The 143,403-nt window shown below is 46.9% G+C and overlaps 2 protein-coding genes and 1 long non-coding RNA gene across 7 annotated transcripts; 1 reads left to right on the top strand and 2 right to left on the bottom strand.

Annotated features, from left to right (window-relative positions):
* Positions 1-39,966: 39,966 nt before the first annotated feature.
* On the bottom strand, positions 39,967-45,004 carry SOX7 (SRY-box transcription factor 7). The gene is made up of 2 exons (XM_054197250.1): positions 44,743-45,004; positions 39,967-42,346 (listed from the first exon to the last, which is right to left on the bottom strand). Exons 1-2 carry the CDS (start codon positions 44,966-44,968, stop codon positions 41,439-41,441), a joined length of 1,134 nt encoding a protein of 377 aa, XP_054053225.1. The 5' UTR covers positions 44,969-45,004; the 3' UTR covers positions 39,967-41,438.
* An 8,507-nt stretch (positions 45,005-53,511) lies between these two features.
* PINX1 (PIN2 (TERF1) interacting telomerase inhibitor 1) lies at positions 53,512-120,114 on the bottom strand. 3 transcript variants are annotated; one of them, XM_054194529.1, is made up of 7 exons: positions 118,891-118,997; positions 114,792-114,901; positions 112,341-112,433; positions 111,539-111,617; positions 107,812-107,904; positions 105,041-105,117; positions 53,512-55,480 (listed from the first exon to the last, which is right to left on the bottom strand). In XM_054194529.1, exons 2-7 carry the CDS (start codon positions 114,822-114,824, stop codon positions 54,881-54,883), a joined length of 975 nt encoding a protein of 324 aa, XP_054050504.1. In that variant the 5' UTR covers positions 114,825-114,901; positions 118,891-118,997; the 3' UTR covers positions 53,512-54,880. The 3 variants fall into 3 exon arrangements, with proteins under 3 accessions (XP_054050504.1, XP_054050502.1, XP_054050503.1); XM_054194527.1 differs by lacking the exon at positions 118,891-118,997 and adding an exon at positions 115,270-115,515; XM_054194528.1 differs by lacking the exon at positions 118,891-118,997 and adding an exon at positions 120,026-120,114 and having other exon boundaries at positions 53,513-55,480.
* A 281-nt stretch (positions 120,115-120,395) lies between these two features.
* LOC128907488 (uncharacterized) lies at positions 120,396-142,736 on the top strand. 3 transcript variants are annotated; one of them, XR_008465641.1, is made up of 4 exons: positions 120,396-120,774; positions 123,411-123,512; positions 130,699-130,960; positions 132,937-142,736. It is a non-coding gene; the product is annotated as an uncharacterized LOC128907488 (long non-coding RNA). The 3 variants fall into 3 exon arrangements; XR_008465642.1 differs by having other exon boundaries at positions 132,604-142,736; XR_008465640.1 differs by having other exon boundaries at positions 130,699-142,736.
* The last annotated feature ends 667 nt before the right edge of the window (positions 142,737-143,403 follow it).

Here is a 143,403-nt window from a genome sequence, read left to right as displayed (position 1 = left end):
ATATTCCCTCGACTAGGACAAAAAAAAATTCCACCAAACTTGTCATTTGTTGAACCAACTGTAGTGGCTGTCTGGTACATCTTAAGTTTAGGATATATCTCATTACTATATAGGTGCAGCTTTAGTACCAAGAGTTACTGTTATGTGCTTCTTCCTTATAACTCTAGATCAAATAATCCAAATTTACAACTCTGGAGGTTATTTTTATTACCTGTCTGAAAGTCAGGCTCTGCTCTTCTGTCACTTCCAGTGCTACCCAGTGCAATCCAGCGCAGCAGTTGGAGGTTAAATGGCGCTTGTACGTACCATAGACTCATAGAATGGTTTGGGTTGGAGGGGATGTTAAAGATCATCCAGTTCCAACACCCTGCCATGGGCAGGGACACCTTGCACTAGAACAGGTTACTCTAAGCCTCATCCAACCTGGGGATTATACGTCTCCATAAGGCAGCAAAGAATCCATTTCTCACTTTCACAGCTTTACTGACTGCACCGGCCTCACAAAGTCTAAAAACACATGTTTGTTTAAGGAGTAGAACTGGCACAACGTGGCTCTGGGACATGCATCAGATATGTTGAGCAAGCAAATATCATTTCTACAGATTTATTGCTCCTTTGGATTCCAGCAGTGCTCAAAGGCTGCTCCTGAGATGGCTGACAGTAAATGCACGTGTTGGGACATCCACACTGCCAGCCAGCACTGGCCCAGGCTTGCTGTCGGGAGCAGACTTGCCCACCACCATGCTGTGATCAGGCATGCTTGCACAAAGAGGTCACCTCTGCTCTCTGGGTGCCGTAACACGAGCCAACATGTCTTTGGTGGGCAACATCGAGGTGGCCCTTCATGTGCCATCACCAGATATCCAAGCCTGGCTCCTTCCAAGCATGTCATGGATGCTGAGACCCAGCTGAAGCCCAGCACAGAGGGTGGGTAGAAAGCAGACAGCTTGGGGAGCTTTCTCTCCATCTCAGAGTTGTATAGACACAACCCAAAGTCATAGTCATGGCTCCCAGAGCATCAGACAGAAGCAGAAAAAGGCTAAAAGGGAAACTGAGGTACTGACAGATCAAGTGACTTGCCCGGAACCACTAACATGGCTATTGGGACAACACTAGGAACACAACCTTTGTCTCCTTGGTCCTGTTACAGTGATTTACACTGCCCCATTAAAGCAAAGAGAAAGGGATAAAGCTAATTTCCGACAAAAGTGCATTGTTTCCAGGTGAACTGATCTGAATCAAGCATGCAAGTATTTGCATTGCCATCTCAGTAGCCCACCTCTCCTGCTAAGCCTCTAAGTACACGCAGAACCCTTCTCATGTAATCCAGGGCACCAACGTCAGTGGATACACCTAAGAAAGTCAGGCAACAAACAAATTCCATGCCCTATAGGAGGAGGAAGACTCAGGATAACATCGGACAGCCACAAGCCTGCAGGATGCCGACAATTTTTAGAGGCTTTGGAGAAAAGCAACAAAATGATTGAGGGGTTGGTTAGATGAAGGAGGGGAAGGGAAAAAAAAAAAAAAAAAATCGAAAGCACTAAATATACGTTGCTTGGCCAACTAATGCCCGAGGGAAAATGAAAGAGCTGGCAGGCAGGAGGGAGCTGAGAGCCAAGGAAGAAGTAGGATCTCCATTGTTAAGAGCTCTCAGCCCTTGTAAGTGAACAATGAGGAATGACTGCGTGCTGCAAGCCAGGAGATAAGTTAGGCTGAGGGGAAGCTGATGAGTGTAGGCACTACACAAATAGACGAAATCAAGTCCTTTCTGAAACAACATTTTTGGCACTAGCTGCACCTGGGTCTTGATTTTTCTCCTGTGTTTTTCATTCGCTGCATGGTCAAAACATTAAGGCGCTAATTCTTCCCAGGAGTGCAGAGGAACCGCTTAACGTAGAGCAAGAGGGTATAAATAGATGTGATGGGATAAAACTGAAAAAAGGGCAAGTGAGGTCATTTAGATTGGAATAATCTTCAAATGAAGTAGTGGAAGCTGCTTCTCACAGGTTATTTAAAACTAGACTGGGGGGGGGAGGCAGAGAAATTGGTTGTTGTTTTTTTTAAGGGAGAGTAGACTTCAGGAGGAAAAAAAATTGCACCGTGAAGGGAAGAGATGAAGAGATCCATTGTTTTTCTCTCCAAACTTATTTTTTAATGTGTTAAAACCACCTAAGCTGTATAAGCAACATTTTATTTTATACTTGAACGTGCAGTTTGTCTCTCTTTAACATTAACGGGCACAAATTAATAACAACAACAACTGATAACAATTAAAGTCACCTATTGGCCAATGACTCGTGTTTCTCCAAAGCATAGTAAGACGACAGCCATGACTATAAGGAAATAAATTTAAAAGGTGAGGGGAAAAAACCCCATTAAAACTCCAAAGGAGAGCCAAGGGAGATCCAGTGAAGCTGGCTGGGGAGGAAGTGGGGGTGGGGAAAAAAAAAAACCAAACAAGAAACCCAAAAAAACCAAACCCCACAAAACTAGCAAGAGATGGACACATTACCTTGTGCCTTCAGTTGCCATAAGGTGCAATTTGGGGAAGTAGAAGACTTGGAAGATAAATGTCAAATCAATCACCATCACAACAATTCATAGCAATTATAGACAGGCCGAGAACCTACTATAGTTTTAGATGTTCAAAAGCAAATACAAATCTTGGTCTCAGCCTTACAAGAATAGTCACAGAGAATTATGTCCACCAGGCAATATTCATAGAATCACAGAATAGTTTGCGTTGGAAGGGACATTTAAAGGCCATCTAGTCCAACCCTCCTGCAATGAGTAGGGACATCTTCAACTAGATCAGGTTGCTCAAAGCCCCGTCCAACCTGACCTGGAATGTTTCCAGGCATGGGGTCTCCTTCACCTCTCTGGGCAACCTGGGCCAGGGTTTCACTACCCTTAGTGTAAAAATTGTCTTCTTTACATCTACTCTAGATGTTCCCTCTTTCGATTTAAAACCATTACCCTTCATCATATCGCAACAGGCCATGTTAAAAGTCTCTCCACATCATTCCTGGAGGCCCCCTTTAGGGACTGGCAGGGGCTGGAAGGTCTCCGCGGAGCCTTCTCTTCTCCAGGCTGAACCCCCCCAGCTCTCTCAGCCTGTCCTCCCAGCAGAGGGGCTCCAGCCCTCCCAGCATCTCCGGGGCCTCCTCTGGCCCCGCTCCAACAGCTCCGTGTCTCTCCTGTGCCGAGGCCCCAGCGCTGGAGGCAGCACTGCAGGGGGGTCTCCCCCGAGCGCAGCAGAGGGGCAGAATCCCCCCCTCGCCCTGCTGCCCACGCTGATGGGGATACAGCCCAGGATGTTATTCTTCCATAATAGCCAGATGAAACCAGGTGGGTTTTGAGCAAGAGGCAACTGAAAATTGCCGGGCTCCTCTCTTCAAAGGCTCAATGAGCTGCTGACCTATGGCCTCCTGGTAAATTTATATCAGTATGTTTCCTCCCTTCTGTCTTAATTCAGCCCCTACAGATACGTGGTCCCGACATTATGAGTTTTCTAACATCATGTATAAAAACTGTAAATGAAAGGCCACTGCTATGGTATGAAATTCAGTGCCCTACACTATTCAAGGGGTCAGATTTGATGATCTAAGTGACCCTCATGTCATCAGCTATATGAACCTCTCTTAAGCCCAAGAAATGAATTTCATTTTTTTAATAGTAATTCACTGAAGAGCTGTCAAGGGTTAATGACCTGAGGCTTGTATTAGCCAAAAAGACACAAGGCCCCCCTTCTAGCTTGTACTTAGAGAGACTGAGGGGTTGCCAACAAAAGAAAAAGAAAGGAAAAAAGAAAAAAAAATGCCTTGTGGGCTGTTTAGGTCTTACAGAGAAAATCAGAGCAGAAATTTTGGTTTAGACCCCAATTGGGATTGTGGTGAAAGTCACAATCTCACTCACCAGGGACTAGTGTTGGAATGAGCCAGTGACCAGCCTGGCTCCCTGCCTGGGCAGCACGGCTTAAAACAGACAGGAGTCCCCTCGCTGTGCACAGGAGCCCACATCTTCTTACGGGCTTGATCCGCTCAAACTCCTGCTGTCCCTGAATAGCAGCAGAGACTTTAAGTGGCCACAGCAAGTGATAGCAGGAAAACTGTAATCCAGCTCTGGTCAGAAAGGAGACCTGTTTGCTCAGGAAATGCCTCAATAAGGATGGACCAAGAGCCCACTGCAAAACTTCCCAGGAAAACTCAAAAACAGCCTTTGGAAATCTTCCAGGGATAACATCTGCATTGCTCAACAGAGCAAAATACAGACACCAGCAATGGCGTGATCACATCAGCAACCCTCCCCCATAAGTATGAGTCTTATTTAACACGGGCACCTACTTCTCCCATGTGAACATCAACCACATCTCACTTTCCTATTAAGAATCACAGAATAATTTACGTGGGAAAAGACCCTTAAGATCAAGTCCAACTGTTAACCTAGCACCGCCAAGTTACCACTAAACCATGTCCCTCAGCACCACTTCTATCCCAGGGATGGCGATTCAACCACTTCCCTGGGCAGCCTGTTCCAATGTTTTATAACACTTTCTGTGAAGGGATTATTCCTAATATCCATCCTAAACATCCCCTGGCACAACTTGAGGCCATTTTCTCTTGTCCCATGGCCTGTTCCTTGGGAAAAGAGACCAATCCCCACCTCTCTACCCACTCCTTTCAGGCAGTTGTAGAGAGCGAGAAGGTCTCCCCTCAGCCTCCTTTTTTCCAGGCTGAACACCCCCAGCTCCCTCAGCCGCTCCTCACAAGATTTGTGCTCCAGGCCCCTCACCAGCTCCGTTGCTCTTCAAAATTGTAAACTCTAAAAAAGACGTAAGAAAAAAGGACAACAGAGCTACTGAAAAGAGGCAATCGATACTAACATCATATCTCCTGCTGTTGCCTGCTCTCCATCACGCCAGCATCTCCCTTGTAGCTCCCTTTCCCTGTATTGACTCGCAAGTGTATAGAGGGACAGAGAGAGGCTGATTCGACTCACCGCAGTGAAGGTAATCCAGGTACATAGCTTTGCTTAGGTCAATAATCCATCCCAGGTCAGGCCTCCCTCGAGCGCTCACAGCAGAGATCAAAAGCCAGGCAGAGAAACCTCCCAAGTTTATGTTTCTCAGCTCTACAAATGAAAGATGGAGCTCTCCTGCTCACTCGCTGCCTACACAGGAGGACAGGGCCCCACCTCCCTTCCTAAAGCTTTACATCTCTTCCCTTCTCGCAGCTTTCCCCGCCGCCATGTGCTCCTGTGCTCCACCACTTCTCCTGATAGAGAAACAAACAGGCTATTCTGCTGGGGGGCAGCCACTTGGAGTGGGATTAAGACGAGCAGAAAGGAGCTTACAGCTGGGCACCATCTGCAGTGACGATAATTAACTAATGAGGTTTTAAAGATGGGTTTTTCTTGTTCATCACACAGATCTGATGACTGAGAAATTTGCATCACTGTGTGCATCATGGTCTCTGCTGCTTGACAAACCTGACCCAGCCTTCTCCTCTGTACACATGCATTCGAATCACAAGCTTGAACGCAGGGGAAAAGCTGGCTCCTGGTAGCAAAGGCTTTCTTGCTTTTTTTGATCAGAAAGCCCATGTTTTAAGTCTCCAGCCTGTGATATGCACTAAATAAATCAAATTAAATGATTGCAAAGGTCCCTCACAGCCTGAAAAAAACCTCTTGAATGGTAAAAACCCCCTCAGAATCCATGACAAAATTTCATATATTCCACCAGATGATCTTAAAGGGCACCTATAAATGATAACGAATGACAAGGTCACTCAGCCCCAGAGAAGCGAGGGAAAATGTTTTTCTTCATTCACCAGTGGGAAAAGAGGCACCTTCAAATTCTGGTATTTTTTTCCAGAGTCAGGCCAGGTGCAGACCTCAAATGTCCTGATGCCTAGCTCAATACCTTCACCCCAGACCATGCTTCCTTGCCAGAAGACTCTCATACTTTTCTTAAATAAAAGCGTTGCCTGGCCTGCAAAGCTGGTGTGCTCTGCAGTCCCTGTTAATGATGATTCACTCAAAAACTTTCCAGCTTACGCTGAGGCTCAGTTCCCAGTTCCTTCTCCATGCTTCCTTTGGGTTAGACCAAGAGCATGCGGAGAAGATGGTGGCATGTCTGAGCGTTACCCCAACCTTGTACCAGGGCACAGCACGGGTGGAAACTACCTGACCGAATATGGGTGCCTAGGCTATAGACCCTGTGAGTTAGCAGCCTACGCTCCCTGCTCAGCGTGCTCCTCGGGGCACAATTCCTCACATGCTGTAGCTGATGTCAAAAACAGGTCAGATGATTCACTCTCAAGAGTGCTTCATTCTGTCGAGGGAATAAACGAAGTCTGAGATTTTAGCTGAGATACCAGCCTCCACCTCATAGACACCTAGAGTTAAATGAGATGGGTGCCCACTCTCAGCTGGCCCAGTCATACAGTGCACATGAGGACAAGCACTTTCCAAAAACTTTCTGTGTCCTGGGCTGAAAGCAATTAGCCAAGTGCAGTGTTGAATAACTACCATCCAATAATTGCTGCTGTTCTTTCAGTGGTGACCGTCAATCCTAATTGCAAATACGGTTTCTGTTACATTTTACCAACAAAAGCTTTAGTGATGCCCATCTTTTTCTCCTAAGTATGGCCAGCAGGTCGAGAGAGGTGATTCTACCCCTCTACTCCCCTCCAGTGAGACCCCACCTGGAGTACTGCGCCCAGCTCTGGAGTCCTCAGCACAGGAAGGACATGGGCCTGTTGGAGAGGGTCTAGAGGAGGGCCACAAAGATGATCAGAGGGCTGGAGCCCCTCTGCTGTGAGGACTGGCTGAGAGAGTTGGGGGGGTTCAGCCTGGAGAAGAGAAGGCTCTGGGGAGACCTTCCAGCCCCTTCCAGTCCGTCAAGGGGGCCTATAGGAGAGATGGGGAGGGACTCTTGATCAGTGACTGGAGCCATAGGATGAGGGGTAAAGGTTTTAACCTGAAAGAGGGAAGATTTAGATTGGATGCTAGGAATAAATTCTTTGCTGTGAGGGTGGTGAGCCCCTGGCCCAGGTTGCCCAGAGAAGCTGTGGCTGCCCCATCCCTGGAGGGGTTCAAAGCCAGGCTGGATGGGGCTTGGAGCAACCTGGTCTGGTGGGAGGTGTCCCTGCTCAGGGCAGGGGATTGGAACTAGATGATCTTTAAGGTCCACTCCCACCCCAAACCATGCTATGATTCCATGAAGTACTCTTTTAACAAGGTCATATATCTTCTCACCCCACCTTAGCTGCAGATCAGCTTCAGCCCAGCAAATCTCAGAGGGGTTCAACGCTCTGTTACAACTGAGTCTCAAGGCAGCCTGTGGATGCCTGAATGTTTGTGCTGAAGTAAGAAACAGTATTACCCCCCTTGGAAGTCGGTGTATCTTTTTTTCTTTTGGGGGAGGGAAAAATTAGGGAATAAAACTGCAAATGTGGGAGTTTCACCCAGGGGAAGACGGACACTTCTGGGCCCTTTGCTTTAGGGTGAGCTGAACCATTTTCCAGGCTCTGTTGACCATGTCTCATCTAGAAGAAACTTCATATGCAAAACACGTGCAGTATAAGCATAAAGAGCTCAAGGGCTGCATTTATACAATGAATCCCGTCCTTGCTCCTTGTGAGCTATGGCCAAAAATAAGTAGTCTCAGCAATTACAACCTACCTTGAGGTGCTTCTGTTTCTTCTACATGAAGGTAGACAGGTAGAGACCTCAGTCAGCCCTGAATTACCCTTGCAAGTAACTATTGCCCCACTGGTGACAGACCAGAGGCTGTTTGCAATGTATTATTCAATGGATGTAACTAGAACAGAACCTTATTCTGCATGATTTGCCCAAAATAATACTCCAAAAGAAAGGCCACGAGAACAGCGGTGTAAAAAGGTTCTCCTTGTGTGTGTTGTACCGCCGCCTCCTCCCTCACCCTGTCCCACCTGAAACTTAAATCCCACCTGCAGTGATGTGGCTCCCACCGTAGCTGAACGCAGGGCTCACTCCACGCACGTGTGACGACTCCTCATGTTGCTGTGGAGGCTGTCACTTCGGGCGGGTGTCATGTTAAATCTCTTGAGGGATTGATTGCTGTTTATCACGGGAACAAGGGGAATCTCTCCAGCTCTAGCCTGTGCAATGTCTTCGTAAGTTAAAGCTGCACATGATCAGCTTGACCTTATGCTGCGGTTATTGACTGTTGGTTTTTTTTTCCCCAAAAGAAGATTATGTATAGAGTTGCTCAGAGTGGGACTTCCAGCACTTTCCTTCTCTGAGATCGTCTCAATAATTAATGGTTTATTATCATTAATTGCATTTTGGCAGCCTCCCTGGCCTGTTTTACCTGTAAGTCTCCACAAAACTTCAAGGCATTAATGAAAATGGACTCACCCGCAGAGGTGGCTGAGGATTTTTTTTCGATTAAGTGTTAAGGGAGAATTCAGGGGGGAAGACAGGCATTTTGGAAAACATGTTAGTTTTGAGAAAACTCCTGCTGGGAGCATTTCTTAAATTCAGGGCTGAACCCTAGTCAAATCTACAGGGGAGAGAAAACACCCAGGGTGGATAACTATTAACCCAGATTTGAGCCTTTTTTATAAATTAGGAATCCCATTGCAGGTCCCAGTTCCACACCATGGTGGCTGCCCTGACCCTGCCCCCTCTCCCAATAGAGGGTCCTATAAGGTCTCGAGCCCAAGAAAAAGCCACGAGAGTGAGAGAAAGGCAGATGAAACCGCACATTAAACGTGATGCAGCAGCAGGCCACGCAGCAAACCCAGGGGTCGCCTTTTCCAATCCCCCTCCTCAATTCACGAAACCCCTGTTCCTCACAAGGAGAAATCAGGCTGTTTAGCAGGAGGCAGGAGAAATTTGCTGACAGGGAGAACCTAAGCTCTTTGACTCCCATAAAACCCCTCCTTAAGTTTGGATATTATTAGCACCTGTTTCTAATCCATTATTTAAAGGTTTTACACTTAACAGCTGAAATTGCCGAGGGTGTTAGGTCTCACTCAGAAAAACCGAGTACAGTACAATTGGGGTTACTTTGGGCAAATCACTTACTCCTTGTTCACAAAAGAATATAAGCCAGCACCTCATTTTCAGGAGGTGCTTAGTTTCATCCTCTGCTGAATAGGGCCTCTTTTTCTCTATATAATGTTATTTTACATGTAGTGAAAGGATCTCTGTCCCAGCCTGAGGTGTTCATCAAGAGGTAATTGTGCTGCCCAGTCTGCCAGAGCAGAAAAAAGGAGCATAGACCTCCCTGTTTGTCTCAGTTATCATTTACTGCTCTCTACCAAAATAATTCCCAGAACTAACAACGCTCATGGCAATCCTTGTGTATGTGGATATGTGTTAATATTGTACAATTTTAGGCAGGCTGTACTTAAGGACCGGTTTGCTCAGATGAACCCGACTGTGGATGATCAACTTCTAGGAGGACTATGAAGCCGAGATGTTACCAAGACCATATGAGGACCTCAGGAGAGTCTAGAAACTTAGGAAATACGGCTGCAGGCAGACCTCTGTCCTGCTGCAGCAGATCCCTCTTCCTCATTGACACTAAATTTCTTTCTTTGCCAAATCTCCTCTCCTTCCTCACCAAACACACGCCCTACTTCAACATTGCAGGGGTGCTCGAAAAAGCTTTTTGTTCTCTCTTGTGATTTATAAAACAAGCTAGAAAGCCCAGCTCTATCCTGAAGTGTAAGTCTGTAAATGCATAAAAAGCACGAGTGAAAATGAAGTTATTTAGTTGCCCTCTGCTCACTTTCATAAAACGGCCCTGGATTTGTGCTGCTGGGGGTGAGGGAGGAATTTAGCCCTCAGCCACTGAAGGGATTGTCACGTTATTAATTCAGGCCAGAGACAGAACAAATTAAATTCCTAAAAGGGCACAGATGGAGTTAAACACACGGGATAAAGTTTATTACAAAGGTGTTGCTACCCCTAAGGTGGGAAGCACCTTTCTGAACCCAGCTAGCTGGCTTTTCAGAGCCAGGCCACAGGCAATGGTTGTGCTGTCTTCTTCTGCCCAACAGCACGAAAAAGACGAGACTCATCACGGCAGATAGGGGAGAGGCCAAAACCACAAGTCTCAAAATGCTGATTGCCTTGGAGGCGTTTGACTGCCAGGATGGTGAGGTTACCTTGCTTTGGTCCGTTACAGAGATAAGAGATGCTTGAGCATCTCCCCAGACCTCACCTTCTGCCTGGGCCCCTCTCTAAGACCAGACAGTGGGAGGTCTGAGCAGGACCCTCCATCATCAGTGGCTCTTCTGGGTGAAGCAAAAGGAAAGCTGGAGCTTTGCCAGGCTTTGCTGCGTTTATCTTATCTCGGCTGGAGCGCAGCCTCTGAGATATCTTCACAGGTTCATCTCTTCACGCTGTGACACAGCTGGGCAGAGCCTACCAGCTGATGCTCAGGGTGATATCGCTGCCTCGGTCCAACACCCCTGCCCTTACCACGCTCTCTGTGCCGTGGGCTCTGAGATTAGCATCTCAGGTCGTCGTTGGGAGGCAGCTGAAGTACTGCAAGCCTTGTTGGTCTGAGGTGAAGGTCTCAGGCCTTACAGCAGTTGCACCTGCAGTGGGTAATGGTTAAGAGTTTTGAGGACTGGGGTTTTTCACCCTCTAAAGTGCTGTCTCGTGCTCCGGAACAGACAGTACGATGCAGAGAGCAATGGGTGCAATGTAGAACACAAGGGCAAGAGATGATAGACCTTTTCTACTAATCTCCTTGTACCCAAAATCTGTGTGAGAGAGACCTGCCTTACATGCTACGGCATTAATGTATTAGCACTAAGAGTATTAGGGACCTGATTAGTACTGTAACATCCACGCCCCCACTCACCACATGACCGTGCTTTAAAGGGCTCCATCCTTGCCTGGTCCTCGTGCCTTCCAGAAATCATTCATCATCTTCTGCAGCTATACTAAAATGCAGCCATATGTCAGCAACTGGCTTGGTGTCTTCTGTTCTCCTTAGGTGACTCAAGGTCCCAGCAGGAATCAGCTGCCTTGCAAGCAGTTTTGACTGATGCCTATAGCCATAACATGACACTTCCACTTTGAGGTCTTGCCTTCAGTCCAAAGGTAGTTTCTGCAAAGCAGAGATTTTCATGGCTTTCTTTTCCCCCACAATTTCAGCTGCATCAGCCTGAATTCATCCAGCAAAGCTGTAGGCGTATACAGACTAAATGGAGATCTTCCTTAAGGAACACCTTTGCTGGGAAGAACTCAGGCCACGCAGAGGAGGTGGAGGGCGTCGTATGGGGAAGGTCCTCTAAATCTGAACCTGAAGATTTGGCCCCAGTCATATCAACACACGGGGAAATCTCTCCCACTCATCCCAGGAGCTAATGCTACTGTGAACGGTTTGAACTCCAAAAAGTGGTGATGGAAATGATACTGCTGAGTAGGACACCAAAATCTCCAGTGTTCTCCTGTCTGCGCTGCAGACTCTGAATTCTCTAACACGTGCTCTGGCAACGGGGGCATTAACCCGTTAGCTGACCTGATCGGCAGATGTGGTTAACCAGAGGATGTAGGACTTGGACGCACCAGGTAAATGCAACTTCTCATGCCGGAGAATGTCCTGTATTCTCTGGGGTGTACACAAATAATGACCACAGGAGCAACTATTCTGATAAACATAGGGACTGGGAAGGGAGAGGCATAGAAGGGTGGATAATCTCAGTTTTCAGACAAAACTACCACTTATTCTTTGGTTTGGAGAGGAGAGGTAATGATAACCATGATTTTCTCGCTCCAGCATTTTCATGCATAGGTTTTGGAGATGCAATACTGATACAGAACAGGAAGATGACACCACTACTAGGAAACTAAATGGTGCTTGTAGTCATTTTCTGGTCCTGAAGCCAATTGTCAGAGCTGGCATTGTCCACAGTATTGAACTTCCTCCAAAACAAGGTGAATGCTTCCTAACTGTCTGGGACTGGGGATGGTCTTTTGGTACATGCTATCCCCAAGTCTGCGCCTGGGACTTATTTGGCCTGGACCAAAGCCAGACCTGGGACCGTGCTAACTGTGTAATGGTGTATATAGACCAGTTACCCCATTGCCTGTACCCTAATGCCGATTAATCTGCTGTTCTCATCATGACCCCTTTGCTGGATTCAGAGAGAAGAAAAAGCTGGACCCTAGGAGGAAAGCAAGGAACATGACGAAGAGGGTGGAGAGGGCTGAACCTTGAGGAAGAAGAAAGCTGACTACGGTCAGGCTCTCAAGTGCCAGAGGGGGTGTGAATCAGTGCAGAAACACTTCCCCAGGGAAATGCTACTGCATGCAAACTGGAGGCTCCTTGCCTGTCCACCCCGCAGACTTGTCCCTCTTGGAAAAAATTTTAGGGGATGAGATTTAATCACAACTCTGGGACTTGGGACATTCAACATGTCCAGGGAAAGACACCTGGATTTCTCCTGGCTATGCTGAAAAGGGACATGCCTTGAAACTCCCCAACACGACAACATTATAGGATGCACTGTGTGTCCTTTTGGGATTCAAAATCCACCCTGTCAGCTACTTCATTGAACCCCTGCTCTTCCCAGGCCCTCTTTCTTTTCTTTTCTCCCTCTTATTTTACTTTCACCTTCAGGGATGTGTTTAGTTCTTTTTCTTTTCCCTCTAGAAATAGCCAATAATGGGAGTTGACAGTTTTCTAATGGGGCACCAGATCTCGGCTCTGGCTTCCCAAAGCCTCTTGCAGAGCCCAAAGGGACCTCACAACCACAAAAAGAGCCACTGTAGAGGGAAGAGGTGCCAGCTCCTGTGGGAGCTCCCAGAGTGGGAGCCCTGCAACCAAGTTTGAGATCTGCAACGCAGTGCCCACCTGGATGTCCTCCACAAAAATGGTGAGGAAGATGGAGGAGCGCGTCAAGGAGAGGAAAGGAAACAGAGGAGTGACCTTGTGTGGTCCAGGAAGTGCTGTTTGCCCATTGTGTCGCCCCAGCTGGTGGGAAGGGGTGAGAAGAGACCAGCACCCCAAGACCAGCAGGAGAGGAAATAACCCAAATTGTGCATTTTTGATGCACAGTTTTCATCTGAACATTCAGTGACTTGTTACTTCTCCAGCGTGGTGGCTAGTGGGCCAGATCCAGACCATGGAATGGTCTCAACTCAGGCCCCTTTTGGGTAAGACAACAGCGAATGCCTTTAGGCCAGCACGTGAAACCCAACCTCCCAGTCTATGCACAGCTCAGCACCAACAGTCTCCTCCAGCCCATCACGAGTCCCACACCTGGGCTCCCTGCAACAGCACCATCTGACCCCTGCAGCCTGGTCATCCCCAGCTTCATCCCACATACGCTTAAGACCGTCCCAAGGTCTCTAAGTAAGGCATGTCGCAACCTTTGGGTCTTCCCTGCCAATGGAAAGGAAAAGATTCCTCCAGAGAGGGTTTACGTAAAGAGCGTGGGATGGTTAGCTCAATATCCAGGCCGTAGCAGGCAGATGTTGTTTCAGAGAGGGAGTACAATTTACACTGCGTGTAAATACAGGCAAAAGAGTCCATGGTGGTCTGAGAGCTGCCCCAGGGTGGGGAAAGCCCAGGAGGGAAGGGTTTGTTAGAGCTGTGGTTGCTGGGGACACCAGAAGCAGTCATGCTCTGGGCAAAATGTCTGGGAGCACAGCCCGGCAGAACAAGTCTGGTAGGGTTGCTGGCATATTCATACCTGTGTGATTGGTATGAAATCATGCCCTCACCCTACCTCCCAGTGAGCTGCTGAAGAGCTTCCCTGTTTTGTAATAGAGATGACAACATTCCACCCATCCCCTGCCAAGCGGGGATCTGAGCGTGGCGGGTAAACATCCCCGCGCTCCCCTGAGGCTGGCGGGCAAGAGGGGGTCCTGCCCGTGGCTCCTGCCAATGCGGGGTGAAGCGATGCTCACCCCTACATGTGCCTGTCTTCACTGCAGTAAGCAGCTTTACTCGACACACGCACAGAATAGAGAGATGTGTGAGAATTTGCTCCTTTGCAAGACTGGCTCAAGGGACTGTTGTAACTCAGGCAACGCGGCTTTGAGCTCTGCTCTTGGGCTATGTCCAGATACTTTCCTTGCCCCAACCTTTTCAAAGTATATTTACAGCACACCAGAGTGTGGCCAGCAGGTGGAGAGAGATCATCCTTCCTCTCTACTCTGCCTTGGTGAGGCCATGTATGGAGTCCAGTGTCCAGTTCTGGGCTCCCTGGTTCAAGAAGGACAGGGAACTGCTGGAGAGGGGACAGCAAAGGGCTACCAAGATGATGAGGGGACTGGAACATCTCTCTTATGAAGAAAGGCTGAAGCATTTGGGTCTTTTCAGTCTGGAAAAAAGACAACTGAAGGGGGATCTTATCAACACTTATAAATACTGAAAGGGGGGGTGTCAGGAGGATGGGGCCAGGATCTTTTCAGTGGTGCCCAGGGACAGGACAAGGGGTAATGGGCACAAACTTGAACATAGGAAGTTCCACCTCAACATGAGGAGGAACTTCTTTGCTGTGAGGGTGTCAGAGCCCTGGCACAGGCTGTCCAGAGAGGTGGTGGAGTCTCCGTCTCTGGAGACATTCCAACCCCGCCTGGATGCGTTCCTGTGCCACCTGCTGTGGGTGACCCTGATCTGGCAGGGGGTTGGATGGGATGATCTCCAGAGGCCCCTGCCAACCCCCACATTCTGGGATTCTGTGAAGTGAAAAGTTAAATAAAAAACTGAGACTTCAGACCGTTGCATGGCAGCAAAAAATATTGCAACTGATTTTACTTGTATCTTATACAGCTTTGGACTTACATTCTTGGGCATCAGGTCTAGATACAAATTCTCCGTCACAGCAGTATTAATCTAGAGTAATGAGATTACAGTTGAAAGAGCTACTATGGTTTTACACCCTTGAAATTAATCCAGAATTCAACCCTTCATTTGACACTGCGTATTATAATCATGTTGGGTATTACAGTCTGGTCGGGAATGAGAAACTGGCTCTGTAGTTTTGCAGAAACCTGGCCACTCCACTGCTGCACACTGCAGTGCAGATGGGCTCTTCCCAGTGAACAAGGGTAGCCTTTCCTTTTTCCAAAACCACTGCCTCGATTTGTTAAGCCTCCACCCCTGCTTCTATAGGCATGTCACCACCTTGCCCAGCTCTGTCTCTTCACTGATGTGGCCACAACTCTTTAATGAGAGGTGTGAAGATTCCTAACGGAGCATTTTCTATTAAATTCCAGGACTGGAGTCACTGCCAACTTTGGCTACTACCAAAACTAATGCCAAGTCCCTGGCACGGTTCCAGCATGACCTTGCACCACTCTCAGAACCAACTCCCAGGTATGGATCGGGAGTTAGCACAGGACCACCCTGTTTTGGATGCTGAATTTGACAGTATGGACATGGCCAAACTGTATCAGGTGAATGGAGGTCCTGAGAATGGACAAGGCACTGTTTGATTTACAGATACCGCAATAAACTTTTTTGTGTTGCTTCTGTTGGTTGTGGCTTTGTTGGATATGACTATATTGGTGTCTGGAGGGCTTTACCCTGCAAGAACCTCAGTTTGCATTGTCTTAGTGGTTTCAGAGCCGGCAAAACCACTCAGTACTTTGAAGTATCTGCATTGTTATGGCCATTTATAAACATCATCAGGCAGTTTGTTACTTTCTCGCCCCCACTTGCTGCCAAGACGTGAATTAGAGTTAATACTTCCCTTGTTTGCATATGAGATAACAGAGTGGCTTCACACGGCTGGGTGTGCCCGATGTGTGCTCAGCACCGCTCTGCGCACTGATGGACAGTCACCTTTGACTGTGGAGCTTGGTGTGAACTTCCTTGAAGCTTCCCTTACAGCCAACATTGGGCAGAACACCTGCAGCTGGGGACTTGTCCTGGGCTCTTCATGGAATCATGGAGTGATGCAGCTCTGAAGGGACCTCAGGAGGTCTCTGGTCCAACCCCCCACTCAAAGCAGAGTGAGACTGAAGTTAGATCCAACTTCAGTTATAACATATTACTCAGTGTCATATTCAGTTACATTTTGAATATTGCCAAGGATGGAGATCCCTCAACATGTCTGGGTACCTCCTCCAATTTTTGATCATCTTCATGGTGAAATTTTTCCACCCCCCTTAATGTCTAACTTGGATTTCTGTTCTTGAAATCGAAGTTCATTACCTCTTTTCCTTTCACTGTGGACATCCAAGGAGAATCTGACTCTACCTTCCCTATATCCTCCCATTAAGAAGTTGAAGACAACAATAAGATTCCCCTCGGATATCCCTGCTAAGGGCTGGACGAATGCATTCTTCTCAGATGCTCCTTGTAAATCCTGTGCTTTAGCCCCTTATCCATGTTGGTGACCTTCTATCTGACTCTCTCCAGTCTGTCAATCTCCTCCTTGTGGAAAAGCCCCAAACTGGGAAGCCCAAAACCAGATACAGTATTCTGGATGTGTCTAACAAGTACCAAATACTTCTATACAAAGGAGAGTAGGTCTCCTCTACCCACTACGCTTCAGACAGTGTAATAAGGATTATTCTCCTCTTGGGCTCTTCTTCCTTCCACCATCCGTCCGTCCGTCCGTCCATCCATCCGTCCATCCATCCATCCATCCATCCATCCATCCATCTTCTTGTTATTTTGAAATTCTTTCTTACTTGAACCAATGCATCAAAGGCAGGAGTCAGACTTAAGCTGAAAGGTGAGGATGATCCCTTTCTGCTTCATGCCTCCATTGAGAATGAAAAGGATGGAGCAAGTGATGAGAGAAATCAGCAGCAGGAGAGGTCCACAAAACATTTGGGTGAAAAAACAGTTGTCTACCTATCTATCTCCTGCACTGGATGGAAAGAGAAGAGGGAATAGCACTATGGCACAAAGTAGTTTTACATTATATGTTGGTTGGCTTCCCATCTCACTCACCTTTTGGAGGTGGTCCATGCCCACCACATGGCCAAGGAGAGATAACCGGGTTTTGTACTGATGCTGGAGTAAACATGTTTGCTCACTGGGGGATTTAGAGTATCTATGAAACAAAATTACAATGCCATTAGTGCATAACTCAAGACAGAGCTGGCACCTGTGCCTGAATAGTGCTTGAACCCCCGGCGCCGCCAGGCCCTAAGCATCATATTGAAGATGTAGAGCAGAGCTGAAGAGATGTACTAATCTGTCCCGGATTAGACCCTGCACAGGATAACCTGAGAGATTAGGTATTTTGATGCTTACAGAGCTGTTTAATCATAAAATAATGCACAGCCTGTTCACGCAAATTAGGGTGGGTCCTGTTTGCATAATCTTGATTTCAGAGGCGAACTAATCTCACAGACAACTTGTTTCTGCTGCAGATTTTATCCATTCAGCACATTCGATACGGGATCAGGTCTCAGTCTGATGAAATTGTTGCAGGGTGGATTGTGAGAGGAAGGAAGGAGGAAAAGAGAAGTGCAACCAGAAAGGTAGCTGAACTTTACTGTGTGATTGCTCCTGGATTGCTTGGTCTAGGCAGAATTTAGCCAAGGCTTTATAACTTGAAGGGGATCTTTGCTTCTTGATGACTTTTCAGATCAGAGGACGTTTAATAATAATTCATCCTTTATTTGCTTTGCAAATAATACAACTTCAGTCATGGATCAGACACATCCCCCCCAACCCTCCTGTGCTTCTTGCCCCACAGATTTTACAATCTGACCACCTTCCTTACAAAAATGTGTCCTTTCATTACTTTCCCAACACTACGCAGGACCAGAGCTCCAATTTTCAAGTGTTCCCTTTGAAACAAAAATCTATTCAGGACATCCACTGCTTCTTAACAAATTAATTAAATTTTAATTAAACGTCACTAAGAAACTAAGTTTCCCTTTGCAGTCAGCTGGGTCGGGAAGGGCCATGGGGCATTCTGACGAAGTAACATCTTTTCTCAGCTTTCAAAGGGGAGGGGTCTATGCTGATTCAGTCATAATCAGCCCACTGAATAATGGATAGGACGATCATGACAGTCCAAAGTCCTGAGAAGGAGCCGGAGCCAGAATGTACTTCCACAACTCCTTTTTTTTTTTTTTTGAGAGGAGGAGTGGAGGGGGGAATAAAATGAAAAATACCATTTCAGTTTAAGAAGCCAAGAAGCCAGGATGGAAAACACAGCTTTGAGGGCTTTGTGAGTTCCTGACAAACATCTAGAGGTGCATTTTTTCTGATATTTCAGAAACTACGTCCTGGGCTCTCACTCTATTAGTGCATTTTCTCCCATCTGTCACTCTAGCAGAAGTACTAATACTTGAAAATAAGTCCTGAGAACAGCTTGTGCTCTCACACAAGGCCCAAAAACATAGAGACCAATGAAGGAGGCAATCAGAGATGTGGGCTGCTGAGAGAGGAAGCTATGGGGGATCAGGAGCAATGAGACACTGGGAGATGCAGGACTCTGAAGACAAGTTGCTTCATATTACCTCTACAAACCTAGAAATTGTTCCTGATTAGAAGGGTTTTTTAAAAGAAACCCTGAGGTTAATGGCTGTAACCACAGAGTATGGCTTTGTTTAAATTGTAATTTTAAGCCACCCTAAATTGCTTCCTATTCAGAAAGCAGACAGGCTTTTCCTGCCTTGCTCCAGTGCAGGACATCTCCAGTGTGAGGAGCTGGGGAAACCAAGCCAGCTGAAGCACCAAAAGGTCTAAGCTTGGCAGAAACCGATGTCTAGATGAATTGGGATGAAAAAGCATGTGTCTGAGTAGTGGAAACACAACTTTTCTGGTTCATTCCCTGACGTTTACTGTCTTTCTGTAAAGAAAAGGCAGGACAATATTTCTCTGGGGGTTTGGAGGGAGAGGTGGAACTGTGGAGATAGGACAGACTGCTCTCTCTCTTGCCCTACCTTAGCCTTGGGAACAGCAAATGGACATGGCAGCAAAATGGTGGGTGGTTGGTGGCACAGAGTGGAGACTGGAGGCAAGCACAGAGGACTGTGTGGAGTATGGCCAGGACATCAGGAAAGAGGGAGTCTGTACAAGACCAACAAAAGTCCATGAGGGGACATTTGGCCCGAAAGCAAAAGTCTGGTGAGGGAGCAGTTGGCTCAGATGTGTCCTGCAAGTGAAATGTCTTTGCTGGAGAAGTGCAGGAGGGATTGAGAAGAGCTTGGAGTGTGAGAGTGAAAAGAGTGCTTGTGACTTCTGGCAAGAGGGACCTACCAAAACCTTCTCTTCAAACGTCAGTGCTCTTCTCACCATTAAATGGTAGTTGTAATCTTTGGTATATTTTTTGGTCTAAGCCATTTGATGCACCCCAACCTATTCCTAGGTGCAGGTCAGGAGTCAACACAGATCAAGGACTGTTCCCAAGAGGCAGTTTGGGTGGGGCCACCTGATTTTGGAAGCTGAATAAGTAAAGGCATGGCCAGTGATGCCTGCTGGCGTGAGGGTGAGAGAGTCAGTGCTAGTGCAGTTTTGTTCTATAGCACAGGTGTAGCCAGAGATGTGTCCCAGTCCAGGACACAGTCCGCAGAGGAGTGTCCACATTGCTCAAGATGTTACTACAGCCACCCAACAGCTCCCTGCAGCCCATCCTTCCTCTTGACCCATTGCTGAAACAGGATTGGCACTGGTTACCTCCACTCGGCTCTGGCTCTCCCCTGGAACTATATTCCTTCTTTTTAAGGTGTGAATAGGAATTACCCATTCCCATCTATCCTCCAGCATGGTTTCAAAGTGGTCCTCCAAGGCTTCCTACAATTCCCCATTTACCCCACAACTTCTCCTTGCTGTTGCCCTGCGTGGGGCTCGTTTTCCAGCCACCTCCATCCATACTGTGGTACAGCCATGAACTACAAACTGTACGAGTAGATTTAAACACCAATGGGGTCAGCTTCTCTCATCCTTTTTTCATATCTAAGCAATTTCATTGACTTTCGTCCCCTCTGGGTTTACACCACTACATCAGGATCAGCTTCTGGCTGGACCAAAGGCTTCTTGGAAGCCCCAGAAGATGCCAGCTCCTCAGCAGGCTTGCATGAGTTTGTATTAGAAGTGCATTAAAATGTATTAAATACAAGTTCTTTGTGCCCTAGTGAAAGGAAAAGGGTGTTGTAGAGAATTTGGACCTTAGCACACCCATGGACTCTGCTGCATCTTCTCAGCTGCTTTTGCAGAGCTACATAGAAAGACAGGTCTTTTGCAGACAGCTACCAGTAAGTCGTGTGACCACAACCCAAAGAGCCTAAACATTAAGTAACTTCAGCTGCTGCAGGGAGCTCAGGACTTTCACCATCTTGAGATCTATTTCCGCTAGAGCTGAGCTTTGGTGTCCCCTCCGCCTGTTTCTTCCCTGCAGGTCTCAGGGCGGAAATCACAGCACCTCATTCCCTTTCGTGGAGCTACCTCACATTGATGCGGTTGTGATTAGGTGCTAAAGGGGTGCAAGAAAGGGGTGGAGTAAGCTACATCTGCTGGGCCTCAGCTTACATGGAAGAAAATGAGAAGTAGTTGCACTGAACCTTAGGGGGTTGCACTCAATGAAACCAGCATGTGGTGGGAGCAAGGCCATATCCTAACATTAAATATGTTAACTCAGTGTCTTGGGGCTTGGATCTCTTGTTTGTAAAGTGCTTGGGGTGAAGGACTATTTTTTTTCTTCTTTAGCATTTGTACAGAAGCAGCAGGGGCATTGCTGGGTCCTGGCTGAAGTCCTCTGACAGTTCAGCGATGGTAACACTACTTACACCGTCAGTAAAACACTGGTGGTGAATCTGGGTCTTGTCTACCTTGATCCAAGCTCTTCATGTGTTGTTGGGATTCACTGAACCGTGGGAAGCATGCTGGAGCTAAATCCAACCTCGGTGCTCTCACTCCCCTTTATAGATTATGGAGAACACATTGAAGAATTAATTGGAGGGCGTTGTTACAAAGAGTGAGTTGTCTTATTTTAAAATAGATGTTTAAAATATCCTGACCACCTCTGGAAGAGCTCAACCCTCCCCTATGATTAGAGGAAACTTAGCTCACTCTTGGATTTTTAGGCTATGCCTCTTCCAGCAAACACCAGTGCTGGAGCACCAGCGTCCACTCTAGTAAATATTTAGCACAGATATTGGCATGGTTTTTGCTTGGGCAATCAGCACTGAGCCAGGCAACTCCTGTATAGATTTTGGGAGTTTGCACTGACCAGGGACATTCCCAGTAGGCAATGCAGCTGTGCCACCCTAACAATAAGTTTAATATTATGGTTGTAGGCAGAACACGCACATTTGGCCAGGGAATGGGGGTGTCTCCAACTAATGGAGATACAACTCTGAGCGCCTGAGTTTAGGTGGGATAAATAGCACCCATTTTTTCTGTGACCCTAAGTCCGATGCTGAGGGTTTTCCTGCCATTTTCGCTACCAGGGCATTCACCAATGCTGCCAACGGGGCTGTGCATAAATTAGAAGCACGGGGGGTGGATCTCTGGCCTTCAGTTCCCCAGAAATAATATTAGCAGCAATGACGATAATAAGCAATGGTGATGAATCCTTTCTCCTCTCACCCCCCGAGACGTTGTGCCTGTTTCAGTGCTAAGTGCTGCAGACCTGGTGCTGCACGGGGTTGTATCGCGTCCTGCACCTTGAGCAAATGCTGTTCCCAAGACTGGCTGACACCTGTGTGTCACTGTGATGTTGATAACACACACATTTCATCTCCTTGTACAGCTCAGAAATGTGTGCAAAGCTACAGGATTTGGGGACTTATTTATTACCTGTTTTTTCCTCTATAATTGTACAAAGGATGTAGACTCCACTTTTACATATGAACCTATATTTGCAAAGGTTGGTAGTGTAGTCAATAATAATAAGCTGTTCCTTTTCATCCCATGGGATCCCTGAAATATTTTCATGCCTAGGCAGGATGAGGTGTATGCAGGCAATTCCCACAGTCACCTCCCTAACACCATTCCCAGGACATGACTCATTTGTGGACATCAAGCCTGCAGAAAGTCCAGGAGATGTGCCTCCAAGTGAGATCAGCGGGCATCAGGCTCCTACCGCTTCAGGTAATTAAGCTCTTTCAGATATTCCCATCAAAATGCATCAAGGGAATGGTGTATTTAATCACCACATCAGTTTATCCAGCGCTGCTTCGCCTCAGTTCCCCAGTGGGATTGCCTGTGCTTTTGCCATGTGTTGCTGTGGATCTTCCTTCCCCGCCAAATATTTTCATGCTAAAAATGTAATCTCCCAAGGCTCAGCCTATTACTACAGACATTTCTCCCAAAAGACACCAATCTCTCTCCAACTCATTACTGTCACCTTGGAGGAAACTAATAACAGTGTGTGTTCACCGTCTCTTTAGGATTTTGCCGAGAAGAACGGATGTTCCCAGCTCCCTTAAGGGAGGAATTGTCATTCTGGTACTTCGGACAGGTGAGGCAGAGCTCACTGAGGTTAAAGAACTTGGAAAAGGGCATTTAGTGATTTGATGGCAGAAGCAAAGCTGTGATTGCGGAGTCCTGACTCACTCCATTCATAATTACTGTCTGCCATTAACGTAACTCAAACTGTAGGGTTAGGAAGCGGATCCCCGTTTCCCTCCAGCCTCCGAACATAGGTAACCCCCACACCTGATTTTTAGAAATATTCCCTGATTCTGTATTTGTCATTTTGCAGCTTGGCTGAAAGGTACAGCCAAAGCAGCAATAAATGATCGGACAATCTGAATTGTTCTCTCGGTTTAGTTTTTCATAATTCTTTCTTCAGCAAAAAGCTGCCTTTCTGAAAAAAAAAATCTCGTAAAAATCTTCTTTTTTTTTAGATGGAAAACACGTCTTCTCTGATACAGTAAAGACATGTTCTTCTGTTTAATTGAAAAAAAAGTCTATCAATCTTATATGTTTATTAAAATATCTCATATTTGTAGTCAATAAGAAAATTGTTCAGTTGAGTGTAGTAAATGTTTAAGTAGACAGTGTTTAAAGAGGCTTTATAATCATAGAATTATCGAATGGTTTGGGTTGGAAAGGACCCTTGAAGATCATCTAATCCAACCCTCCTGCTGTGGGTGGGACACCTCCCACCAGCCCAGGTTGCTCCAAGCCCCGTCCAACTTGGCCTTGAACCCCTCCAGGGATGGGGCAGCCACAGCTTCTCTGGGCATCCTGAGCCAGGGGCTCACCTCCCCCAGTGCAAAGCATTTCTTCCTGATATCTAATCTAAATTTAAGCTCTTTCAGTTTATAAAAATTACCCCTTGTCCTATCACTGCACTCCCTGTTCCGGAGTCCCTCCCCAACTTTCCTGTGGGCCCCCTTTAAGTGCTGGAAGGGGCTCTAAGGTCTCCCCGGAGCCTTCTCTTCTCCAGACTGAACAACCCCAACTCTCTCAGCCTGTCCTCACAGCAGAGGGGCTCCAGCCCTCTGATGATGATTTGATCTCAAATAGTTTATGAGACAGATGTCCCACTAATAGCCTTTTCTCTATTGTCCCTAAATAGAGTCTAACTCTCAAGCCAATGTCTGCTTTATAGACATTAGAGATGAGATTCAGCTCACCTACCTTTAGCTATGTCTCCACGGAGATCAAATGCCACTCCCAAACTTGGGGAGATAAGTAACCTACCCGATCATGTTCTTTCCTTCCTCCCAAATAACTCCCTTAACCGTGTAACACCTTTCAGTGCAGAAAGCATCCTCACTTTAAAGGCTGAGCAATGAGGATGGGAGGGATGCTGTGATTTGCCCAGAGTCCTACCGCAGGTTGTGGCATGACCGGGAAGCAGCATCAGAGAGCCTGGCCCATCCTGAGTAATTCTGCGTCATGCAGATGTCATCCTACAAGGAGCTCACCTCAAAGCTCATCTTGCAGACCGGGCACTAATGATAGGTCTTGCCCATATAGATGATCCTGTGTCCAGCGGTATAGTTATGTACGTGTTGTGGCCATATCCTGAGAAAGAAGTAGCATTATTGGGAATTCAACGAATATCATCAAAATTATCTGAGCTTCACATCTTTGGGACTTCTTCCATGCCCTCAGATTGGATTCAAACTGCCCAAAAGTCTTACAAATAATGGGAAAGGAGGCAGTAGATGTGGATATTGTGATTGCAAAGGTCACATTTCTGTAGCACTTTAGGCTTTATCTATTTTTTAAAAGCTGAGGGTGTTTGCTAAACCAGAAAGTCTCAGAGTTGGGCATTTTATATTTTCATTATGTTCACTTTAATCTACTAAAACTAAACAGGTCTTCAAACTGCTAGACTCTGATGAGGAGAATGAAGCCTAACTTGACCAAGAAGCTGTTAATTAAAGCTAATGGAAAGAAATAAGTACGGTGCCTGAAAAAAAAATCATTTTTTATTTTTATGGATGTTTTGGGGGAATTTGGGCATTGCTATGAAAAATGTTATTCTTTTAAAAATATGCATCATGTCTTTAAAAAAAATAATCAATCAATCAATCAATCAATCTCGTTCTGAGTGGTCAGTTATCACTTTTATTTTTCCTTTATGCATGTGGGCCATTAAAAAGGAAAGAAAAGTAAAAAGGTTGTGTAAAATGCATTTTCTTTTTAAGCGTCTTTAAGGGAAACTAAGCTAAGCCTAGAATTTTCTTTAAGTTTTGTTTTGGTTTTTTTTTCCCTTAGAAGGATGTTTTCTGCAAGGAAATCATCAATGGAAAATGTTTGACCAGCTGTACTGTTATCTTTAGATCTGGAAACACATGCAATACATGGAAATCCCCACCTCACTTGAAGTTTCAAGGGGGTGACTGGATTTTGTGCTCATACGTCTTTTGATATGAGTAAGTGTTTCAGTATTTGCTTTTGTTTGCTATCCATCCACTCCAGTCCAAGGAAAAATACAGGAAAATTTCCCCTTTTGCCATTACAGTGCATGATCACTCTGCAGGGACCTGCGAAGTCTGCTCCTGGTGATTTTTTTGCAGTTCCCTGAGCAAGGCCTCAGTCTTGTCTCCTTCTTTCATCTTCAGGGAATTTTAATCTGGAAATAAACTTCTAGCTTGCAGGAAATAACAGAGATGACCTGGATATATCTCGGTATGGACTGGCCATCAGAGCTCAGTCATTTGCACTGTTGTTAACATAGTCCTTGGCTTGGTTTTGGCCTGAGCTTGCTGGCTCCAACCCAAATGACCCCCAGCCATGGGTCAGCAGTTGGCATAGTCCCAGGACCATTCCTGGTACGTTGTTTAGATGCATCCACCTTGCTCTGGAGAGAATTTAGCTATACAGACTCCACCAGGCCATGTCACTGAGGCAGAACGTAGGCACTGGTCCTGGTTAGTCTACCTGTAAGCAACACTTTGGGTTCATCATGGAGCAGTTTTCTTTCTCTGAGGTTAATGACTCAAGTGCATCTTTGTACCATGGAGTGAAGTAGCAGAAGGGTCTTGTCTTTGTTGAATGTTGTCCTACCAATATCTTTCTCCAACTGCTTTGCTTGACAAAATCCTCCTGGCGGAGGGTACTAAGTTATCCTGGAGAATCCTTAAACAAGAACTGGTTTAACTTTTCTTTAGAAGCAGCAGCCTCCCATCCTCTCTCCAGCTCAAGTAGGAATTGCAGGAAATAAATGGGAAGAGGAAGTTAAGTTACCTTTTGAGTTGAGTGAACGTCAGTTGATGCTAACAGCTGCTTTTCTATTTTCTTTTTCAATAACAGAGTACCATAATAGTGTGTTTTGATAACTGCAGGATTCTTGCAGGCTCATTTAGGCCTGTGTTCACTCACCGTTGGGCACACAGCTAAGGTTCCTAAAGGTCTTTAGCTGACTACTCTCTCTCTGGAGTCCGTGGAAAGAGCTGGCCACCCCTGGAAAGCTAGGAAGAACTCAAAGCAGGAGGATCACTCTTGGAAGACCCAGTTTCTCCTCAGTGGGTCTCAGCAACAATTACAATCTCTTTCTAGGTCTAACCATCTCCCAAGCCCTCCAGGTCTTCTGGGACAAAGTCTCAGCCTGTGAGCTGAAGCTATGGCTGCTCAAGATGAGCATCTTGTGCGATCACTTTCTCAGTTTCAAACATTTCCACCACTACCTGTTCTTGCTGTGCCACAAGAGAGCTATGGTGGCAAAGCTATGCCAGCCTGGAGGTCCATGTTACCTCCCATTGGAGGATGGCACAGACGAAGAGGTTGAAAAACACCATTATCACATTGCTGCCCCGTTGGACACCAAGACTCAAAAAAGCACCTATGTGCTGTTTCTGCAAAAGATAACGAAGGTGGAGAAGGACACCATCCTGCAGAAGGTATACAAAACACTGGAAGACCCAGAAAAGAATCTGGATAGAGCAGTAAAACCCCCTTCTACTAAGAGATGCCATTGGTTGAACACTTGGAGCAGACTAAAGGGGTTGGAGGTAGCTCCAGCCCTCTGCCACCAATTCACTCTCTGACCTTTCTACCTCTTCATTTTTCACCTGTGCAACTAAGGGTGAGGATGAGACATGGGACTTGTCTTTGATGTACACAGATCTGGTTTTGTTTGCCGTCCAAAGCTGTTGAGTTTGGAATTCCTTTGTCCCTATGGTTTTTTTTGCCAAGCTTCCATAGTGGGAATGGAACTAGAGGGCAACTTCTAAATCCTGATCACTGCACCTCCTGCCTGTGTCCTACAAGGGGATTGTAGAGCAAAAATGCTGCTGTTCGTCCAGGACAACAGCAGGAGTGGTGGGTGCAGAAAGTCTGTAAGATTTGGCTTTTCTTCATGCCGTCTGGACTGGATTGCAGCCTCTGGTTTCATTTCATACCCCAGCTATGAAGTGTTGATAATGCTTAGCAAAAAAAAAATCACATGTGCAAATAATAAAAAAAAAAGAAGCCCAAAAACCCCAGACGCACACACACACATACACATACAGACCTGCTTCAGCTTGCATTACAGGTTCTCAGCCCGGGAGCAAATCACTTGGGAAATTTAATTAAAATTTAATGAGGTACTTTGATTGTTGGGCCGTACGCCTAGTGGAATTAATGTACAATGAAGGGGCGTCTCGTCATGCTGCTGGCAATTGCTGGCAAGTTCATGTAGAGCAGAGCATGTCATCCTAAATCACCTTTTGAACTCAGGAAAGCAGCAGGGAAGAACAACCAGGAAGCTCTAACGGGTCATTTAATTAGAGTAGGTCTTTTACCTGTGAGTCCCGTACATTGAAGAAACTCCATCTGAGTTGCTTTTGGGACATTTCAGGAGGTTGGAGAAGGGAGGGCAGGAATTGTGGTGGTCTGGATTGTGGGTTTCCTTCTCTTTTTTCCCTTGAGTGGGCAAGAGGCTGAATTGGAGTGACCTCTGGCATCAGGGATCCTGGGAGAGATGGGTGGTGAGCAGGGACCTCTGTGGGTCCTCTATGGGACCTTGGTGCCCAGCTGTACACTAGCCAGAGAAAGACACTATTTGGTTGTTAGTGGAGATGTGGCTTCTGTTTCAAGTGAAGGGCCTATTCAAGCCCTCTTCAGCCACCAGGGAAAGGCTGCTTTATAATGCAATACGGGTTTGGAGAGGGCCATTCAACCTCAGGAGACTCCTGCAAGTGGGTCCCACCTCCTTCTGCCTCAAAGCTAGGCCTCCATCTTGGGAAAGATCAGTCACAGATTCTCTCCTATCCCATATGGGATCACCAGACATCCCTTCCAGCCTCAAAGACTCTGCGATAACCTGTCGCACCAGGCTGGATCTGTGACTCCCAATGACCCTTGGCTTACGGGGTCCCAAAGGGTCTGGGACACTGCAGACTCACCAATGTATGTTATTACACATGACCCCTTACAGAAAGAATCTCTTTTTGAAAGGGACTCCCCCTCTCTAGGCATCCAGGAAGGTGAGTCTCACATGCTGGGAGAGAAGAGAGTTGCAAAGTTTACAAAAGAGAATCATGGGATAATTCAAGTTGGAAGGAACCTCTGGAGATTTCCAGTCCAACCTGCCCCACTTCAAAACAGGGCAAATTAGAGTAGGTTCCTCAGGACCTCGATGAGTTGAGCTTTCATTGTCTCCAGGGACAGAGATCCCATGGCTGCTGTGGGACCTTGTCCTCAGGCTTAACCACTTCCAGAATTTCATTTGCTGCAACTTGTGTCCATTACATTTTTTCCTTTATCTGCACAACTCTTATAAAAGACTCTCTTCTCTATAGTCTCCCATTAGGTAGCTGAAAGAAACTATAAGGTATTTCCTGAGCCTTGTCTTCTCCAATCTGAGCAAACCCAGATCTTAGCCTCTTCCAATGCATATGCTTCAAGAGGATTACCAGAAAAAATAACCCTCTGCTTGAACCTGTTTCCATTTGTCAACAAGAAGGAACTCTAAAAGGAGAAACCCCACCTTGCATTTCTGTTTGCTCCTTTAGAGATCGGAAGATTCATGAAAACAGTGATCAGCTGCAAGATAGAAACCATCCATGAGATCTCCCAGGTTGAGATTCAGACTACCTTTGAGAACCTGGAGCTAAGAATCCAGAAGATGACACTAACCTTTGAAACCATCTGTTTCAAGGCAGCCCTAGAGATCCCAGTTTAGGAATACAGTCCTGCTCTGCGCTCAACCATGTCAGAATTACAATCAACACATGCAGGAGGGGGACCAGGCAGCATATTGCTCAGAGGTGTGGGGAGGGGACAGACGTTTTCAGCTCTGGGACTCACTTGTATCATTCATCAGCAAGATGGGAACGGCAACAACTCCCACTAAGTGTGGCTCCTGGGAGGGCAACTGTGTTTGTTTGGAGGTCCAAGTGTTAAGGGTTCACAAAGGACTTGCTAATCGTTGCTCCATCAGGAAGCTCTGAGCATACTTTAGTCAGGCTCCGGTGTTGCACTGAAAATCCTGGCCATTGGAAGTCGGAAGTGGGTGAGCTCTGTCTCCTCCTGGCTCTCAGCCACCACAGGGATGTGGAGTTAGTCATGTGTCAAGCTTTCATGTCTCATCAGGTCCGTCTGTGAACATTACTGTAGACCAGCTCTCTACAGTGCCATGGAAAGGTCCTTTACCTCCTCTAGTCTTTTTGATCCATGTAAATGAACAGGAGCAGTGCTGGGAATGTCACAGGAATGCAAATGCTTAACACGAAGCACAGCGTGAGCTCTTGAAATCTAACTGAGATGGGGACAAACCAGGAAGTTTTATCTGCACATGCCAAGTGATCACGTGGTCTTGGAAACCTGGAGGCCACCAAGCCAATAGCCATATTTCTTGCCATTTCTATAAAACCATCCACTTGATCTTACAAAACCAAATTGTCAGCGCACTGACACGGTGCGGCTGCAAGCGACAAAGCGTTTTCTGTTCTCCACTGTTTTTTCAGCAAGAACCATTCATTCCTGCCGCTCTTTTCAGCAGACGATACAACTTCTCCACTCCCTGGTCAGTTAAGGATGTGTGGGACTCTGTCATACACCAGGGTCTTGCTATGCAGGGCACTGGATGAATGCAGAACCAAAAGCGCCTGCCCAACCCTCATTTCTCCTCCTAGTGACAGTGCTTTATGATGCAGCATTTTATCACCTCTCACCCTTTCAGTGTCCAAAGTAGGATTGCTCTACTTGGTGGACCAGCTATGTGCAAGGAAGGAAGACATCTTGGTGGACCAGCTATGTGCAAGGAAGGAAGACATCTTGGTGGACCATCTATGTGCAAGGAAGGAAGACATATAGGAACCCTGCCATGTTGGCTCAGGACACAAGAAGATATGAAGTGAATGATGCAGGGATGATGAACAGGCATGGATGTTCTGCCTCAGTGTTGAGATGGACGCAGTCTGCCCTGAAGAACCAGTTATGTTTTTCCCTCTGCTGTTCAGACTGTCCATCAGGGCTGCTATGGGACTAATCTGCTGGAGTCACTGTCAGCGAGTCTTTTATTTTCCAGATTCTTAGCTTGTGGCCAGGCGCTAAGGTGCAAATGGACTCCAGCTATGGTGTAGACTGCCCTTGCTGCAGCTGAGAGATGAGTTGCTGAGTAGAGATTGGGCATCCAGCATCCCAAGCTGATGGGCAACTCCTCCATCCCTCCAACACCCTGCTTTGCTGGCGTCCAAGGAAATAGCTGAGTTTGTGAAACACAAACATCAGGAAGGCATCCCTACCCAAATCCTCTGCTTTTGCAGCAGGGCATATTGAGAAAGCAGAAAGTAAGAGCCAGAGCTGGGCAGCAGTTGAGAAGAGAACGAACACAGCACGTCCCCCCTCAAGGGGCTGTGTTCTAGTGTCAGCCATTTAAATGATGCCTCTGCTGTGGTGTTCAAGTTGAGAGCTCTGCTACCCTAGGATCTCACCGTGGAGACAGCTGGGCATGTCTGGGAAGTAAATCCCACCTTAAATCACTGATCAGACTTGCCCAAATCTGTGCAATCGCTAGGGAGGGACCTGGCACGCTCAGTTAAATGTTAAATGTTGAGTGGATGCATCCAAATCTGCCTGTGAGCTCAAGAAGGCAGTGGTCCAAGGAGGGGGGAAAAAAAGGTTCACATGTAATCCTGCAATGTGATCATGCAACGAGTGCCTTTCCCTGCATGACCACATCACGGGATCTCCTGCAAGTCCAGGTCTCCCGCAATGCCTGGCACCTGGAAGGAGCGGGGAGGTTGCACAAACACGCTCCAGCCCGGCGTTTCCTAATCCTGGAGCACTTGACTCTGCAACTGCAACGCTTCTTCCATCCTCCTATGCGCGGGGGAGGGAAGCAGGAATGTTTTCTAAGGTTGTAAAGTGCCCAACAGACAAATACACCCAAATCCCACACTCCAGCATTACCCAAGGGCCCCAGTCCTCATCTGCACTCACGAATGAATAGGACCAGGAACAGGAGCACACACGGTTCCACAGTGTCCCTCCAGCTCTTTGTAGCCTGCTTCCCTGGTGTGATTTTGGCCATGGTCAAGTGGCACTGATGCATCCAGGGCCCAGGTGAGGTTCAGGGTGAGGAAAGGCCAGGGTCCATTCACAGTCGGCTGTTTGGGTGCTCTTTTTGGAGGCTGAGAGAATTTAGTGGGAAGGATGGACCAGCTGGGCTCAGAGCTGACCCATTTATTTTCCTGCATAGAAGCATCCACGTGAGCCATCAGGACCTCTGGAACCACCATGCCACCGGGGCACAGCAGGTGGCTGTCCCCTCTCCCAGGCCAGCTCTGAAGAGGACACATGGGACTTGCACTTGGCTGAGGCTTTCACAAGTCTGTGCTGACAGCTGTGGAAAAGGAGACCAGTGGACGTGACTTTCTTCAAATCTGGCCTCTGTACTCTGTCTTGGTCACTCACGGGCAGCCTGATCATTTCTTCTCCGCCTTGGGCCATCGATCCCTTCTATGAACATTCCTTGGCCCTACTGTAAGGTCTGTCATCCTCACCTGGTCCAGCAGATCCTGTTGCCACTCCTTTCCCTTTTCCATTCCAGTCTCCGCTCCAGAAGGATCCTTCCACTAGTCTGGTCCTTTTCTCCAACATCTTCTGGTTCTTCATCCAACATTCATCCTTCCAGTCATGCTGTGCTCCTTCCTACCCTTCCTTGCCAGGCCATGGTTGTTCACACCCACCTCCTCCTTCCTTGGCTGCTTTCTCCAGCCTCTTTCACCATCTAGTCCTGTCCCCAGCACCTCAATGCCTTGTCTCCCATCTCACCCAGGCCGAGTCCCATCCCCCGCCTCCCACTCACTGCTCGCAGTGCATGCCACCATTCCCACACCCACCTGACATCCCTTGGTGTCTCCCCGCCCAGTCTCTGGATAGCTTAAAGCTGTTGAAACTCAACAACACACAAGTGCCCGTCTGCAGCACCTGCCCCCAGTGCCTGACAAATATTCCTGAACTGAATAATGAGCAAATCAAGTCTCAGCGCTACTGAGGTAGAATGATACCCAGAGAGGAGGACTGGAGGTCTCCAGGCTGAAAAAGAGGTGGCTAAAGGTGTGGGATATGATATATGGTTACAAAAATCACTCGTGGCCGAGAGAGGGTACATAAGGAATAATGCAAATGCAGAACTAGGGCATGAAACAAACCTGGTGGCAGGATCAAAGCAGCAGAGGGAGGTGGATCTCCACATGGAGTGGGGATGTGAAAGGAGATGAAATTTTCAACACCCAACCAAGCAAATGTACGGAAGAAAAGTCCCACTGAAGTCAAGACAGAGAGTTCGCAGAGCCCTGAGCTGCAGATGGTCTGAAGATGGAGAGGGGCTGGGGTGGATCGCTCTGCTTGTCCCGTTCTTATATTCATCTTCACATGTGCTTTGCTTACTCAGTTGGAAACAAAATCATGGGCTGCATCAGCCTTCGGTCTGGCCAGGTGTGGTCTCTGTGTGCATATATATATGTCAATCTGTCATATCTCCTATGTGTATGTGTATATATACATATCTATCTCATATCACCTGTAAATGAGAGGCGTAGAATTGGGAATACCATCCCCTCCAGACCAGAGCTCATGGTGCACCTCAGTTCAGAGACAAATTAGACCTCAGGTCTTTGCTGCTGTGGAGAGGGCTGAGTGGGGACAACCTTGGTGGTACCGTGTGATCATAGAATCATAGAATCATTTAGGTTGGAAAAGACCCTTGGGATCATTGAGTCCAACCATTAACCCCACTCTACAGAGTTCTCCCCTACACCATATCCCCCAACACCACATCTAAACGAGTCTTAAACACATTCGGGGATGGTGACCCCACCACCTGCCTGGGCAGCCTATTCCAGGGTCTCACCACTCTTTCTGGGAAGAATTTTTTCCTAATGTCCAGCCTAAACCTACCCTGCTGCAGCTTGAACCCATTCCCTCTTGTTCTATCACTAATTACCTGTGAGAAGAGACCAGCACCAACCTCTCTACAATGGCCTTTCAAGTAGTTGTAGAGAGCAGTGAGGTCTCCCCTCAGCCTCCTCTTCCTCAAACTAAACAGTCCCAGCTCCTTCAATGGCTCCTCATCAGATTTATTCTCCAGGCCCTTCACCAGCTTCGTTGCCCTCCTCTGCCCTCGCTCCAGCACCTCGATATCTCTGTTGTATTGAGGTGCCCAAGCTGGTGTGACACATCTGTCTCTTGTGGGTTGGCGCTGCTTGAATTTCAGTATATAGGTACTTCTAATGCCGTACAAGTTTCTACTATAACAGCCCTAAAATAAGACAATAGCACCACTAACCTTAAGAATTGTGTGGCATTGGTCAGCCTTCCAAAGCTGTAATGTCTACCAAGAATGTAACACATCCAATGGGTTAAAAAGAAACCTAATCTACATCTGTTTGCGGCTGAGGCTGTTCACTTTCAGAAATGTCCATCCATTAGAGTCCCCAAGTCCTGTATGCAAGTGTTTCTTATTGAGGACTTGGGGAACTTGGGGAAAAATGTGGTTTTCTTAAGGATGGTGGCCTAAAGGTTCCCACTTTGATAAGGCCATTGGTCTTACTTGCTTGTAGGTTTTAGTTTTTCAAAATTCAGTCTGAAATGCTAATGCACATTTGAGCCCAAGGCAAGGTATTCAGAGGGAGACTTGAGAGCTGGTGGAAAGGCATAGTTTTGGTGGACCTGCAGGCTGGGAGAATATCAACGAGGGCCAGAGGTGGAGGTCTGACATCCTTCCTGGCCACCTTCTCCAGACATAGCTAGGCTGGAAAGGGGGAATTCTAACCCCAACGCACTGTGGGGTGGGATCCTCAAAAAGAAGATAAAGTCTCTAGAGTGAGGTCTGAAGAGCCACTGGATCTTTCCCTTTCTGGGAAGAATTTTGTCCTAATGTCCAGCCTAAACCTACCCTGCTGCAGCTTGAACCCATTCCCTCTTGTTCTGTCGCTAGAGAAGAGACCAGCACCAACCTCTCTACAATGGCCTTTCAAGTAGTTGTAGAGAGCGATGAGGTCTCCCCTCAGCCTCCTCTTCCTCAAACTAAACAGTCCCAGCTCCTTCAATGTCTCCTCATCAGATTTATTCTCCAGGCCCTTCACCAGCTTCGTTGCCCTCCTCTGCGCTTGCTCCAGCACCTCGAGATCTCTCTCGTATTGAGGTGCCCAGAACTGGACGCAATACTCAAGGGGTGGCCTCACCAGTGCTGAGTACAGGGGGACAATCACCTCCCTCCTTCTGCTGGTCACACTATTTCTAATACAAGCCAGGATGCCATTGGCCCTCTTGGCCACCTGGGCACACTGCTGGCTCATGTTCAGCCGCTTGTCAATTAGAACCCCCAGGGCCTTTTCTGCCAGGCAGCTCTCCAGCCACACTGCCCCAAGCTCAAGATGATGCTCAAGATGATGCTCAAGACAAGAAGCCTGGCCCTGACCGCAGAGAATCAAACAGCTGGCCCCAGGCCAAGGCTGCCGAGAAGCCTGTTTTAAACTAAGGTTTTCAGCATCCTCCCTGGATTTTGGCCGAGGCCCAAAAGGGTAGCGTGGAGACTCTTCATTTGACGGGGAAGCAAACCCAGCCTTTCCCACTCAAGCCGCAGAAAAATAAGACCCCAAAAGCAGCGTTTTGTTTCTCAAAACAAGAAGATAGGGGTGGTGGTGGTGAAGAGGGAATTTTGGTGCCTTAGCTGGTCAGGGGGACAGTGGGACCTGCTGTCCCTTGGTACCCGATGCCGCTCGCTCCCTGGAATGCCGGGAGGGAGCAGCGGGATCGTGACTCAGCCCCCATGTGAGCAGGTTTCCTTCCTGCACGGCCAGCCCGGGCTTCTGATGTTTTGTTCGCAGTGAAGCTCTGGGGGCTGAGCAGGAGCTCCTGGAAATCAAAGGGAAAGAACAACATCTTGGGCTTGCCGAGGCGGGGTGCGTCCTGGCTGGCCAGGGAAGGGGGGGGACATTCGGGGTGCTGAGGGAAGAGAGGTGGAAGGAGGGCACGGGTCAGGTCTCCAGCATGAGCCTTCTTAACCCCAAACTCTCCCTGCACGCAGCAATGCTCCTCGGATGCCCTTCGGCTGCTGGCAGGGACCCTCATGGGCTCCCCGAGCTCCAAGGAGGAAGGGAAGGGGTTCAGGGGGGCCTCCAGTGCTGTCTCTGCCCCTCTGGGTGGGAAACAGGACCCCCAGCAGTCCCTCGTGCATTGAAATGAGAGTAAACAGGGGTGGGGAGGCAGCTCAGCTCCTGTTAACCACCCTGGACAGGAGATTGCCAGATTTTCTTTGTTTTCAAACTTCTCTCTATTAATGCCAAAGACAAAACTCTCAGTCAGAAGTTGGTCAATGCTAGCAAAAAAAAATGTCTCTAGACTCTTTGGTAGTGCCCAGACTCAGCTGTTTGACCCTGAGGCCCTCGGGTTGGTTTGGACACTTCCAAACCAGGCGGCCACATCCAAACCTTCCCTATGGATGCCCTTGTTACCCCCATCCCAGGGTTGGGGAAGGACTTGTTGGCCTGGGCACCACTGTGCTGGGGATTGTGATAATTTCAGTCTGGATGGTAGCGGTTGAGGGCAGAGGATCTTCCCTGGCCTGGTTTCTTGACTGGTATGAGCCTAGTGCAGGTCTCTCCATGTCCCTTCCATTGTCCAGAGATGACCCTGAACATGTACCAGCCTTCAGGCAGTGCAGAGGTTTCAGCTTGAGCCCTGTGGATGGTGCCAGAAGGGTGTCAGGAGCACACAAGCTGTATTCAAAAGAGGAGAGTCTGGCCAGCACTGGATTTCACTTGTATTTATTGCAAAAAGATGGAGAAGATCCCTATTTGCCTCATTCTCTCCATACCCACTGTGCAACCTCTCCCTCCTCCATAGCCAGCTGGGCACTGCTGGGCGGTTGGACCCAACTCTTCCACCATCCTCCCTCTTTCAACATCTCTGGCTCCTTGGGTAACAGAGGTGGGCAGGAGATAACGCTGGACCTTCAGCCACGGAGGCTGGTGTGGGTGGCCTTGGCTCCTGCCTTGAAGGGGCTCTTCTGAGCAAGTCCTTCCTGGGGGCCGGATCTCCTCCCGGTGGGCACCAGAGGTGACGTACCCGATTCAGCCGAGTGGGTTGCCACCAAGATGACTCTGAATTGACGCTGAGCCTGAGCCCATGGGGTTGAGCCTGCATTATCCAGCCCCGGGCTCTTCTCCTCAACTCCCCCTGCCTTTGCCTTGGCACCCTCCCACCCCAGCCCCAGCTGAGAGGGAGAGACCCCAGCCCACTCACAGCCCTCCTGCCCTGGCAGCCAAACCCTTCTCCCCCACCACCCACCTCCATCCCCTCGCCCCTGTTTTCACATTCCCAGCATTTACCCTCCCACACGTAGCCCTGGGGGAGCCGGAGGACTGTACACAGAGGGAGAAGTTATTTTTCCTTGACATAAACATCCAAGCCTTTCCTCGGCCCCTTCGCTTGAAATGTGGAGGTAGGACCTGGACTCATAACATCCGGCAGGAGGGGCTGGCCTTATCTGCCAGGAAACACTCAGCTCCGGATACATCCTCCCCTGCTCCCGGCACCCCAGCAGCTCCCATTGGCAGTGCCGGGCAGGAAACCACTCAGCAGCTTGTCTCATTCCCTCCTCTGGAGAGACGGGAGGGAGGGCCTGATCCTGTCCTCCCCGCGTGGAGCGGTGCAGTGGGGTTCGGAGTCGGGGTGGGATGGAGGCAAAAAGAGGTGGAAGGAGAAGGTGTTTACTCGTCAGCAGAAAGGGGTTGATGGGGGCAAAAGGGTTTTTTGGGGATTTGGCGGTGTCGAGGGTGTCCCCTAGGCTCTGCCACTGATTTGCAGGGTGACCTCAGTTGAGTCTCCTCACCCCCTTCTCAGCCTCTACTTCCCTCCCCATCTGCTTTGAGAGCGATGCAGGGGAAATACTCATCTCCCAGATAATTTAGTAGCAGCATCCAGAGCCCTCGCATGGAGTAGAGACCCTTTGTGCTAAGGGCAGCACAAGAACTTGGTCCTGCTCAAACCCTTGGTAAGAGACAGTTCATGGCCCAGCGCTGGACAGAAAAAGGGCGAGGGAGAAGGAAGTATTATCTCTATTTTACAAACAGGGAAACTGAGGCACAGAGCAGCCACCTGTCTGCTTGTCATCGGGGTCTACCCTTGCTCGGTGGCACTGGGACAAGGAGACGTGGCTGGTGGAGTGAGGATGGAGAGGAGTCACCACCTGCTCAAGGGAAGCAAAGGAAATTGCCCATCCCGGGAGGGACAGGGCATGACACACACCGCAGCTCCTGGCCAGACCGAATCCCAGCACTATCCGGGAGGGTGACCTCATCCCTGCTCCCGACGCCCAGCACCGTGACCCACACAGCCACGGGGGCCAAGGGCTGGCCATGACCACCGGACACCGGGGGCAGAGGACTCACACCCCGGTCACCTCCTGGCAAGGAGAGAACCTTGCCCTGGCCCAACCTGACACTCCTGAGTGGGAGCCCGAACATGGTGTGAGGTCATTTTATCCCTTCCTGCAGCCCTGATTTGATCTTCCTGCTGGTTCCCAGCCCGTCCCAGCCTGGAGAAAGCAACCCTCAAACCACAAGGCTCCTCGGCGTGCACAGAGACAGCCTTGGGCTTGCGGGTTTGGGATGGGGAGGGAGGAGAAACATGCCCAGGGCTGATGCAGAATGACCCCTGCTCGGGGTGGAGACCCCCGCAGCATCCATAAACCACCATGACCATAAATCCTCTGCAGGAACATCTGCTTTCCAAGCAAAAAAAGGCTCCTTCCCACCTCTGCCAGCCACTTATTTTCCCGCTGGTCCCTGCAGCGATGCCCTGCATCCCAAAAATGTGATGAGGGGCGGGAGGCAACCCGCAGCGTTGCATTTCCCATCCCGCCGGGGAAGGGACGGATGGCTCCGCTCCCGAATTTCATCTCAGCTGCCGGTGTCCTGGGAGGTGGGAGCCGGCTGCTCCCGGCGCTGGGCGTGTGCCCGGATCCGGCCGGCGAGCCCTGGCTCCCAGGGAGCCGCACCTCGCCTTGGCTGCGGCTCCCAACGCCCGCGGGGGGCCCCGGCTCCCGGTTGGGGCCTGTAGCTGTTCCTGACGTGCAGAGAGCACGGGGACACGCTCTCACCTCTCCTCACGTGGCTCCAGGTTGAGCAAGCGGGGACAGGCTCGGCTCATGGGAGTCTCTGTGCATCCCAGCCCGGCCGGCTGCTCGGGGTTGGGATTCATGGAGAAACCCCTTTTCCCGGAGAAACCAGTCCCTGGACACCACCGTATGCGCCGCTGGGAGCTCTTGGTGTGGGCTTTGCCTCTGCCAACCCCGAACGTGACTCTCTCTGCAATAATGGAAGCAGGGAAAAGGCTCGCGGGGTGTTTCAGTCGATCCCATCGCTGCTCGGGGCTCGGGGCAGGACAGGAGGGAGCAGCCAACGTCCCGGAGAGGGGGTCCCATCTGGGGGATGAATGCAAGAGCCCGAATCAGGCACGCTGGTGGCAATACCCAAAGCTGATCTTACTGGAGGGGCCGGGACGGTCGAGCTCTCTGCTTCTTCTCCAAGGCGGTTTGAAAACTCATTACACCGTTCTCAGCCGCCCCTGCAGCAGAGCTGGCAGAAAGGGATGTTTGCAGAGCGCCCTGGGGTGGCTGCCCCTCTGATGCCCTGGGGTGGGTGACCCTCTGATGCCCTGGGGTGGGTGCCCCTCTAACGAGAGCCTGCTTGGAAGGGAGCAGTCCCCTTGATTTGCTGGTCGAAAGGCAGATCCAGGTTTGGGCACAGGCGCCCAGGCCACCCCTGGTATGAACAATGTTTAATGTGCTTCTGGAGCTCTGTGAGCATCCCCCGGGCCTGGGGCACCACAGGGATCGTGGGCAGAGCAGGAGGTGGGAGGAGCAGGACTTCTCCGGCCCTGCTCCTGGCATGGTCCCACGTGAGTCAACGCCGCTGGGCGGAGAGGCCAAACATGGCACCTCCATCCCTCCAGCCCCATCGGGCTGGTGCACAAACCCTCTTGGAAGAGCGACGCTGCCCCACCTGGGCTGCTGCACCAGCCGTCCAGCACCGCACCGAGCACCATGCCCTTGTGCTGTGATGGTGCAAGAGCCACCACAGTCCACGGTGCGAGCAGGACACCCAAAGGCCTCCATTTCATCCCCCCTTAAAGGGAAACCAGTTGCACATGGCCAAGCGATGGGCAAAGGAAGAGGTGGCACGTGGGGGATGGAGGAGGACCATAAGCACAGGACAGGGGCATATTGGTGCCCCCCCAAACACTCACACAGCCTTCCACCTTCTGAGACCACGGGCTCCCTGAGTCAGAGATAAGTCATTTATGGGAGGCAAGCCAGCCCAGTTGGGTTGGGTTGGGTTGCATTGAGTGACCTCTGGAGAACCCTTCCAGCCAACACGCATAGGCGGGCATCACAAAGTGCATTAAAAAACTCTCTCCTCCACTTTTTAGGGCCAAGCAGGAGAACGCAGCCTGGGAGGACACTGCACTGTGAGGTGCGTGTGGCTCAGCCTCAAGGGTGGCAAGGACACAGCCTGATTTAATGTCTGGCAAGAGCAGGCCGTGATGTTGGTCCATGGGCCACAAGGAGGACTAAGCTTTTCTCTTCGCTAGTGACGCTTGAAGGCCACCCCTCACCCTACAAGACCACCCATCACGCAGCACCCCAAATTTGACCCACGCTCTGTTTCTGAGGCCCCATTGCCTTGATCCGCATTTGCGCCAAGGACCCTTCAGGTGGCCCTTGCACTGTGGAGCATCTTAAACGGTCCATCAGCACGAACTGTGAAAGACAGCCTTAAATTTGAATAAAAACCCCTCTGCAGGCACTGGCACTTGCCCTATAAATAGGCAACATCCATCGTTTGTGCTCATCAACACGCCCAAGACCAAACTTTGCCTTAACTTCACCGCAATGACTACATGGGACTTGGTGTGAAAAGGCCATATTTAGGAGAAAGGCCGGAGAAAGGCCGTATTTAGGAGAAAGGCAGTATTTAGGAGATGGCAAAAGCGGGATCAAGGCCATCAAAGTGACTTGCTTCCCCGGAGACACACCGTGAAAAGCGAAGGTACGCGCGCATCCTGCCTCGGGTGGGTTTGTTAGAAAGCAGTCCACAATTTGTAAAGATAACCACAGATCTTTTTTTATTTTTTAAAAAAAAAAAAAAAAAAAAAAAGGAAGTAGAAAAGTTTGGCTGAAAATACCACCAACAACCAAACAAAATTAAAAAAATAGCACTCGCACAGGAAATGTTTCTGTTTTGAAAACTTTGTCAATAGCTACAGCAATTTAAATCATAAAACAATCATTGTATAAAAACATTTATTTAAATTAAATATTTTATGCAAACTCATATCTACACTCATTCAAAATGCATAGAGTCACACAAAAAAGATGGAATGTATTAGCTTAAAAACCTGTGAAGTTGTAGGTTTGTTTTTTTTTTTTTTTTTTAAGTACTATTTGCAATTATTATTAATACACGCTTGGGACTGAAACCAGAAAATCATAGTCACGCTACTAACTAATCATTACCAAGTGCCATACAGTAAACACTAAGATTAATCATGTCATATAACTGATTTAAAATAAAGCTTCATCTTTATGAAAAGGAAGAGAACTCGAGCAATACAAAATCCGAGGGGGAGGAATAATGGCAGGAATAAATCAATGTACAGCTTTATTACAAGCAATAATACGCCGGAGTTAGAAGAGGCATTGGGCACCGCGGCTCGAAACGTGAAGCCTTTGCCTTTGAAGGGTGTTTGATTAAAAAAATAAAAACACGTGTCTGCTACATCATCACCTCTTTGCCCCAAGTGCTCGTCCCAGGCCGCGCTCCGGGGAGGGCGGCTCCGCTGGGGGGCCGAGGGGAAGCCATGGCAGGGGACGCGGATGCTGGCCGCATCCTGCTTTTTCCAAGCCCTGCTCTTACACTCCTCGGGAAGGCGCAAAGCTGAGCGCCCCGGGGGGCTGGCTGCCCCCCTGCCGCCCCCCGCCACGCATCCCCAGGGATAGCCCGGCAGCATCCCTGGTGTCCCCTCCCCTTTGGGATTGAAGCCCCCAACTCCAGGTCTGGGGGCGGGGGGACGAGGCAGGTTTCGCCCCCACCGGCACACGGGCTGCCGCAACGCCGACGCCAGCAGCCGAGAGCGGCTCGCAGACCCTTTACCAAAATCTTCCCTTCCCCCCCGCCCCATCCCTCGCCTTTTCCCTTTCCAGGGGGATTTTTGCCCCTGACAAGACTTCAGAGCTGCCGTTTTTGGAGGGGGGGGGGGGGAGGATTGCTGCCGCCCTCCCGACTCCAAAGCAGAGCTGGGGGTGCCCCGAAACGACAGGCAACCTTCCCGCGCTGCCGGGAGCATCTCTGCTTTGGAAGAGGGACTTGGCCCAAGGGTTTCGGCATTGGGAAATGCCCTCCCCGGCCCCGCTGGGAGCAGGGCACCCCAGGCTTTGCACCGGTGGTGAGCTGACGACCGAAATCCTTTACCTACGCCACCGAGGAGACTCCGCAGCCCTCACGGTTCGGACTCGGTCACCCTGAGGGGTGGTGGTGAGCGACGTCTCCGGGCAGCAACGCCTGGTAATACTGTGTCGGGTCCTTCCTGGGCCCCGGCCGGGGGTCTAGGAGACGCTGTAGTTATTGTAGTAGGTGGCCGTGGCATCGGCGAGGACGGAGATGAGGCTGGTCTCGGAGGCGTGGGAGCTGCCGGACGCCGGGACGTGTCCGTTGACCAAGACGCCGCCGTGGTGGTCGCTGTGGCCGGGGTTGTTGAGATATTGGTCGAACTCGTTGCGGTCCATCTCCCCCAGGAGCTCGGCTTGGCTCAGCTGGTCCAAGGTGTCAAAGCCGTGGTGGTCGGGTGGCGGGGAGAGCTGGCCCAGGTGGGCATGGAGGCTGGGGGGGGCCAGGGAGGGGAAGGCGGGCGTGTAGTAGCTGGGAGGAGGAGGAGGAGGAGGAAGAGGAGTGCAGCTGGAGGCCGGGGGGATCATGCAGGTGGCCGGCTGCGGGATGGGGCTGAGGGGGTGGTGGTTGCACGGGAGGGAGCTGCCCGCGTACTCCGGGGAGTAGGTGGCTCCGGCGAGGTGGGAGCGGTGATGCTCCTCGGGGCAGGGCGAGGAGAAGAAGCTCTGCTCGGGGTCTATGGCGTCCAGCGGAGACATCTCCGGGGGGGTGGGCAGCCCGTAGGGGTAGGTGTCCATGCTGGTGCTGCTGCCGCTGCTGCTGCACGGAGCTTCCCGGTATCCCCGGCCGGCCGGCAGCCCCGGGCGAGGCGGGTACTCACCCGGACCCTCTTTCTCCCCCCCGGCCCGGCCGCAGGTCCGCTTCTCCGGCACGGCGTTTTGGTCCCGCGTCAGGTTGCCCAGCAAAAAACCGGGGTCCACCCGCTTGCAGATGCGCTTGACCTGCTTCTTGCGCCGGGGCCGGTATTTGTAGTTGGGGTAATCTTGCATGTGCTTCACCCGCAGCCGCTCGGCCTCCTCCACGTAGGGACGCTTCTGCGAGAGGCTCAGAGCCTTCCAGGACTTGCCTGAAACAGAGAAAACTCCCCTTAGCGCCCACGGAGGCCGTATTGGGGGAGGGAGCCGGGGGGGGGGGAAGAGTGCTCCATCCCAAAATTGGCAGGCACGCAACCCAAGGACAAAGTCGGGGCTCCCAATATCCCAGCTGGCGCATGGAGGACGCAGCCCGCACACCCCGCGGGAGGACAGGACGGCAGCAGGAGGGTGAAGAAGAGGGGGGCTGAAGCCACCATAGGTCCACCGAGTCCCCCATCCCAAGTCCCCGAACCGGGGTGTGGGGAGGTGTCAGTGTTAGCTGAGCCCCGCTTCAAATAAATCATAGAATCAGAAAAGGGTTTAGGTTGGAAAGGACCATAATCAGGGCAAATAAACCTCCCCCCCAGCTCCACGGCTTGATCCTGCAGTGCCTCTCTGGGACGGAGAGCCCCGACGCTGAGCGGGGACGGCCGAGGCCATGCCCGGCTGAGCAGGGGGTCAGGACGTGGCGTCCCTTGGACGCGTCCCAGCCTGTGCCCTGCCGGGACACGCACCGGGACGCGGCGAGACCCGGGCACCGTGACCTCGCTGCTCCCTGTTTGAGATACACAAAATGTCCCCAAGATACAGGACGGAGAAGCAGCGGCGGGGCCGGGGGGGGGTGGGGGTGGGGGGTCGCATCCTACGGTGGGGCTGCCCCAGGGCTGTCCCTCAGGGTAGAGGGAGAAATGAGGATACGGATGCCTTCGCGCTGCCGAAGGGACAGCAGAAATGACACGGATAAGCAGAGACGCTGCGTGGCGAAGCAGCGAGGAGAAAACCCAAAGCAGCAAAGAAAACACCACAAAACTGTGCGGGGAAACAGAAACTTTGGGGGAGCGGCCGGACAGCAAAGCCGTGTTGCGATTCCGGCAGCTCTTTCTCAGGCCGTCTGGGCTGGTTGTTTCTGTTTGCCCGCTTGGTTTTGCATAAAATTTAGGGATTGGGATAAGGGGGAAACCGGATGAGGAGCGGGAGACAAATGTGTATTCAAAATGGGTTGTGATCCCTTAAAAAGAAACAGCAGGAACACCCCACCACCCCCTGGACATGCAACATCGGGGTGGGCTAGTAAGTTCGGGGACAAAGTGAGACAGCAAAGACAGGCCAGGGAAATTTGGGGGTCCCTCCTTGCGCTGCACCGGGGGATCCCAGGCACTGGCAGCCTGGGGGTCTGCACCTCGGGGGGGTTTTACCCTCGGTGGGTGCCTGTCCCCCGGGGTGTGGGAGACCACCAGGCTTTGCACCCTGTGAGGGGTGGCCGGGGGGGGCTGCACGCACCCAGAGTGTGGGTCGCCGCTGGGGCTTGCACCCTGGGTGCCCGCTCCCTTGGGGTGCGGGACCCCATCGGGATTTGCACCCCACAAGGTAGCCCGGTGGATGTTGCCGCAGGACTTCGGACCTGGGCTTTGCACCCCGCAGCGTGGCCATGTGGGTGCCCACCCCCTGCCTGCCGGACATGTCTGTATCCCATGGGGAGGCCGGGAGGATGCAGGCACCCCAAGGAGCTGGTGCCAGACCCTCGCAGGGGTCCCCGCGGGGTGGCAGGGAGGGTGCACGGGTCCCCATGCAGGCAGGGTTTGCACCCCATGGGATGGCCGATGGGTGCATGGGTGCCCACCCCAGGCTATTGGATCCAGAGAGGGTTTGGACCCCATGGGATGTCTCGGTGGGTGCAAGGGTGCCCACCCCAGGGATCTGGACAGGGTTTGCACCCCATGGGATAGTGGATGGATGCCCACTCCCGTTAAATCGGGTAAATACCCAGGGGTATTGGATCCAGAGAGGGTTTGGACCCCATGGGATGTCTGGGTGGGTACATGGGTACCCACCCCAGGGGTATTGGATCCGGACAGGGTTTGCACCCCGTGGGATGGCGGATGGGTGCCTGGGTGCCCACCCCAGGGGGTATTGGATCCATAGAGGGTTTACACCCCGTGGGATGGCGGATGGGTGCCTGGGTGCCCACCCCCCGGGGGTATTGGATCCTGATAGGATTCGCACCCCTGAGGATGCCCGGGTGGGTGCACGCACCGCAGGCTGCCAGACTCGGAGCAAGGTTTGCACCCCCGGGGATGCCCAGGTGGGTACGTGGGTGCCCACCCCCGGGGTACTGCATCCGGAGAGGGTTTGCACCCCCGGGGATGCCCGGGGGAGTACGTGCATGCCCACCCCCAGGGCACTGGATCCGGAGAGGGTTTGCACCCCCGCGGGATGCCCGGGGTGTGTGTGTGGGGGGGGGTGCGCGGATGCCCATCCCCAGCGTATTCGGATCCGGACAGGTTTCGCACCCCCGGGGATGCCCGTTTGGATGCAGGGGCGCCCACCCCCGGGGTGACCCACCCCACCCCACCCCCCCCAAAACCCCGCACCCCTCCCTTCTCCTCACCGAGCATCTTGCTGAGCTCCGCGTTGTGCAGGTCGGGGTTCTGCACCGCCAGCCGCTTCCTCTCGTCCTTCGCCCACACCATGAAGGCGTTCATGGGCCGGCGGATGCGGCTCTCGGAGCTTTTCTCTCCCGCCGGACAACGCTGGGGGGGCCCCGGAGGCAGCCCCTCGCTGGCGTCCCCCTCCAGCCGCTCCGGCCAGCGGTAGGTGCCGAGCAGCGCAGCCATGGCCCGGCCCCGCGGCCGCCCCCCTCCCCGCCGCCAGCCCCGACCCGACCCGACCCCGACCCGCCTCTGCCCCGCCGCGCTGCGCTGCGCTGCCCTCGGGGGTCCCCGCGCAATCCCAGCCTCCCGCCCGGCCTCCCCCGTATTTATCAGCTCCTTGGAAAGGAAAAAAAAAAAAAAAAAAAAAAAAAAAAAAAAAAAAAAAAGCCCACACCAAAAAAAAAAAAAAAAAAAAAACCCCAACACCTCCTCCAATGACACCGAAGGGACTCGCTGCTCCTCCTTGTTTGCAAACTCCGTGAGCCCCGGCCAGGATGGAGCGGGGGAGAAAAAAACTTCTCCCCACCCTCTGCCCAGCACACACACACCCCCCACCTCTTCCAGGAGAGGGGAAAGGGAGGCAGCACCCCCCAACACCCCCCCACCCCCCGACCCAATTCTGCTCCCCCCCCCTCCCCTTCCCCCTTTTATCATTATTAATTATTATTATTTTGTGAAGGGGAGGGAGGAGGGAGCTGGAAACGGCCCTGCCACCCCTGCACAGCCCCCTCCTCGCCACCCCCCCCCGCAACTTTTCACACCCTGAACCTTCAAGGGTGAGGGAAACACAGAGAGAGGGAGATTTTTTTTTTATTTTTTTTTAGGATGGTCTAGAAAGAAAAGCAAAATGGTTCCAAACTGAAGGTCCCCCATAAGGGTGCAAAAGATCCCCCCCCCCAGTCCCCTCCCCAGGGTTCGGCAAACTGCGACGTGCCTGTTCGCAAGGGGAAATCAAGGTACGGGTCCTGCAGGTCCCCCTTTTCCCCCACACCCCCTGCTTTAACCGCTAGTCCTGGCTGGGCTTTGCCACCCTGTGTGAGTTTTCACCCAGTTACCCCGAATTCCCAGGTCCCCTCCTATGGGAGGTAGACTGGGATCCAGTGAACTGCTGGTGGGTGCTCGTCCAGCCTGGATGGCTCCTGGGTGAGCTTTGCAGGGACCACGCGGGGCAGGGGATGGGGCTGGGCAGAGCCCAGAGGGGCTACAACATCCCCAGTTGGTCCCCAGTGCCCGACACTGGGAACACTGGGAGGCGGAAGGCCGGTCTGATGCTTTTTCTCGCTGCGGCGTTTTATGGAGCGCTGCCCCATCCTGCAAAGCCACCCCAGCCCGGCTGGGATGGAAGCACCACCGTCACGCAACGGTATTTCCCACTAACCCCCAGTTCGGTGCTCCTGAGGGCAGGAACGTCACCCCCGAAGAAGTGTTCCCCCAGCTGGGACGAAGGATGTCCAGGAAGGCGATGGGTTCAAAAACCCCCACCCGGACCCCTTTGCCCAGTTCATCCCTGCAATTTGCCCCGAGGAATATATTTAGTGGCTCGATTCCTTTATGATTCTGACCCCCTGACATGGGCTGCAGCGGCTCCTCTTTGACCGATGGTGGATTTCCTCTCCGCCCTGCCCAGAAAGCCGAGAGATGGGAAGGCATTTCCTCGGGCCGGCCGGCCGCTGCCCCGTCTAACCCATCCACCCAGGGGGGAAAAAACCACCCAGCGCGGATCCCAAGCCGGTGGCGGGGAGACGTTTGTGCAGGTCGGCAGCGATTTACCACGTGCCCTGGGTGTTCCTATTGACTCTTGTCAGATTACGAGTGATGGAGAGCGCGGTATGTAAACGTGAGCTGCCGGGGTGCCGGATCCGCCCGGGTTTCCTGGTCTGTCCCCTCGCTTTGCGCAGGAACGGGATCCCTGCGGTTCTGGTTTCTCGCGGGTTACGGCGATTTGGGGGTCCGGAGAGTTGGAAGCTGCCAACTTCGCTTCCAGCCGGAGCGACAACTGCCCTTTCCGAGCTTTTCCTCGGGACCGAATTAAAACCCCGCGGAAGCAACAGCATTTTCCAAAGGAACTGATTAAATCTATTAAGCTATTTACAAGTGGGCTCCATCAGGGCCGCGTTATCTGGGAATACAACAGGAAGGCAACTTCTCTTAAATCTAAAAGGCGCAGGAGATTTCCTGGTCTCGGGACAGATTTATAAACCCTTTCCACAGGCGGACACGCAGGCAGGCACATAGCAACTGCCTTTCATCTGGGGTTTCGGATACATCCCGTGCCGTCCCGGTTCTCTCCGTAAATCCCATCCCATCACGCCTGGAAGCGCCGGGATGGGGCAGGGAGGGAGGACGCCAAACACCACCCCACCCCCCCCCCCCCCCGCCCCCGTCCTGCCCCCGACAAGTCTCCTGGGTGCATTTTGCAGTTGGCAGCAAGAGGTTGGGGAAGAAAACCCGCAGCATCCTTTTTATTTTTTGTTTTTAATTTTGATTTCCCTTTAGTAAGGCTTGAAGCCGGGAAAAAAAAATAAAAAAAAAACCAAACCCCCCAAACCCCGCAAGGTTTTATTTTGAACACGGCAGTGTTATTTTTCAACCCTCGGGATGCACAGGGCCTGGATATCGTCATTATTATAAAAATAACCACCTCTACGCGCCGAGGCCCTGGAGGCCAGAAAATTTTTAGTAGTAGTAGTACAATATATCCCCTCAAGGGGAAAAACAAAAAAAGGGAGAGACGAATTCCACCCGAGGCCTTTTACACGACAGGCGGCACCGCTTTTCCAAGGATGGGAGATTTTTTTCCGAGGGTTTTCCAGGCGAGGAGAAAGCAGGGACGGGATCCGCGTTCAACCTCCTGCCTCCGCCGCGGGTGCCCGGGGGCTGTCGGAGCCCCTCGGTGGGTTTTTCCAGGTCCTCGCTCTTCCCTTCCGCACGGTGGCGGGGGCTGGGGGGGGGTAACATCGATTGACCTCCCCCGGGTACCACGGGGCGGCGGCGGGGGCGGGGGGCGGAAAACTCAAGGGGGTTTTTCGGAAGGGGTGAAAATACCGCAAAAATATTTCTTGTTTGGATTTTCACCCAAGCTGGAAGACAGCGCCTTCCTAGGGACACCCCCCCGCCACGCCACATTGTGAGTGCAAATAATAATAATAAACAACACTTTTTTTTTTTGTCCCATTCTTCTTTTTTTTTTTTGCTTTCTCCCCCCTCTCCTTTAGCACCTGGCATTCTGATCGCATTAGTAAGACGGGTTTCACTCCGCTGCCCGACCTAAAATGCTGGTTAAACCTGTCCTGTAGGAAGCTCCCGCCTTACATAAAGGCAGCCGGGGCCATGTGAAAATGCCACCTTTTAATTGCGACCGCATGAGGGGAATTAGCAGCAGCCTGGAAGAACTCATCTTGACTTTTTTTTTTTTTAATTTTTTTTTTTTCATGCTTCCCTTCCCCGTTCTGGTGGAACGCTTACCTGTATCTGGGGCACAGGAAGAAGCGGAGCTCTCCCAGGGCTTTGAGAGCGGGGAAATTACGGCTAAAAGCTACAAGCTAAAATAGACCGAGCAGACAAAGAGGGGAAGAAAAGCTTTGTTCTCCCCCATTTTCGCGGATGGGGAACGGTGGCAGCAACTCCCCTGGGGCAGGGAGAAAAATCCCCGGCCGAAGCCGTACAGGCGAGACCGTCCCCGCTCCCGAAAAAACATCCCCTTTTAGCCTGGGTCTGACACCTGGAGTTTGACTCGGTTTGCAAACGGCGGGGGCTGTTTTCACTAAATAACCTCCCCCCTGCTCCTGCTTCGCAGACATTAAAATGTGTGAGAAAAGTGCAAAGCTGAAATTAGCCCAATATTCACATGTTCCTTAATTATTGATGAAGCCCTCGTCTCCCAAGGGCAGTTTTTGCGGAGGCAGCCGGGGGGTTCCCAGCAGAAGAGCCGCATCCTGGGGGGTGCAGCTCCCACCCAGGACAGAAGACTCAACCCGTCCTCCCCGTGTCCACCAGCCTTTCCCCAGGGATTCCTACTGGGACCATTTGGAGGAGAAGCCAGAGTTTTCCCCTTTTCACCCCGCAACAAAAAATGTAGGCGAAAAAAAAAGCTAAAATTTTCAGAGCGCGCACACTCAGGGCACTGGTTACTTCTGCTCTTATTATTTTTAAACTGTGGCTTTAAGAGTGAGAAAAATAAATGTATTTTAGTGCCTTTAGGTTAAAAGGGGCTAGCGGAATTTCCCTCTTGCACTTCAAAATTAATAAAAACGGATTAAGATTAGTAAAAAAAAATAAAAAAAAATCGAGTGACTCAGAAGCAGAATTTTAACTTCTGACTTGCTGAGAAATCGTGCTTCAATTTGGCTTCGGAGCAATTTACCCGCTTCTGCCACCACAAAAGTTTATTTTTACCATATTCCCCAGTCTTGCATCACTAAAGGTTTCTTTATAGTTTGTTTATCCCTGCACGGGACAGGTACGGAGCCTCGGTCAGTGTCCAAGTACTCCGTGAGCTCAGATCCTCGGCCACTAACACCACGCAGATGAGACTGATAAACCTTCGCGTAATTAGGGTTCTCCTGCCCAGGAACGAGGTGAGATTGATACACCTTCACGTAATTAGGGTTCTCCTGCCCAGGAAGGAGGAGGAACAAGGCAAAGAACCGCTTCAGATGCGAGCAATCCTCACGCTGTTTGAGGACGCGCCGTTCCAAGATCTTTTTTTGAAGGCAGGCGTGATGCCACGCCGTGTTTCCAATAGACTTTGTGTGGTTTTCCTCTCTTCTCGGAGCTTCCTTCCTCCTCGTAGTGCCGGCAGGTTTGGAGGTTTCGTGACGTAAATTGTGCCTTTTGAAGGTGGATGCTTCAAGAACTTCAATCTTGTGTTTAAACAGGGGAAAACTGGTTAATTACATTGGGGCGTTCAGCTCATTTTCAATGCCAAGAGCTGATTATTTGAAAGAAGTCAGCACCAGAACCACCTTCTGTTTAAAGGACAACGGCATTAATTGAAGGCGATGCTGAACGTGATGAGCCCCCAAGTGCATTTCTTGAGGTTCACCAAGCAGCTGCGTCTCGGATCCTGTCTAATGGACCAAAATCCACACAGACGTAAGGATACGGGGGTCTGAAATCTGAACCCCATTGGAAATGGGGGTGTCTTGCAACTTGTCCTTAACAGTAGCACACACCGATGCTTTGCGATAAGCTGGGTTGTTACTTCTACGTTGCACTGGTGGTGTGTAAAGGAAAGAGCTGGTACATCTGCGACACCACCTGCGTCCAGCTCTGGAGTCCTCAGTACAAGAAGGACACGGAGCTGTCGGAGCGGGGCCAGAGGAGGCCCCGGAGATGCTGGGAGGGCTGGAGCCCCTCTGCTGGGAGGACAGGCTGAGAGAGCTGGGGGGGTTCAGCCTGGAGAAGAGAAGGCTCCGCGGAGACCTTCCAGCCCCTGCCAGTCCCTCAAGGGGCTCCAGGAAAGCTGGGGAGGGACTCTGGAGCAGGGAGGGGAGCCATGGGACGAGGGGGAAGGGTTTTACACTGCAAGAGGGGAGATTGAGATGAGATATTGTGAAGAAATTCTTTGGTGTGAGGGTGGTGAGCCCCTGGCCCAGGTTGCCCAGAGAAGCTGTGGCTGCCCCATCCCTGGAGGGGTTCTAGGCCAGGTTGGCCGGGGCTTGGAGCAACCTGGTCTGGTGGGAGGTGTCCCTGCCCAGGCCAGGGGGGTGGAACTGGGTGGTCTTAAGGTCCCTTCCAACCTAAACTACTCTGTGATTCTATGTTCTTGGAAAGAAATCCAAGGAACGGTGCCTGTTCCACAGATCTGGGTTGTCCCGTCCCATCCCTGGCTTGAAGGAAGGCTCTGCAGAGTTGGACACAGCACAATCAAACGAGTTGAAGCCCATAAAGCTCACACACTTTGGTCCAATGCTGGTAACAGACTTACTTTTCCATGGCCTCTACTTTCCAGGCTCCAGTTTTGTTCTGTACGCACAGAAGTCAGCATATACATTGTTGTTCATAAAATTGCAATCGCAAATCCCTTACTTTGGTGTGCAGCAGCCTTTGCACCGACAGGGAATTTCAACGTTCGAAAAATGCGAAAGAAATGGAAGAAAAAATCAAAGAAACTCCTGAGAAACCATCACCTGCGTAAGGCTCCCATGGCGAAAAGGCAAATTTTCTTCTACGTCACTGGTGACCTGGGATTACCAGAACTGGAAAGATTTTAATATCTCTGCTGCGTGCGCATCGTTCTCGATTTGGAAGGGAAAGCAGAGTGGCAACTCTCATTTTGCTTGGTTTCTGGGTAATTTCACTTGGAGGTACATAATTTTGTGCTGCAATGTGGGAGTACAATGGACAAATATATAACAAAAGACCCTGCTGTTTAAAAGTCTTATTTTCACTGAAATGAAACCAAGTGATTTCTTTGTGCTTACATTCTGCTAATTTCAGCATTTGGGTAATGACGTAATTCTTTTTCTTCTGCTTTCGAAAAAAGACCTGCTTGCCAAACCAGAGGTTGGTTGAAACCGGACTCACAACCCACTGTAAACAACAACAAAAAATGTAATTTATTACTTTGAAATGTGTTCCTTTTGTTTCCACCATCCATGTCACTAGACAGTATCTGGTAAGAAGAGCTCTTCGTCGAGTAACGCAAAGTTGGCCAACCACTAACACACACAGAGCAGAGCAGCAAAGTGAATTTCTCATTTCAAACGTTAGGCTCTTATTTTTTTCCCCTAAAACTCACATTCTGCACACGCTACTTCTCTTTGAGCCTGAGGCATATCCAAGTCCCACGTTTCCCGGCATAAAGTGAAATCCCCACTTCTTGGACACATCGAGAATCTTCTATTTGTAGCCGAGATTTCAAGCTGAGCCAGATTTAGGTCGTAGGGATGCCACGCTTAATCGTAGCAACACCGTAAATTTCAAGATTTACTCCTGGTTTTATTCTTTCCGTAACTAACGCTGGAAGCTGGCCAAACACTCCGAAGAATTAGCACACAGAAACTCACGGGCGATTAATACGGAGAACAAACAAACAAGCCCAGCAGTATTTGGAGAAAGAAACCCTATTCCTTGACTAGCACCTTTTAAAATTGAAATCCCAGAGAGACTGTAAAGTTCAGCTGCTTAAGATTTAAAAAAAAAATAAAAATCACTGGAAACAGTCAAGCTTTTGGCTTTTACTAACAAACAAAAATCCAAACTGGGGATGAAGTGAGCAAAGCTGCTTTGAGGGGCACCCACAAAACTTAGGATGCTTCAATATAGCATAAAAAAAAAAGATATATATTTTGCTGTCTGCTTCCGTTGAGAATATTTTTTGCACCCTGAGCATGAGGCTTACTCAACTCTACAGCAACCTCATGGCATTAGTTGGTATTTCGTTTAAGGAAGGCAGGGAACAAGCCCAGCCACAGCGGCATCGTAACGGCTAATATTTGTATAGTGCCGAAAAGCAAGGTTTAAAGGTTTAAAAGCTTTAAAAACTACAGGCACGTCAGCGTGAAGCACAGAGAAAGGCATCCTGTTCTTCCCTTACAATACCTAAAACTACAGTAATTTCGCTGCAATGAATGAGCGCGTCCTGAGGGCAAGAAAGGTGCACCAAGATATTTTAAAAACGAAGAGTTGAGCTGCAGCTAAAACATCCGAAGGCGTGTGGACTCTCTGCTTCCGACTAAGTTTCTCCCCCCGGACAATAAAGGCAGCTTAAGGAAATTTTTTCATATTAACATCTGCATCTTGACAATGTTTTTCAAACCACGTTAAGCAACTCAACTGAGCTGAGACAATAAAACAACGTCCCCGTTTTATTCAGCAGAGCAGGGCAATGGGATGTTTTAGATTTACACTGATGAAACACAGGCAGGCCCAAAGTCAAACCAGCGGCTAACGGGTCTGAATTCTGGTCAGCTCTGCTGAATTATGCCATGAAAACTGGCTGGCTTTCAGGGCTGTGCTGTCAATTTGCTGCGGCCAAAGCAGTATCAGAACCAGACTCGAGGAGTCACAGGATCACAGAGTGGCAGGGGTTGGAAGGGACCTCTGGAGATCATCCCATCCAACCCCCGGCCACAGCAGGGTCACCCAGAGCAGGTGGCACAGGAACGCGTCCAGGCGGGTTCTGAATGTCTCCAGAGACGGAGACTCCCCCACCTCTCTGGGCAGCCTGTGCCAGGGCTCTGACACCCTCACAGCAAAGAAGTTCCTCCTCATGTTTAGGTGGAACTTCCTATGGTCATGTTTGTGCCTGTTACCTCTTGTCCTGTCCCCAGGCACCACTGAGAAGAGCCTGGCCCCATCCTCCTGACACCCCCCCTTTCAGTATTTACAAGCGTTGATAAGATCCCCCCTCAGTCGTCTTTTTTCCAGACTGAAGAGACCCAAATCACTCAGCCTTTCTTCATCAGAGAGATGTTCCAGTCCCCTCATCATCTTGGTAGCCCTTTGCTGCACCCTCTCCAGTAGTTCCCTGTCCTTCTGGAACTGGGGAGCCCAGAACTGGACACAGGACTCCAGGTGCGGCCTCCCCAGGGCAGAGCAGAGGGGGAGGATGACCTCCCTCCACCTGCTGGCCACACTCTTCTTGATGCCCCCCAGGATGCCATTGGCCTTCTTGGCCACAAGGGCACATTGCTGGCTCATGGTCATCCTGTTGTCCACCAGGACTCCCAGGTCTCTTTCCACCGAGCTGCTCTCCAGCAGGTCAGCCCCAACCTGTCCTGGTGCATGGGGTTATTCCTCCCCAGGTGCAGCACCCTACACTTGCCCTTGTTGAATTTCATAAGGTTCCTCTTTGCCCAACTCTCCAGCCTGTCCAGGTCTCCCTGTATGGCGTCACAGCCTTCCGGTGTGTCAGCCACCCCCCCCAGCTTTGTGTCGGGACAGTGAAAGCTTCTTCCCCATTCCACCGCTTAACTTCCAAGCTCACCCATCTCTGCCGACAGCACTTGGCTGAGAGAGACTCAGATGCCAAAATCCACCCCCGATGTTTAAGCCGCCGAGTTCCAGCATTACTTATTTCCAGGTTTGCAAATAGAAACAAGCTCTAATTTGGTTATAAATCTAAATTGCAGATTTTCAATACTAACACATTGGATCCGCTCTGCTTTTAAAATCTGTTAGGTCTCCTAATTTCACAGAAAACTTTGCTCCATCCAAGACAACTTTCTGATTTCCAGATGCACCACTGAAGGTAACCGGAATGCTGCCTGGGAACCAAAGGTTTAGATATGGGTAATAAAGGCACAGCTCCTTGTGCTTGGTTGCAAACCTACAAGCGCTTGACAATAGCTCACGACCGGCTAGGAAACAAAGGCAGGTATTTTTATTTCATTCTGTAGAACTGACACAGAATTTGAATAAGTATTCAGGCGTAAACCTTTCATTCGAATAAGTATTTTTGGGAAGAAACAACATTCATGTTAGATGTAAAAGGAGATCAATGAAAAAATTAGACACGACTTTGCAAAAATCAGTGAAAAAATACATAGAGCTTTGTAAAACCCCTCCTGTTGCCAGAAGCAGAGCTGGGCTATCGCAGGTGAAAACAACAGTGGCTTTAGTAATACAGGCAGTAGCAGGGCGACTTTTTTTTCCCTTTGGATTGAGAAAAACACAGTCGGTGTGAAGCAGCGGACGGTAATTCATTGCTTTTTCGCATTCTTAACCCCAGCGGTTAAAACCAGGCCTGATTTTGCTTGCTGTTACCTGACTTGAGCGGAGCTGCAGCGGAGGGAACGTGGGCTGAAGGCAGCACAGGCTCTGCTCTGTTAAGACGTAGCTCTTGGAAAGCCACCACGGTGAAGCAGGCTGGCAGAGGCAAAACCTCACCGGTATTTATCAAGTCTCGCTTTGCAGACATGCCAGTCTTGGCCCTACACCTTTTTAATATGGTGCTGAAGCTCACGTTGGCCCCGTCACCATGTTGTGCCTTGAAAAAAAGCTACATTTAAACCCTGGTTTCAGCTGGAGGTAGAGCAGCGTGCTCACGACTGGATTACAGCGGTGGCTGGCTGGTGTGTTTGCACAGCCTTCTCCTCTAACACGCCAAAGTTCAAATCACCCCAGAGTCCCAGCTTGATTCTTAAAGGGTTAGATGTGCTTGCCGTGCTTCTTTTTCTTCCTCTGCGCTCCTTCCATACGCTCTTCTGTCTCCTCTTTTTGCCTTTTGTGTTTCTTCTTATGGCGTTTCTTTTGCTTTGCCTCAAAGTCCTTTATGCTGGGATCTTCCCCGTCAGATACTCCCATATAAATTTCTCCATTGCCCATATTTTCATCACAACTTTCCTCTTCGTGCTGCTCTTTATGTTTCCTTTTCTTTTTCCCTGAGTGACACTCATTTAACGGAGCGTCCAGTTCCTTTCCATTCAAGTTACCTATCTTGGATTGTTTCACTTTTGGTTTCTCGCAGTGCTCTGTACTCTCTGCCTCAGCTCTCTTCTGCTTCTTCTTTTTCTTTTTGACTTTGGTTTTCAGTTCTTCTGAAGGCTCCAAAGCTTCGTCGGCGTTTGAGCAGGAATTGTCTACCTTTGCTTCTGGTTCGTTCCGGGATGCCTTCCGTTTTGCCATGCGCTTGGCGAAATATTCCTGTACAGTGAGAACACTTTTCACCGTATTGTAACCATCTGCAGGCTCAGAGACCCAGCCGTTTCTCTGCTTCTCTTCCTGAGACTCAGGATTGGTCGTATCCTCCTGCAGGTGAGAGTCAGAAATAATGATTTTAAACAGAAGGTTCTTTTTTTTCATGCTAATAAAAAATATTAAAATATAATACGGCACTTTGAAAATTAATTGTCAATCACAAACAAAGGCTGGAGGGAGAATGGCTGGAGAGCAGCCCCAAGGAGAAGGACTTGGGGGTGTTGGTGGGTGAGAAGCTCCACAGGAGCCGGCACCGTGCGCTGGCAGCCCAGAAACCCCCCGCAGCCTGGGCTGCATCCCCAGCAGCGTGGGCAGCAGGGCGAGGGGGGGATTCTGCCCCTCTGCTGCGCTCGGGGGAGACCCCCCTGCAGTGCTGCCTCCAGCGCTGGGGCCTCGGCACAGGAGAGACACGGAGCTGTTGGAGCGGGGCCAGAGGAGGCCCCGGAGATGCTGGGAGGGCTGGAGCCCCTCTGCTGGGAGGACAGGCTGAGAGAGCTGGGGGGGTTCAGCCTGGAGAAGAGAAGGCTCCGCGGAGACCTTCCAGCCCCTGCCAGTCCCTCAAGGGGCTCCAGGAAAGCTGGGGAGGGACTCTGGAGCAGGGAGGGGAGCCATGGGACGATGGATGACAGTTTTAAACTGAAAGAGGGGAGATTGAGATGAGATATTGGGAAGAAATTCTTTGGTGTGAGGGTGGTGAGCCCCTGTCCCAGGTTGCCCAGAGAAGCTGTGGCTGCCCCATCCCTGGAGGGGTTCAAGGCCAGGTTGGACGGGGCTTGGAGCAACCTGGTCTGGTGGGAGGTGTCCCTGCCCAGGGCAGGGGGTGGCACTGGGTGATCTTCAAGGTCCCTTCCAACCCGAACCATTCTGTGATTGCATGATTCTACGAAAGGTCCAGATTTGGGCAGAAGTAGGAGGCAGCCCTTAATGCCAAAGACTGTGTAGGTGTAGGGAGAAGAGCTGGCAGTATGGAAGGCAGCAAGAGAATACAGAACAAGTCAATTCTCTGTTGGTTTGAATTTCTTACGATTTACCTACTCCTGTGCAGCTCATGCAGATTATGTATAATACTATCATACTCGGTGTTATTACACTCACGTGTCTCTACAAGATATAAACCAACATGAAAAATAACACAGCATGATCTATTAGCCTGTGGCATAAAGGAAATCCCATGCCTGGAATACCTCTGCAGCAAAGTGCAAGAACTTATGATATACGGCACAATCCGGCATTGATGCATCTCTTCCATCTTATCTGATCTTTAGAAATGTTTGTTTCGTAGCTGGTTTACTGTCATTGTGTCCTAGATGTTGTTATTTAAACATGCTCCATTTGATCATACGTTATCAGATGGCAAAACCAACATCACAGGTTTAGATCTTACAAGGCTTCTGCATACACAAAATAAATCGCTGCTGAACCCCAGCCGCAGGTGTATAGCTATAAAAAGAGTCTAGTATCTTGAAAGTTAAACAAAAAGCGAAGTATAGCGCTGGAGCTGGATGTTATGTACGGCACAAAGAGAACTGACTCTGAAAAAGCAACAAACGCAACAAGATGAAAACACATAACTTGTTAAATTATCTGTGACTTACAAAATAAACAGCCCCAAAAGGCAGCTGAAATTCAGGCTCATTTGCTGGGACACTGAAACAGTAAAAAATAACCCTTTGTGGCATACCCTTTCGCTTGGCAAATGTCACAAATGACTCTCGGAAACGTCCCGAATTTCACACTGCCTTTTTTTTTTTTTTTTTCTTTTTTTTTCCTTTTTGTTAAAGCCTTGTGCGACCTGCAGGTAAGCACATGCACCTCCCTCAACGGGAAAGGCTGAGCAGTGAGAACTGAGTAGAAACCGTAGCACCATCAGGCCTACACCACGGCTCTGGAACGGGAGGTCACTGCCGTCAAACGCGGTGAGCAGGACAGAGATACTTCCCCGATTTTCCATTCATAAATGCGGGGATAGATAAGAGCATCTACCCAGCCCATCCACCCTGGAGGTGAATGGAAGCGACTATAAAACGCCACCGAATCAGAGCAGTAATATTTCATAGCCACTTTCACTGGCATAAACTGATAGACAGGGCGAAGGCCAGCAGCAAACTGGGAGATATAAAACCGCTTATCTCAACACTTCACAGTTATTGCGTGATGGTGCAGATAAGTGATCTGGCTCTCTTCAGGGCATCGTTAAACTTGCTAGCTGAAGCGGGGTTTATTCGGGTTTGTGAGTGAGGTTTTGCAGGTCTGGCTCCTTATGCATCCGTAACCTTTTCTCACATGAGCAGGAATGCAAAAATTTGTGTCATTAGTGATGCATTACGAGTAGCGATTTCCTCATACATCTGCTTTCAAGAGAGCTATTCCAGTGGAACGAAAGTAACGCTACACTTGAGATTCCAGTAATGTTTGTGTGGGCACTTAGAAAAATTAGGTACTTTTCTTGGAGGAATACCTTGTAGTGTACCTTCAGGTAAGTTCATGAAGTAACTGAAACTATTTGACTCCTGGCAAAGAAGAGATGTTGAACCTGGGGGAAAATACCCAACCTACATCTATACACACAGGTTCCATCTGAAAGCGGAGCTGCAGCAGGAGTTTGACAAGACAGACAACACAGACTAAATGGACCGAGCTGTGTTTGTAGCTGCTGCCTTTTTAATAAGATGCACCTCCCAACCCAAGCAGGCGGTGTTAGAGCGGATCAAAAATAGATGGCCTGCTCAAGCAGAGTTAAACGGGTCACTTTCTTTTCCTTTTCCTTCTACCCACAGCAGCATTTGGACGCCTTGGATTGCAAAATGACCAACGGTCTCCCGGGTTTTCTGCCGCCGATGCCAGCCGGAACAGTTTCCCTCCTCACCCCAATATGTAAAACCTACTTGCGACCAGAACACCATTTACCCCCTGGCCAACCAGGAAAGGATTTTCTCATTCCCTTGGTGACTTCAAGTCCTGACAACTTAATTACTGTAATTGAAGGCAAATACTACTTGAACTCTACACGTTTCTTTTATAAAATACATCAGACATAAAAAAAACGTTCCTTTGGTTAAGCTGAGGAGTTCAGAAGGTATGCATGATCCCAGAAAATAAGAACCTTGCTCAGAAACTCCTTTATTGATAAGAATTTTAATAACCATGGGCCACTGAACACAGAACCAACAGGGCATGGAGACAAGCAAAGAGGTGCCAACCCTAGAAAACCTCTCGGTTTAGGAAAAGCTTATGTGAAACCATAAATCACCTGGAAAGGCTGTTAAGTGCCAGAAGGGTTCCCCCTCCCGTGATGTACCTGTCCTAGTAGCCATGGGAACGCTGCCGAGCTCCTAAACATGGGTTTTCTCTTACCTCTCGACGGGAGACTCACGGTTTATGCAATCCCTCCCCTGCTTGCCCCAACACACGCACATAAATTTCGAAGAAAAATAAGATATACATACTTAAATGTTTACTGTGTTGCTGTAACTTCTGAAAAGCAATTTATTACCCAAGAGAAAAGAAAGAAAAGAGCTCCTACTCCAAAGAGCTGACGATCACGTTAAGGTAAAAGACCAATCATGCTGTAACTGGTGGGAGGCCTGAAGATTGGGCTTTGGAAGAGATATGTGCGGCCACGCCGGGAGTTCCAAAGTTGCCAAGAAAATCGGGCTGAGAAGGTGAAGTTAAAAGGAATTGGGAACACTGGCCTCTAGGGAATTGGTAGGATGGTCCCAGCAAGAGAAAAGGACTGCTTGAAACACGGTGTTAGATGTGGAATGATTAAGAGGAAATAATACGAAAATTCAAGGAGCGGCTGGGCAGTGCACAGGAAAAGATGAAGGTCAATTATAGCCAGAAGTCCCCTGTAAATATCATCTGTTTATGTAATTAGTTAAATGTATGGAAAATAATTTGAAGTACATAAAGCACGCCAAACACCACCGTGGTTTTTTTTCCGCCTGCTTTCTTCACTTGAGACACACAACGCTGATTTCGTCATTACATTAACACACTAAATTTAAGAGAGTGAAATCCCGGTTCCCTCGATTCCCGCAGGATCAGGATTGCATCTTTAAGGCATCACGCTCTCCGAGCACCTTTCGACCACGGTTATTTAGTGAAGAAAAAAAAATAGGGGACTATGACTATGGTCAATTATACAAAGAAAACAATTCACAGCGCGAAAACAGTTTGGCAACAGTAGAAGCCCAAAGTGGAAAGCATTTAGACACCTGATGAAATCAAACGGGTTTGAAACCCAAATATCTTTGGAGATTTAAGACCTTAGGTTGAAGAATTAAAATCCAAAAAGAAGAAGTGCATCCGCATGTTACTCTGGGAGGAAAAGGGAGAAATAACCCATCAGCAAAGACAAAAGGGGGCCGGTACATCAGCAACAGAAGCAGCTTGGATTAAAATTCAGTGAAGTTTCCCTCCTCTTCAGACTGCAAGCGTTTCTTTCTTAGCACTTGAAGCTTAGAACAGCGGAATCAAAAATATCTACTATACAGTCTCAGACCTGCCGCATACGAACTACAGTCACTCAAGTAATTTCAAGCCTTTGCTTCCTCATTTGCAAATGAGGGGGTACTAATTCACAAGCAATTTTGTTTGCTCAAATTCCCCGAAATGACACAGAAGTACGGAAGGGGTGAGCATAAAGGCAGAATAAAGCTAAACTATAATTTCAGTAGATTCTCACTTAAATTGCAGAAAAAGGGGCGAGATGAAGTAAGGAGTTACAAGGCAATCGCGCGATCATTCATAGCTTTAAAACGCAGCAAGCCCTTTCTGCAGTCGGGCTGAACGGCGGCGATTAGCCACGTTCTTGTTGAGAAACCAGAACAATAAGATTAGTATAGTCCAGTTCTGTTGCTGCTGCTTCGGATCCTCGCTGCAGAGGTGCGTCGGAATGACCCCCACGCGGCGCACGGAACCTGACAGGCGAGAACTGAGGGCAACCCTGTCTCTTTCTAAGCCAGGTCTAGCTGCGCTGGGGAGAAGCACAGCAGATTACTCACCACGAGTCACGCCGGAGCTTTGCAGACGTTAAGGACGAGAGAGTCTTGCTTTGAGGAGTTGACAACTTAAAGTGAAGTATGAGCATAAACATTTGGATTGGGATCAAACAGGCAAGAGAGGGAACAAAGACTTGTAGCTTGATGAGTTTAAGCAGGATTAAAATAAATACATGCATAAATAAGGCCACGTAGCATCAGTTCTGAAGTCGATTCTGGCATAAGGACAGGTACCCAGGAGGCTCTAATGTTTTCAATTTACCTGATTAAGATTGGTATACTGCAGACAGCATCTTAGGAAGAACTAATGATAACAGACTTCCAACACAGAAAGGGCTGATGCAAACAGAAAAAGGGACCATTTTCCCCCCCCGCTTATGAGGAAGAGGATGAGCAGCAGCAAATGTAAATTACCAACGTGAAACTTTGCTGGTAGGAGAAATCCATCGGTATATATGCGAAGCCTCAACAACCACTGTAAGTCTCAGCCATTGAAAGCACCTCAGACAACTATCAGGAAAGCGTTAGGAGGAGTTAATCCTTGCTTGGGATGGAAAATAGAAGATCTGGACTCTAGAAGCATCTTCCAGCCCTGTAATGCTTTAAAATCTTAAACAGGGATACAATCTGACCTCCTCGTAATAAAAGAGGGTTTAATGAAAGAGATGAAAAGCAGGAACACTAAACCTGGAAAGAAACGGTAAAAATTCAGGTCACCCGCAACTTCCTTCTTTTGTTGACCCTGGTATTCTAATCACCAGGATACCTCACATAACCATAGCAAGGTTTAATTTTACTACTATTTATACTGAGTGCCAATATAGCAAGGAATCCACTTACAGGAAATGGAATGAAAATTCTGAAAGTCTAATACCTGGCCGGGCTGTATGACATGACAGCACTTTTTAAAAGGACAAGTTCCAATTACTATAGAGAAGCACTTTCCTGTTTGACTCCATTAAAATTAATTCTGTGCTAAAATACACTGAAAAATCAGCTGCTATCTTGTGGTTGGTTATTAACTACTATATACTCCACGCGAATTATCAGCTCTGCCTCTTACCCAGCGAGGACAAGGATAGAGGTTAGGAAGTAGCTAATGGAAAAGGGACAAGGAAAAGCCTTTAAAAAAAAAAATCCAACCGTTTTCTTCATGGAATTACGAAGATGCATTTTTGCTACACCTGCCTCCACCTGCAACTACAAAGGGAAGGGCAGTCAGGTTGTTCTTCTTGCAATTAAAAAGGGCAAGGACTTTTATTGCAGCAAATCTCTGCCTAGAATAATTTTGGGGTTATTCACCGAATCATTGACTAGAAGTGACCTCTGGAGGTCTTCAGTCCAGCCTCCGGCTTGGAGCAGGACTACTTCCAATGCTAGACCAGGTCAGCTTCTAGTAGCAGAGTCATGGAAACCTCCAAGGAGGAAGGTTCCACAATTCTTCAGGATACCCGTTCCAATGCGGCACCGCATCCCAGCGAGGAGGTTCTATTGCCACAGAACAGCACCCGTTTCATTCTACTGTATAAATCTATAGGTGCGTGGGTTTCAAGTACATTTACACTGTATCTGCTGACACCATTTTTAATTTTAGTTCTAAATTCCGCGGTGATGTGTTTCTATTAAAACTGCATTCAAATTCTCCCAGGCCGTCTTCTAATTCTGTTTTATATTTTTGCCAAAAGCTCATCCTGTGCTTCAGACAGTGGCCAATTTTAGCATTTTCATTCGTTCTTATAATTCACCCATTATTACCGCTAAAATAGAAAGCCACCATCTCTCTTGCTGAATGCAACATCTAGGTATCCAAAATGCCATGTGCTTGTCATATAAACAATCCGTTTTTACTGTTGTACGACGTATTGGATCCCAGCCTGTTTCCATCAATGAAACGGGAGCCGTACAATAAGCTGTAATCACTCAGCCGGGTTTTGCCTTCAGCCTGAAAACAACAGCGTAACAGGAAGCAACAGGGTTGCAAAAGTGCAAGGGATTAAATTTTGGCCAGAGACTTGATTACAATGATAGTCCTGGGGATTCATTCCAGCTGTCACTGTCAGACCCCGGTCAGTCCTGCAGCACTAACAGTTACAATACTCGCAGTTACACCACCTGTATTTCTAACGTCAGCTTGGGAACCCCGATACCGTGTTGACCAGAGCACACAAACTTCCTCCTACTGTTCTTACACTTTTCAGGAAAAAAAAAAAAAAAAAAAAAAAAGGCATTCAATTAAGTTTTAGCAAACAAAGGCAGCGAGTAAAATCCACGAGCAGAAGGCAGCCTGTAAAAAGCTGAGGGAGAATGCAGGAAAGCTGGGGAGGGACTCTGGATCAGGGAGTGGAACGATAGGATGAGGGGGAATGGTTTTAAAATGAAAAAGGGGAGATTTAGATGAGATCTGAGGAAGAAATTGTTTGCTGTGAGGGTGGTGAGCCCCTGGCCCAGGTTGCCCAGAGAAGCTGTGGCTGCCCCATCCCTGGAGGGGTTCAAGGCCAGGTTGGATGGGGCTTGGAACAACCTGGGCTGGTGGGAGGTGTCCCTGCCCAAGGCAGGGGGTGGCACTGGATGATCTTGAAGGTCCCTTCCAACCCAAACCATTCCATGATTCTATGAATACAAACAAACATTGAGATAAGATACAAGAGGTGCAGAAGACTGAAGGCATGTTGGGAAAGAGTTAAAAAATCAGCACGCTGCAGAGAAGAAAAATCCTTTTCGTATCTTGAAAGAGAGACACTTAGATATCCTTGTGACATCTCATTTCACTCCAGCTACAGTGCTGAGGCCAGCAAAACCGCTCTTCCTTTGCATTTCCTTGCAAATTACATCTGTGCATTAGACTGAATATAAACAAAACTAAAGGAAGAGATTTCCCCTAGGATCTCTCTATTGGCACGGTACAGAGATCCAAACACAGTGACTTCATCTTCCCAGAAGCACCTAAATCAATTCTAACCGTTCTGTTCTCACCTTGAATAACAGAGGAAATATGGTCCGGCAAAGCGAGCGCGGGACTGGGAAGGTCACGTTTCCCAAGTTCTCTTCCCGGCTACAAAACAGAGCTGGTGAGAAAAGTTGGAGAAGAGGTTACTCCATCCAGCTCTGGTACAAGGCTATCAAAGCGCAAAACATGCCTTATCAACTGCATTCATGCAGTTGATGACTCGCAGCAGAGCTAAGAGTTTCATTAAGTGTTTGTGAAGTGCTTTGAGATCCTTCAGAGAGGCATCCCAGATGTGCAGGGCACTGCGCGAGTTCCGAAACAACCGCGCCGTTCCTCCCACCTGACAGCGCTGCGCGGCTGCGACGCTTACCAGCGAACAGGCACGGCGCAATTTCTGTCTGTTCTCTGACATACCCATATATAATCAAATCATCAAGAGACTCTCACACGTAGTATTTTAAAGGGGTGGGCAGGATTATAAGCAAATCAGTGCCGAGTGGTCTTTTTGTCCTGTACCCATCCTCTAAATGCCAATGCCAACGTCCAGGACAGTCATCCCGGTAGCGTAGGTATCATCCACGTAGCGTAGCACTGTAAGGCACATTCAGAAGTAATCCAAGTCTTCTTCACATAATATTTTACTACTGTCATGCCATTCCCTGGGCACTTCTTATTATTGCTTTGTAATGTATGTGGAATAGGCAGCTGCTGTTAATCCTTTCTCACCAGGATTCAGAAGACCGAATCCTTCTCGATTCTCGAGTTCAGGATTTCTCCCCATAGCCACAGATCGAGAAGAAACTGAACGGACTACAGGAGAAGTAACAAGTGGGTTTGTCCAAGCAAAGGTATTAACAAGGGCTCTGAAGATTTAAGATGCTGAGACAAGCCACCAAGAGAAAGGACGCGATAAAAATCATTGCAAATACCCAGAGGAGAGAAAGGAGTTCTGGTAGGGAATCCGAGAGCAAACACAGTCAGCGTTACAGCTTGGCTTCAGGTGGAGGAAACTCCACGTCCTTCAAAATCTGAAAATAACACCTGCCTATGTAAAACTTCACTTCTATCTCTTTTCTAATAACAAATGTAGAAAGGCGTATCTGTGTATAAATAAAAGTGCTTCTAGAAGCATTTGAAACAGATAATTTAAATGGCCAAACCTTCGCTCCTTTCCCCTTCCCCTTAAGAAAATGCTTCTCAAAAGGAAAATACACACTTGAAACTCTTCCGCTTCTTTGCTCCGAGAGGGTAATATGCTGGAGAGCTGATCCACGCATGAAAATCAAGTCAGACCTCTGTGCGAGGGTACAGAATTTCCTGTTTTTCAGCACAAGCAGCGGCCGAGGAGCTGCTGAGAAATACCATGTGTCACTTTTTAGTCACTTACTTGTTAAGTGTGCCCTCATCATGACTTGGTTCCTTTTCTCTAAGCAGGTGTGAAGAAGTAGTCGGAACACAGGAAAATGAATCAGGACACTACAATTTAGAGCAGCATAAACCATAAATACCAGCGGAGGCCCCCTGCCTGAAAGCGTGCAGACTGAAAGACAGACGCAGCAGAACAAGACAAGCGGCAAGAATGAGAACTGAAATCCCAAATATAACTGCACGGATGCGTATGCGCAGTTTTTTCCTTCCCTCCCGTCTACAAGGCTCTGAAGAAAAGAGTTTGGCTGAGTAAAGGGTTTTATTTTTCAAGGAATATCGCTCATGCAGCATACCTACTGTTCATATGGATCTTACTCTTGTTTTCAAGAATTCAGCCAGTACAGCCCTGCAGCTACAACCAAGCCAGGTACAAACCCCCTGCAGCCGCCTTTCATAAATTTCCGCATTTTTCTTCATTTTGCTTTAGTTTTGGTGCTCCCTTGCACAACGATTCTGACAAGTCAGCTCCTCAGATCACTTCAAATTAGCACCCACAAACTCTCCCCCCCTGCCGCCCCCCCCCCCCCCCCCCGGCAAACCAACCCAACTCTTTTAGACCATGCTTCAGAACGCCACTCCGTCCTCAAACACAGACCGAGGTGTGTAACTAACCGTATCGCCCATGTCCTACCTTACCCTTTTACTATCTGGTATGTGTAACATCCTGCCCTTGTTCTGTCCATCATTTTATTGTAAGCTCTCTGGGGAAGCAATTAGCCCACATGTGAGCACTATATAACATAATTAACAAATAATAACCACCGAGAAATGTAGGCCAAAAAAGCAAAGTTAACAGAGCAACATTTCTGCAGAGACTTGTATTGTTCCGTACTCACTCGCAGCTTTAGCTTCCAAGTTCCTGGAGGCACATATTATGCTCCGAGCAGCATAAAAGCAAAGGTGAACACTGTGCTTTAAAGAAGACATAAGACTTCATTCGGATTTACAGGCTTTGCTATTTTTCCACACTCATTAACATTACCGGGAGTAAGTATTTACGCAGAACGCTGCAGTTAACAGATTTCAGAATTCGAGGTGAAAAGGCTGATAAATTTGCCTCTAAATTAACTTTGGCAACAAGACTATCAAAGGAAGGAAAGACAGGATGAGTGTAACCGTGAGCAAGATGTAACACAAACTTCTTTAAGTGACATCATTTAGCATGGAAAAACCGCTGGAGGAGGCAAGGACAGAGCCGCTGCTTTTGGGTATCCATCCCCGCACTCCCCAACAGCTAGTAGGGAACAGCAGCAACTGCTGCTGTCCTAATAGGGAATGCCTAAAAACTCCCTCTTATTTCAGCAGGAAACAAAATATTTCCCATTCCTGAGGTTTCCTACTGTAGGAGAGGTATTTCAGCCTCTTGCACGCTTGCTAGAAAGTGTGAAGAGTCCTGGGTATCCCTTCAATGCTGCCTCTGTCCCCTCCATACTGAAAAATGGCTGTTAAGGGGCCAAAGCAATTAGGCAAAGGTTGCTAATAAGCCCGGTTTCTAATAAGCCTGAAGCAGGCTTCCCACTTCACAAGGGAAGCTAAGGATGCATAAAGAAGGATGAAAGAAGGGAAGAAAAGGAGAAAGGATCAGTTTGGAGTGGTTATTGGGATGAAGAAAGATGGCACTTGGGATGTACAGAGGAGGAACAATGTTCAGGAAAGAAGAGGGAGGAAGTATGCGATTATATCTCCACATTTCTCGTCCTTGAGTACGTCAGCAATGGTGAAATACTGAGTTTAGATCCGGCAATAGCTGATCTTGTCTTGAAACACCAAAATAACGTGGTCCCTACTGAGAACACAGAATCATAGAACGGTTTGGGTTGGAAGGACCTTTAAAGGTCACCTAGTTCCACCCCCCTGCCCTGGGCCGGGACACCTCCCACCAGCCCAGGTTGCTCCAAGCCCTGGCCAACCTGGCCTTGAACCCCTCCAGGGATGGGGCAGCCACAGCTTCTCTGGGCCACCTGGGCCAGGGGCTCACCACGCTCACACCAAAGAATTTCTTCCCAATAATCTCATCTAAATCTGCGCTCTTTTAGTTTAAAGCCGTTGCCCCTCATCCCATGGCTCCCCTCCCTGCTCCAGAGTCCCTCCCCAGCTTTCCTGGAGCCCCTTTAGGGACTGGCAGGGGCTGGAAGGTCTCCGCGGAGCCTTCTCTTCTCCAGGCTGAACCCCCCAGCTCTCTCAGCCTGTCCTCCCAGCAGAGGGGCTCCAGCCCCCCCAGCATCTCCATGGCCCCGACAGTGAACAGAACGTTTCAGTCCCAAAGCAGGTGGAAAACTTGTCATCAAGCAGTTGGCACTATTTCGTGGGTAATCCCTGGAGACTACAAGTGCCAGCATGACCTATGCAGCCTCGTAGCCTGAGCAAGACAGAGCATGTACGCTGTGACCGGTAACAAAGATCATGGCTTTTCATGGTCAGTTTGTGAAATCTGCGCTCTTTGGCAGAACTTTGGCTCAACCAACCTGCAAAACTCACCTGTTTTAACCTAGGTAAGCAAGCCATTTGAGGAGAGAATAGCTTAGATCAGCATGTACAGCATCTACACTACCAATGCCTGCTTCAACGTCCAAGAAAATCTTAACTACCCGAGTGAAGACGACAGGTCTTGTGCTTCAAAACCGACAGACAGCTGTATGATGTTGAGACAGTTTGTACCCTCACAGTCAGGGTCTTATCTCAGCTCTTCTGCTCGTAGGGAATCCAGCTCTGATCTCCCAAGCATTAAAGGTGAAAACATTTGGTTTATTTGCGTTTCACAACCATATCTATCCAGACCGCTCTTGGGTTCACATTACTTTCCTCCCCTGGGAGTCAAGAGCCTCACTCTCCACCTTCAAACCCCTCCTCAGACTTCATTTCCTTTGGCTTGCCTTCCACAGCTGACCTTTGATTTTCTGCTCTGCTTTTCTTGCCTCCCTTCGACTTTAACAGTTGGACTCGATGAAAGGTCCTTTCCAACCTAAATGATTCTGTGATTCTGCACCTTGCAAACCACAACCTTCATTTCACACCCTTCTTTGCTGCTTCCCTTCCTCCTTACCTTTTCTTTTTTTTTTTTTTTTTTTTTTTGTAATGGTTGCTTCTATAATTTTGACCTGGGTGAGTTTTAAAGACACATATGTCTTTCATTATGCTAAGTATTAGCTTTATGGTACTCCATAAAGATTTAGTGGTAATGTTAAAAACCGACAATGAGAAAATCCCCATGCCTGTAATTCCAAATAGATTTCCTAGGATTTTATTATTAACACTTTATGTAATGCCCTAAAGAGAATGAAGTGCTCTATGGTTGCCCAGTGAACCACACAAAACACAGAACCTGTGCCTCAAGGGACGTGCAGGTTAAGAGCTATGAGGGGGTACAAAACAATACGAAGAATTGCCAGGTAGGCAATCCCGGAGGCAGCGTGCGTTTTCCAAGCCGGAACGTCTCCTGGCACAGGAGCTTTGAAAAAGGAGTGGGAACGGGATGCTTATCACAGCTTCACAGCACGCTGCTCCAGGAATAAGCAGCAAAATGAAGAGAAGACTCCAGAGGAAATGTCAGATTAAAGGAAAGACCAATTTGTTCCCCATGTCTTTTTTGCTTTAACACTCCGCTGTCTCCAGGTAAGCAAAGGCAAACGGCGTAAATCACAGCTGCTGTCTCCAGTTCCTCGGCCGTGTCGTGGGCAGCTGTTCTGTTGAGAGGGAAGCGGTGCTGGCTGGGGGTCTCCAATCCTTAGCAGAAGGCTTGGAGCAGCTCAACTAGATGTCCTAAGTGTACCACAGCAGAGAGAAACCAGATGCCAGACAGCACAGTGGTTCTTGATTTACACTGAGCACTAAAAGGGTGTAAAGAAAAGAGGAAAAAAAGACCCTTGCCCAACAGAGCAGAGTGGCCTAGCACTTCGCAAGAGCGCAGAAACGTTAAAAGATTTTGTTTACCCCCAATTACACCTTAACAATTCACCCTTAAAAGCTGCTTTCTACCGTTGCTTTACCTCCTTTTCGGTCAATCTTCCTCCTGCCCTGCTCTCCTCTCATTACCTGAGCCCTCTGCTAATCCCTTCCGCTACCTGCAAGAGCTGGGTGGTCCCCGCACCCTGAGCGTAGCTCCGCCACCACGTCAACCGGCCTCAAATCTCGGCAAGTGACTCAGCAATGCCAGCTCCCTTTGGTTTCTTCCCTTCATTACCCCACACTTAATGCCATAAGAAAAGCAGGGGGGTGGAGCCAAGGAGTTTTTGAAGAAGTTTTTTAAAGAAGTCATTCCAAGCACAGATGAAGGTTAAGGTCAAGATGAAGGTCCAAGACCTGAGCTTCTTTCTTCATTTAAAAAAAGGATGGTTGTAGTCACTGTAAGCAAAGCAACTTGGCTTCCTGTGGCTTTGCATCTTGTGGCTAGATGACCCCATATCTAATGAAGTGCGAGTTCTGATAGAAGCTGTTCCTGTGGTTACGGCATTCGTAACGGCTTTCCTCTGTGTGGATTCTCTGATGTCTAATAATACAGTTGAGCCCAGCTGGGAAAACAATTTGTCTTTCCTTTTTATGCGACCATTTATTTTCACAAAGAGGAGGAACTTACTATTTGTAAGACTGCTGTCTGCCTATGTAACGTGGTAGAAATCAGTAAGAAGAGGACAGAATAGACAAATGGAATAATCCTTTATGCTTAACTGATCCGGAAACCAGGCTTAAAATGAGGTAGCACTTTAAGTAGTTAAAATGATAACCAAAGAAATTCAGTGTTGATAAACATAAAATAATGACTTAAGCAAGGCGTTCGACATGGTCTCCCACAGCATCCTCACAGGGAAGCTTAGGAAGAGAGGGCTTGATGAATGGACAGTAAGGTGGATAGATAACTGGTTGAAAGACAGAGCTCAGAGGGTCGTGATCAGGGGCACAGAGTCTAGTTGGAGGTCAGTGACGAGTGGTGTTCTCCAGGGGTCAAGTACTGGGTCCAGTCCTCTTCAATATATTCATCAATGACCTGGACAAGGGGATAGAGTGCACCCTCAGCAAGTTCGCTGATGACACAAAGCTGTGGGGGGGTGGCTGACACACCGGAAGGCTGTGCCACCATCCAGAGAGACCTGGACAGGCTGGAGAGTTGGGCAAAGAGGAACCTTATGAAATTCAAAAAGGGCAAGTGTAGGGTGCTGCACCTGGGGAGGAATAACCCCCTGCACCAGGACAGGTTGGGGCTGACCTGCTGGAGAGCAGCTCGGTGGAAAGAGACCTGGGAGTCCTGGTGGACAACAGGATAACCATGAGCCAGCAATGTGCCCTCGTGGCCAAGAAGGCCAATGGCATCCTGGGGTGCATCAAGAAGAGTGTGGCCAGCAGGTAGAGGGAGGTCATCCTCCCCCTCTGCTCTGCCCTGGGGAGGCCACAGCTGGAGCACTGGCTCCAGTTCTGGGCTCCCTGGTTCCAGAAGGACGGGGAACTGCTGGAGAGGGTGCAGCAAAGGGCTACCAAGATGATGAGGGGACTGGAACATCTCTCTGATGAAGAAAGGCTGAGGGATTTGGGTCTCTTCAGTCTGGAAAAGAGATGACTGAGGGGGGATCTTATCAACTCTTATAAATACTGAAAGGGTGGGTGTCAGGAGGATGGGGCCAGGATCTTTTCAGTGGTGCCCAGTGACAGGACAAGAGGTAACGGGCACAAACATGACAATAGGAAGTTCCACCTAAACATGAGGAGGAACTTCTTTGCTGTGAGGGTGGCAGAGCCCTGGCACAGGCTGCCCAGGGAGGTGGTGGAGTCCCCGTCTCTGGAGACATTCCAACCCCGCCTGGACGCGTTCCTGTGCCACCTGCTCTGGGTGACCCTGCTCTGGCAGGGGGTTGGACGGGATGATCTCCAGAGGGCCCTTCTAACCCTATGGTTCTATGATTCATACTACCTTTAAACTGGTTTCTCAGACATATCTCCTTCATAAGAACATGATTTGTGCTAAAAGGTAGGTGTTGATTTAAGATGGAAGCGAGGCTCAACGAGAAATAGGAAAACAATAATGATGGCGTAAACCACCACTAAAGACAATTTAGAGCAACTGGCTGATTTTGTGCTGAAGCAGATGAGAAGCAGTTGCAGAGTCTGTTCCACCACCTCTGCTGCAGAGGAAATCACCTCTGGAAAAAGGGCAATAACATACAAATGGAAGTGTTGAGGGTAACGTGCAGATGGCAACCATTAACGCGACTATTTTTGCAGCAATCAACACCTCTTGAAGAAAAAAAGAATCCATGCTAAGTCATAGGTGGTAAGAAGCCAACACATCATGAAAGAGGAGGAATTGTTCAATTATTATTCTGGATGTGAGCATTGCAAATGCAGGCACTAACATCCATGTTACAACCTGTTATCAACCGCAGCGTGTTGAAGGGATTAAAAGCTAACGTCGCACCACCATTCCTCTTAAAATCCTGTGCCAGGACAGGGTCTTCCAATTTCTCAGCTTAAATATCCATACAGTTGCAACATCAGACCAACTTTGTTTGTTCCGAACGAAAGAGGTGATTCACTTCCTTTCAAGGAGCTCCACCGTAAAATGTTGATTAAAGTGCAAACTGCCCCCAAAATTTAAAAGCGGAGAGAAAAAGAATACAAAGTGAGGCGTAAAAGAAGATGGGAGTCGAGGGGAAAATCAAAGCAGAGAATTCACCAGGAGGTAGAGATTTTATCAAAGTGATTGGTTCATTAGGCAGAAAATTTGACTGTGCGTTAACACTCTACAGTAGTGCTTTTCGTCAGTGAGTTCTTCAGGGCAGACACCTTTGTCTTTATACTTGTAAAACACCAATTAGTATCTTGGGCAGACTACAAACAAATCAACATTAAAACAAAGCAGCGAAACAGAACCATTTGTATATCCCGTTATGCCTGGAGTCACTAGGACGGATTCAACTCTCTGGAGAGAGACCATATTCTCTCTTCTCTAATAGTCTTGCCCGTGTGTGCAGCGTGTCTGTAGCAGTTAAAAAGCACAAACTTTGATTTATCTCTGTGTTTCGGTTCAGGAGGAGTTCACCATAGGATCCCGCCCTGGGAACTCTTGTTACACTTTCCGTGTATGTGTATTCAAGCTACCTTTAGATCAGGAACAGCATAAATGCAGGAGCAGAGTCCTCTGCAAGCTGCAAAGCCCACCCAGGACCCTGTTAACCATTGCACAAGCCATTCCTATGGCATCACTGCTTTCCCAATGTGAAACTCGATGCCTCTTACACATCCTCTGAAGGAATACGGGCACATCTGGGAGTTTAAAGACCGCAGGAATGGTACTGGAGGACTATATAGGATGGAAGGAACCAGATCTGGCTCAGTCTTGTCCATACGGTGGAACTGGGAAGGGTCCCTGCCACGAACTATCTCCACAAGTGCAGAGAGGGTTTGTCTTGGTGAGACTCTGAAGCAGAGCTTGGGAGGGAATTTATTTATGTGGGTGATTAGTCATCAGGACACAGGAGGGAAAAGGCATACCGAACGATATTAGCAAAGGCACACACGGTAACTCAAGAGAACTTAATCCAAAGCCACAGCAAACTTCCCTTTCAACCTGCCCTACCCAATACAACCACTTCTCCCCCCTTCACACACACAGTTTCTAAACTGGAAAAGCCATCTAATATTGTTTAACACCCTAAAATACGTTCAGAGGAAAGGCCAGACACAGCAAAAATGTGTTGGTTTAGGGTCACGGTAATGATTAAGATGCCGCACTACAGATTCCGAGTTCGAGCCTTCCCCTGATTCACACTAAGGGCTGGCCAGGTTCTACTTGCTGTAACTAGAAAGATGGTAATTGAGGCTCATGCTTGAAAAAAGCGAAAAATATGCCAGCCACTTCTCTGTCTGGCATGCCAGAAGCTATTAAAATCCTAACCAAGGCTACCAGTAGGAATGCATGATTTGGGGTTTACAATTCCTAGAGCAACCTTAACGTCAAAGGTCTGAAAAGAACAGCAGTCTTATCTCCGTGTTCTACTCCCCACAGTCAAGAAATAATAATCTTAAATAGCAGCGACAGAGATGCAGTTTTAAGAGTTGGAAAAGCCTTCCCATGTTTAGTCAAGCACCCATTTAGTGTCTTTAGAAAGACACCCATTTAATGTTTCGTTTTTCAAAATGCATCTGTCCAGACTCACGCGAGCAGAGCTGATCCCTCTTAGAGATGGGATGACGGATTTGACGAGCCCTTAAGGTCCTTTCCAAACCTACCTCCTATGAAAAGAAACCTAATGCACAGAAACACAGAAGAGAGGAATTAATAACTGCATCCCACGAGTGAAAAATGGTTCCAGATCACCTTGCATCTTGTTCTGAGAAGCTCTGGTGGACAGCAGCTTGGTAGCAAAAAAAGGGTGAGATTCAGAGAGTTAAAGAGTTAAACATTCAAACAGGTTAATATCTGAATTTTGAAAGAATTTGGCCACCAGAGCTACTTCCCTGCAACAGTTACAAGAAGCTGCTGCCAATGTTAACATCAGAAGGCAGATACTGACAGGTTTTTTTTGCCCAGTCAGATGCTGGTATTGACACTCATTTAGACAAGCCAGTACAAACACGCAGAAAAGGACATTTTCTATAGCAACGGCTTCTCAAGTAACTAAGGAATTTACCGACAGTCATGAAATCTCTGGCAGGCGGGTGGAAGGTGGTGGAGTTAGCTTCCCAAATGTCCTGGGGCACGGAAAAGCTGATGCGACTCACGTAACAACGGTTCCTACCGCGCTGCTGAAGCCTGGGTAGTTTGAGAGATGAGTGACAGCCTCCCCGAGCCGCGCAATACGCAACAGGAATTACTCAAACTCGGTAACGTGTCCTTTGGGACGGTGGCCAAGTGATGTGGAGGATGGGTGGTAAATTAAGGTTGCAGGTCAGGCTCCTCGTGAGAGGACGGATATTTTTGTAGAACCAACAGTTACTTGAATTTTTTTCTTTAGTCTGGAAAGCAAACGGCAAGTTTCCTTACGCGAGAATTAATAACCGGTTAAGAAAAATCAAAGCAATAAATAGTATTGTTTCTATGGGAAAGCCTCAAAATGCTTTATTAGCGTTAGACCTAAACAGGAGCAAACTATTGTGAACAAGGGAAAGTTTTAAAGAAATAGAAGTAACAAAGCAATAGATAGTATCCCTTCTACAGGAAAGCCCCAAAACGCTTTACCGGTGCTAGACTTAAACAGGACCAAACTACCGCGAATAAAGGAAAGTTGCAAAGAAATACAAGTTATAAAGATACGAGTGACAACGGGTGGGTAGAATTATCATCCAAATTTCTGGCTCAGCATTTTATGCCCCAGTTCGTAGCGCACCATCCAGCCTGACACACTGCGACTCCGTGCTGGCGTAGAAAATAAAACTGATTTAGAGAGAGGAAGCTGATCTAATTTTGCAAAGTCTAGGGGAAGGGTGAGCTGCGCGCAAGGTGCGGTGCGTTCCCTCGCAGACTGGGATCTTCACACCCAGTGCTCAGACCAGTTTCCAGTTTTCCCGTCTTGAAGAAAAGGGGACGTGGGTATGAGCTTGGAGCTGAACTCCCAGCTCGAGCCGCTCTGCTTCTCAGAAGACCGGCATCGCCATCCCTGTATTTCGATTTTGAATCCCGAACTGCCAAGATTTATGCCTTTGGTCCATCCCGAGTTTGAAGGCAGAAGAATAACCCTGGTCTCAACAAATTTAATCCGGGCTCAGATCCACAGCACTTTAGGAAAAGATTTTGCAACTTTCCCCGGCGGTTGTGCTTTTGTCTTTAACGCAGAGCTGAAAATAATAAGAATCCTGGAGAGCTGATAGCCATGTGAGAAAGACAACATGAAAAGTTCCAAGATCATTTTTTAAATACCAGAAGAGAAGGTCCGGATAGGTAGCTGACAGTCTACTAGAGATGACAGATTGACCAACTCTGCGGGGTACAATTTGCATCTGATTCATGGGGACTGGAAGAGAACTAGAAAGTTGAGATTATAATGAGATTAATCATACTACTCCAGGGATCCCATTCATCCCGCTGCTGAAGGGTCCCAGAGCCTTTGTACTATCTGAGCTGCATTTAGGAAGCTATTTGGGGTTTGCTGGGATAGAAACGTATCTGATTGGAAGGAGGGAAGAGATAAAAGTTTGCTGGTTTTCCAATCAAAGCCAGCCCGTATCAAAGTTATGTGACCACAAACTGAGATTAAGGACTGTAGTAAACCTCACATTCCAGACTAGAGCTGAAAAGCTTTGAGATTTAATGCTAATAATTCATACGGCTCTCACATTTACCAGGAGCGACTGTTAAAAAAACCCCAACAAAATAATAATAAAAAAAATAATCAATCAATCTGGAGGAACTGTTCTGCATCCTGAAACAAAGGGAAAGGATGAGATCATACCTATTTCTTCAGCCCCGGTGAGGTCTCAAAGTTAACGTATGAAACAGATGAGGAGAGTCGCGTTAGCGAGGCATGCCAATGTCACAGCAATAAATAAATGTGCAAATAATAAGGCTGCACCTTCAGCTGATGTGGCAGAGCACGACGCTGCTGTCAAACCTGGGCAAACTGCATTAGTCCCGGGATCCTCGGGTAATTGAAAAGCTGGCGCCACGCTTACCTGAAGGTAGACTTCAGAGCGCAGCCACTATGGAAAGCGCTGGGTTGCCAGGCAGGCAGTTAATTAGCAGAGAAATACCGTGCACTTCCAAAGTCTCTTTCCCACTCTGATCCTCCGTGTTGAACTTGGCATTATCATGGAGTACTTGGGCTGTTCCTACCAATGGGGACACCAAGGCCCAGAAAGCAGCGAAGCGGTTTGCCCCAAACTGGACGGCATCAATGTTTGATGTGGGACTCCTGGGTTTTTCGTCCCTGGGTTTTTAATCCTGGGCTTTGGCCACTGAGATATATTTCCACATGTGGCCAGAAGAAGAGCCGCAAGCTGGGGCTTCTTGTGCCTATCTTAATGGTGAAAATTAGGAATAAAATCTAACTATTTAGTGTAACAGAAATGAGCTGGTAAAATCAACGCATAAGCGTCTTTCTATTTTTCCAAGAATTGGTTACTAACCTAGAGTGAGCACAGACTTTGGCTAAGATCCTGAGGTCCAGCCACACGAGGCACAGGCAGTCCTGGTGGAAGGTTCTCTTTGCTCCAATTCACATTCCCTTTGACTTAGACCCTTTATTTCTAGGTCACATCAAGACAATACATAAAAGAAAACCTCTGATGTTCATCTATAAAGACACTCACTGTCCAAATAACCGCTCCTTTGAGGACAATTTTTGTCTGACCTTTGTTCCAAATCTGATAGCACAACCCTGATTTTTATAAAACTCTCTTACAAAAACCAGTTAAATCTTTTTTTTTTTTTTTTTTTTTTAAATAACTTAATTCACCTTTTGGTAGAAATCTGAACAAACAATTAGGAGTCATGCTGGATTTATGCCCTTCGGGAAAAAAAAAACAACCCAACACAAAACGCTACAATGTCTACAGAGATGTCTATTGACCCAGCAGTTATCAGAAATATGTTGGTTTTTTTGTTTTGCTGGCACAAAAACAGCTTTCTAAACAGCCAGTGACCCACTTTCACCTAGCTGGCCTCTGAAGTTGAGAGAAGATTCATACCCTCTAGACGTTAGAGGCTCTGTTTGAAGTCACTGCTGTCAGGAGATGGTCAGTTTACGTCTCCTGTCCTAGGACAGGAAAAGGATGCACTCTCGGCTCCATGTGTTGCAGTGAGATAAGCACAAAGATTTCTGTCCTGTGCCCTTATCAGCTTTTCCTGCTACTCTCCAGAACAGACACCACCAAGACTGGCAGCAAAAATTAAACTTGCTTAAGTAAAAGGCAAAAAAAAAAAAAAAAAAAAAAAAAAAAAAAAGAAAGAAAGAAAGACTCAAGTATCTCTCAGAACTGCAATCCAAAAGGTTGACGTTTTGGGAAAAAAATAATTCATGTTAGATTTTTGGGAGCTCTGAAAACTACCTAAAATCTTCCGTATCCTCAATATAAACCAACCTCCTCCCCCGACACACCCAGGATGACTTGCATTTTAAAACATCTCTCACTAGTTAAACAGCAGTCTTTACTACATGAAAGAATTATTCCCCCTTGCAAACAAAACCAATTAGCTGGCAAAAGGACATTCCTTCCATATGGAAATTATGTTGATATATGAAAATTTTTCTTGTGTGGTTTCCTTTGCTTTTCGTTCTCTCTCTGCTGCTCCCTCCTTCTCTTTGCGTTACTTCTGTCCTTCCACCTCAGTTTCTTACTGGGCAGAGGACAGGCTAGACAGAGTCTCCAAGGACCTTGGTTTATCTCCTATCTTTCCATCACCTGCCCACATATGATTTAATTTATGGGTGCTTCAGTCTCCACCCTGTATAAAACTGGTGTTAGTTCTTGTTAAAACATTGTCATGCACACGCAAGATGGACTCAACACCGCAGCAGCCAATTGGTCCAACAGAGGGAAGGTTTTTTCCTAATGTTTTAGAAGACGCAGTTGTGCTTTCCTAATTCTCCTTAAATGCTATTCTGGTGGGTAAGCAGCAGCATCAGGATCCTAAATCCTTCCATATGTTGTGTTTCTGACATCTACCAACACAATCAGTTTGACCTTCCAGGGATGGTGCAAACTGCCTCTGCAGTGCAGGTCCAGGAATCGGACCCCACCATCCCCAGCTTTACGCCAGTTGCCCAAGTGATGGCAAGTGGCATTGCCGTTCATCGTCCCAACACCTCCAAAGTGCCCCTTTAACACGTCGACACCACTCAGGAAGCATCCTCAACCAGAATTTGCACATATAGGTGATCAATAAACCTTCCGGATAGAAACCGAGTCCCCAGAAGCCCCATTTTTACCTACCAATGTATATAAACCCAAATACCATTTAGCGTATACCCACTGCCACATCAGAAACATCAGCAATTGCTCTTATGCTCCTCCCCAACCCTCAATAAACACCATTATTAAAATTATGACTGCTGACGACCTATAATTGCCTTTCTGCTTGCCCACAGAAAGGAAATAAAATAGCACGGTCATTTTAGACATTTAAACAATTTTAGCAAATACACCACACTTAACTGCAGCAGCTATTAAAGACGCATCGTAGAAGTCATGGGGTGCCATAAAAATGGAGGAGAAGTTTATTAATGTGCAAGATATCACTGAAAGGCAAGCCACAAGAACGCCGTTGGGTAGTTCAAGACTCCTGACTTCTAGACTCACCTCTGCTACTAATTTCTTGTAAGACAAGATAGTTTGGGTAAAGTTGAAAAGAACAGCCCAGTTTCATTTTTAAAAGCACCCAAGATCCTCAAACGTATTAACTTTCCAGGTGACTTATAGACCTACCTACGTATCTACACAGGAGAACATCTGGAGATCCAGAATGAACACAAACCACTGAAGCTGCAATCCACGTACTGATTCTTTAGTCGAAGCAGGACTTTCCTGTTAGGCAAACAAAAAAGCTTCTAAAATTCTGCTTTTAAAATTAATGTGCTCCTGATACATTTTAGCCTTAAACCCGACTCAGTATCCTCATTAAAGTGAAAAAACTACTTCCCTACATCCATGGAGTACCCAAATTTAGTTTGTTACTGTTGTCGAGTGAAGTTTTCAAAAGGAAGATGTTGACATATAAGCATTTCTCTAAGTCAATCTGACATTTCTCTTTAAGTTCTACCTCAATAAAGAAAAACTTAGGCCCTTGAATCCCCTGCGATAACATGAAAATACGGAAAAGACTGACAACGAAATGATCCTTGGGCAAGACAAGAACTATGGTGGATGGCATCAAAAACGTCAAATATTCCTGCAAAACCAAACTGGAATCAAATAAGTATTTTAAGACCCTAATGACGTGAAACCAAACAGCATTATGCCCAGCGTTCTGGATAAAACAACATATGTGTGTGTGTGTGTGCATGTGTCCGGGTGTGTTTATCCCTAGATATCAGACAGAACAGGAAAGGAAGAGCCGAAACACTTGTCCAGAAAATCCTCAAAAAGCAAACAGAGCCAGGACAAATTTAGAAGCTTTACTTAGCTGTCATATCAAAGGCAGAGTTGACTGTAAAAGCAACCACCTCTCAAGAACAGCAAAATAAACTTACGCAAGTCTCAGGAGGAAAACACTGATCAGAGACTGGATATTGTTAACTGCTGCTGTTTTGGTTAAGTGAGGTCCTTTTTGACACGACTAAGATAGTCTTGTCAAAGAACAACAAAAATGAAAAGCCAAAAAAAAAAAAAGAAAAAAAAAAAAGAGAAAAAGACGGGCAACAGCCATTTCAGGGGGAATCTGTTTGGCAAAGCCTGGCTTTGAGCTGGTGGCTGAAGGAACAGAACTCGGAATGAACTTCCTAAAACATTATTTTTTTTTTGGGGGGGGGCGGTGGGGGGGATCTCCTTTGGAAAAGCAGCATTAGGCTTTTCGCAAATTTCAAGAGTCTGATTGGCAACTTGCTTTTTGATCAAAGCGACAGTCTGAAACGCATCTGAAAAAGATTTTTCTGAAAAAAGGAAAAAAAACCCACCACATTTCACGCTCAATTCAGAAGAAAGTTTCCCTAGCAGAAACTAGGCTATTTGATTTATTTTTTTTTTTTTAAAAAAAAAGGTTTCCGTCAAATGAAATGAGACAAAAGTGACACATTTTAATAACCTCTGTCTTAAAGACATGCAGTTTATGTTGATCTATACCCACGAGCTGGATTTGATACGAGGGTACTGAAATCCGAGTTTCAAACCGTGTGACTTTTAGATTAATTTGCTTATATTACGCAGCAGAGGATTTACCTCCGGCTCTGAAAAACATCCGGATCTCGTCTTTTACAGTAACCATAATCACAAACTTATGCTCAGAAATAGTGTGGTACATTTAGATAGGAGTGTGGCATCCACCCATCTCTGCCAAAAAAACAGAAGGGGGGGGGGGGGAGGGGGGGGAAAGAAAATCAAATCCTGAACTTGGGTTAGCAGCACGCCTTGAAATTGCTGCTATTTCACCTGGGGAAGTCTACCTTGAGGATTTAGTAAAAGCCATAATGTGTGTTAACATGACCTATACCACCCGATGGATAAAATTGGCTTCAGAATTCACCCTCGGAGTGCCAAACTCCCGCCGTCGAGATATTCAGAAATTTAAGTGATGTCAAGCAATTTCCCTTGGCTTAAAGTAATGCCAGTAGACAGACACTCTGACGCCAAGAGAGGATGATGGCGAGATAGTACGTCCCTCTCATTTTCACAAGAACTCGAGGGAACTGCTCTCATATCTGTTGCAGAATTAATCAAGATAAGTTAATGTGTGATAACATGTATCTGAAGCGCTCTGAAGGGAAGAAAACCCAAGCAGCTTCTGGCTCTCCAGGATTAATTGTAACTGCTCTCCAAGAAACACAAAGCTTTCCCTTTCTGCCCTGATCCACCCCCAGACCAGAGTTCATCCTCTAGAGTCGGAAATGTGGAGGATGGAAGTATCAGGTATGTCACAGGAACGCGACATGATGGAGAAGCACCTTGTAATATAGAGGCGCTGACATACTATTGATGCTTTTACACCCTGGCACAAGAAGTTTCTACCTGACCTGGAAGTACTCCTCCTCCTGCTGTTACTCTTAAAATACTCCACAGTTATAATACAGACGTGGTTTCTGCATGCACGAGCACGGACATTTTGAGATATTTCAGAGCGGTCTAAACTACCATTTTATTGCTCCATTACAGATGTGAGGCGTTTCACATTAAATGCAAAAGTCAGAAACTACTGGAACATTCGACTTGTGGGGAAGGCAGGAAACTGGAAACGGGTTTTGGTTGCAACCGTGTAAATTGGAGCATCGAGGGAGCGCAATCTCTACTTTCCTCTTCGTAACCCACGTGCACCAAGCAAGCTGTTGCCTTCCCAACCAATCTTGCCTTTGGGATGATATTCCTTTTTATTCTTCTAACAGCTCTTTTAAGGAAAACAGAATGAAAAGTCGAGCTTGACTCCTTACTTGCTCCGTAACCAAGACGGTGGCGCGCTGGTTTGCGAGGCGCGAGAAGGTGGGCCATGGGATGATTGCAAAACCCCCCGCGTGCCATCCGTTCCCACTCAGCTGACGGGGACGAGTCGCTGCACGCAGGCAGACACAGGCAAGAACCAACTCCCCTCAGCAGTCAGTACCTAATTAAAAAGCTAACTGAAAGAGTAAAATGAGGGTTTTGTAAGATAATATGGTTTTGCTTACTTCAATATAAACTACTTTGGTACCTCTCTCGCCCCCAGCTGCCAAACACTTGGAGGCAGTGAGATAGTCTGCAGGATGCTGCTCTCCAAGGGGCTCTGGGCCTTTGATTAAGAGCTTGAGAAGCTCTGCCTTCCCCAGTGTAACACAGCAATTAACACAGTTCTCAATCAGCTATCAGTATCTAAAGACTCCAGTACCCGCCTAGCTTTATTCATCACAAATGAGGTACTCTGCAGATTCAAGAAGTCTTCTAGCCACACGACAGCAAACTTAACACACCAGGAATCACACGCTAGCAAGCAAATATCTGCATCGAGTGCTTTGAAGTGTTCACAGGGAATTCCCAATGAGTGCAATGAATTAGATCTAATTAATAAACCATGCTAGCAAGACATGGACTGTCTGTCTATTTGCGCTCACGCTGACTTCTAGGCACATACAGGCACAGACGTGGCGGTAGGCAAGCACCAGGCATGTGTACATGACGCACAAGAACATCACATATAAAGAGTTAGATAGCCAAAGGCGTCTAAAAATACCACCCAGTGCTTTTACAGAAAACACCATTTGAACGGAAAGCTCTTCTGCTCCATTTTCTCACCTGCACCGACCGCAAGGTGACATATATAAGCAGCATCCCCGATGGCACGGATTAATAGAGCGACTTCAGAGGCTGAGTTTCTCGCCAGGTATTTATATCCCCTCCCATTGTGAGTGAGCCGACTCTACTCGTGATAAGAAACTGTAACCCAAAAAAAGGCAGAAGTGTCAATGCATCAAAAAAAGAAATCAAATAGGAAATAAAATTCCAAATTTGTCTGGTTTGTATGCAGACATGTCGGATACGGAATAGCCTTCTAAATGAAAAGTGATTTGACCAGCATATTCCCCCGAGGCATGATTTGGCCCTCTAATAAAACAATAACTTCTCACTGCGCGGCCACAAGTAATATCACCTGAAATAACGCATATGTCTTTAATCCAGGAATATACGTAAGGCTGAAAAAAACCCATTCCTATGTATAACCATTTTTCAATGAACAACAAAGCAGCGGGGCTGACATCAAAAACTCTCTTCTTTAGGTACTTCAGAGTTGTTCTTGTCAGAGACTAATAGTGGAAAACTAAAATTTTTCATCTCCAGGTGTGTGAACCAGAGTTTCGAAGCCTGTATTACACACGGAGACAATTTTCAAAGCTAAACAGTAAACAGTCACAGAAGCCTATAGGCGCTGGAGGGATTACTATAACCCAGATCCACAAGAATATTTAGGTGTCCGACTCTTCCAGCCCTTTTATGCTTTTGCGTTCCGAGACCACTTTAACTACGCAGCCATGTGTTATGTTTTGCACAGGACCTTCCCTCACACGGCGAGCAGGACAGACTCCTTCAGAGGTGAACCAGAGGTTGGCAGTGAAGGAAGCAGCACTCCACAGGACCACATCTCACCTAATGTAAAACGCACAGAGCCAAACGAACAAGAGTTTTGTGGTTAAACGAGCTGAACACAGACCTAAGAAATTAAATCCTACTTTGGCTTTGGCCACAGAGCACACCGATAGGAAGTCATGCCCTTAATTTCTGTTTCTCTTTTTATATGTGCCTGTCAAAAAACCTTCATCTGAAAACCATTCAGAGCTTTGGGGTCGGTCTCTTCTCCCAAGTAACAAGTGATAGGACAAGAGGAAACGGCCTCAAGTTATGCCAGGGGAGGTTCAGGATGGATATTAGGAAAAAATTCTTCACCAAAAGGGTTATCAAACATTGGAGCAGGCTGTCCAGGGAAGTGGTTGAGGCACCGTCCCTGGAGCGATTTAAAAGAAGGGTAGACGTGGTGCTGAGGGACATGGTTTAGTGGCGGTTTTGTAAGTGTTAAGCCGATGGTTGGACTTCATTATCTTAGAGGTCACTTCCAACCTAGGCAATTCTATGATTCTAAGAGTAGCAGTCCTGTGAATACATGCAACTCTATGATTTGATGCAATATGAAAACAGAAAAAGCTCAGGTATCTCAAGCTGTACAACTAAAATCAGTAGACGTCTGTACTGCATCACAGAAAATGGGGTGGCTGCACTCAAATTGCTTCCAAAGAAAAGATCCTGCCACGTGCTAGTTTCCTAGAACAGGCCAGGGCATTGTATGCAACTGTCATTTGGCCAGGGACTGTGCTTCCAGTTCAATAACATGGACAACTGGAGGCCAGTGAATGGGTTGGTAACCCAGCCTTTTAAGTTTACCATTAAAAAAATACAGTTTTTGAGCTTCCTTGCCCATCAAAAGGTTGGGATTGTGCCCTCTCCATCTCATAGCAACATTGTGAGGACTGGGACAGGTGAGGGGGAATTCTCCTTGCTCTGACTCCTCCAGATTTTGACTTATCGCACTTCAGGATATAACAAATTGTCCTCTACAAGTACCTGATCTCTTCCCCATACCACAGAGGAGATGTTGAAAAGAAAGGGTGTAGATACTACCGTAGCAAAATAATGTAGAAAGCCAGCAAGAATATTCATAATTCTGTCTTCTGAGCAGCATTTGAATTGTATGTAGTAAATAAAGACCAAGGACACACCCTAAATGAAAACAAAATACTGAACAGCCCTTCATTATGCAAGTGCTATTTCCAGAGAAATGAATAGTGCATAATTATGTAATTAACAATTGTGGTTGTCTAAATTATCTTATTGTAGAATTGGAGGGAGTCAAGTTACACGATCAGTCTCAGATTCAGCATTTCTTGTTTTTCAGTACTTACACAAATTAGTATTTGAACTAGGTGTAATATATTCTGTATTGGGAAAGGATATTATATAGTGCTAAAAAAGGATGAAATAAACGTTAAACTACTAACTGTAAAATTAGCGCATTATATAAAAGCCTTCAGGAGATGCCGTTCGATGCACTTCAACCCACCCCCATGCTCAGCAGCCAGCCCAAACTCTGGCTGCGAGAACACGCAATCCCAACCTTACGTAAATACAAGCATGAAATTCCTTGTGTGACATTCACATGAGTCCTGCGTAGGGGAAAAAAAAAAAACCAAAACAACCAAAATCGATGGATTTATTTTTTTCATTCAAGTACTGTCAAGACAGCTTAATTAAATACACACAAACCTTTAAAGACATTAGAGAATCTTCTGCCATAAAAACCCAAGAGCAACATCCTCTCCCACAAACAAATAAATTTAAAATAGAACGCTTATCAGACCAGGCAGTAATCGTGAAACATTTTAGAACCCTGAGTACAACCAAGACTCAAATGTACACTTTACTAAAAACTAATTGAAAGAAAATTACTTTGGATGCTTTGACTCTTTCCACTGTAAAGCTCGCTTACTTCAAATACGCAGAAGCTACGGGTGCTCTGTTAAATATCACTACAAACAATGTAGCCTGCACTGAAATTTAGGAAGCCACTCTATATGTTAAAGCAGTAATTGTTTTTACAAGGAAATATTTCCTTGTTTGCCTTATGAATGGATTCCTTTTGTTGAATGTCCCTTCAAGAATCTTCTGAAGACAGCGGAATTTTTAGTCTTACGGTTTCCACTTCAGAATGGACAAAACGCGACAACCCCAAAACTCCCCCTCTACTCCACTCTCGTGAGACGCCACCTGGAGCACTGCATCCAATTCTGGAGCCCCTACTACAAGATATGGACGTGCTGGAACGTGTCCAGAGAAGGGCCACGAGGATGATGAGAGGGCTGGAGCACCTCTCCTATGGGGACAGACTGAGAGAGTTGGGGTTGTTCAGTCTGGAGAAAAGAAGGCTCCGAGGAGACCTTCTAGTGGCCTACCAGTATCTTAAGGGGGCCTCCAAGAAAGCTGGGGAGGGACTTTTTAGGATGTTGGGTAACGGTAGGACCAGAGGGAATGGATTAAAACTAGAGATGGGTCGATTCAGACTGGACGTTAGGAAGGAGTTCTTCACCATGAGGGTGGTGAGACACTGGAACAGGTTGCCCAGAGAGGTGGTGGAAGCCCCATCCCTGGAAGTTTTTAAGGCCAGGCTGGACGGGGCTCTGAGCAACCTGATCTAGTGGGAGGTGTCCCTGCCCATGGCAGGGGGTTTGGAACTAGATGATCTTTAAGGTCCCTTCCAACCCTAACAATTCTATGATTCTATGATTCAAATAAAGCAGCTATTCCTGCAGGCAATGACATTACCTCTGAACCATCCAGACAGGTGCTGAAATCAATGTTGCAGGGCTTGCAAAACAGAAAGTCACTTCCCACTCAGTAAAAACCTGTCTGTAGCCTGTTGGACTCCTCGCCGCAACTGGATGCTCCGATAGTTTTGGCAATACACATTCCCATTTTCACTGGGCTTAGCCAGAACGAGATTAGACCGCATTCCTGCTAGACTCTGGCGGTGGTAATCCACGCTTGTGTAACCTCAGGTACAAAGGCAGAGGTTTATCTCCACGTCTGAATACAGCAACTTGCTTTGCAAAACCACCTGCGGTGAAAAGAGCGGCTTAATGAACAGGTCTCCAAAGAAGGGCAGCCCGCTGAAGAGAGAGCTCAAGGTCACTGGCTTCCCACTCAAAAGCTTGACTTAGTATCAAACAAATATTTGAGAGATGATTTCCACTATCAAGCATATGTGGCAGTTAGTCTCCAGCAGGGAATCTCCTAGCTGCTGGAAGGAAGCTTCTGCAAGACAAGGTCTTTATTGCACTAAGATCCTGGTGATGGAATTCATCCATCCAGGAAAATGCAATGGGCTGCAGTTGCAAGAAACCCCCTGGCACCTTCAAAGAGCTCTATGTTTTCATAGAATCATAGAACGGTCCAGGTTGGAAGAGACCTTAGAGATCACCCGGTTCCACCCCCTGCCCTGGGCAGGGACACCTCCCACCAGACCAGGTTGCTCCAAGCCCCGGCCAACCTGGCCTTGAACCCCTCCAGGGATGGGGCAGCCACAGCTTCTCTGGGCAACCTGTTCACACATCACCGGGTAGAACAGGAGAATAAGTTATTCCTTTTCATTTAATGAGTAAGAATGATTAAAACTATATTAAACTGCTTTAAAAGTGTCCAAGAATGGTTTTAACAAGAATTAGGGGGAGCCCTCCAATTTTTGGAAGTTGATCTACCCTCCAAGCAGAGAACAGATGCCTGGGAGGTATGAAGCTTACTAATCTCTTCAATAAAAAGTTAACAAATAATATTAGAATAAGATACAGCAAACCCTATTAATGCTTTTAAAAGGGGCCTTTTTGCTTACGTATTTGAAAGATGATTGAACAGCTGGGTCCTCCCCAGCTGGTTACAGGGTGGGGGGACAGCTCTATACATCACAAACCTTTCTCTCCAGCAATTTTGAAAAATAAAACAGGCAAGAGACTTTGGTTCTAGCTTTAACTATTTGGTACAAAGCTTTAACTAGAACCACCATCTTTCAAAATAATTACGTTAGAGAGGCTTTTCTTGGTTTAGAAGCCAGATTGTTGTGTTGTGAGCTCTGAATCAGTCTCGTAGGTATGTTGTCTCAAATATTTGCCGTTCAGGAAAGCCTTGGGAAGCCAAGGCAATTAAATCAACGTGCCTCAGTTTCCCCGAGTGGAAAGACCTAGCAAATGCATTATAGGGATAATAAAGAGTTAATTAGGTAGTGCTTTGTGCATCACAGCTTCACTGTTTCAGCAAGTCTCCAGTAGCACCTAATTAACAAATCTCTGATGAGCTGTTTCTTAGAGAGCTCAGCATTGGCGCTCCACGCAAATCGTCTTTAACGTGCCAGCCGTGCAGCTACTGATGCCCCTGCCGCCCCTCGGGGAGGGTCTATCGTGATCCTTCTGGCTGGCATTAAGCTGGCATTCATGCTCCCCCCACCCCCCCCCCCAGTAAAAAAAATTATTTACTGAACTTTGGAGCATTTGGTACAAAGCAAAAAACCAGCAAGCTACATCAAAGCCTCCCTATTATCACTCCCTAGTGAACTGTGAAAATATAAATTCAAAGCTGACAAGCTAGTTAGACTTTTAACTAAAATCTGAGTGCAATTAACTTTAACCGTGCCACTCTGCTACTGTACTCCCGGCACCAACTTTGAGAAGTGGCCCAAATTCTTCTGAGGAACAGAAAGACCATTTATCTACTATATTTATTCAGGGCAAACCTCCTCCTTCGCGTCAAGCAGGGAATGTAGCGTTGCTGCCTGTGACTGGCAGTGATAAAGGAGCTGGTATGATTTTCAAATAAGTAGCATGTCCCGCTTTCCCAAATGTTAGAGAAAAGTGAGTAATATATCCTCCTAAATAAGAACCGGGTACTGATTCAGTGATGCACTCTGGGGAAAAGGTGCCTATAAATTACTGGACGTATAAAGCTACCGCCTTAAGAAGGTTTCCTGCTTGGATCTCCCACATAAAGGTATTTTTATTTGCAGAAGTTGAGGAAAATGATTCAGAAAGAGGGAGAGAAGAACCATTTGTCTCCGGTCAAGTTAGGAAGTGGCATTAGTTTACAGAATAACTTGTACATACGTGATCCCTTCCAAGGTTCCTTGAGGTCGTATGCGCATTCGATGTACTAAACCACTTGAATAGTACCAAATCTGTAACACAGAAGCTGTCGCAAACGTAACGCCTCACCTAAGCATCCGTATGGAAAGGAACATAACACAAAGCTTTTATACATTTGCAATGTATGTATATAGATCAAAAGCTTTGTACCCCAAGCTCAGACCATTCCAAATGTAGTGGAAGCTTTAAATTTGGAGGCCAAAATCATCATATTCATTGGAGAGAGGTGACCCTCAAATGCACAGGTCATACCTTAAGTGGGTTAAATGGCCCTTCACCGGTGCTTTTCTCTTCCCCTGCTTCTTACATGTTACATCACTATATTTAACCTCTCAGCAAGGATTAATCTCCCTCTACTTTAGGCACCTAGCTTAACTCGGAAACAATTGGCAAATACTGTCTTGACTCCATCATTATCAGTGAGTCTCCACAGCAACAAGATACCCTGAAGGACAAACCAAGAAAGCTAAGTGGGTACCTCTTGCACGCCACCCCTTAAGATGATTGTGTGTCAGGGCCCTTAAGTGGTATTAAACACCATGACTCTCCCTTGAGAGCAATCTCATGTTTTCTTTCAAGGACTTCAGACCAGGGAAGAGAGAGAATTTTCCTACCAGCCGGACAATACAGGTTCCAGAAAAATTGGTTACTTATTAGGATAAAAGGATTTTGCAGCCTTCAGTTCAAAACTTTTAACCATAAAATAAAAGCTTCTTGGAAAACAAAGTACAAAAAGTACTTTACAGATGTCATGGCAAAATTCTAATATTTTGTTGCCCGACATCAACTCAAGATAATTTTTCCTAGTTCCCAACCTTGCAAGCTTCCTCTGAGAGTGCTACCAGTTCCCAACCCTTCAGCCAGCCTTGCCACATCCCCATGCTCTTTCTTTCAAGAATATCACCAATATCACCTGTATTTTTTGACTTTACCCAACAATGGTCGGGGCTCAGCGCTAGTCCAAGGGCTTTGACAGGCCATTACTGGCAAATCATAGAATCATAGAGTAGTTTGGGTTGGAAGGGACCTTAAAGATCATCCAGTTCCAACCCCCTGCCCTGGGCAGGGACACCTCCCACCAGACCAGGTTGCTCCAAGCCCCGTCCAACCTGGCCTTGAACCCCTCCAGGGATGGGGGCAGCCACAGCTTCTCTGGTCAACCTGGGCCAGGGGCTCACCACCCCCACCTTACAGGAAAGAATTTCTTCCTAATATCCAACCTAAACCTCCCCCTCTTTTAGTTTAAAACCTTTACCTCTTGTCCTATCTGATGAATATCTGAATCCACCCTCTGCTGAAGAGTCCCTCCCCATCTCTCCTGTAGGGACTTTAGGGACTGGAAGGCTGCTATAAGGTCTCCCCTGAACCCTTTTTTCTCCAGGCAGAACCTCCCCAGCTCTCTCAGCCTGTCCTCACAGCAGAGGGGCTCCAACCCTCTGATCATCTTCGTGGCCCTCCGCTGGACCCGTTCCAACAGCTCCGTGTCCTTCTTGTGGTGAGGACTCCAGACCTGGACACAGTACGCCAGGTGGGGTCTCACCAGAGCAAAGCAGAGGGGCAGAATCACCTCCCTCGTCCTGCTGGCCACGCTTCCTTTGATGCGGCCCAGGCTGCGGGGGGTTTCTGGGCTGCGAGTGCTCATTGCCTGCTCATGTTGAGCTTCTCATCCACCAGCACCCCCAAGTCCTTCTCCTCAGGGCTGCTCGCAAGCCATTCTCCGCCCAACCTGTATTCTCACTGCGGCAGCTGAAGATGTCAGCAAACCCAGCTCTGCACATCTCTTCGCTGAAGGTTACTGTCATCCCTATAGAGCAAAATCAGCACTGAAGAATATCTGCCTGTAAAGCAGTCAATCTAGTGTGAAGCCACCTTGCTGATACGTTAAACTAAGAAGCCACACTGTGTACTTGTGGCTGAGGCATATGTATGTTGTTTGTCTTCAGCTGAGTGCAGCAGGGCAGGTTCCTGGGAAAAGAAATATCTTGTATCCCCATAAATGTACCCGAGCTCTTCTGTGCTTCAGGTGAAGAGCATTTTGTTCCACTAATACAGGAAAGAAAGAAGCTTCAAGACTAAATGAACTTCAATTCCGTGATTTGAACAATATCTACAATAGCCCTGCAAGACTTCAGGTATTATCAAGGCCATGGAGGTGCCAGACTTTGAGGTACAGAAGGCACCTGGGACCAGACAGGCTCTACCAACCATGCTGTGAGTTCTGCCATCCAGGGACAACTTGTGGGTTAAAGCAGCGGGGCAGCATCACCACTAGCCTGGAAGATTCCCAGAAAGCAAGCACAAGCCAGGACTGGGCACGGAGCCCTTTATTGTTATCAGTGTTTTTGTAAAGTCAGTTGCCAGGAGTGAAAAACCTCTGTTTTCTAGTAGCAAGTGTTAAAATCAGAACACCCAGACTTTTGTTGCTGAAGAGCAAGGGCTATACCGACGGGCGTCTCTTGGAGACACCCATTTCCCTACGACAACGGAGGAAAAAGGAACAGGCCATATTTTGTGCCTTTGGACGCGATCCATCGCAGTTGCTACACACAGCATTCCTTTGCCATTTGGTAACCGAGAAACACTAGGGTTATTAAAAAGAAAGAAAAAAAAAAACCAACAAAAAACCAAACACCCACCAAGCCTGCAGTGCTCTGGTCGGTAAGCGCTGGTCAGAGGAGGTCTGCCGTAATGAATGGATTTCAGGGAATCAGCAGCCCAAATGATACATTAAGCACTAGCTGTCAAAACAAGGGCTGCTACTTCACTTCACCAGAAGCAGCCATTTACACAAACACTCCTGCAGGTAGATACTTCTTCACTTCTTGCTTGACCTCAGCTTTCCAAGATCCACAAATCCGCAGAGTTACATGCCCTCAGCAAGTAACTTGGTGCTCTGGGGCACCCTCCCTCCTCCCGTCCAGATTTCACGTACAACGGCTTTGCTTTTGCAGAGATTTCAGAAAAGCCAGAGACGGACACGCTTTGCGAATCTCTGAAAGTTTAATTAAGTTACAACGTCCTAAAACCACAATATCGCTTTCATAGGCACCTCTGGCTGTAAAGTTTAAAAGGTAAATAGGTAAGCACATACGGTACACTTCAAACAGCTCTTCCAGTTCTCCAGAAACAACCATCACGAGAAACTGAACGTGTACGATATCCTTTGTGCTTAAACGTTCCCACTTATCATCTAAAGATTTCAATGCACTTCATGGAGAACTACACACCTAACACAAATTAGGCTAATACACGGGGTATGGGAATCCTCCCCAGATTTAGTGATTGTGAAATTGGGACGCAGAGGAGTAACTCGACCCAAGGTTGCAGAGCATGCGAGTAGGACCACGATGGAGGTGAACCAAAGAGCCCCGACCACAGGCTTGCTGTGCCTCACCTGAGCCACATTCCTGGGATCCACCGCCAGGTGATGTCCTCTACAGACACATCACACCCTCAAATCCAAAGGGGCTGGGATAGAGGAGTTTAAAAGCAGTGATTAATAGAAGGCTTAACAAGGCATAAGTTAAAATAGGGACATTTTGCCTTCTGACTTCTTGGTGTGCAAGTTCCAACAAAAAACTTCCTCTTCCAGTCGCTTGCTGACGTGTAAGATTACACAATTTTCTCTCATCACCTCCAAGTTTGGCCCAGCATTCTCCCTGCTTTTAAGATGAAGTGTAAATGAACGCCTAAGCTTTCAGCATTAGTGCGGTCACAGATATTCAGAGGCTGAAATTAGGTCGCTTCGGCCAACACCGAGTCGCTCCCCACAGAACATTCATTCTTCGATTCAGGAGGAGAAACGTTTTTAGGTAGAAGCAAACTTGAGAACTGGGTAACCCGACAGTCATGTGTTTCATTAAATCACTGCCCCAGATTCAAGTTGAGGAGCACCAAAACATTTATATAAGCAGACTATTATAGTGGTCTTCGTGAAACAATTTGAGTTTTGAACTGACGCCATCACTGGACAGACTGACAACATAGAAGACATTTAGAAAACTTAATAACCCATTGGGCTAAATGTGTTGTTTACTGATTAAGGACCTGATATTGGGACGAGCTGAGCCAGGCAAGTAAATAAGGATTTGAAGCTTGAAGATAATTTGAGAATTGCTGGAGGCAATAGCTTGTGCTCGAATGTGACAGCAGTGGCATAAGAGTACGGAGCCCCCGATATGAGATGAATCAAAACAGAATTCAAGAAGTTGTCTCTGCTGCTTGCTATGACACTCTTCATACCAAATGTCTTAGTGTCTTAATACATCAGTAGCTGCAGAGAAATTCCACATCTACTGCTATCCAGAGGACTTTACAGTTATTTTACTGAATAACGGCTAAACCTAGGCAGCGTGCCAGGCACCTTGGAGTGGCTGGTACAGACTAAGGTGCTTTTTGAATACAGCTAAAAGTTAAAAGAGTAGATGAGAGGTGAAAAAGATCAAAAAAAAAAAAACCCTCCTGCTTAATTACTTACCCTGTTCCCCTTTTTCTCTGAAAAAATATATGAACCATATTCATATCAACGAAACATCAAATATATATAGACAAAGGGTTACCCGAAATAATAAATACCTAAAATGGGATTATTTCTTTTCTCATCTAAGATTTTTACTCCATTATGAGATACAGTGGTCTAATGAATAATAATAAAAAAGCACGTGCAAGCTTGCACTTGACCACAACAAGACGTTTGTAGCAATTCTTATTTCTCCAACTGCAAATATTCATTGCAAAACATCCAAGTTGACTATCTGAAATGAAAATCATTATTTTTAGAATTTTTCTAAAAAAAATTGATCGTATTTTCTGTGAACTAGAAAGCATTTCCTAATTAGCATTAGCCTTTGACTAACTCTCTGTACTACAGTAACTTTCTTCTATTCCCAAGCTTACAGAAATTTCTTTGCAAAGAAGTATTGAGAATAAATAATTTTCTTTCAAGTATTGAAGTACTGAGTGACATTTAAATTCTTCAATATTCTGGAAAACAGGATTTTAGGGCAGACAATATTTTTGATCTTCTCTTCATTTGTTAAAAAAACAACCTGTGACACAGGTGACATAGGATCTAGTTAGCCTGAGCTGGGTTCGATTCTGCTGCTGTCAACAACATGTCCCAGCGCTCAGAAGAAATCAGCTCATGGCGAGAATAGAGCAGACGTAACACAAACCCCAGCAAAACAGAAATAATAAGACAGAACTAAACGATTAGAACTCTTCAACCCTATGGATGGTCACATTTCTCACTCTCTGTCCCCTCTGCTGTCCCTGGTCAAATCAACCCTGGTCTTGTCCTTTTGGTGGGACGTTTTGTAGGACACAAAGTTCAGTGTGAGGACCATGCAACACAGTATTAGTGCTTAACATCAGCTGAGGTGAGAGCTGCTCACCAAACCAGCCTTGGTGAACCTGGATCCTGAGGGACACGAGCATTTTCTACCGGCAGGTTAAAACTCATCTCTGCAGAACCTTCTGGAGGTCCATCGGAGACCATGCAACAAACTTCCACAGAAACTAATTATCATAAACAGCATTATCTTCTGCTCCAAAGCCAGAGCACACTTCAACTTGTCTTCACTAATACCCACTGGGTTCGTATTACTGAGAGTCTGCCAAATCAAAACACTTGAATGTACAACCATTTTTTCCCTAAGGAGAGAAAGAACAAACTACGCACAACAGCCAGATGTCACATCCCTTAATCCAGTGCAGGGAAGAATTCAGAGACACTGTTAGGGGGTTGGACTAGATGATTTTTAAGGACCCTTCCATCCTAAATCATTCTATGTTACGTGTATGGAAACTTCAGAATCTGTACAGTATGGTACCCAAACGCTTTTCAACTCAGCAAAACTTAAATTTGGTTGAGCTCCCTTTTCTGTTGCTGACTTCAGCCGTTAGACCCTTGCTTCCTTGCTCTCTCAACACAGATGATCTGGCTTGGCAATCAAAATTGGAGAGCAGCCGAGGGCCACAAAGATGCTCTGAGGGCTGGAGCCCCTCTGCTGTGAAGACAGGCTGAGAGAGCTGGGGGGGTTCAGCCTGGAGAAGAGAAGGCTCCGCGGAGACCTTCCAGCCCCTGCCAGTCCCTCAAGGGGCTCCAGGAAAGCTGGGGAGGGACTCTGGATCAGGGAAGGGAGCCGTGGGACGAGGGGGAATGGTTTTAAACTGAAAGAGGGGAGATTTAGATGAGATATTATGAAGAAATTCTTTATTCTGAAGGTGTGAGCCCCTGGCCCAGGTTGCCCAGAGAAGCTGTGGCTGCCCCATCCCTGGAGGGGTTCAAGGCCAGGTTGGCCGGGGCTTGGAGCAACCTGGGCTGGTGGGAGGTGTCCCTGCCCAGGGCATGGGGGTTGGAACTAGATAATCTTTAAGGTCCCTTCTAACCCAAACCATTCTATGATTCTATGATTATTCAGCCTTAACACCAAAATCTGAGGTCCTTCGCCAACAGCATTCTGTGACGGAGAAGAGCATGCCATCATCATCAAGACAATGGGAACTGACTTCCCATTTTAAAGATGATGCTAAAGCAAACAGAGCACGGAAGGTACCTACCATCCCACTGTATGATCATCTTCTCCATCATTATCTTCTTTTCTTAATGGAGGGATGCATGTAGTTATTAGCAGATGCTCAAATTAGCGCCATTAGTCAGCAGGTCACATTTGCCTATATATACATATGGCAAGAACACAACTATTCAAAGGAAACACACTGGGAACGATGACAGTTTGCAGAGTGAAGCTGTAGATGTAGGAAAAACACAGACAATGGATTTCTTGACCTTGTCTTACTACTTTGAGAAAACTCAAATAAGCCCAAATTAACTTCCAATTGCCAAACTTTTCAAACATGTCAGGCAGCTGAAGTGAGGTCCGAGAGGACGGAATACCTCTTACATGCTCAAGGTTACCCTGATGGGGAAGTTTACCATTAAGTCACACTCCAGCACTGGATACTTCTCCTGATTGGAGAGGAAAAAAAAGCAAATACTCCCAGCTGAAGAAAGAACAATTCAGTAGAGAAGTCGAAATACTGGATTGGAAGTGGAAAAGCTCGTTGCTTTGATTTTATGTACTTTCTCAGGCTGAATCATTTATTTTGCTCCAACTTCTGGTTTGCTTAACCCATCTGAACCAACTAGCAATTTCATAATCACTTTGATGAGCCAAAAATGAGAAGACACCCTTGGAGAAAGGTTAGACACCCTTAAATAACTGAAGTCAGCAAAAATAAGACTGTGCTATGAACATCCAGTCCTTCTGCAGGCTATCTGAGTGGATCCGGCAGCCGCCTTCAATAATAATATAGTAATAAAATAAAATGTAAACTATTCACTGATTTCTGAGCGAGAACACATGCAATTTTCATAGAATCATCGAATGGTTTGGGTTGGAAGGGACCTTAAAGATCATCTAGCTCCAAACCCCTGCCCTGGGCAGGGACACCTCCCACCAGACCAGGTTGCTCCAAGCCCCATCCAACCTGGCCTTGAACCCCTCCAGGGATGGGGCAGCCACAGCTTCTCTGGGCAACCTGGGACAAGGGGCTCACCACCCTCATTGTGAAACATTTCTTCCTTAGATCTCATCTCAGTCTCCCCTCTTTCAGTTTAAAACCCTTCCCCCTCGTCCCACGGCTCCCCTCCCTGCTCCAGAGTCCCTCCCCCAGCTTTCCTGGAGCCCCTTTAGGGACTGGCAGGGGCTGGAAGGTCTCCGCGGAGCCTTCTCTTCTCCAGGCTGAACCCCCCCAGCTCTCTCAGCCTGTCCTCCCAGCAGAGGGGCTCCAGCCCTCCCAGCATTTCTGTGGCCTCCTCTGGCCCCGCTCCAACACCTCCGTGTCCTTCCTGTGCTTTCCTCTCATTCCCACAGCAGTATTATTCCCACGAGTCACCAGTCCCATCTCACACTACCCCTACTCCTTGTACCCAGAGGAATAAGCTCCTTTGTGCAAAGGACCGTCACCGTGGCTCTGTGCTACACCAGCTGAAGGAAAGAGCGCGCAGCATCCTCTTGCACCAGGGAACGCAGGGCAGGTAGCAGCCTGCAAGATCAACTCGTTGTCAAGAACTTGCCCACCTGGCTTTAAAATCAACAGGAAGCCACCTGCTTAGTTCACACTTCCATATACAAATCCTGTTATGATAGGATCAAAAAAAAAAAAAATGTATTTTTCCTTGTTTTGAACTACTGCACTGGAATTTTATTTTTTTTTTAATTTTTTTTTTTTGAAGAAAGCCCTTTGATCACACAAATATTTTTAAAAGGAAAAACAAAACAAAGCTGTCCTATAAAAGCGCAGGCCTATGACGAGGGCTGTTTGGGAGGAAGGGATTACACATGACAAAGATAAGGTTAACTTCATTTCCTAGTACCCAAGCCCATATTCTTTGGTACCGACGTGATGCTTTCTCACAGTATACACACAGTTAAAGACGAAAAAACCGAAAAAAGCGCAATTAGGATTCGTTTTGTGTTAAGCAGCTATGCCGAACATTACTGTTTCACGGTTCCTTACATGGTTACACTGCTTTAACCCTTCTTTACACACCCCATGTTTAAGAGTGGTTCTGGATCACATTTTTATGCAATTTCATTTAGAGCTGGATTTGCTCCCTCCCTCTTTTTTTTTTTATTTTATTTTTTTAAACCATCAGTGAAGAATTCCACTGGGGAACCATCTTTTCAGGATGTTCTACAGATGCCAAAATTCAGCACACAGATGCCAAAAGCCAGTACTAACTGAATCGGGTAAGATGAAGTCTCTTACCAACACAGCCCTGCATCTTACTTCATATATTTTCTCCAATTATTTCATTAGACTCATTTATGGATGTCAGCTGTGCTCATGCAGTGCCCGAGGACAAGATAAGACCCGCTGAAAAGTCTCAGTATATTTAAATGACAAAAAGCTATCAGCTGTTCTGATTAGAGACCCACTCAATCTCAACACACGACAGTGATTTCTGCCCCCCACAATTCTTTAAATCTAAGAGCCTTTTTTTTTTTTTTTTTTTTCAATTCAGAAAACAGAAGACTGACAATTGTAACAAAATTCTGTTTGGGCTTTTCCACTTGAAAACGTTCACCACCTAAAAACGTTCACCACCTAAAAAACTCCCACAATGCAAAAAGCAAGGGCAGCAAAAACACACCTCCAAAAAAAATGCAGCGCAGCTTTCACACAAAGTATAGTTAAAAAATGACTAAGTTTTCTTGATATATGAATTTGTGGGTAAACCATTTATCAATGACCTGTTTACCTGTGCAGCAGAGTCCCTCAAGCCGAGGGCCATGTCATTCCCCTTTGACTGATTAATTAGCCGATCAAGGGATATTTTTCACTCTGAGGCATGATGGTTTATTCCAGCTAATGCACGGTCTCTAATGGTAACACATTAAAGCCAACTCGGCTCTTTAAGCCTATCGAAGTGACCAAAAGGGAAGGAGAGAAGATAAATCAAAAGAGCTCCCCCCAGTTTTGTTTCTCTTCCTAACAACCCCCCCAAGGAACTAACGCTGGAGGCAAGACTCTTCTCCAATGAAGAGAAAAGAAAAAAGCATCTTTTCTTCCAGACTGGGAGATGTCTCCTCCTCTCCCTCTCTGCTGATGCCTGAACAGCAATAATTTATCCTCAGTTGATTAACAAGGTGCTTATAGAATAGGCAACAAAACATCAATACTTTGCTCTTCCTCCTTTTATCAAAAGCACTACCAGGACATCATGCTGGGTAAAGTAATTTTTACCGGTGCTCCTGGAACAATCTCGTCTTCATGGAAAAGTATTAAAAATATGGCCCAAATTAACACCTTGAGCCTAATTCATCGTTTTTCTGACTTGCTACACACGGTGTTACAAGTTACCAGCTCAAAGCAACAGAGTTTTAGACCCATTTTACACCAGTCTGTGCTGCCAGTTTGCTCTACCTCTACCACTCGTGTACACTGAAGATGCATTCAGCCCTTCAGCTGTATTGTCACACTGTCCTCCTTGTGACGTTGTGTCACCAACCTGTCCTGGTTGTCCCTCAAGCGTGGGCAAAGGCCTCGTACTGCTAACTGCTGACAGAATCTGGTTTTAGGGCTTTTTGTTTCCCCTCTTGTTTTTTTTAGAAAGTGATCCTTGTGGCTCTTAGAGCCCATGGTACGCTGCAGTGAAAACTGGAAAGGCCAAAGGAGTAACTACAGTATTAGAGATGTAGTAAAAAAAAGTCCATTGGCCCTTGCTAATGGCAACTCTAATGCATTTCACTCAGATGGTCAGAAAAAGAAAACAAAACAGATGAACGCACAAACCTAATGATATTCTCTACCAGTGATGCTGCAGAACACGGCGAGCTGCCATCAAGGTCAAGGAGGACTAAGCCACTGTGAGCTGAGTGTGACCACCTCCTAGACCACGAGTCTAAAAATCCGCAGTGAGTAAGCCACGCTGGGCAAAGGAGCAGTGAACTAGAGGCTGATGGAAACCTTTCTAATCAGAAGCAGGTTCCTGTGGATACCAAAAGCCTAAAAGCACCGCTATGCTGTCTTGCAGACTCCGCCGCTGGGTCACCAGCCTCTTCCCACTTACCAGCATTAAAAAATGCAGCCTTCACAAGAACTGAATGGGTCAAGAGGGTTGACCAGTAATCGATCACACGCTTCCAAGAACACAGGCAGCTTTTGCACTGAAACAGAATATATTCCGAATATAACTTCTTGGATAGGATGCACCCCGCCGTTAGATGTCCTCTACGGTGAGTGAAGAGGCAAATATCTCTAGGAAAGGATTGGCTTCATAAATCTTTACCATCTTTGGAGACAGGGAATGCATCTGTTTGGGCACCTGCACCTCATCACTATGAAGGGAGTCCAGAGAAGACGCCTAGATCTTCCACCAATGAAGTCGGGTGGGATTAAATCCCACCTTTTCTTACCTATGTTTTCATTTGCCTTGATTCTTGGTCAAACATAATGTTCACTCTTCCCAGTGCCAAACCACCCATTACGGAATTCTGTGCTGAAATGGTCAAGTCATATATAGCAATGAGCGCCGCACAGCTCTAAATTTTAACCCCAAATCTGACAAACTCTGTAGTTAATATCCAGGCACAAGGTTCTCAGTGCCTCTAAACGTGCAATTATTCTCTCTGACAATAAATGTATAATAAAAAAAGAGGGAAATATGTTAAAGACGCTATCTCAGTGTTCTCCTACTGTCTTCCTCCGGAACACGCTGACAGCAATTACATTTTCACTCTGATTTCTTAAGGAAGCAAAGTTTCCATAATCATTCTGCCCAGACATTTGTGTACATCATGCACTCCTTTCTCTCCAACAGCTTTTTAATCCAACCTAGCTGAAGCTTAGCGATTTCAAAGATACTAAGATTTTAAAATATTTCATGAAAACGGGCAGCTGGACAGAGGCGGCCAAGAGATGAGCATGTACACGGAGAGGGATTTCAGCATGACCTCGTCTCCTGTAGTCCCATGGAATCCAGGCACAACCACAGGAAACCAAGCTTCAGTTCTGGAGCCACTCACAGAACACCTCGTTGGGAGATGTTTTACTTAAACCAATTCACCTTTACCCGTTTCAACGGGTCTAAAAGTGTTAAAATTAACTTTTTTTTCTTGGCGTCACTTGCTAAGGAGCTGGGATTTCCCTTAGGAGACTCTTCCACTGCCTCGCTGACATCACTGTGAGGAAGCCTGCCGAAGAGTAAGCCTGTGTCTTCCTTTCTCTAATTGAAGTTCTCACCCCCAGTACCATTCTTGGCTTTTGCCTACCCTGATTGCTATCCCTTCCCTTCCTCTGCTCCTCCCTCCCCCTGACCCCCAGATATTTATAGGCGGAGAGGTCATCTTTTTCTGCCTCTTCTCTGAGATGAACGTATCCAGTTCCTCCACTCTCTCCTTCTAGGACATGCACTCTAACCCTGTCGCCCATTTTACTAAATCCTTTTGGACTCTCTCCAGGTTTTTGATGTCCTTTTTCTGCTCTGCCCCTCAGTCCCAAATACCTCATGCTAGCTGCGGCCTCCAAAGCAGAACAGTGAAAAACCTAAGTTAATTATTAACTACTTTTTCCTCTTCTGTAGTTTTTTGTTCCCCGACAGTGCTGAAAAAAGGAAGCAAAAACTAATTTATACACTACCTCTGCAACAGAGACTTCTGTCAGGGGTAAAAGAAACCCAGAATGAACTCGCAACTTGCCTAAAAGTCACAACTGTGAAACCCCACAAACATCAATACCATGACTGGTATTTTGCAGAGAGAAAGTTGAGGTGAAGGGAATTATATCACTTTACCCACAACTTCAGTGAGCCCATGGCAGAGCCAGACTTTAATGGATTTTCAGTTATGTCCCTTAAGATTAGCCAACATGCTTTTCTGATAAGTGCTGGGAAATGTAAGTCAGTTGAGGAAGTTCTGCAAAATGTGTCAGAAGACAATTTCCTGATTTAAAAAAAAAAAAAAAAAGTGAAAAAGCAACAGGGTGGATAGCTACATTTCTAATGACTAACACGGAAGAAATCACCACGAACTCGAGACTTTCGGGCTACTTGGATTAGGTGGTTTTAAGGGAACTTACGCAGGTTCACATCCAAATTACAAAAATTCGGAAGAAGCAGATTACTCATCAAATGGCCTGAGACACAGAAGTGAGATGGATGCAAAACATGCCGTTTTCTACGCATCTCAAACAGAGTTATTACAAACGCGCCAGCAAATCAGAGAGCTACTCCCCCAGCCCCCAAAGCGAAATCAGTGCCAGAATCATGTTGTTCAGCAACCAAGTTGGGACTGTCTGTAACTCATTCCCAAATCCTCAGTCTCACTCAGGAGCATTTTCTCCAGTGATAAGGCTTCATCAGGAAACACAGCTGGATGGAGGAAGGAAACTCTGAGAAGCAAAAAAAAAAAAATAGTGGGGGTTCCAGGAAGTTCAACCAGATAGGAACTAATGGAATTTGTTTTTCTGTCTCCCCAGCTCCCAGTGTTTCTAAGCAAGTGAGAAAATCAGAGGGAAAGTTGGGGCAAAAAAAGTCTGGCAGATCTTACCCTGCAAAACAGGTCCCCACTGTAGGTCTCCAGAGAGCATCATAATTACAATTCAATATTTTCGATCACTTACTCTCCATGGGAAAAAACTGCAGACGTTTTCAATTTAGGTCCGCTCTGAAGCCCAGCCATTGTTTTCTTCCCCCCGTCTTTTTTTTTTTTTAATTCTTTTTTTTTTTTTAAACAAAGGTCCCTGTGTAGTTTATTAAGGAGGTTTTAGTTGGACACACGATTTATCAAAAATAATAATAATTAAAAAAAAACCCAGTACCGTTATGTTTAACGTTCAGGAGAATTAAAGGTTGCAGGTGCCTAAGATTGGTAACACGCACCCCAGAACCACCAAAACAATGGCTTAAACTATCTTGGTCTTATTACTTCTAGAGAAACTCCTTTCGACCCTTAGGGGCAAACAGCATTTCCTTCCATATCCTTTGCCATTCCACTCTTTCGCAATCTTTACAATCCTCTGGCCAACTCCCTTTTCCTTTGATAAGGTAGATAACCCAAATTTCAACATCCTCACTTACTGCAGTAGTGTCAGCGTGAAACAAGAGAAAAGACGCGTTAGCCAGATAAGTCCCAGGCTACCGAGACCGTTTAAAAGTGAGTCTGAGATCAGCTCCACAGTTAAAGCCGCTCAGATTAAGCTAGCACAAAACATCTTCTGCCAAAGACGACTCCACATGTTAAGATCATAAAATTATTGCTAATGACCATACTAGAAAAGACTGACCATGACTAATTGGAAGGGGTGTCTGTGACCTATCTGATTTGTTGAGACACCATTTATCCCAGCAGCAGTTCAGAGGTGACATATTTCTGACAAGCCCTTCAGAAGAGCCAGGATTATCTTGCTGGTCTAGAGACCACGTCACTCAGCCTTGAGCCTTTCCACTACTTGACCATAAGCACAGACGGAATTTCCTGGGTTTTGCTTTTTTTCTCCCTTTTCCTAATCTTTAAGAACAGTTTGGTGTAACACCAGCCAACCAGCCAGACCCAGTACGACAGTGCCGATGAGCACCAATGTAATACCACTGCCAGGATCTACTGCACGTTAGGCCATTTGCAGAAATTGAAAATCTCAAAGGCCGTGGGTACAACAGCTCTTAGGAATAAGAGAAGCTCCGCAACTCGCTCAGATGAAAAACCTGGCCATAATGCCATCAATGGCATACATACGTAAACGTTTCCGTAATTTCTACTGTGTCTCTGATGCGTACAGAACTACAAATGATCACCCAGCTGACTCTGTTTACAGCGTGTTATGTTATTCCAAAATGTTCCCATCTTCTGCTCCTTAAGCGATTTCTTCCACCCATCCACTGAATTTTGTCACAGACTTAAACTGGAGGCTTTAAGGGAGGGAGACAGTCAAAACTCAGCTGGGCAACGTCCCAAGCAACTTGCCATAGCTGACCCTGCTTGGAGCAGGGCGGTTGATCTGGAGACCTCCAGAGATCTCCTCCAATCCCAGTAATTCTGTGATTCAATGAAAAGCAGTTCCTGCATCTTTCCCTGAAGTTATACCCAAGATGGTTTTGATCCTGGACTGAAACAACTAGAACTACGAGAAACAGATTTATGCTGAACGTCTTTGTCAAAAAAACACAATTCTACTGCGAGCTGAGGACAGGTCATTCAGTCCAAATCAAATATGTACCGAACGCTTCTCAAACTGCACCTCTGAAAAAAAGGGAAGGAATCTAATACCTCGGAAAGAGCTTTAAGGATAGGTCTGAAAGCTACAGGATCAATACATTTCAGGTACTTCCTTGCGTCATCTCAGTTGCAAATGAAGCTGGGAACCTGCAATCAGATTGAGAGCAGCGGTTCTGGCACCTATGGCACAGTGATGGAAGCTGTCCTCATCCACTTTGTACGCTGCTGTCCCTGTTCAACTGTTACTAACAGTCGTAGGGAGCAGGAGCTGCAATTAAAAGGGACTGGAGCCTACCACAGCCTGCCTGAAGGCATACCCCAGGGCTCTGATGGACACCAGGACTCTTCCTACATTATCTCTACGTGGGTACAGATATGAACAACTCACTTCCAGTAGAATGACAGCACTTTCCTGCCCCTGCAGCACGCTCTCTGCCACGTCAGGGAAATGCCCAGAGCCTAGGGATTTCAAAACTGAATGCGAACACGCACAGAGAACAGTACTGCAATTCCTCATGGGGCGGTTCCATTCATGCCACCTTAAGGACCAGGCTCTGGAACATGATGGAAAGGGATCATGAGAGTTCATGGGTGCAATGAAATGAAATTGCTCAGAGCTGGAGGGCCTGAGCAATGCATTTTTGTTCTGTGCAAACTCCACAGATCTCTGATCCATGAAGAAAAGGAGCGGGGGGGGTGGGGGAAGCAATTGTGCTGCCTCTGGCTTTCTGTCCCCATGGCTGCTTAGCAGCAGACGGTGGCCAGAAGACGACAATGCAGCTCCAAATTACATTACCTCCTGCCTGTATTTGCATGTGGAAATCTGGGTGCATAACAGGGAACAGCCCGTGACTTTTTGCCAGAACCTTGAACCATTAGCTCAGCGTTCAGTGAGGGGGAAAAGGAAATTTGCAGAGTAGCCAACAGCCAACCACCGCATCAGTCAAGGAATTAGCAAAAGCGTGCACAAACTTACATACCCTTCACAAGCAGCCATAAACGCACGTTATCTGCAGTGTCTATCAACAAAAGAACAAATGCTCTCCAGGATTAAGTCCCAGAAGCAGCAACAGCACTTTCCAAACTTATTTTTACTTTCAAAAGATGCAGGACACGCAGAGAAAACAAGACGAACTGTTTGGGACAACTCACGGGTGGGCAAAATCTACTCCCTTAACCATAGCACTGTTGATTTGCATTAAATCCCAGTTTGTCTTGCTTCGTATTGATCTGACAGCAAGGGAGCTAAGACGTAGATCCATGACACATTTAGGTGATGAGAGTGTTAATCAAGGGGCTCCGATGGTGCAAGCTTACCTACAGCATTTGAGACCTCTCACGGACTTGAAGCCCCCCAAATTCTTATTACGAGACAGTAATAAGTAATAAATGGTGAGATGGGTTCTGCTGTGGCTGACGGCCTCCTCCCGAGCTCTTACCTTTCAAGCCAAAATGTGGGACTTGTAACAAAGGTTCATACTGTTTTTCACGGTGGCGGACAAGACAGGACAGTTCTTAATTTGTTTAAATTTCGTCTAACCTCCCAGTTTAATTAACTGTATTTTCGTAGTTTAGAGAACTCAGAAAACAGACTTGAAATTTTTCTCTGTCCTACCAATAACTTTAAGACCTACAGCACATTCACTGAAATTATAACACTATATGGAATAATGGCAAGACCAAGTCCTTTAAACCGCTCAATTCAAGACATCCCACTGAAGTATTCTTTATTTTATAGTAAGAGTTTTTTCCAGTGAAGAATCCCCAGTGGATCACTATTTGTTCTTTACAAGCTCCCTTGTAATTCCGCCTAGTATTTACACAGCTACAAACCTTATGTTACTACTGTCACTGCTATCCAGGATCTCTTAGCACGTTCTTCCCCCTTTTCCTCTCCTCCCAAAGTTCACAGTGGCCTACAGTGAAGTTACAGAGCAATTTTCAAGTGCCAGGGAATTTCAGAAATTACTATTCAATTTCAGGCCCCATCTTCCCCTCTCACTACAAGAGACTTCAGAGACCTCTGAACCAACAAGGGCAATTTTGCAACGTATTCATTTGTGCTTTCCACATGTTATCTTTTCGAAAGAATTCTTCTGGACGCATTAGTCATTACGTAGTATAAGTTTGTTGTTTTATATACTGATATAGCAGGACTCTTCTCTGCAAGCGCAAAATGCTAATGAATACGTACATGCAATAAACGCTCGTACAAACCTTGATCTCGTTACACAAAGTTGGGGAAAAATCTTTTCGTAAAATATTTATCAGTGTTCAAGCCATCTTTGAATCCTTTCTTCAAAGACGAGCAAGGCTTTGCAGCTGTTCAGCCCTTCCCAATTCTTGTGAACATAAGGGCAGTTTGTTGAGATTGGACAGCTGCTACTCAATGTCACATTTTATTCTGGATATTTATGGATCTTTCAGATCAAGCAAAATTCATCCACTTTGTGATGTAAGAAGTGTAAAATTAAAATACTGACGTTTCCTAATTCCAAAGAAGTTACATCATAATAATGTGTATTAAATATGTATTAAATCCACTCTTATTGCCTAACGGTTCAGAGCACAGCGCTCCACCTGCAGCCTTCACACAGAAACAACAGGAACTTCACAGGCAGAACACCACCCCTTGCTCTCGATGGGCGTATGGTAATCCCATTAGCAGAAAGATACTGAAATATGGTTTTGTTATAAGGAATAATATGCAAGGAAACAAGAGAAAGGTGAAGCCTCTTGTTTACCTGTGTCTTCATACTCTTCTGTCGCTTGCCAAATATGCAGGACAGGTCATCTTCACTGCGCGAAGAGAGATCCTTACCTGAAAGGGGTAAGGGGAGGAAAAAAAACCCACAACCTTCACATCTGGTGATGACAGGTACATTTTGATAACACAAACTGTGACCCACAGAGGTAGAGAAATTGGTTTTGGAGGCGAAAAAAAAATCAGGAGGAGAATGTTAAAGACACTAAACGAAAGCTGACTGTGGCGCTCACGTACAGGAGGAAATGCGTGTGCGTAGAGGGAAAGGCTGGTGAGGAGACAGCCGTGGCCTGCTGGTGGATGTCCACAGGGAAATATTTAATAACAGCTTGTTTTCCCTCTCCTGATGCTGCAATTGTCATAGCAAGATGAGGGAAGCAGGCTGCACTACGCTAAAGGGAAAGAAGACTTGTAACCTCCTACACACAAGAAAAGTTCAAGGAGAAGCTGCACTTCTTGAGATTCTCATGAGAATTTGCCATCTCTGACAGAGTTCGGGACCTAGAGCTCCTCCAAACAGTGGAAAAAAAAAAAAAATACCCATTTGTACTCAGTGGGGACTTTTCTTTGATTCATGAAATTGCTTCTGAAAAGCAGAACTTCCATCTCCACAACACACCGGATTATTCCAACTTAAAACAATTTCAAGGGTGAAGCAAAAGATTTCTCCGGGTTCCAGCAGGACCATCATTCCCCTCTGACTGTCGCGTGGCTGATATCAGACACGGAGCAGGGAGGGGGACGCAAAAAGGTGCGATGTGATATTCTGAGATGCCAGCAAAAGTTTAGCCAATTCCACAGTGCAGAAGCCTTTATATTGAGCTGTCCACAGCTTGCCTCAGAAAATTCTTTAAAACAAAAAAGTCAGCAAAAGTTAGAGAAACCAAATTAACACTGGTAGGCCAACTTATCAGGAGTCAGCTGGGGTCTTACTCTGCTTGATTTTCTGATTCCAAAATTGCTGACCTCAAAATGAAACTAAGCACTTGTAGTGGACAAAAAACGAAATAAATCTGACTACTCCACCTGTTTTTTCTTCTCAGGATCCTTAAGAGGGTAAACAGACACATCAACCTAGAGGAGAAAGGGTGACCCAACCTCCTGGTGTCTCACTGGGCAGCCTCTACATGTCTTTACCCAAGCAAGCTGGACGAGACTGGTGGCTGTTTTCAGCTTTATCTTGGCTAAGGCTTGGGACACAAGACTTACAACCCTGCTGCTCCTCCCCTGGCCCTGTGCTTTCTTTCCATGCCTTCTCTCCGCTCTTTTTGCATTCTAATAGAAAACCAGCTTCGCTGCCAATCCAAACCTTTTGCAGCATCACGGTGGAACGGCTGCTAGAAAAGCAATTGGAACCACTGCCTTAATCTCACATCGGTGTGTATTTCCCAGCTCCAAGCGTGGCTGCTGAGGTTGTGTGTGGTGCTTATGTACCTCCAGCAGCGAGGCCACAAAACAACACCAGAAACGGAAGCCGCATTTTGTGTCCTTGCTGCTCCCTTCTCCCGCTTTTGTGTGAGCTCGTCTTGTTTAGTCTAAAAGGAAGCAGGATCGGACTTGAACAACAAGGGCCACAACAACATCAGCCTTTCTCAAATAACTTTTCCTCTTTCCCTGAAAAAGGACAATTTCCCTGTTTCAGACCACGGAGGGTACAATCAAACAGGGGCCTATCTTACAGAAACACTGCAGCCAAACAAATAAGGGATATTGTTAATACGAAAGCCTATATTTTACATGCTCAAAAGACAGGGGTTTTTTGCTATATTTAGTAAAAGGTTAAATCCAAATCAAAATAAATCCTCTTTGCTACTACCTCAAACAGGCCACGGCCTCTGTACTTGCAAGCCCTGAACCAATTTAATTGTTTAGTGTTGTAAAGTGGCAGGGTCACGTTAACACGTTTGACTTCTAGGCTGAATTATTTAATCAAAAAATCCAAACCCCAATATCAAAATCTGGCCTCTATTCGGACATCAGTTGCTTCTGTTTTAGCAGAGGCATTTGTTATCAGAAAATATTACACAGAGCTTTAAGTACAATAAATTAGCCATTTCTGGAGACTGATCCTATCCATACATTGAAAAACATATACACACACACGAGTGTGTGAAAGGGGAACGCAACCAACAGAGAAACAGAGCAAGGGATTCAACAATGGTCAAAAGCCAAAACAAGGGATTGCTGAAATAAAGTCATCACTTCAAGAAAGAAATTACTAAACTCCATGAGTTCTTGATATAGTTTTTGTGGCCACCAACCGCTGTCCTGATTTATCCAATAAACCATCTGATAGATGTAAGAGGCCTCTCCTCTTCCTGCGTTCAGGTTTAATCTGATCGCTGATCTTATCCACATGATCCCTTAGCAGGGGTTATTGGAGATTGCAGGGGATAGTGCAGTGCAGATGCCCAAGCAACTCTGTTATCACCTTTGCCTCCTCCTCCCCCTCCCAGCCCCTGCCCACGCACAGATCACTCAGAATATTCAGTTCCTTTACTCAGCTGATGGTTCCTTCAGATAGAAATTGCTTTATTCAACAATATCAGCCTAAAGCCATCCAAAATTGTCCAAAATAAAGAGGAACAGCATATTGTAGCTTTAAATAAGTTGCTGCAGGGGTATTTCTAAACCAAGATTTTATTTGCCAAATTTAGACCCCAGAAGGCAACAGATCACCTTGACACGTGTTTTTTTTTTTTTCCCCTCTAATCTTGGCTAGAGCTTATGAAACAACAAAACGCCTCTTACCTTTTGCAAACTTCATATAATGGACACGTTTCTTGGAAGATTTGGATTTTTCCTCAAGACTGAATGTCTTCTTCTGATTATTCACTGATGACTCTAAAAAAATAAAAATAAAAAACAACAAACAAACAGGTTCCAACCCTATTAGAGGCACTCTAACCACCAAATTCAAACATCAGTGTATTTAACTTTCTCTCTCAAAACCAAGTCTCAACAACTTATCACAATATATTACTGAAGGAAGCATGGTAAGTTCTGTCCGAGACATGTTACTGCTTGATTTTTTTGGCCACATCTCCTTCCCTCCCCATTTCCAGTCCAATGCAATTTGAAATGGCAGATACAGGTACTCCAGGTCAAAGGCAAAGTCTAATTTAACACCATTTCTACAGTAAGAAAAGTCAGGGTTTATCGTGCTGTTTGCTACAAAACATCTCCAATGCCAGAGTCTGAGAAAGACGTACGAAATAGTACAAAAATACTGAGCCCGACTGGGTAGAGAGAAAAAGGGGGAAAAAAAACCCCCATCACACAGGCTTTCCACTTCTAACACTACACGAAGTGCCACTAACTGGACATAGTCTGATACATCTATGTAAGGAAATTAAACGGTGGCAGAGTTTTTCTGTCCCTGAGGCCAGTTAGAAGAAATTGCCACATCCATATTATTTAATTTTCCTCGCTTCCAGAAGAGGGGCTGCATGTAAACTGGCCACTGGGAATGGTCTCTGGAGTCCCAGATTCACTCAGGAGTTGTTTGGGAGAACGTTAGCTTGTGCAGGTCAAAACCATGTGAAGGATTAGTCTAGCTAACAATAGAGATATCAAGTTCCTGTGCCGCAGCAGGTTATTTTACAGGTACAGACATACTCTTTGCATCCACAGAACCTGTTAATTTACAAAAAACTCTCAGGAGGAGGTAACCTCCTGTCTGGTTAATTACTTTATTATCCTGTTCTGAAAAGAAATAGACACCACAGGATTCTCTGTACTGTAACTCTGGAAAAGGCTACTCCACTGAGTTGGTTTTTTTCCTCCCAGTGGCAACTGGGATGGGTAAGGAAATCAACCCATACCCTGAGGGCCAAGTTGAGTCACCTTTTTCATATGCTCCCACCCCTGAAAGCTCTGCAGACCAAGCTTTTCTGACACTGGAATTAAAGCACGTCACTGTTTGATAGGTAGTGGCACTTGATGATAGAGTCATTGACCTAAAAATGAAATCGGCAGCCCGCAGTGGGAGAGGTGACTACCAGAAAGCACTCTGAGATCTACTCTTCCATCAATACACTAAGCCCTAAGGAGAAGAGGAAGGACCAGCAAACCCAATTTTAGAAAGTTTGCATCAACTTGAAAATCCTCAATAAAAAGGGTCTATGGGGAAAGTAAGCATCACAACTAAAATATCCAGGGATGAGGCACTTTGAGCCTGCTCTCCCATCCACTTGTAGCGAAGGGAACGTTACACAAGCAAAGGATTGCCACAGGGCTTCCTCCTCTCCACTTTATTCCGACAGCGAAAGGGGCAGCAGCACCGCCTTGTGCCTTCAAGGAGGAATTTCACTGCAGAAACGTGCTGGCACTTGCACTGGACAGGCAGGTACATCCCTGTGTCTTCTAGCGACTGGTAAATCCTCTGACAAACGGAGCGAGCACTGCAGGAATAGCAATGTACTTTTTAAAGCAATTTAGTCATAGCAATAAAGCCATGTGTCATTTCTACCGCGAATCTGATACAGATGAATATTCCAAAGCATATTACAGACACGACCAGCACATCGTTGCCCCATTTTATGAACGGCAAAGGGACAATCACCATCACTTAGTATCCCAGAGAGAGAGCCAGGAATCAAAACTCTTCACTAGGTGCTCAGCTAGAAAAAAAAAAGAAAAGAAAGCTAAAACGATGTATATCAAGGGTGTTTGAATGCTGGCATACTAACCACCATGGGGCCCTTCCTTCCCGATCTCTAATTGCAATCCAACTCTGGCAACTACACCAGTTATTTAAGAACAATGAAGTTTTTCAGCTGACTTTTAATGCAATTTGAAACTGGACGATGGCCAGTAACGTAACATTTGATCCTGTAGCACAGCTGCAGGCAGAGTTAGCTGGATGAGCTTTGCCAGCTTAAACAATTGCCAAAAAAACAAGTTTCAGAGCAATGTTTGCAGTCCGCAAATCACCAAACACGATTCTGACCGGGAATTTTCAATGCGCACCCAAAATTTGTCCTCAGCGATTGAAAACTCTTGTCCCAGCTCCTAAAAAGGTCAAGGAAAAATAATGGAGAAAAATAAGGAGAAATAAGTTTTTCAGGGGCCACTTTGCATTAGCGCCGATGACCCCAGGAATACTGCGCAGATTTAGGAACAAGACAGCCTTGCTCAACGAGCCTGCCTCTGTGCTGACTCACTGTGTCCTTGGGCAAGTCGTTTCAGCTCTCTGCTCATCAGCTTGCAGGTTTCCCACCAGTTACACCTAACTGATCTTCCCATGGCTCAAGTTGGAACTTGGGCAGGATTTAGTTATAAAGGTAGAAAGGAACTTTTGGAATTTCCCTACGATATGCTATTCTACCTCTTGAGGACTTTAACAACAGCACCTAGCATCGTGCGGCCTCAAACCATGATTAGGGCTCCAACGCACAAGGATAATTTAAATAGGAATTAAAAAAAAAATTGCATCAGGTTCAGAATTTTAATTCTAGTATTCTAACATTAGAAGGCAAATTTGATCTTTCTTCCTAAACAATTTTCCTCCTCTTTCTACCTTTCCTCTCCTAGAAAACCTTCTGCGCTCAAATGTTAAGAATGAATGAATGAATAGTTGCTAAATTCACTAATCTGGCGATTCTACCGTGAGCAGCACATGGACAGGCTGCTGTGTCCAAACAGAGCCCTTGGTTTAACAGCACTCCACAGAGTTGTTATATCTTAGATATAAGATCAGAGTTTAAACTTGAGTCTAACTAAAGACGAGATGAAAAACCATTTGACACGTTCAATTCTATCTGTAAGGTCACACCCACCAGTTTTGCATACCTTCATTTTTACAAATCAAGGTCAAACTGTACAAAGCTTTTCAAAATCAAGAGACTTATTTATAAATAGCCCTTTTGGGAAAGCTGTGCAGTTTCCCCACTTGTGCGCTCTACAAAAATCACATTACACCACACTCAAAACAGAGATGCATAACTCCGAGTCAAAAGCTAAGAAGCAGCTCTCTAAGGACAGGAAAAGTAGGTATTTAAGAAACCACCAGAGCATGGAAGCCAGGTGTGACAGTTCATTAGTAAAAGGAAGGCAAACGCATTGCAGTGATGAGTGACTGTGTTGTGAGCCTTCACATCGGCTCTGGTTGCTTCATAAAGAAATAAATGCTGCTGTAGTACATCCCAGCAAAAGGTCCCCCATGTCGTGGTCCTGGATAAAACAAACAAGTTCAAAATTTTATGTCTACTTTCCCCAACAAAAAACCTTTAATAGAGGCCTGACTGAGAACAAAACCAATCCACTAAGATCAAACAAACTTGAGCACAGTCACGGATGCCAACACGTCCTTCGGCTCCCACTGATTTTGGGGGAGAAGGGGAAGAAAGGCGAGTCGTCAACCTCAGCAAGGAGACTATCAGCAGCCCAGAGGATTGGGCCTCAGCTAGCCTTTAAAGACAAAGAATGGAAACTCTGCTAAGCTTCCAGCATCTGATTGAGCAAAGCATGAACCTACCTGTTTCACCCTGTCCATGGCAATCATTCAGTTCAGCCAGAAGCTGGTTGAAGTCATCCTGATGAGCAATCCAGTTGTCCTGTAAATATCACCCACGTGAATATAAGGTGAAAGTCTTCAGAACAAACAGAAGTTTTGCTAAAACGGATATTAAGACTCTGCACTCTAAGAAGTAACTTAATTGTATATACTCAATCCTTGTTGGTGGGAGGGACCCTCAGAAGCTCCACAGGTGGCAATGCTAACAGCTCGCTACAGTCACTCCAAAGTGCAGAAAAGATAGGGGTTGTGTTTGCAAGTCCTTAAACAATAATGAGCTGCTCTTGGCTCTGCGTGTCTCCTGTCTGCGCAAGATGTTTTCAAAAGTAGGCAGGAAACACTAGTGTGATTTTTTCCAGCAACAAACTTAAAGATGTTGGTTATGAGACAAGCGCCTTTAGGACCATGTCCTGCTCTGCCTGTGTACCTGAACTCCAGTCAGAAAGGTGACTGTATTAGGAAAAGGGACAGAAGACAGAAGGAGAAAGCAAGTATTTCAGAGATTTGCTTGGAAGCCAAAAAAAAAATATCCTAGTTTAGAAGAGGCTGCTCCCAGAATTCACTGTAACCTTTCCAAGCAGATACTTACTCCTAAAACACCCAACAAAGCAGAACTAAACGCCAGGTCAAGAGTTTCTGCAGAGAGGTTCACACAGGTACATGCTGCCACCAGAAGGGAGGACAGATTTCACTAACGTCTCACTACAAAGACTGTGCTTTAGCTGAAATGGGAGACATTTCCTTACCTGGGTCTCGTGCTCACCTTGTAATTGATGGTTGCTCCTAACCCCAGCGTGTTGTTTTTCACCTGAACCTTGATATGTTCTGTATTTCCTTGTTCCTGAGCCCCAAGACCCTAAGGAAGATTTAACGGTAAAAAATTTAAGGATTTTACAGCAGTGACTAAACAACTAGAGCTTTTCTACTGTAAGACAGTCTGCAATGAAATACAGCAAGAAACCACAACTTACTATTTATTTGCTTGCCTGTAACTGAATTCATTCGCAGGCATTAGCACACATGAGATATTAAGTTTTTTTAATTTACTACTTAAGCCTCCAGCAAAGTATTATGAACACTAAAATAGCAACAACATTAAGTAGTTGGGTGATTAATCGGGAAGCCACCTGACATTCCTAGGCAAGTCCAAAGTGTTTACAATTTTAAAACAAGACACTACATAAAAAGAACATGCCTCTCACCAAAAATACCTCCGTGACTGGGAAGGCAGCTGCATAACGGCTGTGAGACAGATGCCACGTAGAACGTACAACACAGAATGAAGTTATGTAGGGGGGAAGCGGGAGGGGAAGGGTCACACTGGAGCTAGCAGGACATTAAGAACTTCTTCCATCTCATACACACTAATAAACTGATGAAGATACTGGAGCAAATAAACATTGGGTTCGTCTACCCTCAAAAACATAACCATTCAAATCTGGGATGCAACCTTTAGGTCTAGAATTATCTTTCTTAAGATATTCTATCTTAATATCTTAACTATCTTTCATCCTCCCTGTACCTTTGGGGGAAAAAAAAAAAGACAAAGCATTTGGTTTAAAACTTTATTCCTAGCATCTACCCACTTTTTCCTTAATTGGTCACCAGTAATAAATCATCAGCTTCTTAGCTATCAGCTCACTATGGCTATAGTAAACATGTATGTAGTGGAGAGAAGCTCTGTGGATACCTACTATTTGAAGCAATGAGGCATATTTGAAAAAGGCTGTTGCTATTATGAATCCAGTAGAGTTTATTTGGTCAGTGGGGTGGGCAATTTACCTTGAAACTTCTGCTAATTAAAACAAGTATGGAAGCAAGCAGGACACTTGGCTACACATCCTGCCATGACCCAATTCCAATACAACTAATAACAGGACTAGTGTAAGCAGCTTAATTTCACTGCACAGATGGGCTTTTGGCCATTAATTTGATCAAGTTAAGGTTCTATTTGTCTGGGTTTGCAGTGGAATGAAGAGATAAATCCTTCTCGTACAGCTGTAACTGTTGTAAAGGAAGGTCCGGTAGCTCAAGTAGGAAATTTATTGTCATGAAGAAGGTGGGGGGCGGTGACAGACAGAAAACAACACAAGGCCTTCCTTTCACACCCTGACAGAAGGAGTATGCATAATGGCAAAGGTGTTATCTATAGTCAGAGGACCCAGTTGCCTAAAATACAATCAAAACATTTAACAGCGTTTTTTTCTACTCTGGGTCACATATCTATTTTAATCTTACACACATAAACACGTATGCATACAATTTACATAAGACGACAGTACTCAACTCCATACTTTTAAGTCTGGTCTAGAGCCTAGTGAAACCAATACCAGTTCTCTGACTTCAGCAGCCTTTGAATCAGGTACCACTGCTTGGTCACGAAATCAGAGGCACTCAGAAGACAGATTTATATGTGCTGACTGCAAGCCAACCGAGGCAACAGTAAGCTATGCTGAGAAATCCAAGAGCAGGCTTATTTTTCTAAGTTTTAACATATTAACGGACGTGAGAATAGTCCTAATTTTATTCTTCTTAAAAAAAGGCTGGAAGAGGAAATCTAGGAGCAGAATTAAATAAATATCGTGGGGGGTTCGCATACGCATTCATTCCACTAAACACGCTGACATGCAGGCCCAAATCTCAGCTTTGCTGAGACACCTTTGTGGAAGTTAAACTGCTTTTAAGGGGCAGCTGAGAAGTCTGCAGCTGTCTGCACTGACCTAGAGATTATTCTTAGTGCAAGGAACCAGTTACCTCATCCCATGGGTACAGGCTGGAGCTGGGAAGAAATACAGCTCACATAACGCTGCATTTTGGCCATTCAAGGAACAGACAGAAGTAATCTTTAAAAACAGGTGAAAGATTAAAGCAGGTCCTGGAGTTGCTTTAAACAGTATCAAAAGCCAGGGAGAGAACCAAGGGTATAACGGCAACTTAAAGCCTTTTACCATCACCTGATTTCATGTGCCAATTCCTGCTCTCCCTTGGGGACGTTACCTCCTCAAAGAGAGAGGAATGAAACTGGAAAGCAGGACAAACACAAGCAAACGAGTACCTTTGTAACAAACTGTAAAAATCTAACATCGCTCAAATTCTCTGCGTGTTTAAGAGAATAAATCAAATAGAAAGAACGTGGTGGTTTTAAAAACTGACATGAAGAGTCCCCCCGGCAGTCTTCTACCCTTCAGCTAGACAACTCTCCTTTAGATCGTACCTTTCCTTTGGTCCAGCCCATCTTTTCCAGCATCTTCTGGCCAAATTTAGATTCATCTTTACTCCAAGCGCTATTCCGTGGATCCACAGACCACTTCTGCCTTCTATGGGCTGGAGCAGGAAGGAAAAATTCAAACAGGCTCTATTTACATTTCCACAGTGTTCTCAGTACTATATCAATTCAAGAAAAGATCTTCATTGCAAAAATCCCAGAACTTATGCCAGACTAAACATGCTTTGGGAATTTAATTTACTAAATCTTATATTATAGAATCACAGAATTGTTAGGATTGGAAGGGACCTTAAAGATCATCTAGTTCCAAGCCCCCTGCCGTGGGCAGGGACACCTCCCACTAGATCAGGAAAAAAAGACCAGTGAAAATGTTACTTATTAAAGTGAAGAATGCCAAAGTAAAATTGCAATGGAAGCTGTCGTCCCTAAGGATGGGCTGCAATTCAGGGAAGGCTTTAAGGATTACCATTTAGGTGTAGAGGCCTAAATTCCATATTTATTCCAACTTTGTTTTACATCTGGCTTCAAAACGAAATCTACAAGGGATGAGACTTCAGTGTTGGCTTTCCCAGTTCTGGACAATATCCACTGGCCAGTCTTCCTTTTAACCATAACATAGAAGTTTTAATATTTGCCTTCATAACAAAAGCCAAATCAAAAATCAAACATAAATGACCAGAGAAACTGAATTACAGAACATAAAACCAGTGGGATTTCAGCTTTTGGATTCGCCACAAAATGGTTTATTCGGAAACTGAAAAGTCACCGGAAATTACTGCAGGTGTTAAGAGACTCAAATGAGAATGAAGGCGCTTTTGTCCTATGCAGACAACTAAAGAAACTACAGTCCCCCAGGCCCATGTGCGTGTGCTTGCCTCTATCATCAGGAATAGCTTCATTGAAATCAAAGAAGAAAAGCTAGCACAGTTAACCAGTCACTTTAAGCGTACACCTAAACATATGCAGGAAGACAACCTAAATAAACAAGACAAACAAAGAATGGGAGACAGGAAGATTACAAAACTTCATTAAACACGATGGGAAACGGTGGATCAAAAATGACCAATTAACCCAAGGCCACACAAAGTCAGTCAGAAGCCAAGTCCACTGAGGCGCTTTCAACATAATCAGGAAGTCATCTTTCCCTAAAGTACAACACTTAGGATTTGGGCCAGAGGGACAAAATATTACAGGAATGGTTGATTCATTTTTTGCCTAGTTTTGTTTCGTTTTTAAAGAAGAACTAATATTGTCAGAATGCATGATGGTGGCTTTTTTTAACATACTTCCCAAGCTTTGAAGCTCAAAATAGGTGCTGCGTGGCAGCCCCATAAAAAGTAATAGCCTGATAAAGAATTTCATAAAACCCCAAGCAGTCCATAAAAAAAGATTTTGCAGTAGGTTAACTGATTGAGTGCTGTGAGAGGAATCCACACAGCCTTTGGTTGGTTCAATGCTCTACAGGAAAACAACTTATTTCCAGTAGATAAGTCTTCAGAGAAGCATCCACTACAAGCCCTGCCTGCGCTGCTAACTAAAGGTGGTAAAGCGTCACTGTGGGCTGTGATTTTAAACATCCGAGCAAATTAGGGTTCCCTGCCGCCCCACGGAGAACAAAAACTCTGGCTCCCTTGGCAAAATGGCTCAAAATCTGGAACAATTAACATGCTTTGTCATCACCCCATATCCAAGATGCAAATGATCTCTAAGGACGCAGCCTTCCAGTGGTTTGCAGAGGGAATGAACTAAAAAGCTATCAAGCTATGCAGCAAAAGCTAAATCCTCTAAAAACAGGGGACACCTTGGCTGTTAACAGCAGCAATTTCATAGAGGTTATGCTGCTGAGCTGAGCAGCAGCCCTCCTTTTCAATCATATTTCTTTATTTGTCCCTTTGTTTAAAATCTCTCAATTAACAACCACTTGCCCTCACTCAAGTCACCAAAAACTATCTGTTCAATGCCTTTTTTAAAATCTAACTACAACATTTTAAGTATGCCCATGTTCTGTTATAGCCTCCGTAACTAGTTCCCCAGGTGGTGACTTTGCAAATCCCCAAAAATTAAATTCAGTGCAATTCTTAGAGTTGTAAAGCCACCATACATATCTAAGGATTTGTGTACACAGTGGAGGTAATCCGTGTCAACGGAATGTGTGAATTTAAATTAACTTCCAAATTGAGTTGTTTGATATAGTTCAACTAATCCACTTTAAAAGTTAACTTCTATTAGTTTTCCTGAATGTGTCTCTGAAGAGAAGCCCTAAGATGTTTTACTCCCAGGAGGACCCTGGTAACAAAACACAAAGGCACCTGATACAGAGATTTCTCAAGCTTGAAATTTTAAGAGACCTTCCCTTTCCCAGCACTTTTAATCCAAGTATTTCAAGCCTTTTAACTACCATTATGGGATTAATCCTCACATTTCTGCAAGGTTAACACACTCTTACTTTCAGATATGGTAAACTAGACACAGGAAAATAAAGAAATTTGCTTACATCTTCATCAGGGAAGTATGTAAGAAAGCCAGGAACAACTTCATGCCACATACAACAACCATAAAATCGTCTCTCCTTTCCAAACAAACAACAATGAAGATCATTTAGTCAACAATTTATCAGAAATGTTCATTCACCTATGTCTTAAGAGCAAGAAAGGAAACAGCAGCTAAAAAATTCCATCTAAAAAATTCATCTCGGAAGTTGACACCAATCTTCTGGGCTGCTCATAAAATGATGCTAGAGATAATAACGCAACTCTGGGCAAGCAGCACCATCCAGTGGAGAAAAGCATAATTTCTTTAGATACTTCTTCACTCAGATATCCTACGATTTGAAAAAAGATCAATTACTAAACTCTTTTACCAAGACTAATTCTGGGCCTGGAGCATGTGTTTAAGTATCATTTCTAAAAGTTCCCTAACAGTTCCCATCCAAACCCCCGCTGTGTGCCCATATATGGTGATAACACGTATAATAATAAACAGGTTAAATTCCTCCAACAAACGTGAAAAAAATACACTGCCCACAGAAGGGATTTTATTTTTAATCCAAGCTAAGAAACCCATCATTAACATGTAATTTTTTTTCCCAGATAAGCATCAATAAGATAGACAGTTAATCAAAGTTTATTAAAAGTTAAAAGAAGTTAAGGTGAAAAATAAAAGCTAAGTCTTTGGCCATTTCTGCAATTGATACATGTTTTTAAATTCACCCTACACAAGCATAGAATGATCAAGTTTGTCCTTTCTCAGTTTAGTTCACAGCATCACAAAAGTTGGAAGGACCTCTTGAGATCTTCAACCCCCTGCTTAAACGTACTGTCCGGCACCGAGTCCAGTCTGGTTCTGAGTATCTCCACAGACTGATACTCCAGAGCCTCCCCGACCAATTTGTTCCACTGTTTGGCCACCATCATAACAAAAAAAAAAAGATGGAATTTCTTGTGCTTCAGTTTGCACTTGGTGCTTCCTGTCCTGTCACTGGGTACCACTAAGAAGTTATTTTAAGGCTCTGAAATGCACGTGCTTTCACTACCGTAGTAAAACCAGTTACTTCCCCCAACTATATTTTAGGATGAATATTAATAAGAGTATCAGAACTTGATCTGGAACTGCAAACAAAAATGCACGTGTGCAACATGGCTTCACAATTATAACTGCAGCTGAAGGTGATGAACAAAGGCATACAGCTCCACTGAGGTGGCTCTCAGCAACCAGATTAGTGTTTTAAGGCATCTATTTCACAATGCAGTACGTACAGAAGCTACATTAACACACTGGCCCAGGTTGCCCAGAGAGGTGGTGGATGCCCCATCCCTGGAAACATTCCAGGTCAGGTTGGACGGGGCTCTGAGCAACCTGCTCTAGTTGAAGATGTCCCTGCTCAGTGCAGGGGGGTTGGACTAGATGCCCTTTGAAGGTCCCTTCCCACCCAAACCATTCCATGATTACTGAAACACGCAGTGTCCAATTAAAAAATCAACAAATTATATTAATAAAGGTAACAAAGTTTACATCTAAAATAATCAAAACTAATAAAAATAATTAGAATTACATATGTAAACACAATTTTGCTTTCCTCAATTCACACCTGTATTTCCCACTGGAAACTGTATTTTCTAATCAGTCATTATACTTAGGTCCATCTTTCCTGCAGTTGAGCGAACAAATTCATTAGACACTGACACCAGCAAGCCTACCGAAACCATCTAAGAACATTAACAATAATCATAGACAAGCATACGTTAGTCCTGCTACATAGAAACCTACACTTGAGAAGTTTAGTGTTTCATAAACAGTTTTACATTTACTAGCAAAGGCTACTTTACAGAAACACATCTTTAACTTGGAAGAGAAGGCAGCAAAATTTTTTGTTCCCACTTTGTCCAACCCCGAGAGAGTTCTATTTCCTGAACTGAAGAGCTTTACCCAGGCAAGAGTTATCAGTCAGGATAAAACATCCAATGTTTTGATCAATTGCTTTAGATACGGCGAGCCCAAATCCTCGATCACCTCAGAGGTAAGCGTGAAGCTCCATTGGATTCCAATACCAGGAAAAGGTTAAACAAAGTTATCAGGCTGCGTATAATAAAGCCTTTAAAAATTATTCACTCAGCAACCCTCTTACACAAAAGGCGTAAGACAACCATGTGAGTTCAGTGGATTTACTTGCCTTTTCTGAAGCACCTGCCTAAAATCCCGTACATCCCATTTTCACCTTTCCCAACCCAGAATTTACCTGCTCTCTAAAGTCCCCTGTACAGACAAGAGAATGAGATGAGCTCAACTACCAACCCCGGGTGCGATCAAAAGACCAATGCCTACATACACACGGCTCCCCCGAGTCCCGCCTGGCTGCCACACAGCCCCTGCCCCAAGGCTTCAGGGTGTCCGCCCTCTAACACGCGGCCGCAGAGATGGCACCGAGGCGCTGAAAGGAAATGTGGTCCCTAAAGGCGCCTGCGAGACATCTCCGCTGATCCTGTGCGTGTCTCCCGCCCTGAGAAGCGACAGAGACCCACCAACCGCTACCCGGGGCCTGCGGAGACCCGCCAGCGTCCCGCCCTCGGGAGGGACAGCACGGCCCCGGCCCCATCAAGGAGTGCGGCGGGGAGTGCCTGGGGCCGCCCCCCAGGATAACGGCTCTTTCCCCGATCCCCCCCGCTCTCAGGGGGTCGCCCCGAGCCCCGCCATCGCGGTTCCTCCCTACGGCGAGCAGCACTCACGCTCCGCCAGCATCGCCATCTTGGGGGGGTCCTCCTTCCCTCCGCGGCGCGCCACGAGGGGACGCCACGGCCCCCATCCCTGCAGGGGGGCTTTTGCCACCTCGGGCGCAGAAAAAAAGGCGGCAAGAGAAATGCCTGATCAAAAAGTCTCGAAGCAGCTGAGCGCAGCGGCCACCCGAGCGGAAACAGAGGGTGTGAACCTGCTAAAATTCTACTAAAGATCTCAAAAGACGTGTTCTGTTGTATAGGGGCTATTCTCATGCGTTTCCTGGCGGATATTAGACAGGCACTTCTGCAGGCAGCAGAGTCGGGGAGGGCGGGGGGAGGGAGGCTACAGCGGCCCCTGTCTCCTCAGAGAGTGTAGGTCGCTGTTGGGGGTGTGCGGTGTTTCCTCCCGGGCGGCTCCGGGGCTGCTAAAGCCGCTGCGAGTGGGTGGCGGGGCCCTTCAGGGCGTTTCACGGTCCCTACAGGCGGAGCCCGTTGTGAGGGGGCGCTTGTTGGGGGAATGGGATGAGCAGCCTTAATCCTGGGAGGGGGATGAGTGTCCCTGAAATCACCGCGTTTCTGTATCAGCAATAGTGTGTCCAGCAGGACTGGGGCAGTGATCTCTCCCCTGTACTCCTGGTGAGGCCTCACTTCCAATAAATGTGTCCAGTTTTGGACCCCGCACGCTGAGAAAGGCATTGAGGTGCTGGAGCGTGTCCAGAGAAGGGCAACGGAGCTGGTGAGGGGTCTGGAGCACAAGTCTGGTGAGGAGCGGCTGAGGGAGCTGGGGGTGTTCAGCCTGGAAAAAAGGGGGCTGAGGGGAGACGACTCTCTCCCTGAAAGGAGGGGGTAGCCGGGGGGGGCGGTCTCTTCTCCAAAGGGACAGGCGATGGGACAAGAGGAAACGGCCTCAGGTTATGCCAGAGGAGGTTTAGATTGAATACTAGAAAAAAATTCTTCACCGAAAGGGTTATCAAGCATTGGAAGAGGCTGCCCAGGGAAGTGGTGGAGTCGCCACCCCTGGAGGTATTTAAAAGACGGGTAGATGTAGTGCTTTGGGACATGGGTTAGTGGTGGTTTTGTCAGTGTTGGGCTGATGGTTGGACCTGATGATCTGAAAGGTCCCTCCCAACCTAGATGATTCTATGATTCTATGAAATTACCCAGATCAGTGCTTGTTGTGGAAGAGTGGTGAGCGGTGGGGGGGACCTCAGATGCCTTGTGCACCGTTCTCTGCCTGCTCTCTTGTAATACAGCTGAACTTGTCGTGATCGTGTCCCAGGACATCTCTTGCTATATAACTGGTCAAAAGTGTCTAACAGCAGCAACTCGAAGCCTCCTCAGGCAAACTGCACATTTATTCTCCTTGTCAAGATTTTTAAAGATTCTGTGATGAACCCAGATCTTCCCTCCTATAATAGCAGCTCAGTGCTTCTTGTCTTGCCCACCTTAGTTGTGGAAAGAAGAATATTTTTTTCCTTTCTGCAACAGAGTTTATATATTTGAAGGCTTTGCACAACACTTTGTTGATCTTTACTTGCTGAATCAAACTACCCCTATTTAGCAGTCTTTTCTTGCAGATCACATTTTGGAGCCCCCAGTCATTCACGTTTTCTGTTTTCTAACAACTCTTCAGTTGTTTAATTTGAAATACAACACGTAAATCAGGACATGTGTTGCTGCTGAGTTCTTCAGTGCACTTAACTGGAGTTGTACGCTGCTTCCCCAGTCTCTTCTCGTGTTTTTTTTTGCGCCTGAGTGTAATATTTTGTTCTCTAACCTCCCTTTCAGAGAAGTGCTATGTAAGGGTTTTATATTTTGTGTTCACACACTGTTAATCCTGTCTTTTGCCCTTACTGAATCAATTCTTCTGTGTTTCCATTTTGTTGGATTGTTCTGAATTGCAGACTTTCGGCGTCTCTGCTGTCTTTCCCAGCCTGGAGTCACCCGCACGTGTCGGAAGTGTACTCTATACCTTAAGTCAGGTCATTAATGGGCGTAATGAATCCTACCAGGATCAGAGCAGATTGCCCACGACTCTTTCTCCATCAGTCTTTCCATTTGGATGGCAACTGGATTACAGCTCTCCCAGTTCAGCTTTGCTTCTGTGCTTTTTGATTTAGATCGCATTTCCCTATTTGGTTACGAGAACACTGTTCTAAAGACTTTATAAACAAAGAAAACAGAAACGTTAACTGTGTCTTTTCCTCTGTAAGACCCATTCTGTCAGTCAGTGAAGTTGGACTGATACGATGGAGCTTGTTCTTGGCAAGTCTATAAACTTGCAAATAGCTTGTTGATTTTCTTTAATAGTTTATATTCAGTTCCTATTAAACTGGCTGCTCTGACTGCCCCACTTCCTCCTTTAAAGAAGGGTATCAAGCTGGTCCTTTTGTAGTCTTCTAAGCTGACATCCAGCCATCAGAAATTCTCACAGTGTGTGCTCTCGCCAGGCTTATTTTGCCAGTTCTCTCTGCCACATTCATCAGGCTTAATAATAAAGCGGCCCAACCCTTCGCTACCTGAGAGAGAGAGAGATCTTTTCCCCTTTCCTCTCTCATTAATTGTTTTAGCCACTTGATTGCATCTAATCCTTTTAGTGAAGACTGAATGGATGAATCACGCCCTGCTTCCTCTGCTGTGTAGTGGGTCAGCCTTGCCTTCGGTCTTTCTTTTATGCCTCCCGCGCTATATAAAGCTTGGCAATTGCAGGTTGTATCTCATTCAGTGCCTTGATTTTTTCATTTTGTCCCTTATGCTTGTACTATATGTCTGTGTGTGCATCTGCCTCTTGTCTGCTGGCTTGCAGATGTGTGATGCATTCATGTGCTTATTAGTGGTAGGTTAAGGAACGACTGTCTTTAATTCGAAAACCAGACTCCTAAGAGACTGCCTGGTCGTTCTCTGAGCTTCCTGAGGTCTGCCTGAAATCTTTCAATGTTTTTTTTGGCTGTTCTTTCTGCCTTAGGAAGAAGAACCATCATTTGCACCTGGAAATAACTGTGTATATAGTAGTTTTCAAGCTTTCACTTAATGTTTTCCTCCAGGAGGAACTCCCTGGAGATCAGAATCAACCCTAGAAGACCATTCTTTCTGTTTTCTTTTTTCCTGCCCTAACAAAGTTCATACACAGCAGAGACCTGCTTGGGCCGTCTAGGACAAGGTCCACCTCACCTCCCATAACTGCGTACAAAGTGGGCCTGTAACCTGAATTCCTGGTGCCCGTCTTTCTTCTAAATCAGAGGGAGTTTAGATACCCAGAGGATTCTCTGAATAGTTCTAGTTGAATCCCGTCAGCCCTACTCTCTTCCGAAGGGAGGACAGGCCAGAGGAACTCTCCCGACACCACCAGCTCTGTGATTCTGCTAGTTCTCAATCTGACACCCTGTTTGCTTTCTAGTGCTCTCAGGTCGCCCACTGGGATCCTCCTCCCCTTTCGTCACCATCCAGGGATTCTCGGCAGTGGCTGCTCTTTGCCTGTTACCTGGATCTGAACTATAAGGTGATGTATCCTCCCGTCCGTCATCCTTTTATCTGTGTTTCCTGAACAAACTACTCCTGCTGGGCAGTAATAGTGATTTCCATGAATTATCCCTCTGAGGTCGCTTTTACTTCAATTAAATTGTAGTGCCATCCATGCATTGTGTGTCTGAATGGTCAGTTGTGTGAGCCGTTTCACATTAGCCAAATTCTGCTTCCATTTTTGATTCTGGAGAGGTGTTAAGTCTTCTAGCCGAATACTGAGTGTAATATTTTATTGCTCCAATAGGTAGCAGGGTTGCACACGTTTGAGTCAGCTTCGCTGTGCTATAAAGACATCACTAAAGGTGGGAGATTGGAAGTAATTTCTGTTAAAGGATGCCTGGAGGTTGAGGTTTGTTTCTTGAGGCTGAGATTTGTGTCTGGTTTGTTTTTGAAACTTAATATTTGGCTGCATCAGAGCACTTCTACTTCCAAATCTGTCTTACGCCCCTGCTTGCAAAGAATCACAGCTCAAAACACAAATAAAATCGTACCTGCTTTAATTATTGCTGACTGGATTTGTTTAACAGTAGCCTTGAGGTCAAGGTCCAAATTATTCTACGCAGATGGAGACAGAGTTCTTGCAAATTAGTAGTTTAAGGTGGTGATCCTAAAAACATTTAAGTACATGAATATGCAGAGGGGCAGTGAAATGAGGTAATACTCACAAAAAGGGAAGGTTCTGTCCAGGGTCAATTATTGTGTTTCACAATTACATACCTGAGAAAAGCTGGCATCATCGGAAAGAAAATATATGTATGCATATATATGTAGGTTTGTATATATATTTTCTTCCAAGAGAAAGAACAGCTGATATGGGTGGTTATAGCCCTCTAACAAAATATCCTGAAATCCTGTTTCCAGTGTGCTTGGAGTGGTTGAAACCTAGCTCTCCTCTGAAAAATAAAGCGATAAAGGTGCCTGGTGGGCATTACATTCAGAGTTCTCCAGTGATTCCTCCCAAGGGTCTTACTTGAAAAGAGGTGTTTCCCGACAGCCAGCACAGCAAAGATCATTTAGGGCTCAGAGATTTGAGCAGGGTATTTTCCTCCTGGCACATCATTATCGATCGCACGGTGGCTGCAGCCTGCATTGTGCTGTCAGCGTCAGCTCCAGAGTCCCCACGGGCTTTGGGGAATTCCTTTGATGCCACTCGCAGGTTGAAGCGTCTGGGTCTGAGGGAGAAGATCCAGCTGGGATGAACAGAGCCAACAATACAGAGGAATTGAAACGGCAGATGAACGGAGGAGGGTTGCAAGCGCATCTGAGCCTGTTACCCACCTTGCCGGCCCCATTCCATCCAGAGAGAAGACCTATGGAAGGGAGGAGGGAGAGAGTTACATTTCCCAGCTAACGAGCAGCAATTATGCCCAGCAGAAGGGCAGCCACCAGTACCAGTGATGGGCTAACGCTGCGGAGAGCTCTACACCGGTCTCTTGCCACCTAAGAACACTAAGATGGGATCCCTGATGATATTATAACCCCCTTGGAGTTGATGGGGAGCCAGGCACTCGCAGGTTCGGGTGACCTAACACGAGATGGCTGCAAGAGATGTCTACATCTGAATGCATCGCCCCCGAGTTCATATGGGGAAGAAACAGCATCAGTCAAAACACCCATTTTTCTCTCTCTATGCTCCATTCAAATGCCCCATGAACGAAAGATGTGAGGACGGAGAGGAGAGGAGACCAGGAAAAGAAAAGAGGAGAAGTGGGGAAAAAAAAGGAGGAGAAATGCAAGGAAAGAAATAGAATGTGAGTCCTGGCTGTGCAACAGGTCATTTGTGAGGCAAATCAGCCTCTGTTGTGTGATAATGGCCTGAGGCCAGACTGGAAATGCTTATTGAGGGAGTCCTGGGAGAGGTGTGATGGAAGCGCTAGGGACAAGGACTGCCTGGAGACCTTAAAACGAAAAGACAGGTTTGATTTAGGACAATGATTCGAGAGAACACGCGGATTAGAGGTGAGCTCTGGTATAAAGCTGTACTAGCGGAGCAGAGAAGCCGCCCATCAAGCGCCAGGCAGGGAGCAAGAGATTAACAACGTCTGACCCACGGAGCAAAAGATGTCAGAACGAGTGCCCGCAGCCAGGAGACGAGGGGTTCAAAGAACAGCTACTGGGGCAGGCGAGGAGCAGAAACAGGCTCAAGGCAAGGGGGTGATGTTCCTAGAGATGCGGCCAGTGAAAAGCTCGGCAGCAGCGTGCAGTGCCTGGCAGGGAACGCTGGAGGGAGCGTGGGCAAAAGAGGCAGCAGACAGAAATACAGATGATTTTCCTTCTATTCCATGAGCTCACTGCGTTTTTATTATTATTGCTGCTGTTGTTATTTCATCAGCCTGGGCTTTATGGGATGTGAAACTGAAGTCCGGTTGTAAGCAGTTCGTTGTCCAAACACAGAAAGGAGGTAGGAAGCAGATGAAAGAGCAGAAATGGTTTGTAGAGGGGGGAAACTGAGGCACAGATACGATGTACAAGTCAAGCAGCTAGCATCTTGCATTTCTCATGGAGATATTTAAAAAGAGTCGGGTGCTACTGAGAGACTACACTCATGTTGATGAGCACATGATGGTTTTTTGTTTGTGGGTTGGTTTTTTTTGTTATGACTGATGTATATGGAGAGGGATTTTTTATCAGGGAGTGTAGTGATAGGACGGGGGGTAAGGATTTTAAACTGAAAGAGGGGAGATTTAGATGAGATATTCTGAAGAAATTCTTTGCTGTGAGGGTGGTGAGGCCCTGGCCCAGGTTGCGCAGAGAAGCTGTGGCTGCCCCATCCCTGGAGGGGTTCAAGGCCAGGTTGGATGGGGCTTGGAGCAACCTGGTCTGGTGGGAGGTGTCCCTGCCCAGGGCAGGGGGTTGGAACAAGATGATCTTTAAAGTCCCTTCCAACCCAAACCATTCTGTGATTCCATGATATTTTGGTGATCAGATTTCCTGGCTGGGCTGTGCTGAATGTGGGTTGGAAGCATTGCTCTGAGCTGCAGTCATGGCAAGGTGAGGCCAGGCACCAGAGCATCCCAAGTGGCCCAGTCCAAAGAAGGTCAGTGTCATGGTTTGACCCCAGCTGGCAACTAGAACGACGCAGCTGCTCGTTCTCTCCCCCGATTTGGGATGGGGGGAGAGAATCAGAAGAGCAAAAGTGAGAAAAAAAACTTGTGGGTTGAGATAAAGACAGTTTAATAGGTAGAGCAAAAGGTGTGCACGCAAGCAAAGCAAAACAAAGAATTCTTTCACTGCTTCCCATGGGCAGGCAGGTGTTAAGCAGGGCTCCATCACATGTAACCGTTACTTAGAAACACAAACACCATCACTCCAACATCTCCCCCTTCTTCCTTCTTCCCCCAGCTTTATACACTAAGCATCATGTCACATGGTAGGGAATATCCATTTGGTCGATTGGGGTCAGCTGTCCCAGCTGTGTCCCCTCCCAACTTCTTGTGCCCTCCAGCCTGCTCGCTGGTGGGGCGGTGTGAGGAGAAGAAAAGGCTTTGACTGCTTAGCAACAACTAAAACCACCGGTGTGCTATTGAAAGTACTTCTCATCCCAAATCCAAAATGTAGCGCTATACCAGCTGCTAATAAAAAAGCTACCTCTACCCCAACTGAAACCATGACAGTCAGGAAGCCAAAAATTCAGAGCTAGCAGGTCCCATGGTGTAATCCACGGGTGAGGTGACGATGAGCATCCCAAGGACATGGGCAGCAGCTCAGGCTGTGGGAACAGCCTCAGGCAGGTTGATAAAAGAGAGAGGGGGAGGTAGGGTAGAAACCATTAAGAACCAGGCTGACCTGAGAGAAGATAAGATTGGGGAGGGGGCTGGAAACCAAGGTGTGGAGCAGGACTACAAAATCTATAAACTGGTCAGGAGTCTTTGGACAGATGCACCCTTGGAAACCATCAGCTACAGATAAAATCAGCAGGAAAGGGTGCGACAGTCAGCAAACAGAGGGTTTATAAATACAGTGCAGGAGAGGTAAGAGGAGAATAGGCCAGTTCTTAACATAGATGAGGTGGTAACAAGCCCATGAGAAGTGTTGTCAGGAGACTGAAGGATTTGCATGTTTCTTCTTTTAGTCTTCCCTCAAATCCTGGGCGAATATTCGGTGCAATTTAACAGTGCAGGTTCGAGGGTAGGAAGAGAGGGCTGACGGGTCTGCTGGGAGATTTGTAACTTGGGTTAAAGCTCAGCCTGGAAATTTTGAGAAACGTCATGAAACAGTCTGAATCACAAATTGTTATCGTGGGAGAAAGAGGACAGTGGTGGAGTCAGGGAATCACAGGTGAGTTACCTTGACTCCAGTCCCTGAGAAAACGCTGCAGAAGTTTTTACATAATTCGTTCAATATTTCGCCACTGAAGGACAACGGAGTGATGAAAAACCTCCAACATGACTTGCTGGGAACAGTTCGCAACAAACCCTCAACAAATCAACCTAATTTTTGTCTCTAAGCTGGCTTTGGTGGCTAAGGGAGCAAGGTTTTTCATGTAGCCAAGAGCCACGGGTGCATGGTCCACACCTCAGTGCTGAGGGTATGGGGAACTTCGGGAGTCATTCACAGATGGGAGAGGACTGGAGCTCCTCACGGTTCCCTGGCCTCATGTGGGATGGGTCCAGGCTGAAGCCCCAGACATGTGATGAGGTCCCAGGGTGACATGGAGGTATCAGACCCTAGCGGTTGACATCCTCCCACACCCAAAGACTCAGACAACCCAGCAGCTGCCAGTCACGCAACAAAGCTCCCGTATGGGATTTGCTCTTGGCCTTTCCACAGGCAGCAACTCAAAGAGCCCCAGGTTGAGCATTCCTATGGAAAAATACAGTCTTTAAAGACTTTAAGGACCAGCCCACATGCAGACCTACGTTCCAGACAGCTTCGCCATAGCATGGGTGCACCGTGTGTCTTGTTGGTACTCTGTGAACAACCTGGTGTGGGACAGACCATCTGTTGATGTACCATGCCCAGAAGGGCTGCAGGCAGCATGGAAGGCAGGATGAAAACTCAACTGATCACTTTGGAGTGGGGGAATATCTTAAAAAAGATGAGATAGCAGGCAGTAAGAAAGGTAAGACTCTAACTGGGAAATATCACGTGTAGGGAAACTGGGAATGACCAAAAGGCACCAACACTGTGGGAAAATAAAAAAGGAGGAAAGGGCAGTGTTAAAACATCACTAATGAGATGAGAACCTGTAGTAAAGTGCTGGTTCAAAAGGACCATTTTCTTTCTGGACAACATTATCAGTGACCTGGGGGTTCTAATTGACAAGCAGCTGAACACGAGCCAGCAGTGTGCCCAGGTGGCCAAGAAAGCCAATGGCATCCTGGCTTGTATTAGAAATAGTGCGACCAGCAGAAGTAGGGGGGTGATTGTCCCCCTGTACTCAGCACTGGTGAGGCCACACCTTGAGTATTGTGTCCAGTTCTGGGCACCTCAATACGAGAGAGATCTCGAGGTGCTGGAGCGAGGGCAGAGGAGGGCAACGAAGCTGGTGAAGGGCCTGGAGAATAAATCTGATGAGGAGCCATTGAAGGAGCTGGGACTGTTTAGTTTGAGGAAGAGGAGGCTGAGGGGAGACCTCATCACTCTCTACAACTACTTGAGAGGCCATTGTAGAGAGGGTGGTGCTGGTCTCTTCTCCCAGGTAATTAGCGATAGAACAAGAGGGAATGGGCTCAAGCTGCAGCAGGGTAGGTTTAGGCTGGACATTAGGGAAAAAATTCTTCCCAGAAAGAGTGGTGAGACACTGGAATAGGCTGCCCAGGGAGGTGGTGGGGTCACCATCCCTGGATGTGTTTATTTAAGACTCGTTTAGATGTGGTGTTGGGGGATATGGTGTAGGGGAGAACTTTGTAGAGTGGGGTTGATGGTTGGGCTCGATGATCCCAAGGGTCTTTTCCAACATAAATGATTCTATGATTCTAAGGGGTGGCGGGGTTGTCTTTTCTGATGGTCACGCTTTTCATGGATGGACTGTTTGACCTGACCACAGAATGGGGAGAGGAGCTAAGTGACTTCCTTCTGTTCATCCCGTTCTCCATGTCTATCACTTTATGAATCAATTTAGAATTCACTCTCAGAACTCATCTTTCCTCAGGTCCAATGCAATGCCTTAACCACAAAACCAATCCCGTGCTATTTACTCTTCCTCCATAAAGTGCAGTTTACTCTTCTGCAAATTAAAGTGCCTCATTTAATCCTATGAAGCGCTCACTTGCTTTGTTCAAAATGAGATGGGAAAGGGAAAAAAAAAAAAGGATTTCCTGCGGATGCTCGTTCACAATTTAAAATTAATTCCCTTCCAACCATCATTGTGTTCATTTTCTGAGAAGCAGCTAGGCAGCAAGTTTCATTGACACAAGACATTTGTTGCCAGCCAGGTTCAAGTGTTACTCACCACATATATGAGATAAAATGCAAATCATACTTTTGTAGATACAAGAATCGCTTCTCTGGTCAGGCAGCAACATAAGCAACTCCAATGGCTCAGCTCAACAGGACCCACAAAAAATACAATATACATATATATATATATAAAATATATAATAATATGCAACTGCTGAAATAAAAAAGCATTCCTGCCCCAGATATTAAATACTTATGGATTTGCGAATAGTTGCAAGGAAAGTTTGTCGCTTTCCATGAGGAGGAGAAAATGCCAGGCCCAGTAGAGCGTGTTTGATATATTATTCATGAGAAATTATATGCTGAGGATTCTTGTCAAAATCCAGCAGCAGCAAACAGGGGTCAGCAGTGAAAAAAAAAAAAAAAAAAGGCAAATAGATCTGCAACAGTTTTTAAACTGTTTTAATGCATCCCGTTTATGGCTCTTTTTATTCATTAGACCTGGTTGTCTGGGAAGTTCTCGTGGCAGGATGGAGGTTACTTCTGAAGATTTCAGAGCCGGCGTTGCTCACAGTCTCAGCAGGGTTCAGCTTTGTAAACACTGCAAATTAGATTTAGGGCTTTTGAACAGATATAAAGAGGGAAACCCACAAGGACATTGCTCGCTTTTCAAAGTGTAGCTGCACTTTCAAGGCTGACCCAGTACTGTCATTTCGGGGCTGTCTGAGCAACCACTGAAAAATAAAAGAGTACTAAAAATAGCCAACAAGGGCTCATTAGCTCTTTAATTACACATTGGTTTTCCTTTCTCTCATCTACAGTTGCAACTGTGTGCTGTGATCTCACCACTGACATTGACTGGGGAATGCGAGGAGCTGCCTTGGTCTGGTGGACACCACTACGGTTCACTGCCTGTCCATCTTCCTATCCTTCCCTTTTCCACAGATCGGAAGAACGGGATCCCTCCATGAAGCCCATGATAAGACAAGCATCAGGGAATGGAAAACGTAGGGAAAACAGGGAGGGAAGTGACAATAACAGCCTTTGAAGTGCTCAGAGCCTGTCCTGGTACGTGAAATCCAGGTACGTTTTCAATAGGAGGCACGTGTTAAAGAAGGAACCATGAGTCCACCTAAACAGACACCCACGAAGCTTCAGTTACAGCAGTGCCCACGTTCCCAGTGACAACTGGATTTAAACCCTTTTCAACAGGTGTGACTGAATAACATATTCCTAACATACCCCAAGTAAGTAGGTCTGGACTACAGAATTGTCTACGCAAAAGTGACCCTCTAGACTGGGCAAGGCAGAGGATGTGTGTAGGATGTTTCTTGCCACATCATTTAGACTTACTAACTGCACCAATCCTGCTACACTAATCTGGGCTCAGGCTCTGGAAAGCTGTTGTCCACACTGGTCAGTTGTCAGCATGGTTCTTGGCCTAGTTTTCACCTAGACCAACCAGCGCTGATCTTCTCGAGCACAGTTCAGGAGTCAACAAAGGCCAGGAATTAGAATCATAAAATGGTTTGCGTTGGAAGGGACCTTAAAGATCATCCAGATCCAACCCCCTGCCCTGGGCAGGGACACCTCCCACCAGCCCAGGTTGCTCCAAGCCCCGGCCAACCTGGCCTTGAACCCCTCCAGGGATGGGGCAGCCACAGCTTCTGTGGGCAACCTGGGCCAGGGGCTCACCACCCTCACACTAAAGAATTTCTTCCTCATATCTAATCTAAATCTCCCCTCTTCCAGTTTAAAATCCTTACCCCTTGTCCTATCACTACACTCCCTCATAAAGGGTCCCTCCCCATCTCTCCTGTAGGCCCCCTTTAGGTACTGGAAGGCTGCTATAAGGTCGCCCTGGCACCTTCTCTTCTCCAGGCTGAACCCCCCCAACTCTCTCAGCCTGTCCTCCCAGCAGAGGGGCTCCATCCCTCGGATCATCTTTGTGGCCTCCTCTGGCCCCGCTCCAGCAGGTCCATGTCCTTCCTACTCTGAGGACTCCAAAGCTGGACACAGTACTCCAGGTGGGGTCTCACCAGGGCGAAGCAGAGGGGTAGAATCCCCTCCCTCGCCCTGCTGGCCATGCTTCTTTTGAGGCAGCCCAGGGTGTGGTTGGCTTTCTGGGCTGCCAGAGCCCATTGCCGGCTCATGTTGAGCTTCTCATCTGTCAACACCCCCAAGTCCTTGTCCTCAGGGCTGCTCTCCATCCATCCTCCATTATTCCCAAGAGCAACGTGGATGCAGCCGTCTTGTTTTGGACTGGTGTATGATAGGGTTGGTGACACACTGAGATCTGCTGAACTTGCTACAGGCCTTGCATCTGCTACTAGAGGGCTGTATCATGAGCAAGCTGGGCGCCGTGGCAAACACAGGGCTCATGAGCTGCCTCTGGAGCAGCAAGAGGGACAGGCAGCTTCATGCCACCATTTGCCAATGTCACAAGGATTGTCCCCGAGGTTTACATCCTGGGTTGGGAAGGTCAGAGGGAAGAGGAGAAGTGTGAGTGTGCTCATCAAGCAAAGCAAAGTAGCAGGGCCTTTTCTGCAGAGGGAATGCACCTCCACGCTCAGCTGCCCAGGGACACATGGCAAAGGGAGTCTGAATAAACCCTGTGCTTCCCTGCATGAGGAGGTCAGACCCAGCCTCATTGTTCCTATGTTGGGGACTCACTGGAGTTGCCTGAATCAAGACCCCCATCAACCTACCAGCTTCTCTCTTTGCAGTGCCGACACAGGAGCCTCATGGTTGCCACCATTCCCTCCCATATCACAACTGCTCCATCGTGGTGCTCATTGCTGCATGATGCTGTGGAAGGATTCAGGGGTTGAAAAGGGGTCTGACACATAAGGTACCATTAAACACAATGGTCCAGCTGCTACTCCCAGCTCAGGAAGTCATTAAAGACATGATTACAGCAGACAAAGAGATATGCAAAACAGAAAGGTCACTCCAGACTTGCCATGCGTCTTACACTTTTTCCTGCACATCAGCTTTTGGCCACGTGCTAGGTTAGGTAGACCTTCAATTTGATTTAACACTGTCATTCTTCTTTTCAGATGTTACTGAATACAGGTTAATGGTGCTTTTTGTGGAGCCCCAAAGCAACAAACCAGTTGGTTTTGACAGCATATTTGGCTGCTTGAATCCATGCCTCTGCTTGCTCCACCAGCACGTGTCTGCCCCTGCTACATACCTCAGTGGGGTGACAAACTGGGATACAGCAACTCTCTGAGCTACGACAGGAACAATAAAACGAATGGCTGAGCGATCTCACGTTCTTGCGGCTTCCCAAGCAGCCAGGAAACACCACGTTGTTCAGGACATTTCCATTTCGAACACTGCAAACTTTTGTAATTTCCACACGCTCCTCGTAAAACAGGAGCTGGGCTGGAGCGTTCATTTGTTCACTCACCGTAGGGTCAATGAGACAGGGAACGTATGGTGGCACACTTATCCCACAGACGTGTTCAAATCCACATCTAGGGCAAACGGCAGCACTAATAGTGCTTGTAAATACCATTGTTTGCTTAGCTTCTCTGAAGCACTTGGGAAAGTGCTCTGCCTGAAAGGAACATCTCTGCTTTAACTCAGCACTCGGGTCCCAGCTTGTTCTACAGAGAAAGAGAGATTTACAAACAGGTAAAATGCACATGCACACGCGATCAGATGTTTTGTGAAGTTTTAGGCATGGAGTTGGAAAAAATCCCAGTTTAATCTGGCGAGGTGTACCTCTAAAAGCCTGGAATAGTGTCTACCTTCCCAGCGGTACTTAGAAAGCGGGCGCTGCCAGAGGTCAGCACAGGATCAGTGCTGTCTAAGCCAGTCCTCACTGAAGGGTGTCTAACCCCTTCATAGAATCACAGAATGGTTTGCGTTGGAAGGGACCTTAAAGACCATCCAGTTCCACCCCCTGCCCTGGGCAGGGGCACCTCCCACCAGCCCAGGTTGCTCCAAGCCCCATTCAACCTGGCCTTGAACCCCTCCAGGGATGGGGCAGCCACAGCTTCTCTGGGCAGCCTGGGCCAGGGGCTCACCACCCTCAGAATAAAGAATTTCTTCCTCATATCTCATCTAAATCTCCCCTCTTTCAGCTTGAAACCGTTACCCCTTGTCCTATCATTACACTCCCTGATAAAGAGTCCCTCCCCATCCTTCCTGTAGGTCCCCTTTAGGTACTGGAAGGCCGCTATAAGATCTCCATGGTGCCTTGTCTTCTCCAGGCTGAACCCCCCCAACTCTCTCAGCCTGTCCTCATAGCAGAGGTGTTCCAACCCTCATATCAGCCCTCTGATCATCTCCACTTGTGAATGCTCAGCTCCCACTCAGATAACCTACCCAGTGCTGATCTATCCTACCAGGAGAAAGTTTTTCCTGGTGTCTCACCTCATGCTCCTTTTCAGCCTGAAGTCCATTTGTTCACTTTTTCCTTACTGGTTTGTTTTCTAGACTGTTTATCCTCTCACAGTAAGATCTCGAAGCCACCCTTGTGCCCAAGCATTGTATAAAGATACTGATCTTCAATTAAACAACGGTATCATGGCCTGGCCTTCTTCTCTGTGAAGATGAAGGTGCTGATGTCTGGTCCCTGTAACTCTACTCTTATTTGCGTGGTTTCAACCCAGGCCAACTGGCCTTGGTTTCTAGACATGGTTTCAACCCAGGCTTACTAGCACTGAGCCAAACCATCCCCAGGTGCTACTAGGGAGTTAGCACATGTCATGCGTCAGTCCCAACATGCAGTTTGGGCATAGCCGTGTTGACCTTTTCCACCGGTCTGTGCCTCAACTCTTGTGAAAAAAGCTACTTCCAAAACTTCCTTATAGAACTAAAAACTGGGCAAATCTACAGAAAATTCACATTGAAAACCTGGTCTAGGTGGAGGCAGCTGCTACCTACCTGGTACTAGAACATAGCGGGAGTCCACTCTGCAGGCAGATGAGGAACAGCATAGAAAATGGTCAGGTTAGAGACTGAGCTGAAGTTGTCCTCTCCAGAAGTTGTTTGTCAGTAGGAAGCCAGGGAAAAGTACTAAGGAAAGTGTTAAAAGGGAACTTGGCAGGTTGATGAAAGGGAAAAGGGAGCCTATTTTGCGAGAAGGATATCCTGGGATGGGGATTAGGAGGAAATATAGCTGTGTAAAGCAATTTCTTCACCTGTTTGTTCCCCACCCTGCTAGAAGAAAGATGGTCTGTCCAGGATTGCTGCTCTGGTCTGGCCCCGGTGTGGGTTAAAACCCCTTGGCATTTATTTCTGCCTCCCTTACCACCCTCAAAGGTATCCTGGCTGGTTTTTTTCAGCACCTCTTCCCCTAGGGTCCCTTCACAGCTTCTCCCACTGTCCTGGGATCTCTGTGGCCTCATCCCTATGTCCTCCCACTCTTCTCTCCCTTCTCCTCCCCATCCCAGGCTCAAAACCCCATTGCTAAAATATTTGCCCAGTGTTCGTGAGCCACACTTGTCATTTTATGTGGAGAAGTGCAGGAATCTCATTTTTCCTGACACAACTTGGGAGCTGAGAGCATGGAGGGGTAAGAAGAGATCCTCTTTGCATCTTTGGGTTGATTAAGCAAGCCCAAGAGAGCGGTTTGGTAGCTCCCAACCCAAACCACAACCTGTGCTGCAGCACACAGGTCATCATGCCTCCAGTCCTGTGGTCAGTGGCATGTGCTTGGCTATAGCGGAGGGTAGGAAAGGAGTGGTCCATCTCCCTTCAGCTAAGTGTCTTTCTGCCCCTGAAAGGACAGGTGGGGCCACAGTGAGTGAGGTACAGGGTACAGTGGTTGGAAAGGGTTGCCTTCATGCAAACTTAGGGCAACGGTGTGAAAGTTTGTCATGGATGCCAATCCCCAACACAAGTTCTCCTGTGCTGAAAATCCCACCTCCCTCCTGGTGGGAAGCAGAGGAAGATGCCCCACAACAGCCAGTGTATGCTGCTCATCCACCCCAGAAGACATGGTTTCCTTCTTCCTTAAAATAAGTCAGCTTTTCCTGGAATGTGGCTTTTCTGGTGGTAACCTATTTCCTCTGACTCTAAATGACTCCAGCACACCCAGCAACCCCCTTTGGGGAGAGCAATCTGTAAGATTCATTCTTCTTTCTTAAAGAGAGTCATGACGAGGGTGCACTCCAGGGCTCCCCTCAACTCATGCCATCTTTCCAGATGGCACCTGCCCCATCCTTTGGGGAGGAGTGGATGCAATGTAGAAAGTGCCTGTCCTTGACTGGTTTGCAGAGATGTAGGAATCAAAGAGGATTATTTGAGTCAGAATAAATGTAACTATCTGCAGTGAGTGCCCACCCTCACCTGTTTTTCTTCCAGATGCCTCCCGATAACCCATGCGCTCTCTTCTCTGCTGTCCCTTAGGTGTAATATTGAGGTTGCACAGTCCTCCGCCCGCTTTGTCCTTCTCCATTCAATATCTCCCAGACCTGCCTTCCAAGGAAAGTTTGGCAGTGTCCTGAAATTCAGATCCTTCCCAGAGCATCCAGGAAGCAGAAGGAAGTTTGGTTTGAGCTATCATTGTTTATGAAACCCCTCTCTTCCTACAATGTATTCTTTAATATGCAGTGAAATGCTGGACCTTCCCAGCTGCGTAGGGCTAGCTCTGGAGTCCTCTCTGCTGCAAACTATGACAGATGTGTCAGAATGACTTGCTCTCTTTGTATCATATGGACTTCTTGAAATGAAGGTGATACCTTCTGGAGAATCACGGAATCACGGAATCTTCAGAGTTGGAAGGGACCTCTAGAGATCATCTAGTCCAACTCCCCTGCTAGAGCAGGATTGCCTAAAGCACATCCCTCAGGGCTGCATCCAGGCGGGTCTTGAAAATCTCCAGAGAAGGGGACTCCACAACCTCCCTGGGCAGCCTGTTCCAGTGCTCTGTCACCCTCACTGTAAAGAAGTTTTTCCGTGTATTTGAACGGAACTTCCTATGTTCTAGTTTGTGCCCATTGCCCCTTGTCCTGTCGCTGGGAACCATTGAAAAGAGCCTGGCTCCGTCCTCCTTCAACCCACCCTTTAGATACTTGTAAACATTAATCAGGTCCCCCCTCAACCTTCTCTTCTCCAGGCTAAAGAGTCCCAGCTCTTTCAGCCTTTCCTCATAAGGGAGGTGCTCCAGTCCCATAATCATCTTGGTTGCCCTGAAAATCACCAAGATTTTGCGACATCGCTGTACAAGAAGCCCACTTTACCCATCACTTCCCAGGGGTCAGGTGTTTGACCACAGAACCGATAGCACGAAGCAGTTTTATTTTGAACGGCCTGGGCAAGTTTGATGAGGAACTTTGCTGGAGTCTGTCTGTGCTGAAGTTCATTCTACTTTGAAATATGAGGGTGGAGAAATTGCACGTTCATATTCCCACTGCTACAAAAACCCTCTCCAGGATGAAGAGAGCAGTGGTTTCTTGAAGGGGAACAGCTATGTATTTCAGTCATGGAGAATATTATCTGCTTTTCCTGATAATACCCAGCAGCTGTCACCAGAGATCAGCACCCCACTGGGCCTCTTCAATGAGTGTCCACCCTCCCCTGTTGTTCGTGTGCTATGCAGTCCAACAAGTTGTCATGATGTTCCTCAGTGGTTGTGTCTACAGCCGTAAATTAAACAACTCCTGGACAAGTTTATGAGCACACTCCTTAGCACAGTTTTGGACCAGGTCAGCTGGAAATGTCACAAATAATCCTTGGACTTGGCTCAGGAATTAGAATAGGCCATCCCCAATAGGTGGTTTGGATGTTACCACCCTGCTCTGGAGGCTGAGGGAGTTTGGTAGCATGGACCTGGCCAGATGGTGCCTTAGAACCAAGGATGTAGTCAGCATTTACCTCGTGGTGACAAGCAGATTTGCTCTCCATGCAAGGCCAACCTCCAGCACCAATACAGAGGCCTCACGAGCAAGTTTCTCTCCTTACAGCTGGCACATCCTCGGTGCCCGTAGGCAAGAGGTACCCATTGCATGATAGACCTGCGTCTGAAGGAGGACGGCTTGCACAGCCCGCTTTGTACTTGGGCTTTCTCAATGAAGTGATGGATCAAGGGGTCAGTTACCATTAACTGGGCTCAACACGTGTTTAGGTTCGGCAGGGGGTTGGTGAGGGACAAACTGAAGCTGGAAAACTGGAGCAGAGAAGCCAAAGTACAGCTCATTGGCAGCAACAGAGACGTCTCCCTCCGTGTGCGTGGTGGGTTTATGCACCATCCTGGGCAGGGGTGTGGAGGAGCAGGAGGTGACAAGGCAGATGACTGAAGCAAATCAGGACTAGGAGTTGAATTTGGGGGTTTGGTGGAGGAGACAGTCAATCCTTACTGATGGATTGAGTGAGTGGGGATGAGGAGGGACAGGACAGGTGTCAGGCACACAGTCTTTGTGTGGGTAGGCTCAATGTGGGGACCACATCACTGCCAGAGGACGCAAACTACTTCCCTTGCAGCGGTGCACATGGCAGACGTGTGGTGGTGCCATCCCCTACCTGGGGACTCCACAGGGAGGTCCTGTCACCTAGAGCCACCGGCAGATAATTACGTTTCCAGCTGCACGGTATTTTATTTTGGGTAGTTTACCCTCTTTACCCACCAGGTCTTCTACTCTCAGGCTACCTCGTCCTGTGGTTTGACCCAGTGTCCATTGGGTTTTCCTGGAGCATCCTGCTAAAGACAAAATCTTGCTCTGGTTTAAAAGAAACTCAGGATTGCCATTAGCTGAAATGTTGCAGGTCTGCTTTTGGTTTCGTAGGCTGTGTGTCCAGCGCAGAGTAGAAAGGAAAGAATAAAAAGAATAAAAAGACACAGCACACTTCAAACATGTTATTAAAATGAACTGTTTATATTATCTCAGTTGAGTCAATACATTATAATGTATTAAAATGGAAAGGTACAAAATTGAAATAAATACTTTCTGATTCATGTATAAATCTTTTGTCAAGATGACATTTTGTTTGTTTTTTTTTTTTTTTCATCAGTACATGTTTCAATAAAACATTTAAAATGACAAAGTATCATTTAAAATATGGTTCATGGAAGAGAAGGTTGAAATCAAACAACTTTTGGCTTGTTTTGGCATGAGATCTTGACACAATCTGGGTTCCCCAAAACCACGTAAATGGTGGTAAAATATAAATGCTCAAACTTATTTAAAAAAATAAACAGGCTTTACAAAACCCTCTGATCCTTGACTTAGCCACTTTTCTGTATAGTCTGCACTTACGATATATACATTCATTATTGTCCAAGGGAAGACAGCCACTGACGTTCATTTAAAGAGCTTGGTGGAGAGGCCTAACAAACATTATGCAGCTGACTACAATTAACACGGTTTAAAAAATTCCCGACAGTGCAAAAAAATAAAAAAAACCCAAAAACCCAAACCAAAAAAAAACCAGCTCGGAAATCAAAGCGTACAAATGGGACAGGGAAGAGGCAAGTGCACGAGCCCAGATCTGATGCAAAGCTCCAGGCTTTTCAGCCAGGTCTAATAAAAAACAGCTTTTTTTTTTTTTTTTTGCCAGGAGCAGCCAGCTGGTCAGCTGCTTCTGCGGAGATCTACCAGCACGCACCGAACGTAGACCTGTTTGCTGAAACGGGGTCATTTCAGGCTCACAGGGGTATTCCCGATCGGTGCTCCCGGGAAAATCACCTTCTGCAGACCTTCTGCAGAGACACGTTTCTCGTTGGCGGTGAAGGCGAGAGCCGCGCTAAGCAGAATATACTGGTGTGAGCCTGGCCTGGGCGAGAGGGGTGATGTCTAGAGGAGAAATCGCAGAGCGGGACGGGAGGAGGGGGAGTGTGAACGTGGGTCCGGGACCTTTGAGAAAAGGCGGTGGGGAATTGACTCCTAGGCAGCGTGTTTTATCAGGATCGCGGAGCAGGCTTGTTCGTGTGCTTTAGTCTCAACAGTGTGCTTATTTCTTTGTCACCGCAGCCGTGGGCTGTTCTGGTCCCTCTAACCTCTGCCATGTGCTTATCGTTGTGGGGCAATGGACGGGGTGCTTGTTGGGGCAAGACGTGAGAGCATGGACTTCCCTCTTGGGTAATGGTGACTTTTTCCAAATTTCCAGGAAATTTCCAAGTTTCACCCAAAAGGGGAAAAGAAACATGCTTAACATTAAAAATGATATTAAAAAGAATCTTCCTGCCAACCTCTAGGTAAAACTTCTCGGTGCCTGCTACTGGTTCTGTGGGTTGTATTGCTGCCGGCGAGTTAAACTGCATAAACCAAAGAGTGGATTTTCTTTGTTTGTTTGTTTTCAAGGCAGTAGAAGACTTTATCACCATGGAAAGGATGTACAGCCCCAACCTGGCTCGGTTGAAGGGCAGGCAGGACTTGAGGTGGTTCTCCTTGGTGCTCTGCGGGCTGATGGGGACCAACTCCTCTCAGCTACCTGGTCATTCCCACCCTGCGAGGGGAGCAGCGGCTATCACAAGCTGTTTGCAACGCTCGGAATGTTGCTGCAGGGCTCCTGTATCAAAGCCAATCCCATTCCCAAGAGACCCTTGTAAAGGTTTGGGACGTGTGGGCTAAAGGGTCAAGGGATGTGAAGGGTATTGTTTGGAAAAATTGTTTTCTCTCCCCCGCACAAAAAGCCAGTGCGTCACAGTTAAAACTTCTTGGAAAATGCCAGCTTCAAGTAGCTTCCTGTTGAAAAATACCAGAGCCGTGGGGGAATGAAGGACATGATTTGAGCCTCTTGGATATCTTCTTTGACATTTTTATTCTTTTTTTTTTTTTTTTTTTAGATTATTTCAGAACAGCTTTCCCTTTCAAAATGCTGGGTAATTTAAAGGAGGATGCAAACAGGAAAAGATCAAAACAATCTCCCTCCAAGATACCCAAACTGTTTTTGTTGGCATATGCCTTGTTTTGCATATTTTTGTTTCATGTTTGCTGTTAGCCTTGAGGTTTCCATGTGGGTTGGAAAAACAAATTCACAAAAATTCTTAAGGGATGGAACAGTTCTTTCCTATCCAACTCCCCTGTGCAGAAAACTTGATTCACCTTAGCTAAAGCTCTCCGCTTCTGTATTTTTGAGTTTGTGACTCAGTTTTCAAAGGCGAATGAAGCAGAAGATCTCTGAGTGCTGCTTTCCAGTGAGGGGGACCCACCCGAAGCTGCTCCAGGAATTTCCATGTACCAGTGTGGGTGAAAGGAGATAATTCATCCTATTGTCCTTTAACCAAATTCACGTGGTGCACAAGAAGGGTCTTTTGTGGGCTCGTTTTCCACCTCTGGGAGGGTAATTTGCACTTTTTTTCTTTGTTTTTTTTTGTTTTTTTTTAGCCATTTTGTGTCCTAATCCAATCTTCTTGCAGCATTCAATGGAGGTCCTTGGATTACCAGCTTTCTTAAAGGAAGTAGCAGGAATTCCTGCACTTGGACAGAATGGTTCTCATTCTGTTAACCGTTCATTCCGGTTAAGATGAACCTTGGGATAAAATAGCATCCTTCTCTGACTATGGGGTAGGCTAGGAAGGTGACAATTTTTTCCTCTCCTCCAGTGCCAGTTGCTGGGATTTGTGTCATAAATCCTGTCTGCTAGAGCCCGAATCCGTTGACTGAAGTGTGTACGGTCAAGGAGAGTGTGCATCAGGGTGCTAAATTCCTAGCAAAGCAGAGAAATGATTTAAAAATGACTTTTCTCTGCGAATCCTTTCAAATAGCAACCAGCAAACATTTCCCTGGGCGTTCCTGCAGGGCTGTAGGACTGCCTGGACTGTGTCACAGAAAGCGCTGGCATCTCATGTACAGCCAAAATGTGCACTTGCATGATTCTCCAGTGAGATTTGGCAATCCAAAGACAGAATGCTTGTGGTGGCAAAGAGTTGATTATGTGGTTGTTGGAGGCTTGGGACAAGGTAAAAACCCCTTTGTCCATGGTTGTGTTGGTGATTTCAGCTATCTCGGGAATAAGAGCGGACCTCCCCATATCGGATCTCCTCCACGTGTCATATCCAGCCTTGCCTGCGGGGAGTCTGTAAATGCCCCAAACCTTGGCACCGGATGAAAGCAATGAATAAAACTCATAACAATGTTGACTTCTGCCAACACCAATGTCTCAAGAAAGAGTTTGTACAGGGAAGGCTGACGTGCTAATCTATGAATGGGGGGCATTTCTACCCCACCTTCCAGAGAAGGATCTCAGTAACGGAGCCTCACAACACCCCTGTGAGGTAGATACTATTATACCTGGGTGGGTAAACTGAGGCACACAAAGACAAAGTAGAGAGCAAGCAAGAGGAAAAGCTAAGAGGAGGATCCAGGGATCCTTGATGCCAGTCTGTTGCTCTGAGTAGCATTTCCTCTCTGAAGAAGACATCACGTGGCTGGCTGCCGGAAGGTGGGAGAGACAGACAAAAGAGCTCCTGGGACATGGTATCAACATTGATTTTACTGGTTGAAGTCCAGGGCTGATCTTGTTAAAGGTCAAAAAAGGATGCTGGGCATAACAGCAATGAAAGAGATAATCCAGAAGAGGTAAAAAAACAAGTTGAGAGGGGGTGACATGATCTAGTTGAAGATGTCCCTGCTCACTGCAGGGGGGATTGGACTAGATGACCTTTACAGGTCCCTTCCAACCCAACGCATTCTATGATTCTATGATTCTATGGCATGAAAAAAGCAAAACCAATACGTATCTCCAAAGGGACATCTATGGGCTCTCCACAATAACACCCTCAACTGAACTTTGAAACTATGATGGAAAGATCAAAGAGATTTGCTTTCACAGATCTGGTGGCTTCCAGTGAAGCTTCTATCTCCTCATCTCAGAAGAAAGAAAGAGGTAAGGAAAGAAGGAAAGAGAGAAATTCAAAGAAAGAGAATGGAAAGAGAGAGAGCCTGAGAGAGGGAAAAAGAAAGAGATAAAAAGAAATAAAGAGAAAGAAAAATAAAAGAAAGAAAGAAGGAAAGAAAAGAGAGAAAGACAAAAAAGAGAAATAGAGAAAGAGAGAAAGAGGGAGGAAGAGAGGAAGGAAGAGAGGAAGGAAGGAAGGGAGGAAGTAAAAGAGGAAGGAAGGGAGGAAGGGAGGAAGGAAGGGAGGAAGGAAGGGAGGAAGGGAGGAAGGAAGGAAGGAAGGAAGGAATGGAAAAGGAAGGAAAAAGGAAGGAAAAAGGAAGAGAGAAGGAAAAAGAAAGAGAAAAAACACATGTAAAGCCACATAGTTTTCCTCATTTGCAATCTGCCCCTGCTGGGACAGAGGCAAAGGGGGTGTTTTCCCTTCCAACATTCTGCAAAGTGCTGATAGGTGGAGAAAATACAGGGCAGACTGTCCCATGCAGAAAGTTTTGGAAGATAGCACCTGGCACAAGGTTTGCTACAATAAGTTGGTTATTCTTTATTGCGTTGGAAATAAAACAGTCATGTAAAGTCCTGCATAAATCCACAGCTCTGGCCTGCAAAATCTCAGCCTCATATTGACTTTGCCGAATATTTTCAGGGTTTAGGGCTTATTTGGTTTCAAGGATGGAAATTAAAGCTGGTCTTAAGATTTGTTCTTCTTAAGGGCAGGAAGGGGGAAAGTCTGT

The sequence above is a fragment of the Rissa tridactyla genome, chromosome 3 (genome assembly GCF_028500815.1).
Source record: "Rissa tridactyla isolate bRisTri1 chromosome 3, bRisTri1.patW.cur.20221130, whole genome shotgun sequence".
NCBI classification, from domain to species: domain Eukaryota; kingdom Metazoa; phylum Chordata; class Aves; order Charadriiformes; family Laridae; genus Rissa; species Rissa tridactyla.
The sequence above is the reverse complement of the archived record's forward strand: the minus strand, read 5'-3'. Positions and strand labels throughout refer to the sequence as shown.

Bases quoted from the DNA above. Each gene is read 5' to 3' on its own strand.
- PINX1 (XM_054194527.1), bottom strand. From the start codon at position 115,297: ATGGAATTTAGGCCTCTACACCTAAATG. The intron at 112,434-114,791 runs GTACGATCTAAA...AATCTTCCTTAG, and splicing joins TGGGCTGGACCAAAGGAAAG to GGTCTTGGGGCTCAGGAACA. The intron at 105,118-107,811 runs GTAAGAGGCGTT...TACCCCTTTCAG, and splicing joins TTATATGAAGTTTGCAAAAG to GTAAGGATCTCTCTTCGCGC.
- SOX7 (XM_054197250.1), bottom strand. From the start codon at position 44,968: ATGGCTGCGCTGCTCGGCACCTACCGCTGGCCGGAGCGGCTGGAGGGG. The intron at 42,347-44,742 runs GTGAGGAGAAGG...TCTCTGTTTCAG, and splicing joins GGAGCTCAGCAAGATGCTCG to GCAAGTCCTGGAAGGCTCTG.